The sequence below is a fragment of the Carcharodon carcharias genome, chromosome 16, assembly GCF_017639515.1.
Source record: "Carcharodon carcharias isolate sCarCar2 chromosome 16, sCarCar2.pri, whole genome shotgun sequence".
In the NCBI taxonomy this organism is placed as follows: Eukaryota; Metazoa; Chordata; class Chondrichthyes; order Lamniformes; family Lamnidae; genus Carcharodon; species Carcharodon carcharias.
Genome location: NC_054482.1, coordinates 63,224,452 through 63,332,346, shown reverse-complemented (window position 1 = coordinate 63,332,346; position 107,895 = coordinate 63,224,452). Strand labels below are relative to the sequence as shown.

Here is a 107,895-nt window from a genome sequence, read left to right as displayed (position 1 = left end):
GCATAAAAGATTTAAAAATATTTAAAAATAATGGAAATAGGAGGGAAAAAGAAAAATCTATATAATTCATTGGAAAAAAACAAAAGGAAGGGGGAAGAAACAGAGGGGGGTGGGGGGGGTGGGGGCGGTGGGGATGGAGGAGGGAGGTCAAGACCTAAAGTTGTTGAATTCAATATTCAGTCCGGAAGGCTGTAAAGTGCCTAGCTGGAAGATGAGGTGCTGTTCCTCCAGTTTGCGCTGGGCTTCACTGGAACAATGCAGAAAGCCAAGGACAGACATGTGGGCAAGAGAGCAGGGTGGAGTGTTAAAATGGCAAGCGACAGGGAGGTTTGGGTCATTCTTGCGGACAGACCGCAGGTGTTCTGCAAAGCGGTCGCCCAGTTTACGTTTGGTATCTCCAGTGTAGAGGAGACCGCATTGGGAGCAACGAATGCAGTAGACTAAGTTGGGGGAAATGCAAGTGAAATGTTGCTTCACTTGAAAGGAGTGTTTGGGCCCTTGGACGGTGAAGAGAGAGGAAGTGAAGGGGCATGGGGAGGTGCCATAGGTGGGGGTTGGGGAGTAGGGGGTGATGGAGGAGTGAACCAGGGTGTCCCGGAGGGAATGATCCCTACGGAATGCCGACAGTGGGGGTGAAGGGAAGATGTGTTTGGTAGTGGCATCATGCTGGAGTTGGCGGAAATGGCGGAGGATGATCCTTTGAATGCGAAGGCTGGTGGGGTGTTAAGTGAGGACAAGGGAGACCCTATCATGTTTCTGGGAGGGAGGAGACGGCGTGAGGGCAGATGCACGGGAGATAGGCCGGACACGGTTGAGGGCCCTGTCAACGACCGTGGGTGGAACACCTCGGTTAAGGAAGAAGGAGGACATGTCAGAGGAATTGTTTTTGAAGGTAGCATCATCGGAACAGATGCGACGGAGGCGAAGGAACTGAGAGAATGGGATGGAGTCCTTACAGGAAGCGGGGTGTGAGGAGCTGTAGTCAAGGTAGCTGTGGGAGTCGGTAGGCTTGTAATGGATATTGGTGGACAGTCTATCACCAGAGATTGAGACAGCGAGGTCAAGGAAGGGAAGGTAAGTGTCAGAGATGGACCATGTGAAAATGATGGAGGGGTGGAGATTGGAAGCAAAATTAATAAATTTTTCCAAGTCCCGATGAGAGCACGAAGCAGCACCGAAGTAATCATCGATGTACCAGAGAAAGAGTTGTGGAAGGGGGCCGGAGTAGGATTGGAATAAGGAATGTTCCACATACCCCATAAAGAGACAGGCATAGCTGGGGCCCATGTGGGTACCCATAGCCACACCTTTTATTTGGAGGAAGTGAGAGGAGTTGAAGGAGAAATTGTTCAGTGTGAGAACAAGTTCAGCCAGACGGAGGAGAGTAGTGGTGGATGGGGATTGTTCGGGCCTCTGCTCGAGGAAGAAGCTAAGGGCCCTCAGACCATCCTGGTGGGGGATGGAGGTGTAGAGGGATTGGACGTCCATAGTGAAGTGGAAGCGGTTGGGGCCAAGGAACTGGAAATTGTTGATGTGACATAAGGTGTCAGAGGAATCACGGACGTAGGTGGGAAGGGACTGGACAAGGGGAGAGAGAAGGGAGTCAAGATAACGAGAGATGAGTTCTGTGGGGCAGGAGCAAGCTGACACGATCGGTCTACCGGGACAGTTCTGTTTGTGGATTTTGGGTAGGAGGTAGAAGCGGGCCATCCGAGGTTGGGCGATTATCAGGTTGGAAGATGTGGGAGGAATATCCCCAGAGGAGATGAGGTCAGTGACAGTCCTGGAAACAATGGCTTGATGTTCAGTGGTGGGGTCATGGTCCAGGGAGAGGTAGGAGGAAGTGTCCGTGAGTTGACGCTCAGCCTCCGCGAGGTAGAGGTCAGTGCACCAGACAACAGCACCACCCTTGTCAGCGGGTTTGATGACGACGTCAGGGTTGGACCTGAGAGAATGGAGTGCAGTAAGTTCAGCGTGAGAGAGATTAGAATGGGTGAGAGGAGCAGAGAAATTGAGACGACTAATGTCGCGCCGACAATTCTCAATGAAAAGATCAAGAGAAGGTAAGAATCCAGAGGGAGGGGTCCAGGTGGAGGGAGAATATTGGAGGTGGGTGAAAGGATCCGTTGAACGGGGAGAGGACTCCTGCCCAAAGAAGTGAGCCCGGAGACGAAGACGGCGGAAGAAGAGTTCAGCATCGTGCCGAGCCCGAAATTCATTAAGGTGAGGGCGTAGGGGTATGAAACTAAGTCCTTTGCTGAGCACTGAACGTTCAGCATCGGAGAGGGGAAGGTCAGGGGGTATAGTGAATACACGGCTGGGGCTGGGATTGGAAGATGGGGTGGGGACGGAGGGACAGGCAGGGGTGGAGGGTCCTAGATGGGTGTTGGTGTCGATGAGTTGTTGGAGCTTGCGTTCCTTAGCACTTGAGAGAAAGAGAAAAGGTTTCTTGTTGAGGCATCGGATGAGCCGAAGAATAAAATGAAACTGGGGGCACGCGCAGCTTTGAAAAAGGGTATGGTGGTGAGTAGTTCCTTGCCCCCAACCGCTTCCTCTTCACCTTGGACGTCCAATCCCTCTACACCGCCATCCCCCACCAGGATGGTCTGAGGGCCCTTAGCTTCTTCCTCGAACAGAGGCCCGAACAATCCCCATCCACCACTACTCTCCTCCGTCTGGCTGAACTTGTTCTCACACTGAACAATTTCTCCTTCAACTCCTCTCACTTCCTCCAAATAAAAGGTGTGGCTATGGGTACCCACATGGGCCCCAGCTATGCCTGTCTCTTTATGGGGTATGTGGAACATTCCTTATTCCACTCCTACTCCGGCCCCCTTCCGGTACATCGATGATTACTTCGGTGCTGCTTCGTGCTCTCGTCGGGACTTGGAAACATTTATTAATTTTGCTTCCAATCTCCACCCCTCCATCATTTTCACGTGGTCCATCTCTGACACTTACCTTCCCTTCCTTGACCTCGCTGTCTCAATCTCTGGTGATAGACTGTCCACCAATATCCATTACAAGCCTACCGACTCCCACAGCTACCTTGACTACAGCTCCTCACACCCCGCTTCCTGTAAGGACTCCATCCCATTCTCTCAGTTCCTTCGCCTCCGTCGCATCTGTTCCGATGATGCTACCTTCAAAAACAATTCCTCTGACATGTCCTCCTTCTTCCTTAACCGAGGTTTTCCACCCACGGTCGTTGACAGGGCCCTCAACCGTGTCCGGCCTATCTCCCGTGCATCCGCCCTCACGCCGTCTCCTCCCTCCCAGAAACATGATAGGGTTCCCCTTGTCCTCACTTATCACCCCACCAGCCTCCGCATTCAAAGGATCATCCTCCGCCATTTCCACCAACTCCAGCATGATGCCACTACCAAACACATCTTCCCTTCACCCCCACTGTCGGCATTCCGTAGGGATCATTCCCTCCGGGACACCCTGGTCCACTCCTCCATCACCCCCTACTCCCCAACCCCCACCTATGGCACCTCCCCATGCCCATGCAAAAGATGTAACACCTGCCCCTTCACTTCCTCTCTCCTCACCGTCCAAGGGCCCAAACACTCCTTTCAAGTGAAGCAACATTTCACTTGCATTTCCCCCAACTTAGTCTACTGCATTCGTTGCTCCCAATGCGGTCTCCTCTACATTGGGAGACCAAACGTAAACTGGGCGACCGCTTTGCAGAACACCTGCGGTCTGTCCGCAAGAATGACCCAAACCTCCCTGTCGCTTGCCATTTTAACACTCCACCCTGCTCTCTTGCCCACATGTCTGTCCTTGGCTTTCTGCATTGTTCCAGTGAAGCCCAACGCAAACTGGAGGAACAGCACCTCATCTTCCAACTAGGCACTTTACAGCCTTCCAGACTGAATATTGAATTCAACAACTTTAGGTCTTGACCTCCCTCCTCCATCCCCACTGCCCCCCCCCCCCCCCCCCCCCCCCGACCCCCCTCTGTTTCTTCCCCCTTCCTTTTGTTTTTTTCCAATGAATTATATAGATTTTTCTTTTTCCCTCCTATTTCCATTATTTTTAAATATTTTTAAATCTTTTATGCTCCCCCCACCCCCACTAGAGCTATACCTTGAGTGCCCTACCATCCATTCTTAATTATCACATTCGTTTAGATAATATCACCAACTTCGACACCTATGTGTTCTTTTGTTCTGCCGTCTGTGACATCTTTTGATGATCTGCTTCTATCACTGCTTTTGCCTACAACCACACCACCCCCCTCCACTTCTCTCCCCACACCCCCCCCCCCCCAACCCCAAACCACCACCTTAAACCAGCTAATATTTCAACCCTTCCTGGGATTCACCTAGTTCTGTCAAAGGGTCATGAGGACTCAAAACGTCAACTCTTTTCTTCTCCGCCGATGCTGCCAGACCTGCTGAGTTTTTCCAGGTAATTCTGTTTTTGTTTTGGATTTCCAGCATCCGCAGTTTTTTGTTTTTATCTTAGTTTTGACCATTAGAATAGTTGAGTTGTACCCTAATTGGGCTTCCCCAATGTGAATTTTGCACTAAAAACAAAATAGGTGCAACAGGAACCAATTTCCTCCCCTTGAAGCTGTTACGTCTGCTTCATCCTGATCAAAGGGATGGGAAATCAACTGAAATTCAGAGCAGAAGGACCTTTACCGATTTCCACCAGTAGATGGTAGACAAACAATGTGGAAATATATGACGGTAAACAAATTATAGTAAAAGAAAAATGTATCTTATTTCAGCCTCCTTCCAAATCAAATTAAACTGAAAATTAGTAGCTTTTATTTAATGTTGTAATAATTTACAAAACATATAAAACGCATTAAGTCCCATTGTTACACAACTCAAATGCAAAGGATCTATGTCCGCAATTCTCAATTACTGCTGCACAACCGAAATTTAAAATGCGGATAAATCGTGTTTTAAAGGGCAGACGACAAAAGAAAAGCATCCATTAATGAAATGTGCGTTGAAGACAGTGCATGAGGCTGCCTTGTCTCAGGATGGTTATTTGCTGTATGTGCAGCTTTAAACGGCAGCGCTTCTGACAGTGAACCTTGTTCCGGCTGAGGGTTTGTCCGCTGGGAAACATGGCAGCCGCTATGAACAGGGTGTTTGTGGTGGGAGTGGGAATGACCAAGGTAATCGTATTCAGTTGATTGTAGAGAAAACGGCAGGGTTTTGTTTTGTGCCAGGGTGGTGTTGGTGTGTAGGAAAGTGACTGATACCCATCGCTTTGTCTCCCAGACAGAGGCCTCCTGTATAGCTCTTTGGATGTAGCCTGCACACTTGTAAAAGCAGCCAGGGAGCTGCCCCCTTGGTGAGTGAGTAAATTCACTGCCACACAAACCCCGAAAGTTTCACATTTTCACACAAATGTCTCTGCTTGTCAGCTGATTTCAGTGCTGAACAAATTGTAAAGTGACAACCCCACTGTCACATAATAAAAAATCAAGAGATTTGGCAGATAAACTGAGTTTTTTTCAAACATAAGCCAATGTAGATTGATAGTTTGTTTATATTCTTCCATTAGTAACTTAATTTCCAACAGGGCTCTTCACAAAAGCTCAACCACTGCACCTGAAAATGCTTTTGATTTAAATAAAATCTGTATGCTATTATCAGGTGGCTATGCATCTCAGTTTAAATTTTATTTGTGCCACTAATAAACTGTAACAAAAAAAATTAAAGGAAATTTAACAAATCAAATTAAAGTTTCATTACAGCAGGTGGTGAAACACGCCAGTCCGTCTGGTGGCCACTGGCCGCTGAAGGCCCCAAGTGTACCGGCGGGCACTGTGTGGTCCATCTCCAGGGATACCCAGGCACGGGCTTAACCGCTGCCTGGACATGTTGATGACTACTTTGGTCATGCCCAGGGTCAGTCCTACGAGGGGATCCTCCAGTTTGCCTACTCCCCTTTGCACCAGATGGCCAAAAAGCAGGGGACTGAAGTGCAGCCAAAAATTGAGGTACAGCAGCCCTCATGTAGTGAAACAGGGTCTACAACCTTAAACTACATTTGCAATAAAACACAGACTCCTTCAGGCTATTGGGAAGGTTTAGTTCATAACAGATTGGCCAACTTGTTTTTGTTACATGTACAGCAGATAAAATTTTGCTGTATATCCTGGAGCAGAAAGTCGTTTTATTTCTTTGAATAAATGAGGAAAAAATGTTCCAAGTAGCTTGATCGTAAGGGAGAATCAAAAGTGCAGCAGTCAATTTCCAAAGAGCTAAATACTGCTTTCCTGTGTCACCATTTTGTTAAAGCCCAGCATTTGCCCTCATTACTCACCTAGTCCTGTTATTCCTGGCTGGAAATTGGGCAGTTCAGAATCTACTTGATACTAGTTAGTGAAATTTAGTGAAAAATCTAATTTATTGTTTCCTCCACCAGTTTGAAAAGCCTGGGGCTCTGGAAGATGTTGACTACCCTGACATGGCTAAAGAAGCAGGTATCAGAATAATTTAGATTTTATTTTTGAACAAGTTTTATAATTTTGCTCATTTGAAACCAGAGAACTTGTACATTTAAAGCAAACATAATAATCCACTAGATACCAATATTTTAAAACCAGGAAATTTCACCTGAGTTTACATGTTAAAATTGAAGTTTGAAAATTTTTGAAATGAGAAATGACCACCAAATTCATTGTTTGGAGTTGGTTCCAAATACAAGACCAGGGATTGAAGTTTCATGGCTGCTTGCTTTCTTATGGTTCTGAGATCTGACTGGATGATATCAGGCATGTAAAATGGATCAAATGGAAAACCACACAGAAACCTGCATTGATCCATTCAAGCAAACAAAAATCTTTGGTCAATAAGATATATATTTAAAATGAATGTATAGTGAAATTGATTACATTTAAAATAATTTAATCTTGCGGTTCAAATCCTGCACTACTAAAACTTAGAGTGAGAGATGTGGTGACCAGGCATTATATTGGGGGGGAAAGTTTGTTTAAGTCAGTGATGCAGAAGCTACACTGGATCTATATGATTGGCTGGAATGCTCAAACTTATTGTGGCATGTGCCAGTTATGCTGTCATATCTCTGCAACTAGTAAAGTGGGAAAAGAAACTTCCGAAGTTGGTTTCTGTGTTTATGGAAGAACTAGAGTTGCCTCCCTTAGATTATACCAGTGCCTCTAACGTAATAAAATGCAGTCGTAGGTTCTTGTACGCAAATAGTAGTTTGCTCTTGCTGGTTTTAATATGAATCTCACTAGTGAGATCATTTGTTTCTAATCACTCTATCACACTTTTCTTGATTAACAACTGTTTAATAGGTTAGAAACACTGATATGTTTGAATCTGAGAAACAAATTCCACAGAGCAGAAAACTCATTGTCTTTTTTCCATTATAGCTCAAAAGGCATTGGCTGATGCTGGCATTGCATATTCTGCTGTGGAGCAAGCTTGTGTGGGCTACGTGTATGGTGAGGGACTCTTCCAAAGGATTACTTTATTTAATTGTCTTATAACTTATCAATGTTTAGGAAGAACTGCCAGAGAGGACCAGGTTGTAAATCATTCGCCTTGTGTTATATTCAATCACAATGTTGTGAATTTCTTTGGAGCTGCTCCCACTTTGCTGCCTTAACTTTGCTAGAAGCAATCTATGCCTGTAAATTATCCTCCACATTTTTTACATTGCAATAATAATTACACTTCAAAAGTAATTTATTGTCTGTGGGACATCCTGAGATTGTGAAAAGTGCTATATAAATGCAAATCTAAATCTGTGAAGTATTTCTTTGTACATTCATGGCGTGTGGGTACCACTGCCAAAGTCAGCATTTATTGCCCATCTCTAATTGTCCTTGAGAAGTTGGCGGTGAGCCACTTTCTTGAATACAACTGAGTGGCTTGTTAGGCCATGTCAGAAGCAGTTAAGAATCAACCACATTACTGTGGGTCTGATGTTATGCAATAAACCAGGGCAGAGGGACCTGCGTGTTGTATATGTGCATGAGTCATTAAAAGTGGCAGGACAGGCTGAGAGAGCAGTTAATAAAGCATACAGTATGCTAGACTTTATTAATAAGGGCATAGAGTACATAAGAACTAGGAGCAGGAGTAGGCAATTCAGCCCTTCGAGCCTGCTCTGCCATTCAATATGATCATGGCTGATCTCATTTTGGCCTCAACTCTAATTTCCCGCCCTCTCCCCATAACCTTTCAACCCATTACTAATTAAAAATCTGTCTATCTCTTCCTTAAACTTATTCAGCATCTCGGCATCCACTGCAGTCTGAGGTAGTGAATTCCACAGATTCACGACCCTTGGAGAAAAGTATTCCTCCTCATCTCTGATTTAAATCTACCACTCCTTAACCTAAAACTATAGCGTCTCATTCTAGAATGCTCCACAAGGGGAACATCCACTCCACATCTACTTTGTCTATCCCCTTTAGCATCCTATATATCTCAATTAGATCTCCTCTCATCCTTCTAAACTCGAGCGAGTATAGGCCTAAACTGCTCAATCTCTCCGCATAAGATAAGCCCCGCATCTCTGGAATCAATCTAATGAACCTCCTCTGAACTGACTCCAATGCGACTTCATCCTTCCTCAAGTAAGGAGACCGAAACTGTGCACAGAATTCCAGATGCGGCCTCACCAATACCTTGTATAGTTACAACAACACTTCCCTATTTTTATATCTATTCCTTAGCAATAAATACCACAATTCCATTTGCCTTCCTTATTACCTGCTGTACCTGCATACTAGCTTTCAGCAATTCAACATTCAGTACAAGAGCAAGGAGGTTATGCTGAACTTGCCTTGGACACTAGTTAGACCTCAGCTGGAGTATGGTGTACAGTTCTGGGCACCACACTTTAGGAAAGATGTGAATGCATCGGAGAGAGTGCAGAAGAGGTTTATACAAATGTTTCTCAGGATTAAAAACTTCAGTCATGAAGGTGTTCACAAACATAAGGGAGCTGGACAGAGTAGATATAGAGAACTGTTCCCATTCGTTAAAGGGATTGAGGTGAGAGGACACAGATTTAAATTGATTTGTGAAACATGCAAATACAATGTGAGAAAAATCTTCACAGTGAGTGGTTTGGGTCTGAAATCCACTGCTTGGAAGTGTGGTGAAGGCAGATTCATTTGAGGTATTCAAGACAGCGTTAGATGATTATTTAAACAATGTGCAGAGTTATGAGGAAAAGGCAGGAGAATGGCACGGAGTCATAATGCTCATTCGAAGAGCTGGCACAGACACAACAGGCCAAATGGCCTCCTTCTGCACTGTAACAGTCCTAGGTAAGGGTGGCAGAGTTTGCTCCCTAAAGGCTATTACTGAAAAGATGGGTTTTTGCAACATTGTGGTGGTTTCAGCATCACCTTTCTGAGAGTAGCATTTTATTCCAGATTAGCAATACATCAATTCCTGTTCGGATAGATGCAGTTGCTCTTCTATCTAATGATTACTAAGATTGTTTTAGTTTTCTTTTATCAAGGTAATGGGCTGTAGCTTCCAGTGGAACGCCAACTGAGTGGGATTTCCACATCACTTGTAGTTAGTTACTTACCTGGAAATCCAGCCGCTCCTATCTTGCCCGACCTTCCAATTCAGGCTAGGTGAGATATCTGCAGCACAGTGGGTTCCCTTGGCCTTTCGGGGCTGCAGCGTCAGAGGGAAGGAGGACATGCCCCCTATTTCAGGGCACTAGCAGCTGGAAAGCAGGGAAGTTTAAATGTCCAGTCAGGGAGAAGCTAAATGAGTAGAATTGGATGGGTTGAGTTGGATGGCCAGGGTTGAAGTGGGGGGTCAGTTGGGGGTTGGTCAGGTGGTCAGTGGCAGGGGGAGAGTCAGGTGTGGGGAGGGCAGTAAGGGGAGTGGGGGGTGGGATGTGTGGTGTGGGAAAGGCAGTCTGGGGGATGGTTCCCAGTGCAGGGCAATTACCCATTGGAAGTTTGAACTTCCTGGACAATTGCCGTGCAATCCTTACCTAGGAATTTCCAAGGGCTGGGGGGTGGGGTTCCCCAGCAGATCTTTGGGGTATCCTCCAAATACACTGTTGGAGCTCGGAAGTTGCAGGCCAATATATTTTGTATCAAATGAACATTCTACAAACATATAACACTCGCATTAGACAATGAATATTTTACCAGGAACTAACTCTTATTTAAACACTTAAGCAAACATTTAGATTAATTGGTATGATCCCCATGGGGATCCGTAAACCAAGATAAGCAAGTTTACCAAACAACCCCCAAATGAAGGAATTACTGGACAAAATTTTTGTAACTTTAACATGAATTGGAATCGATGTAAGTTAAACATGAATTAACAGGCAAGTCACGGTCAGTATGAACACATGGGGCAACATTCCCCCCCCCCCCCACTGTTGGGGGGATGTGTGGGAGCGGGCACATGCTGGCGGGCTCCCGATCAGTGCCCCCAATCGGGGGCATGACACCATTTTACACGGGCCAATTAAGGCCCACCCAGTTGTGTGCTTCCTGTGCGGGCAAAGTGCCACCTCAGGGAGATTGCTGGAAGTTTTAAAAATTTGCGGAAGTGTGGAAAAAAATTCCTGACATGTCCCCTCGTGTGACACTGTCACATGAGCTGGGACATGTCAATTTCTTTTATTTCAACATTTCATAAACATTTTAAAGCCCTCATGAAACCTCATCCCGCTCATGAATGAGGTTTCATGATTTTTCTTAAGGTTGGACTGGCAGGTCCTTTAAATGGCTTAATTACTTTTCTAAAGGCCTTAAGTGGCTGTTGACAGTTCAGTGAGTGCGCAGCTGAGTTGGCTGCGTGCCCATCGAACTGAAAATCTAAATGATGTGGGGTGACGTCGGGACACATGCCTGACATCATCCCATGTCATTTTACACGGCGGCGAGCGGGCCCTGCCCCCCAGCTTGCCGACCAGAAAATGCAGCCCATGGAATAGCAGATACAACAAAGACTATTTCATGGAGATACTAGGCAGTCCACTTCGCCTGTATTGATTCCAGTTTCAGCCACATGGTACTTTCAAGCAGAATTCCAGTCCCTCTAAGGATTGCCCTGACTCTCTGCAGGCAGCAGCATCTGCGTAAACTGGTTTCCACCCAAGCAATCTTCCACACAATAGTGCATTTCTTCCTGGAACCTTCTTAGCTCTCAGCTTCTATCTTTTGGTGTCTCTATTCTTGCATCACCAGACCATTTTGGTATTTTAATTTCTTTCATGTTGAGACTGCTTCCAAGTTAAGGGTCGCCAGTTTGGATGGACCAGAATTTCTTATTATCCAAAAATTATAATTGATCCCTTTACAAGTGATACAAACTCCTTAAAAGAATTTCAACATTTTTAAAAACAATTACAGATTCCCCAAGCATTTTAAAGTACTTACAAGTTTTCCTTGCTGTTATTGCTTCTGGGTCAAAGGCTGTCGCATAATTACATTTTCTTTGCTTTTTCACATAGGTTAGAACTTGATTTTACCTCTAACTGGGATATCCCAAAGTGTTTCACATACAATAAATTTCTTTTGAAGTTCTGTAATTTTGCACATTTCAGTGTCGCATAAACAACAATGGTTGAAATTATGTGGTGGTTGGCTGAGGAAAGAATGTTTACCAAGGCATCATAAGGACTCTACTTTTCTACACACAATGGTTTAAGGTCTACTACAAAATTCATCTGAATCACTAGAATAGACAGGCAAGTCCTTGGGTTAAAGGACTCTGAAAAGCAGCTATTCCTTCCTCTGTGTTATACTGCAGTGTCATTCTAGATTTTTGTATTCATGTGATGTTTGATACCACAATTTTCAGACTTGGTTTGCAGTGCTGTCATCTGTAAGCATTTAAGGTGTGATGCTATTGTACTATAAAAACAGAAAATGCTGGAAAAACTCAGCAGGTCTGGCAGCATCTGTGGAGAGAGAAACAGAGTTAACGTTTCAAGTCAAAAACAGAAACAGAAATACCTGGAAAAACTCAGCAGGTCTGGCAGCATCAGTGGAGAAGAGTTGACGTTTCGAGTCCTCATGACCCTTCAACAGAACTAAGTAAAATTAGGAAAGGGGTGAAATATAAGCTGGTTTGGGGGAGGGGCGGGGGGGGGGGTGGTGGCAAGGGGGTGGTTTGTTGGGACAAGCAGCCAGTGATAGGTGGAGATAACCAAAAGCTGTCACAGACAAAAGAACAAAGAGGTGTTGAAGGTGGTGATATTATCTAAAGGAATGTGCTAATTAAGAGTATAAGACAGGACAGATAAGGTACAGATAGCTCTAGTGGGAGTGGGGGAATACTAAAAGGTAGAAATAAACAATGGTGGAAATACATTTAAAAATAATTGAAATAGGTGGGAAAAGAAAAAAATCTATATAAATTATTGGAAAAAACAAAAAAGGAGGGGGAAAGAAACGGAAAGGGGGTAGGGATGGAGGAGAGAGGTCAAGATCTAAAATTGTTGAACACGATATTCAGTCTGGAAGGCTGTAAAGTGCCTAGTCAGAAGATGTGGTGCTGTTCCTCCAGTTTGCGTTGAGCTTCACTGGAACAATGCAGTAAGCCAAGGACAGACATGTGGGCAAGAGAGCAGGGTGGAGTGTTGAAATGGCAAGTGACAGGGAGGTCTGGGTCATGCTGGTGGACAGACCGAAGGTGTTCTGCAAAGCGGTCACCCAGTCTGCGTTTGGTCTCTCCAGTGTAGAGGAAACCACATTGGGAGCAACGAATGCAGTAAACTAAGTTGAGGGAAATGCAAGTGAAATGCTGCTTCACTTGAAAGGAGTGTTTGGGTCCTTGGATGGTGAGGAGAGAGGAAGTGAAGGGGCAGGCGTTGCATCTTCTGCGTTTGCATGGGGAGGTGCCGTAGGAGGAGGACTAGGGGGTGATGGAGGAGTGGACCAGGGTGTCACGGAGGGAACAATCCCAATGGGAATACCGCCGGGGGCGTGAAGGGAAGATGTGTTTGGTGGTGGCATCATGCTGGAGTTGGCGGAAATGGCAGAGGATGATCCTTTGAATGCGGAGGCTGGTGGGGTGATAAGTGAGGATAAGGGGGACCCTATCATGTTTCTGGGTATATTCTGGGTACATGATAGGGTCCCCCTTGTCCTTGCTTATCACCCCACCAGCCTCTGCATTCAAAGGATCATCCTCTGCCATTTCCGCCAACTCCAGCATGATGCCACCACCAAACACATCTTCCCTTCACGCCCCCGGCGGCATTCTGTAGGGATCGTTCCCTCCATGACACCCTGGTCCACTCCTCCGTCATCCCCTACTCCTCCTCCCACGGCACCTCCCCATGCAAACCCCCAGAAGATGCATCGCCTGCCCCTTCACTTTCTCTCCCCTCACCATCCAAGGGCCCAAACACTCCTTTCAAGTGAAGCAGCATTTTACTTGCATTTCCCTCAACTTAGTCTGCTGCATTCGTTGCTCCCAATGCGGTTTCCTCTACATTGGAGAGACCAAACGCAGACTGGGTGACTGCTTTGTAGTACACCTTCGGTCTGTCCGCAAGCATGACCCAGACCTTCCTGTCGCTTGCCATTTCAACACTCCACCCTGCTCTCTTGCCGACATGTCTGTCCTTGGCTTGCTGCATTGTTCCAGTGAAGCTCAACGCAAACTGGAGGAATAGCACCTCATCTTCCGACTCGGCACTTTACAGCCTTCCGGACTGAATATTGAGTTCAACAATTTTAGATCTTGAACTCTCTCCTCCATCCCTACCCCCTTCCTGTTTCTTCCCCCTCCTTTTTGTTTTTTCCAATAATTTATATAGATTTTTTATTTTCCCACCTATTTCAATTATTTTTAAATGTATTTTCACCATTGTTTATTTCTACCTCTTAGTATTCCCCCACCCCCACTAGAGCTATCTGTACCTTATTTGTCCTGTCTTATACTCTTAATTAGCACATTCCTTTAGATAATATCACCACCTTCAACACCTCTTTGTTCTTTTGTCTGTGACAGCTTTTGGTTATCTCCACTTATCACTGACTGCTTGTCCCAACAAAACCATCCCCCCCTTAAACCAGCTTATATTTCACCCCTTTCCTAATTTTACTTAGTTCTGTTGAAGGGTTATGAGGACTCGAAATGTCAACTGTACTCCTCTCCACCGATGCTGCCAGACCTGCTGAGTTTTTCCAGGTATTTCTGTTTCTGTTTTTGTTTTGGATTTCCAGCATCCACATTTTTTTGTTTTATAACATTTCAAGTCTGTATGACTCTTCTTCAGACCTTTGAAGCAGGAGTAACTATAGCTCTCTTGCTAGTGGCCTTGCTTGAGAGCTTGTCTGGATAGGTACATGACCTGTGAAGGTTTGGTGTTCTCACCTTTCACAGCATTGGTTGTGCCTGCATGTTGGCTCTCACCGGTAACAATTTTACCAGATGCTCAGTTGGCGCAGATAGAAAAGGTTTGGTTGGCTGAATTGACAATTGAAAGAGCATCAGATGGAGTTGATCTGTGGAGATCAGTCTGGTTGGGAAGTGACTCGGAAAAACAACGTCCCCACAGATGTTCTGTCGGTAGCAGGGCACTGTGCAAAGTGTTGTTGCTACATGTATTAGTTCAGCAATTGGCAGACTAGAAAGAAGATCTACCTCTACCCAAATCACCAAGGTGGATCAGAGGCCTCACAGACATTTTTACCTACCCAACTGGGAGTCAGACTGAACACACTGGAACCAACAGTGGTGAATGGAGTTTTCCACGATAAGGTCATGGAAGTGACATCTTCAATTGAAGAGGCAGATCCAATTGCCATAAAATCGCAAACCTTCTATAATAAGAAGTTGCAGTTTGGAACCATGGGAACGGAAACTGTGGAATCACGGGTAGTGAGAAACTCGATGATGAGACGGAAATACCAACAACAAATGTTGAGCCTGTGGCCATTGAGCTCAGTGATGACAGAAATGCACAAAAGAAGTGATAATTCATTACCCCGTTGATGGGCTATTCTGTAGCCATTGCAATCTGGTGCTCCCCACTATGGGTCATTTTAGATCTCATATGGCTGAAAAACATCAAGTTAAGTCAATCTGTACCATATACTGGAAATGCAACAAGACACATCAATACCATTCAATCACATGCCACTACTGCAAATTTAACAGTCCTGCACCACCCATTACTGGAGACTTATTTCCCTGTGAACACTGCGAATTGCAGTTTACATCCAGAAGCGGGCTAAGCCAGCATGAGTGTCACACCCATGCAGAAATACAGAATGCCAAGAGAGTGAAGGCACTCACAATAAAAAAGAAATTGGGAGGGAAGGATTATAAGTGGACAAAAGAGGAAATGAACATTTTCGTTTGGATGGAAACACAGTATGAGGGCTGCTACAATATTAACAAGAAGATTGCAGCCCATATTCCCACTAAAACCAAGTCACAAATTGCTTCTAAAAGGCAAGTATCACAGAAAGCAACACATGACACAGTGGCAACACTATCTCCGCAAGGCAATAATTCAGACATTGCCTGGTTAAAAGATTTGCCACAAGATGGAGAGGACATGAGAGTGGTACTGGTCCTAGACCTGGAAGAGTGATGTGACCCCCTGTCAACACCCCTAGGTATAGGGATCTGGACGATCAGCTTTCATCAGCTGAGGATCTAATGGCTGAACATAATGACCCAGAAATGAGAGCCCTTGGCATCGGCCTTGTCAAAAGTATCACCGAGACAATACTATCGGAAGTACGAATGAGAGAACTACCAAGAGATCCAAAAGAAAGAGTCTGGCCCAAGGATGGCAGTAAGAACTTGAACATCAAAAAGAAATGGGCAGCAAAGAAAGCCGCATTCAAGGGCACGCAAGACCTTCATAAAGCTGACAGATGAAAACTGGCAAGACAAATTATGGGAGCCCCCTCCTCAATGGGGTGCCCACTCGATAAAGTGTAACTCAAGCAGAGTTTCACTAGTAAACTCCCTATCCCTAGTAACAAAGTGGACCTATATAAATTTGCCCAATACTAGGAAAGGAGAGAATATGACTCTTTAACAGAGCCCATCCAGAAAGAAGAAATAGAGGCTGCGATCACAGGCCTGGACAAGAACACAACATGAAAGTAGATGACAGAATGGAAATCCATACGACATATGATGACAGGATCCCTCGTCTATTCTCCCTCTGGCTGAAATCGGGATCCATCCTGAGGATTCTGGAAAAGAGTCGTACTGTAGCCATTCCTAAAACAGGTGACACCAAAATGCTGAAAAGCATTGACAACTGGAGGCCCATAACAATCGGCCCAATCTCCTTAGGCTCTTTACTAACATCATCGCCAAGAGATTAAGCGATGTAGTGGAGATCAATTCCCAGCAGAAGGGGTTCCTGGTGGCGGCCCCAGGTTGTAACGAGAACATCGCCATGCTAAGTAACATCATGAAGGGGGCTAAGAAGAACCAGAAGGAGCTCATCTTTGTCGATTTAGCAAAGGCGTTCGATTCCGTAGGGCATAAAATGCTCAACAAGGCCCTTCAGAGAGTGGGACTGCCTAGACATTTTATCTCAATGGTACAAGACTGATATACAGACAACACCATAGTAATTGAGAGCAGAAGTGGACAGACCAATCCAATACTGATCAAAAGAGTGGTCAAGCAAGGTGACCTGTTCTCCCCCATACTATTTAATATTACAATGGTCCCATTGATCTGCTCTTTACAGGAGGCAACCATGTGTGTAACACTGTTCCTGCAGGGAAGGAAGATTAATTGCTCAGCATTGGCTTTTGCTGATGACATTGTGCTCCTGAGCGACTCCCACGTCGGTATGAGCAAGAATCTTGCAATAGTCCAGGCTTTCTGTGAACATATGGGACTTGAAATGAATGCTGGGAAGACAATGGGCTTCCATTTCATACACAGAGCTAAGACCCACCTGTATAACTTTCTGGAAAGCTGGCAACAGCAAAGTGGCCCTATCACATACACACCGCCTGGCGAAACAGGGAAGTATTTGGGAGCTAGAATTGACCCGTGGGCGGGCGTAGCTGAGCGGCAACAGGGGTCCAGACTGGAAATATGGATAGAGAGTCTGAAGACAGCAGCACTCTGACCAATCCAAAGGATAGAAATACTCAAAACCCACATGATACCGGGAATATATTATCATTTGATACTTGCAGAAGTGTCACAGAACACACTGGTCAAGCTTGATCATCTAATCAATAATGCAGTAAAAGAAACCCTCCACCTCCCTCCACTTATCATGGAAGGAATCCTGTATAGCAGCAACAGGAACAGAGGACTGGGCATCTCAAAGCTGGAAATCTAAATTCCAACAGTCATCATCCAGAAATTGGAAGCACTGGAACGCTCGCCAGATGCTGTGATTCGAGCTTTATTCGAATACAGCGGAAAGAACAACAAAACGGCAATTAAATCCCTGAGAAGGCTCAAGCTCCTCAGGGAAGTTGAAGACATCTACGCGAGTCGTGAGAAGTATGGTGAGATAGAAGCAAAAGATGATTCCAATGACTTCAGTGACTTGTGCTGGGCAGAGAGGTTGAGGGAGGGAGGTCGAGTATTTAAAATGGGCCAAACACCGAAGCCAAGGAACCGGAATCAGTTACTATGGCAACAACTGCACCTCGAACTCTTGGCTCAAAATCTGTTTTCATATCAAATAATCAAGGCTTATTAACAGTTTGCTACTAAGATGTAATCTTTATCCAACCAGAAGCACTCTGAGACCGAGTCGACCAAACACCATTTAATTGTGTAGGAAATGCGATGCCCCATTCGAATCACTGGCGCACATATCTGGTAACTGCCCATTCGTTAAGAATGCTAGAATAAAAAGGCATTTAAAATTTTGGATCGCTTGCAGCATTTTGTCTCTGGACATCCTACCTGGAACCAAGACTCGTTGTCAAGAATGGGACACTTCGAAAACCTGGCCTAGTGCTCGTATGTGATGATGAAGTGGTGGTGGTGGATGAGACAGTGAGATATGAGGATAATAGTAACCTGTTGGAGAAAGCATGGGGTGAAAAACAGAGAAAATATCAACATCTGAAAGACGAAATACTGGAGTTGACAGGCAGCACATGCATCAGCTACTTTGGATTCATCATAGAAGCCAGAGGAAAATCATTGGAAAAGAACAATAGGCTCATGTGCTTCCTTAAAATCCATAAGTATAAGGGCAGAATCTTCTGGCTGGCATGCAGGTGGCAGAGCCCACACGCCAGCGCTTAAAATGTTTCGCACTGATGTTACGTGAGCATCCCAACGTCAACGCATGGCATTGCGTTATTTCGGTTAGCGGGCGCGCTATGCAGTGGGACGCGCGCCCGCCATTAATTAAAGACCTTGTTAAGGCCCTTAACTTGCCAATCGACGACGATTTTGAGGGACCTGTGTGAACTTCGGGCCCAATGGGCAGGCGAGTAGGTGGTGTTTTTACAAAACTCTTCCGGTGGCGTGATGAGATTTGATAGCGGTTTTAAAAACGTTTAATAAAGTTTCTGTTTATTTCATTAACATGTCCCATCTCGTGTGACATTTTCACACGAGGGGGACATGTTAATGAATTTTTTATTGTTCTATTTTTTATATTTGCCAGCCTTTCAGCGATCTTCCTGAGGCAGCACTTTGCTTCAGGGAGATGTGCGCTCTTTCACGTGAATGCGTGAAAGAGCACACTTTAACAGTTGGGGAATGCACCCACCCCGCCCCGCCAGGCACAGGAAGCGCATAGCGCTTCCCGTTGGGCAGCCGGCTGGGTGAGCCTGAATTGGCCCGCCCACTTAAAATGGCGGCAGGGCCCATTTCGGCAGTGGCGATCGGCTGCCCGCCCGCCGCCAAGCCAGTGGGGCCCGCCCGCCCTTCAAGGACAAATTTCTGCCCTCAGTCTTTTGCCCAGCTTATCTCAAGATTCAGGACCTCTCTGATACTTGAACTCTTACAAACCTTTAGCGACGAGTGATCGAGAATCATCACGCATTGTCCTGCCTGAAATGAAGACAATGGCCCAAGATGGAGAAAAGGATGTGCGCATGATGCAGGTATTGTATTAGTCCAGGACAGGTACAGATTGACACCTGAAACCTAGGGGCTGGGTTTAGTGCTTTGTTGGATTTGGTTATTTGATCAGTAATGTTTAGCTAATTCTTTTTGGCGTTACCTTTTTCTGTGGGGTGGCTGCATGCTTGTTATTATCACTAGGTTAACTGAATTCAGCTTTTCCTGGGTTGATGTAGGTAATTAATAAAGGTGGCAACATGATCAGATGATGTAGCGAGGATAGGTCTTCGGAATACTAACTATGTGAACGGCTACCTGATCACTCGTACCTTTTTGGGACAATAATCCATGTTTCAGAGCTCTGAGGAAGAGTCATACGGACTAGAAACGTTAACTCTGTTTCTCTCTCCAGAGATGCTGCCAGACCTGCTGAGTTTTTCCTGCATTTTCTGTTTTTATTTCAGATTTCCAGCATTTGCAGTATTTTGCTTTTACATTGTAATTATAGATGTTTACAGTTGTCAAAGATTTGCATGCTCTGTTAATATGTTGCTTATTGATAGCCTGGAGTCTTTGATTGGAACATTTGACGAGATGGAGGTGAGTTGGGGATATAAACATTCCATTGGTCTTGTGGTATCCTAACGTGAGCAAGTTTTCTAGTCAAAAATTTCTTTTGGAAAGTGGAAGGGGGTGCCATGAGGAGAGAAGGCATTAGCTGAGATGATTAATTACCACATTTATCGTATGTGTAATGCTCTTTTTAGTCTTAAATTTAGTTTATAGTAGGGTTGATTAACTCCAAGTCTAGGAGTAATGATTTTCTGTCATCCTGTTTATGAAGGTGATTCGACCTGTGGCCAGCGTGCAATCTATCACAGTTTAGGAACAACTGGAATACCCATCATTAATGTTAACAACAACTGCTCCACTGGTTCAACAGCCCTATTCATGGCCAGGCAGCTGATACAAGGAGGTAAGCCAACACAACATATGTGTGAGAACCACCAGAAGCCAAATCAAGTATAAGTGTAATGAGCTGCTAAGTTGCATTTTTAAATTGAAATGAAGTGCCAGTTTCTGATTGATTAACGTGGTCTAGAAGGGCTGGTTCAGAAGTGAGCTTCTTATATTAAAAAGGGCAGAATTATTCCTTGGTGGCTATTGGCACCATATTATGAATAAATTTGTACTTGCTCCCCACTTCTTAATGAGAATTATGGAGAAGTAGCAGGACCGTCTATGGTAGGAGAGGAGTCTTAGCATCTCCCTATGGAAAGGTAAAATTACCCTGGATAGTCAGATTGATTCCTTCCACCTCCTAGCAACCAGCCAAGCATGGGATGATAGGCCATCAGTTAAGGTTTGGGATCAAGCTACCCCACCCCTCCAACATCAGGTAACAGAGATATGATTCCATTTTACCTTTCCTTGGAAAAAATCAAAATAGTTCAAAATCAAAATCAAAGGAGTAATTTGACAAGGAATTATTCAATGAATGGCCTGACACTAGGAAGTTCTGAGGAAAAAAGGGACCTTGGCGTGTGTGTCCACAGATCTCTGAAGGCGGAGGGACATGTTAGTGGGGTGATGAAAAAGGCATATGGGACACCGGCCTTTATCAATCGAGGCATAGATTACAAAAGTAGGGAGATCATGTTGGTGTTGTATGGAACCTTGGTGAGGCCACAGTTGGAGTACTGTGTGCAGTTCTGGTCGCCACATTATAGGAAGGATGTGATTGCACTGGAGGGGGTGCAGAGGAGATTCATCAGGATGTTGCCTGGGATGAAACATTTAAGTTATGAAGAGAGGTTGGATAAACTTGGGTTATTCTCGTTGGAGCAGAGAAGACTGAGGTGCGACCTGATCGAGGTGTATGAGATTATGAGGGGCATGGACAGGGTGGATAGGGAGCAGCTGTTCCCCTTAGTTGAAGGGCCAGTCATGAGGGGGCACTAGTTCAAGATGAGGGGCGGGAGGTTTAAGGGAGATGTGAGGAAAAACTTGTTTACCCAGAGGGTGGTGATGGTCTGGAATGCGCTGCCTGGGAGGATGGTGGAGGCGGGTTACCTCACTTCCTTTAAAAAGCACCAGGATGAGCTCTTGGCACATCATAACATTCAAGGTTATGGGCCAAGTGCTGGTACATGGGATTAGGTAGGTAGGTCAGGTGTTTCTCACATGTTGGTGCAGACTCGATGGGCCATGCACTCTTCTGCACTGTGAGATTCTGTGATTTTAATATTTATGTTAATATTATAGAAGTTGTCCTTCTACAATTACCATAATTTACCTCCGGGTTTTCATGTTGACTAAATATTAATATTCTGGTATAGACAGCTATTCTTTCTCTATGTTAACCTGTCTTATAGATAAATAACTGAACACGGAGCAGACTGTCAGAGAACCCACCATACTAGGAGTTAATTCTTTTTTAACTATTGGGCAATGTTGCTGTCATTCTCTTCATTTGCAGGACAGATTGGCAGGAACATCAACCCTTTAGGAGCTGCTGCTCCTGTAATTCCAGCTAGTGGTCTTTCTGAGCAACCCATGTAATGCATCTGAAGTGCAGCGTTAACATTTAAATGAGCTAAACTTTGCATTACAACATGAAATTGGCTAACTTCACAACGTTGAAGAAGCCATAGTCCGTTCATGACTGTGTTTAAAGTACATTATCAGCCCCTATATCTAAAGAAGGTAGACATGTCAGAACAGTTTTATAAAATCCCTCTATTGCAAAAGGTCCTCATCCTCTAGTGACTTAATGAAAAAAAAATTTTTAAATGTTCTGAGAGATAGAATACTGCAAAAAATGAATGACCATGATATATGAATATAAAAAATTAAACGCTTTAAAATGATGCATTGAAAGCTTCAGGATAAAATATTAATTGTTGATCTTCACTAAAAGCCAAGTACTATGCAAGTAAATTTTAAGTTGACTGAACTAACTCAGTGATTCTTATTCCTGTCTGTCTTAAAATAGTGTTGCAATTATGGTTTTTTACGTCTTTTAAGGGCTGGCTGATTGTACTCTAGCTTTGGGATTTGAGAAGATGGAAAGAGGATCACTTTCTTCGAAGGTAGCTGAAATATTTTAATAATTTGACATGGAATTTGGCATTCCCATAAACTGATGCTTTGATTTGAAATATTAAATATTCTGTAGTCCACTTCAGTACAATACTGTATGTACTAAACTTTAATTTCTTTTAAATATTTTCCTCTCTACCTCCAATGATTTCCTCTCCCTTCATGAAGACATTGATCTTATAGTATCAGATCAATTTTAGTACCAAATGGATTGTGCCGCTCCGTACTGCAGATATCGTAAATTATCTACACTTTCTCTGTACCCTTTTAATATTCTTCTTCAAATGTTTGATATAATTCATTCTTTAATTTTGTAAGCTTCAATAGCCACCTGTAGTAAATAATTCTATGTCGTAATAATCCTTACATAAAATCATTACTACAACCACCACTAGCAACCCCACCCTCAACCTTGGCTTGAATTGCCAAATCATTGAGTGAAAATGATCTTTAATATTTTCTTTCAAACTTTCCATAATTTTAATACTTGTAATGGGTGTGTCTTTTTTTTCCTGCCTTAAATGAAATGAACCCTTTTGTAAATCTCTCCTGATGACAACTGTATTTCTCACTTCTGATATCTCTGAGTGAATCCATTGAATTACATAGAATATACAGCCTAGTTAGTTGGCCTAACTAGTCCATACCAACGTTTATGCTTTGCTCAAGCCTCCTCCCACCCTTACTGATTTAATTCTATCAACGTAACTCGCTCTTCCCTTCTCCCTCATTCTTATCTAGCTTCCCCTTAAATGTATCTTTATTGATTGCCTTAATTATTCTGTGTGGTAGCAAGTTCCACATTTCCACTACTGGGTAAAGAAGTTTCTTGATTTCTTGGCTATTATCTCATATTGATGGCTTCTAGTTTTGCTCTTCCCAAGTCTTCTCTGTTAGCTATATCAAAACCTTTCATAATCTTAAAGACCTCAATCAGGTCACCTCTCAGCCTACTCCTTTTTATCTATAGAAAAATGACCTAGCCTATTCATCCTTTCCTGATGGGTATAACCTTGTAGCTCGGATATCATCCTTGTAAATCCTTTTTTACACTCTCTCCATTGCTTTTGTGTCCTTTTTATGATATTGGGTCAGAACTGTACACAGTATTCCAAGTGCGGTCTAACCAAGATAAAAGCAAAATACTACGGATGCTAGAAATCTGAAATAAAAACAGAAAGTGCGATAAGTTAGCATCAGGTCCAGCAGCATCTGTGAAGAGAGAAACAGAGTTAATGTTTTAAGTTGAATATTACTCTTCTGCAGAACACTAACACCTGGCTTAACCAAGGTGTGGTACAAATTCAGCATAATTTCATGAATTTTTAATACTAGCCTTTAGAAATAAATCTTAGCATCTGATGTGTTTCTTTATGGCCTTATTAACATGCTCACTTCTTTTAATGAGTTATGTATTTGTATACCCAGATACTTTTGCTCCATTACCCCATTTGAGGTTCTTATTTTCCAAGTGTTATTTACGATCTTCCTGCTTTTCGGCCAAAATGTAATACCTCACACTTCATTATGTTGAAAGTAATTTGCCAATTATATGTGAATTGTGCAACTTTATTGACGTTGGTTTGTAATTTGTTGCAGTCCTCCTCGGTATCGATATCCCTGCTCCTCCTCAATTTGGTGTCATCTGCAAATTTTGAAATTTTATTATTGATTCTAAAATCTAAATCATTAATATTGTTTTTTGGTGTTATCTGAATGAGCTGGAACATTTTCCCTGTATATCAGTGGTTACAATTTTTTTTGTATGAAAGTGGCTTGGAATTTTTTGTATATGGATGGGTCATTGTTTTTTTTTTCTAATCATGGTCAGCCCATCAACTAGCTGTGTTGTATCTTACCCCTTGCTCCAAAAGGTTGGACACCCCAAGTGTGTTGGTTATGTCTTTATTTTTATATGCAATGTCTCAATATATAAAACTCCATCCCTAATTTGCCTGTCTGTGGCTTTTTCTACTTGCAACCCTATTCTTAAAGACCTGTTATCTGAACCTTTAAGTCCCTAGGTTTCTTTACCATTGTGAGAATATTACCAATTATCTAATGCAGTTTTGAAATAATTGGAGTTAAAGTGGTAAAACTATCTTTCTTTGTCGATGCAAAATGAAGGTCAGATTAATTGTCTGCAGGACTAGTTCAGGGTGATCGAGGAACAGCCAAGATATCAGTTTTTTTTTTCTAATCCTGCTAATTAAATTGTACATGATAAAGGCATTAACAACTCTTTGGAGTGTAAGCATCTGTTCATCAGTGTCCTTTCCATTATTTGCCATGATTATCTTCTTAATCACAGACGATTGAAGGACTATCTTCAGACGATTTTCAGCTGATTAAATAGTAGAGAATTCTCCATAAACTTTCTTTCTGGCAGTAAATCTGAACTTTGAAGATTGAACTAAGATTTGTATTTCCAATTTATAATTTGCAAAATGCATGTCTACGACGTGAGAAATCTGTTCCAATCCAATATTGTTTCTATCTAACCGTAAGAAATCCTTGTTATAAATAAACATCGTGGACTGTTTTCAGTTTTATCCTCCTTTAAGTATTGTGCTTTGTTTCTAATGTTTTAATGTGTTTACATAGAATTCAACCTGCAAATCAAGTTATTCTTGTTGGCTTGTGCAAATTAAATATGGTATCTCACTATTTTTAAAGAAGCAGGAGAATGTGGTGGGAATCCCATGTTATCTTTATAGTATTCCATACTACAGTTACTAATATTGGGTGTTCTATCCAATTTGCAGCATGTACACAGTGTAGATTTCAATTCATAGAGATTTGTCTGCATATGGAAACAGTCGTTTCGCTCAAATCATAAGGCAAAATCTTTGGGAGAAATGTCCTCTTGTAGTATACTGCATTCTTGTTCGGTGTTCCATCTTCCTTAATTTGGTATTGCCAGCAGGATTTGATATAATTCCACCTATCCCCATGTTCAGATCATTTATATTTATGGAAAATGAGAGAATTCCCTCTGTAAATCCCGCTTGCATCCAACTAGCTGCATGTTGCCAATCTGTGAAACTTCCATTTATTCCTATACTCAGCTTTCTGTCCATGGATCATCCATTTATGCATGCTGCCACGAGCTTTAATTTTCATAATATGTCTCTGATGTAGCACTTCATTAAACACCTTTTGAAAGTCCATTTATGCCATGTTTAATATATTTCTTTTATCTATTAATTTCTTCTAAAATGTGATTCAAATTAGTCAAGCATGACTGTCTTGACTGCCCCTAATTAAGCTATACTTCTTTAATTGTGATCTCTTGCTGTTTTCGTACCACTACATAAGGCTAACGGCTTGGCCTAAATAGCCAAGTGGTTATGGTACTGGGTTTGTAACCCCAAGATCAAGAGTTCAAATCTCACAATGGCAAACTATGAAACAATGTAACTTCATCTGAAACAGATGGAAACGGGTTTGTACTCGAAAGAGTTACATAAGGCTAACTGAGCAGGTTTATCTCATTGCTTATTTGATAAGGATGTAACATTCACCCTCCTTAAGCCCTTTGATATAATTTTGAAATATAATGCTTCATTCCTCCTGATACTTCATCTCTAACCTCCCTCAGTATAGATCATCCAAAACTGTGAATTAACTTCATAAATTCCACTAACTCTTTAATCCTATTTCTTATTCAGTACTGATGTTTATTAGTTACTCCTCCATATTCCCCTACGGTACTCCTGTACTCCTTCCTTCACACCACTATTAAGTACACAGGCAAAATACTTGTTAAGCAGCATTGCAGTTCTTTCATTTCCCACTGCAAGATTGCTACCTTCATCTCTCAGTAGCACACTCCTTCCTTGATAATCATTTCTTTATAAGCCTTTCAAAAGTCTCTGCTGTTAACTTGTAGGCTAATCATCTTTTCTTTTATCCTAGACCCTCGGATCTTTCTAATTCTTTCCCTTTTTGATATTTCTTTTATTTTTTTCTTCTTATTGTATTGTATTTATTTTTGATTTCGAGAAACTATTTTTACCTGGTTCCATTAGGTATAAGTAACATAGCCTAAAACTTAGAGCCAAGCCTTTCAGGATTAAAGTTAGAAAACATTTCTCATGCAAAGGATGGTAGAAGTTTAGAACTCTCTTCTGCAAATAGCAGTTGGTGCTAGGTTAATTATTAATTTGAAATCTAAGATTAATAGATTTCAGTTAATCCAAGGTATTAAGGGTTCTGGGCCAAAGACAGGTATATGAAGTTCGGTCACAAATCAACCATGATATCATTGAATGGTGGAACAGGCTCAAAGGCCTAAATGTTCCTGTCTTTCTTTCTATATGTATGTAGAGCTCCAGCTTTTGGCACAATTAATTTACTCCTAGTTGGAATTTTTAAAATCTATACCCTATCCAGTTAGCATTTAAATGTATCCCACTGTTGATCCACTATTTCATCTGCCTTCTTTTCTGTCCAATTTATCTGGGTGAAGTTGAGTTTCCTCCCTCTTGAATTGTACTGTGTTCTTGTATGGAGTCTGAGTATTTACCATTTGCGTTTTCAGTACACTGACCGGACCAATCCCATGGACAAGCACTGTGAGGTGCTGAATAACAAATATGGAATTTCTGCAGCCCCGATAGCACCACAGTTATTTGGAAGCGCTGGCAAAGAGCACATGAAGAAATATGGTACTTATAACTAACGTTCCTGTGCATATGTCATCCGTTTCAATTCAAGCGTATTTAAAGTCATGACCCATTCTGGTGTCAAGCTTCTTGAGTGTTGTGGGAGCTGCACTCATCCAGGCAAGTGGGGAACATTCCATCACACTCCTGGCTTGTGCCTTGTAGATGGTGGACAAGCTTTGATGAGTCAAGAGATAAGATACTTGCCACAGGATTGTTAGCCTCTGATCTGCTCTTGTAGCCACAGTATTTGTATGTTAGTCCAGTTCAGTTTCTGGTCAATGGTAATTCTCAAGATGTTGATAGTGGGGGATTCAGCGATGTTAATGCCATTGAATGTCAAGGGGCAGTGGTTAAATTCTCTCTTGTTGGAGATGGTCATTGCCTGGCACTTGTGTGGTGCGAATGTTACTTGCCACTTGTCAGCCCAAGCCTGGATATTATCCAGGTCTTGTTGCATTTGGACTTGCCCTGTTTCAGTACCTGAGGAGTCGCGAATGGTGCTGAACATTGTCTAATCATCAGCGAACATTCCCACTTCTGACCTTATGATGGAAAGAAGGTCATTGATGAAGCAGCTGAAGATGGTTGGGCCTGGGACACTACCCTGAAGAACTCCTGCAGTGATGTTCTGGTCTGCAGCAACCAAAACCATCTTCCTATGTGCTGGGCATGACTCTAGCCAGTGAGTTTTCCCTCTTGATTCCCATTGACTTCAGTTTTACTAGGCTTTCTTGAAGCCACACTTAGTCAAATGCTGACTTGATGTCAGGGGCAGTCGTTGTCACCTCTCCTGGAATTCAGCTCTGCAGTTCATGTTTGAACCAAGGTTTATACGAAATCTGGAGCTGTATTGTCTAGCCAAAACCCAAACTGAGTATCATGAGTAGATTATTGGTGGGTAAGTCCTATTTTATAGCACTGTTGACAATGCCTTCTGTCACTTTGCTGATGATTAAAAATAGACTAATTGGACAGTAATTGACCAAAACAAAAACAGAATTACCTGGAAAATCTCAGCAGGTCTGGCAGCATCGGCGGAGAAGAAAAGAGTTGACGTTTCGAGTCCTCATGACCCTTCGACAGAACTTGAGTTCGAGTCCAAGAAAGAGCTGAAATATAAGCTGGTTTAAGGTGTGTGTGTGGGGGGCGGAGAGATAGAGAGACAGAGAGGTGGAGTGGGGGGGGTGTGGTTGTAGGGACAAACAAGCAGTGTTTAAGTAATTGACCAAATTGGATTTGTCCTGATTTTTGTGGATAAGGCATACCTGGGAATTTTTCCACTTTGTAAAGTCACTGCAGTGTTGTAGCTGTAGCTTGGCTCATGGTGTGGCTAGTATGGAGAACAAGACTTCAGTACTACAGTCAGAATGGTGTTGGGCCCCGTTGCCTTTGTTGTATCCAATGCACTCCGTTCCTTGATATCACATGGAGTGAATCCAATTGCCTGATGACTGGCATCTATGATGCTGGGGTCTTCAGGAGGAGTCCAAGCTGGATCATCCACTTGGCACATTGTCAATTAAGTCCTGTTCTAGGCACTTTTGTTATATAATATTCTAGCTCATGACAAACTTAATTGAGGAAGCCTCAAGTTCATCTTGAACAGAAATCTTATGGTTGACAGACAGTAGTCTTTCATTCTACTGACCTGTATTGGATTTGATCTCAATGTAGTGCATCACCCAGTCTCCAGTACAATTTGTCTTTTTGTTTTTAATACAGGTACTAAACCAGAGCACTTTGCCAAAATAGCTTGGAAAAATCACAAGCATTCAACAAATAATCCGTGAGTAAAGTTTTGCTTGTTTTTCAGTCAATCACTGACAGTGATATTTGCATTATGTTTGTTGAGAAATCAGGGTGAAGGGCCAAAGCCCATAGCACAGGGTACCATCAAGAATGAAAAGAGTAAGGAGTTTTGTAAGACCAGAAGGTTGTAGAAAAAATGAGGGAAATAAGGAGTTCAGGAATTTCGGATTCTTGGAAAGAATGAGCTAGAGCAGGAAGCTTTCTGATGAATATTGGTATTTCCAGTTTTAAATTTTAAGAACAGATTTTTATGGGATGATGAGGAGGAGAAATACAGACACTAATTCTGCTTTTGCTTTATCTCCAGTGTTTGAATTGATATGGCTCAGGCCATTGGCCCAGTCTGTTCTTCCTTTTAGCAGCAAAAGAGACAGAATGGCAACTGGCCCGCTAGGGTAGAAAATATATCACTAAATCATTTGTAATCTTCTGTTCATTTCTATTATCCTTCTTACTTGCGACTTTGCAGGATTACAGTTTTATAGATTTTATGTAAATATTTTCTCTGCAGAGTTCAATAGTCAAAGGATTAAGCAAAGTACCTCATATGAATCATTTTATCTTTTTGCTTTTTATCTTGTATTTGTGTCACCTCAGAATGTTTGAATTATTGATGTTCTATGTGTATGAAGCAGTTGCCATGTAAATATATATGTAGTTGATCAATTTTTCTGTATTAAAAGGGAATTAAGGGATATGGGGATAATTTTGGAAGGTGGAGTCGAGATAGGGAATCAACCATGATTTTGTTGAGTGGTGGAGCATGCACAAAAGTGCCAAAAGGCCTACTCCCACTCCTATTTCTTATGTCCTTATGTTCTTAGCAATTGAACTTCTTTGTGTATTGTGTGCTTATTTTTGATATTAATTGCTTGATTGCATACACTTTTGCCAGCAGGTAGTAGTAATGCCAGCTTATGTTTTTTTTACGGTGTGGCTGAGATCCTGGAGCCAAGAGTTCTATATACCCATCGATTTAGCATAAAATGTAAGCAGAGAATATCTCACTGTCCAAATCCAACATGACACAACTTCCTGTTTAGTCACTCCAAACTGTCAGAGAAGCTTACTAACAGAACTTTTGGTGGTCATTTTCAAAGATATAGTTATGTATGGTTAATTGCATACAGGATTAGGGTAACCCAGAAGCATTTTCTGATGTACAGGAGTTGCCCTAACCTTCAGCTCAAGTCTAGGAGTGTAAGAACATAACAAGCTACTCTCGTGAAATTAATTCTGCTACTGGCTTTGGCTTCAATAGGAGTCTCTAAAAGAGCATAAGAAAGCAACAAGTAAAAGGACCATTTGCTTATCAAGTCAATCTTTCAAAAAGCATATACATGTCACCCTAATTTGGACTATACTCCATATGTTATGTCCCTGAGGGAAAGTTCTGCTTAAAAAACTTTGATTGCAAAACAAAACTGCAAAATACTTGTCCACTCCTCCATCTCAATGATTCGCTTCTGGTCTCTTGTCCCCTACAGACAACAAGGCCACACTTTTGCTACTGAGGTGGGTAGCTCAAGTCGTGGAATTTGCTGACTCAGTAGACCCGCCTCAGTTTAAAGGGCCCCTTCACACACAATTTTCAATCCAGGAGTTGGGGTGGGATAGAGTCAGGCCCGCTGTCTCTGGGAGTGGATCATAGATAGCCACGGGGGCAGGCGAGGGCTGAGGCCGGCCTGGTTAGAAGGCCCACTTCAGTTCCTGGGACTTTTGTCCCAGTTGTTTTAGAAGATATTAGGCCATCAAGCCCTCACGCCTTACCCCTTACACTCTGTCATTCCCCCCACTCCTCATACTCCCTCCATGCCAACTCATGCCCCTTCTATGCCACCTTGCATCCCCCATGCCACCTTCATAACCACTCACCCAGTATCTGTGGGAAGACCTCAGGAACCGTGTGGAGATGAAAAAAATTAAATTTCTAACAACCTAATAGAATTCTCGATCATACACGCTTGATATTGAAAAAAAACCCATTCATGAAACCTATTCAAAGGTTTTAAATCCCCTCAAACATTCAATCTGTTATAAAACAAAGCTATATTCAGTAACCACATCAAAGGCAGCTAATCATTTAATGGCCTTTCTGAACTGTCCATCAAAATGTGAACTCAGTCCCCCTCCTGGTGAGATAAGTACTTTTGTAGTTTTTGAAACTCGGTCAAGCATTCATAATGACCTCAACTATAATAACATCCCTTGGGAAATGTCAATGAAAAAACTATTGAAACTGCAGAATAGATGCAAATGGGTTTTTTTCTAATTGACACCAGATTGCCTGACAATCAAAGCATTTGAGTGGAGGACTTTTTAAACTGTAACTGACAGCTCCAGAACTTTTTTTTCATCTTTAATGGGCTGGGGATTTTAAAAAATCTCCAGATCATGATACTTAAACAGGCCTTATCCACCCTTCACAAGCATTTACTTTCACTCCATAAATCATGACTCCTACACTGCAGGTTAATGCGCTTGGAACAGCAAAAATGGGGTCAGTTTGAACTCAGCACTAATTTAACATGACCCTGCTGAGTTCAGGTTTGCCTTCTGTATGATTCACACCCCGTCCCCTTCCTCCACTGAAAAAATGGGATCTGTCAGAAATGGGGTGGGACTTCCGCATCTGGGTCACGCTTGCCATTTTTAAAAGTCCCCAGAGTTGGCTGACCCTGTGAAAATCCGGTCCTAAGTCCTTTGTTCTTCCTCCCATACTTCCCTCTCACTCCAGAAACAGGAGGAATTGTTTCTTTGCCTGGGCCCATTAAGCCGAGGAGTTCATGATTCATGAGTCATGATCATTGATGGGGCAAAAGTAAGAGGAAACAAATAGTAATACGATAAAGCATATGTACATTGAAATTTTAGAAAAAATATATTCTACAACACCACCCGTATTTTTTTGGCCTGAAACTGAAAATTTAAATTTCAAGTGGCTTTATCTTAAAATTCTAAAATCAAAGCAGCTCTGTCCTGTGTTTAAACTTGGTATAATGTATAAAAGTGAATTTTCATGATTTGTTTAGTTCATCTGAATGATAAATAATTGTAGTTCATTTGTTCAGATATTCTCAGTTCCAAGATGAGTTCAGCCTTGACCAGGTGATGAAGTCTCGTCAGATCTTTGAATTCCTGACTCTCTTGCAGTGCTGGTGAGAATGGGGTACTTTTCAATTTGCACATTTAAAGAAGAAATTCTCAAATGCAATTCCACTAGGCAAGAGCTGCTAAAAGTACAACTTGGTCCATTTGTCTCCTAGCCTTCCCTTCAATAGAAGACTGCTTCAAGAATCTCTGAGCCTTTATGAAAAGCCCGCCTAGCTGTGGAATATTGACTAAGCCAGGACTCAACTGTGTTCCTTTCCCTTTTTTTCCATAAGGAAAGATAAAACAAGAAGACACTATTAGGTGTTAAGTGGAAGTGATAGGAAGAATTGGCAATTCTATAAGTGCCTTTTAATGATCTCTGAACATCCCATAGTGCCTTATAATAATGAAGTACTTTTGAAGTGTAATCACTGTTGTAATGTAGGGAAATACAGTAACTAACTTGCGCACAATTGGGCCCCACATACTGCAATGAGATAAATCACCAGAAAATTTGTTTTGGTGATGTTGGTTAAGGGATAAATATATGGGTGGAACACAGAGAACTCTTCTTTAACAAATAGCACAGGATCTTTTCCTTCTCCCCTGAAGGCAGACATAGTCTCCATTAAAGTTCTCTTCTATTAGATGGCACCCCTTCCATTGCAGCACCATCTCGGTACTGCACTAGTGTAAACTTTGGTACTCAAGTCTTTGAAGTGACTCCAAGACAAGGGGCAGAACATTGCACTTGTTGGGCAGGTGTCGAACACGCGTAAAATGATGCGCGATGATGTTGGACGTCATTGCGCACTCGTGTGATATTTTGGTTGGCGGGCATGCACGGGAGTCGGCAGTGCGCCCTTCGACAATTAACAGGCCTGCTAAGGCCATTAAAGTTCTAAATAAATGAAACTTTCCGCTGCCCGTCCAACGGGATGAGGTTTCGATCAGTGATTTAGAAAATAAAATAAAATTTTTTCAAACTAATTTCTAACATGTCCCTGCTCATGTGACAGACTCACATGAGGGAACATATTATTAACATTTTTAAATTCTTTATTTTTTTATTTTCAAAATGCTTCAGCTCCCCGAAGCAGCTCTGTGGCCCAGGGAGCTTTTAATGCGCGCACTTGCGCTCCTCCCGCCCCCCACCCAGGCAGTGTGGAGGTTATCACGATGGCTGGCCATTAATCTGCCGGCCAGCATGAAATCATGGTTGGAGCCCGATCGCGGGCAGCGGTCAGCTACCCGCTCCCGGGTCAGCCCGCCCGATCACTGGAAAATCCTGGCCAAGGTTGTTACCGTTGAGGCTGCTGAAGCCTTGGGGTTGCAATGAAACAATAGAGCCATGTCTCATTGCTCCATAACACACTGTGTCAGACAAAGCTGTCCAGTTAAATTCATTTTGATATGAATATGAAAGATAAACAAGCTATTGGTCTTTTCTCAGTGTTATAATATTACTAGGAGTGACTCTTGAGAGATGTTCCTTGGGGACATTTTAACATGCCATCGGCTCTTCAAGGGATCATTGGGTTAAAGCGTAATATTTGTAAGCCAAAACTTTGAGATGGAGGGTGTGGGAGGTGAAATCAGTTGTGGTGGTTTTTATTATCCAGTAACTTCTGCGCTGCACTGTGCATGCATGTGTGATATAATCAGTGATGTCCTTCGTGCTTTGATACAATTATCCATGGAACATATAAGGGATGATCACTCAGGATAAGGTACTGGTGGGCTAGCAGAACCTGATAATCGATACACTGGTACAATTCGGGACTGGAAGGGAGAAGTTGAAGTGGAATAAAGCTTTTTTATGTACATTTTTTTAATATTTGGGCACATATGTATCAATCAGATTAGAATAAGTGGTGAAGCTGTTCCTCTTTTTTTACCTTATTTTATAAAACTTTTCTTAAACAGTCCAACATCTAATGGTGCAGGAGCAGCTGTTCTGGCGAGTGAGAAGTTTGTACTGAGACATGGCCTGGAGTCTAAAGCCGTTGAAATCCTTGCCCAAGAAATGATAACTGATTTGCCCAGCAGCTTTCAAGAAAACAGCTGTATAAAGGCGGTAAGATCTTCAGTTAAACTCCAAATGAATTGTGTATGAAAAAATGTAAAAATAGCAGAGCCCTACATGTTCAATTAGGACAACATTTAAGGTTTTAAATTATATTTGTTTTTGCCAGGAATCAGGATGGTGATGTAATTTTTAGTCTTATAACTAAAGAGATAAATTTTCTTGTACCTAATTATTTTGTTTAGAAGATGGCAGAAACAGGGGAATTTATAATGGGGAACAAGGAAATGGCTGACCAACTTAGTACATACTTTGATTCTGTCTTCACAAAGGAGGACACAAATAACATACCAGAAATTTTGGGGAACACAGGGTTTAGTGAGAGGGAGGAACTGAAAAAAATCCAGTATTAGTAGGGAAATGGTTTTGGGGAAATTGATGGGATCGAAGGCTGATAAATCCCCAGGGCCTGATAATCTACATCCCAGAGTACTTAAGGAAGCGGCCCTAGAAATAGTGGATGTATTGGTGGTCATTTTCGGAGATTCTATAGACTCTGGAACAGTTCCTGTAGATTGGAGGGTAGCTAATGTAACCCCACTATTTAAAAAGGAAGGTAGAGAGAAAACAGGGAACTATAGACCAGTCAGTCTGACTTCGGTAATGGGGAAAATTCTAGAGTCCATTAAAAAGATTTAATAGCTGGGCACTTAGAAAACAGTGGCAGAATCGGACAGAGTCACATGGATTTACGAAAGGGAAATCATGCTTGATAAATCTACTGGAATTTTTCAAGGCTGTAATTAGTAGAGTTGATGAGGGGGAGCCAGTGGATGTGGTTTATTTGGACTTTCAAAAGGCTTTTGACAAAGTCATACATAAGAGATTAGCATGTAAAATTAAAGCTCATGGGATTGGGGGTAGTGTATTGAGATGGATAGAAAACTGGTTGGCAGAGAGGAAACAAAGAGTAGGAATAAATGGATCTTTTTCCAAATGGCAAGCAGTGACTAGTGGGGTACCGCGGGGATAACTGCTGGGACCCCAGCTATTCACAATATATATATTAATGATTTAGATGAGGGAACTAAATGTAATATCTCCAAATTTGCAGATGACACAAAGCTGGGTGGGAGGGTGAGCTGTGAGGAGGATGCACAGATGCTTCAGTGTGATTTGGACAAGCTGAGTGAGTAGGTAAATGCATGGCAGATGCAGTATAATGTGGATAAATGTGAGGTTATCCACTTTGGTAGCAAAAACAGGAAGGCAGATTATTATCCGAATGGCTATAAACTGAGGGAGGGGAATGTACAATGAGACCTCATACACCAGTTGCTGAAGGTAAGCATGCAGGTGCAGCAGGCAGTAAAGAAGGCAAATGGTATGTTGGCATTCATAACGAGAGGATTAGAGTACAGGAACAGGGACGTCTTGCTGCAATTATATAGGGCCTTGGTGAGACCACACCTGGAATACTGTGTGCAGTTTTGTTCTCCTTATCTGAGGAAGGATGTTCTTGCTATAGAGGGAGTGCAGCGAAGGTTTACCCAACTGACTCCTGGGATGGTGGGACATTGATATGTGAGGAGAGATTGAGTCAGTTAGGATTATATTCGCTGGAGGTCAGAAGAATGAGGGGGGATCTCATAGAAACCTATAAAATTCTAACAGGACTAGACAGGGTAGATGCAGGAAGGATGTTCCCGATGGTGGGGGAGTCCAGAACCAGGGGTCACATTCTAAAGATACGGGATGGACCGTTTAGGACTGAGATGAGGAGAAATTTCTTCACCTAGTGAGTGGTGAGCCTGTGGAATTCGCTACTACAGAGAGTATTTGAGGCCAACACATTGTATGTTTTCAAGAAGGAGTTAGATATAACTGTTGTGGCGAAAGGGATCAAAGGATGTGGGGAGAAAGCGGGAGCAGGCTATTGAGTTGGATGATCAGCCATGATCATGATGAATGGCAGAGCATGCTCGAAGGGCCAAATGGCCTACTCCTGCTCCTATTTTCTATGTTTCTATGGGTACTGTGAGCCTACTGTTTGATGGAATTGGTGCAAGGCCTGAACCATCTGCACAGCTGGGCCACATTTGAATAATGTCAGCGAGCTACCAACCCAGAACAAGAAATTTCCTTGCTCCTCTGGGAAGCCGAGCCAGAATTAGAGCTCTTAAAGTGAGTGGATGGAAGGGTTCTGAAGGACTGGAAGTGGGGGATAGGGTGCTGAAGTATTGGTGGTGAAGACGGGGGAGCACTGAAAGACTGGCAGTTGGGGGCAGGACACTGAAGAACTGACAGCAGGTAAGAAGAACTGGCATTGGGTTGGGAAGCACTGAAGGACTAGCAGCCGGTTGGGGGGGCACCGAAGGACTGGCAGCAGGTTGGGGGCACTGAAGGACTGGCAGCAGGTTGGGGGCACTGAAGGACTGGCAGCAGGTTGGGGGCACTGAAGGACTGGCAGCAGGTTGGGGGGCACTGAAGGACTGGCAGCAGGTTGGGGGCACTGAAGGACTGGCAGCAAGTGTTAATTATATGTTAATTGTACTTAGTTGTCTGCAGGCGGTAGCCATTAACTGAGAATTTGCTTCTCTTCCTATAAATGGAAACAAACAGAAACTGTGGTTGTTGGGTTAGGACCTCTGTAAATAAATGCTTATGAAAGTGTGTAAAGATTAGCTCCAGTTTTATCCTTCACCCCTTGGCTTTCTGGAATAGAACAGCAGGTGAAAACGTTTTTGTGAGGCCAGGAAGAGCATCGCATTACCATACACCCCATTTTTAAAAAAACTCTTATTTGCTGTAATTTGGGTGGCCTGTAGCAGTCCATTTAGGGCCACTGGTTAAATAGCTGTATAACAAAGATGAATAGGCAGGGTAGGGCTGGTGTAAACACTGCCCATTGGTGCCTGAAATTGTTTTGTGTCCTTTTTTATGCCCTAGAACACAAGAAATAGGATCAGGAATAGACTGTATGGTCCGTCAAGCCTGCTCTACAGTTCAATACAATCATAGCTGACCTTGGACTTCAACTAGGCCCCTAGTTTTCATGGCTCTGTCTAAAATAAGTGCTCCAGCTGCCCATTTCCAGAACTGGATGGAATTGGCGACTGGAAGATTGGAGTGGGAATAGAGAAGCAAGTATTGCACTGTTATTTTCCCCACACTACCACCTTATCCCTGCCAGGAATAAAAATTGGTGCCAGCATTTTAAGAAATATAACTGAACTTTGGATCTCCCAGGGCATGCACGACTGAATGATTCTACTCGTAACATTTAGTCCAGCTGCTAATTGTCCAACTGGAAATTAGTGATACCAATTGTAGCTCAGTTTGTTGAAAAGTGTGTATGCTGTAAAGACAGATTGCAATGGGGAAAGATGAAAAGTAACTGACAAACCATCAAATTACCATGAATTAGAGTCTTGCATTCACAACAGTTCAGTAAGAAACTGAAAGCAATAGACAGTTTAAGAATGGAAGCTTTCAGCAGGATGCTACCCAAACAATTAATTTGCTGATTGACACATTTCCAGAATTTCACTACAATTAAGTTTTCTCGTGTCTCTTTCTCACGTATGCATAGACTGGTTGTAATTATTGCTACATTCAGCAAGCATGACAGAATATCTACAGAAGAAGAAATAGACTCTTGGCAAGTTTGAGATTATTATTTGCTTTTTGAAGAAATGACGCATCTCGAATAGAAAATGTATGATTGGCGTTTGATATTCCACCTGGGGTGCCAAACACCATCAATATGGTAAGAAGCAACAAAGAAGAAAATTGTGGGAAGTAGGGGAGAGTGAAGTAGTTGACCATAGTTTATAGAACAATTGAGTTAGAATAGAAGACAAAGTGATGACCTTTGATTTTCAATTCTGAGAATGCAGGAAAGGCAAAGAATCTGTAGGCTAATACCAGCCTGGGTGATTAGGTTCAGTTCCTATGCAGGCCATTAGGTGGGGATGTCTTACCATGAAGAAAAATTAATAGCACTGTATGAATTGCAGAGCCACTTCAAAAAGCTGAACTGTAAGGAGCATCACTGCCACATTTGTCACGTAGTTAAAGTCCAATGTTATCCTTTTTAGCAAGTAACAGCATTATGTTGTTCTAAGGAGCATTAGCCTGTTGGTTTGACTTCAACAGTGCTATTGGTTTCAATCGCTTAACAGCGATATATTAAAATATGCAGATTAAAAGGAAGAGAGTGATGTACTGAGTGTGTCATGGTATTGGTTCAGCAAGAGGCCAAGAGGTGTAGTCTTTCTGATTTAGCAGTCTCTCTTGGGTCATGGTGAGTTAAAGGATATATTTAGAACAAACTACCAGGGCAATGATTTACTATGATTTGAATAAGTAATTTTTTTCTTCTATAGTGTTCTATAAGTTTTATTTTATATTTTGGGGCTAGAATTATGTGACTGCATTTCCATTTTTGCCAAAGTTTTGCATCTCTGCCTTGAGACTATGATGTTTGTGTAGTTATCTATTTGATATAATCTTTTTTGTTAAATATCCAAGACCCAAGATAGAAGAAAGATGTCTGAGGCCCTGTGTCCATTGGAGGGGGAAGTGAAGATGGGAGCAAAAAGGATGTTGTATCAGGAGTCTGAAAGTGACAGTGGGGGATGATGAGATGTGACATTTGTGGGATGATTGTCATGGATACAGAGCTAATGAAGATGGGGTGAGGGATAGCTGGCACTGAGGGAAAATTACAGTTTTTGGGAGAAAGATCCCTGAAATTGGAAAGGGCGGAAGTAGTTTAGGAGCATTGATTTTCCAAGACCTGCCTTCAAATTCCTGTATTCGATTTAAGCTTTTGGTTATCCCTCTCTCTATGTCGTTTTTTGACTTGTCATCATTTTTTTAAAATCATGTCTTTTAGGACATTACTAGATTAAAAATGCTAAATAAATGTAAGTTCATGTTGTTAATTGCAGGTACTTACAATGAGTTTTCAATGAAATGTGCCCTCTACATACCAAATCTAACATATTGTTGATAATATATTTTATTGTCTTGTGAGATGTATGTCACCATTAGGTTTTTAAGAATTTGTTCTTGGGATGTGAGCGTCGCTGGCAAGGCCAGAATTTATTACCTATCCCTAGTTGCCTGTGAGCCGGTGTGGTGAGCTACCTACAACTGAGTGGCTTGCTAGGCCATTTCAGAGAGCAGTTAAAAGTGAACCGGGTTGGGAGTCATACGTAGGCCAGACCGGATTAGGACAGCAGATTGCCTCCTTTGAAGGACAATAGTGAATCAGATGGGCTTTTATGAAAATCCGGTGGTTACATGATCATTATTAATGAGACTAGCTTTTTATTCCAGATTTACTAATAAATTGAATTTAAATTCCCCCAACTGCCATGGTGGGATGTGAACTCGTGTCACCAGAGTATTAGTTCAAGCCTTTGGATTATAAATCCAGTAACATAATGAATATGCTCCCATCTCCCTTATCAGTATCTATGTACCAACCCTTGGCAAACTCTGATGAAATCAAATATTAATTCTATGAATATCCAGAACATATCATCTCACATGTTCCTAGTAAGGACAATCTCATGATCATGGGTGACTTCACCGCTCATATAGGAGTTGACATGAGCATTGTCCTGAAAGGTTGGTAGACATGAAGTATTGAAGTACAACACTAATGGAACACAAAACAAAAACAGAATTACCTGGAAAAACTCAGCAGGTCTGGCAGCATCGGCGGAGAAGAAAAGACTTGACGTTTCGAGTCCTCATGACCCTTCGACAGAACTTGAGTTCGAGTCCAAGAAAGACTCTAATGGAACACTGCCACTTAGGATGGTTTTAAAAATATGTATTTGACCATAGACTGCCAGACAAATAGAAAATTACGTGGATATAGCCAAACGTTGGCATCTGATCAGCTGCATACTGGTCCACCACAGAGTTATCAGACTGGGAACATTTTGTATTCGAGCAAAATCCACAAAATGGCCCAGATCTTCCGGTCTCCGGATGGTCATACCCCGGAGATGCGCTGGGGGATCCCTCGAAAGTTCCAACGAAAGGACTCCACAGGAATTGCCTGGAAAGTTTCAGCTTCTGATAGACAATTCCCCTGCATCCGGAACCCTCCAAAAAGTCTCCAACTCTGCGTTAGAGTTGGAGACATCGGAGGATTCCAGTTACTTACCTGGATAGTTACCCAGGAAATATTAGACAAAGAAAAACCATATCTAACCCCTAAGTAATTATACAAATGACCTTCCTCCCTGCCCCTACCTCGACCCTCTGGCTCCCCGCCTCGACCCTCTGACAATTCCCTCCAACTCCCCCCGACCCTCCGACTCCCCTACCCAACCCTCCAATTTCCCTACCCAACCTTCCGACACCTCCGCCAACCCTCCAACACCTCCCAACCCTCCAGTTTCCCACCATCCCTGCTGACCCTCCTGACCCCGCCCCCCCAACCGTCTGATGCACCTCCCACTCTCAGACACCCCTGACCCGACCTCACCACTCTACCCACTTACCTTACTCACACTCATTCACTAATACAGTGAAAAGCTATTTAAGTGCCTCCAAAGCTTTTCACTGTGTTAGTGAATGAAGACTTACTAAAATTTTATATTTTTTTATTTGCTAATGTGATGGGGGGTGTCACTGGCTAAGCCAGCATTTATTGCCCATCCCTAATGCCCTTGAGAACTGAGTTGTTTGCTAGGCCATTTCTGAGAGCATATCAGAGTCAGTCTAGAGTCACATGTAGGCCAGACCAGGGAAGGATGGCAGAGTTTCTTCCCTAAAGGACATTAATGAACCAGGTGGGTTTTTACGATAATCAGCAATGGTTTCAGGGGTCACTATTAGACTTTTAATTCCAGATATTTTTTATTGAATTCAAATTTCACCACCTACCATGGTGGGATTCAAATCCCCATCCCCAGAACATTACCCTGGGTCTCTGGACTACTAGCCCATTGACAATGCAACTATGTGGTACAGCTGGTGCCGTAAAAGGGAGTGTTGCTTGGACCCCCACCTCCCTAGCACCCTCGATGATCCTTCCCTACGACGATGGGCTGCATTTCTGAAGAGGCCCGGGTTTGGATGTCCAGGCCAGAAATGCGGAGCTCCAATGCCGTGTAAAGAAAATAGGAGTGGAGTGGCAATCTGATGGTGATGCCACTCCTCGGAAGATTCGGCCCATTGTTAATGAAATTGGTAAATCCTTGCCTTATCCATAAACTTTTTCTTTAATGGAAGTATTTGGTGTAAAGAAATATTAGTGAAATTAATACTCTTCACAGACACAAGAACCTAGTAAAGCTCCTTGAGATTACAGATTGATGGTACTGGGTTTCAGAAAATAAAAACAGCTGCGGCACTTAAGTTTTTAGGCCTAATGACAAAAGGAAGATTATTATTGAGAGCATATTCATTATATTAATGGCTGGCTTTATCTCTGTCCTTTTTGGACACAGTTGGTATGGATTCTTGTTTTGCCAGCTTGATATATTTTTATTCCCAAATTGTAGGGTTATCTATAACTGATCAAACTATTATTAATTTGATCAATTATAAATCATGAATATCCTAATTGCTGCAACACATGGCTAAGTAAGATATTAGACAAATGACAAGCTCACCCACTCAGAGGCCCAGGAGCTTGCCAGTTCTATCAGCGTACACTCATTACTAAGTCAATGACACCTGCACTGGCTCAGACACACTCATCAGATGGATGACGGTCATATACCCAAAGACCTTCTGTAGGGTGAATTGGCCACTAGGTCGTGGACATCCATACTTCTGCTACAAGGACACCTGCAAGCAAGGTATGAAGATGACCGACATTGATACTAACAACTGGGAGACAATGGCTGACTGCCGTGACTTCTAGAGGCCAACTGTTTGAAAGTGCATTGGAAGAGGCGAGCAGAAGTGAAAAGGTCAGCTGGCCAAGACGAGGGTCCAGAGAAAACAGAGACCAGCGAATCGTGTGTGCCTTCTCAGCCACTGTCTTCCTCTGCAGCAAATGTGGCAGAGACTGCCATGCCAGAGTGGGATACCAGAGCCACACCAGGCACAGAGTTGACCACCACAGCACAAACCATCGTCTTCCTAAATGGAAGGCTGCCACCAGTGCTGCCACCATCAGACAAGTGGTATGAGGAATGTGATCTTTATGTAATAGTGATGAATGTAGTTTTATTTTTCTTCCACTGTGCAAGCATTTGTGGAGCTAAATTTTGGCTGAACCACCTGTAGCGTTTTAAGGGTGAGAAAGAGCCAATTGAGGAATACATATCTGATTTATGATGTGTAACATGTATTCCACGTAGTTCTTTTGAAGATAATCTTACCCAATCTTGACAATTATAAGCAAATTCTACATATGAGATTTTCAATTGTGAGTGTATGTAAAACCTCACGTCAAAAATATAGTGGTTAAAACAGTGAGCTAGAATTAGAGTTCTTGTTTATTCATACTAGATTTCATGTGCTATTCTGGCCAGGATTGTCTGGCTATTTTACAGTCTAATCACTGTATGATCTCATTGGTGACTGGAAAACTTGTAAAATCTGTGTGAGTAAAATGATTGAATCGGATTCTCCCAATGGGTTTAGTTGGTAAGTGCATCATTCATTGTAGAACTCAGCCATTTAGACTCTTGTACCTCATTTGAACTGAGCTATCTAACCATAGCAAAGGTGGTATCAGGGCTGTGTCATTGGAGTGGTACCCATGGACTAGATAGGAGAAATCAGCAGATTTGGAAGGTATATATGCATATACCATGGGCAAGTATGCGATTAGGCTTGATGGAAATGCCCTTACATTTAAATAGCCTGTTTTATGCTCCTTGTCTTGGATTGTACTGCAAAAATTATCAGTGGAGTAAAGTTGTAGTATCACACAATTATCATTGTCTCAGCACAGGCAATGCATTTAGGAGAGGAAGGGAGAAAATGAAAGAGACCTATGCTTATTTTCACTTTGCAGGTTGGATTTGACATGACCAAGGAGGCAGCAAGAAAATGTTTTCAGAAAGCTGCTCTCGAGCCTAATGATGTGGATGTCATTGAGCTTCATGACTGCTTTTCTGCTAATGAGCTCATTACTTACGAAGCTCTTGGGCTTTGTTCTGAAGGTAATTATTGCTTTTGGTTAATTATTTATTTGTACTGTAACTTGTGATGGTTCCATTAATGAGTTATTCCTCCCACAAGCCAGTATGTTCCTAGAAAGGTAGTTGTAAGCTGAATAAATTGAACTTGGAGGTTTATTAAGAAATATAATACTTCCTGTTCACTGGTATGTTGTGAATTGTAAGTATTAATGTTAATTGACCTGTTTATTCTTTTCTGTTTATTTTCTATACATTTTCTTGGATGCATTCCCCATTTTGGTTGCCATTGTTGTTACAGCAGCAGGGGTATTTTGCTTCGAACTGGCTGAATAAAGGTTCAGATTCAGAAATTAGAAGAAAATTTGTAATGAAAGCAACCTTTTCTTACATTCAGACCTGCCTTCGCATGCTATGTGTAAAACATCTCACATATTGACTTCCCAATTTCTGTAATTTCTTCAGGGAAGTATCTGTAACTTTTCCCGATTCCCTGGTAATTGATCCAAAATCTAGATTACCTCGGTGAGCGTTATTTTAGCAATTTTTAACCCAAATTTGACAGGAATACCCCTCTGCTCCTTTAACCTGAGAGTGGCATTTCCATATCTGAAACCCACTTTCATTTTAAATAGAATTACTAATTTGATCAAAATTGTGTTTTTTATTTGCTGTGAACATGCGCCCATTTGCAATGTGTCTGAAACGGTCTTAAAAGAATTTTACACACAGCTGGTGCAGACTTCAGATGTAAATGACATTGATCCTAATAATCTGACTAGATTCAAATTTTATTTCTATCAGTGCACTAACTAGCTGCATCATAATCTTCCTATTGAAAATGTTTCAAAAGGGAAAGGTACATGCCTTAATTGTCTTTTTTTTGTCTATTTAATTTTCCATTTGTAGCTTTTCTGATTCCTTGCTGGAGGATAAGTAGCATAATAGCATTCAACGCCTGGACTCATACGTTGATCAAGTGACCAATCTTTATCAGAGTTAACTTGTACATGGGCATACCAGTGTGAATCACTACCTGTAGGTGATAAAGATACATGAAGAAATTTTGGATAGTAATTCAAAAAATATTTTTCAGATTCTACCAAAATTGAAACTGAAAATTAGAAGCATTTACAACTTTATCAGCGCCACTGAAATGTAGAAAAAATGTTTGAATTCATGTAATTGTTTACCAGATACCCTTGTCTCCTAAAACATTTTTCACACATGTGTAATTTAAGTTTCTAATGCCTTTTGATTTAATGCTGAATTGGTGTTTGTCCTTCTAGGTAAAGCTGGACAGTTGATTGACAAAGGAGATAATACATATGGTGGAAAATGGGTCATAAATCCAAGTGGTGGACTGATATCTAAAGGACATCCATTAGGTGCTACAGGTATTCCTATGTTCAGATATCCTGCAGATTGGCCTGAGCTGCAATATTGCTGCTTGATTGAGCGTAATTAACCTTCATAATGTGCAAGGAAGGCAATAATCAGAGGTAGTCACCGAGGCTACACTTGCCGCAATCCTAATGTGAGCTGCAGAACAGAATTGCTGAGAATGTAGAAGCAGGTCACAGCTGAGTAGGTAGATCCTACACTCTACTTTGTTGTTTCAGCACAACAAACATAATAATGCAATTCAAAGATTAAAATCTTGAATTCAAGTTATTATATGATACTCCCTTTTATATTGCAGAATCATTTATTTAGTAAACAGTTCTGCAATGTGCCAGAATCCTTGATGTTTTTTTTGTGTGTGCTAGTACTGATAGCAGCAAATGGACAACTCTGTATGTCAGTAATTTAAAAGCCATAATTGCGACTTTAATTGGCTGGTTATAGACTTTCTCTGATAGCTGAAGAATGTCAATAGAGCCTGGTAATGCAGAAGTAGCACTGCTGGACTCTTTCTTTTGGTCCAATCACAAACATAAAATCCAACTTAGTTAATTCACACTGGTGTCATTGTTGACACCGGAAGAGCCTTGGGAAAACCATCTTTGAGGGTCTTCATTCCTTTACAACTGTAGCTAGTTCTTGAATATATACTATATATATGTATGCAGTGTTCTTTTATTGTAGATTGGCAACAAAACTTTACTTAGGCCTGGATATTTCCTATAGCTGGTGGACTGGGCGGGAGGGGGCAGGGGCGGGCGCGGAGCCAATCACCACCCGCAATTGGCTGCGCACCGCCATTTCACGTGGATGAGCCAATTAAGGCCCGCCCAACGTAATGCGTGATTGGTAGCGCTCAGCGCTACCTGTGCGGACGGAGGGAGAAGGAAGAGTAGGGACTAGCGCTATGCACGACAGAGCGCAGCACAGAGCTGCCTCAGAGAGATTGTCACATGAGTTGGGACATGTTCGTAAAGGTGGGAAAATTTATTCATTTATTTTGTAAAAGCTTCAGTAAATCTCATTCCACCCATGGATAAGGTTTCCTGAAAAACACAAAAGCCACTTAAGATTGGCAGGCAGGCAAAAAGCCTAAGGTTGGATGGACAGCATTCTTAACTACTTTAGTTACTTTCTTAATGGCCTTAATAGGTCATTGACATTTTGGCAGGCACTCAGCTGACTCTTGTGTGCGCCTGCCAAACTAAATATTGCCTAGGCGCGTAATGACATTGGGACGAACGCCCATCATCGCGCGTCATTTTACAAGTCGGCGTGTCGGCCCCCCCCCCCCCCCCCCCCGCCCACAGCGCCGACTGGAAGATTCTGCCCTTAAAAGCTAATGGTCGGGGTTGATACTGTTACTCCTTTGACACTGCAAGCAACTTGTGGAATCCATACATACGCGTTAAATGTGGAAATCCAGATGTTGCTGCCAATGATTCCACACTTCACCATAAGGTACTCTTACGAAGATCCCACAGTTTGCAATCGATCCGTAATCACTGAATTGATGAGATCTTAGGCTGTCAATCTCGATGGACAGACCTGTGAAAAGTTACACCTTGTTAAATGAGGTGTAATTGGGCTTTCCACAATGCACTAATTTAATAATTACTGCTAAACAGCCACACTGGTCCTGAAAAATGAATTTTACATTTGTGGAATGTCAAATCTCTTTATTATAATAATTCCACATTTTTGATTTTTAGGATATTTCATCTTTTATCTTAATCCCATTTGTACATCCCAATCATTTATTTCACTCTCCGTAACATTTAATTAAAAGTGAAATATAAATAGAGCATTCTACATATTGTCAATGAGAATTCTTCAGTGTGATTTGTTACGTACTCTGCTTGATGACATCATCATTGTTGGACGACTGGAGATCCAGTTAACTCAGGCTTGTCCAACCTTTTCTCTTGGAGGGGGCCACATTTCCATTTTTCTCTCACTCAAGGGGCCGATGAGAGCATTTCAGAAAGATGAGGTTTGGCACAACATTAAACTGCATTGTTTTAAAAAAGTTGTGGTATTAAGAAAAGCAACAATTTGCAATAAAAATGACCAGCGTGTGAGAGCGTCAGAGTGTTTTTGTGCCAAGCTCACTCCCAGTCTCAGGGTGCTCATTCACTTAGCCTCACCCATTGTGTGAGTGGGTGAGAGTATGTGCTGGTGTGCAGTGGTAAGAGTGAGACGGGGAGTACACAGGCACAGACGCTCTCTCGCTTCCACACACGTCGGCACACACTTACACTCCTGCCGCGCATACGCACATACACGCTCATTCCCACACACACGCACTCACTCCCACACACGCATATAAACATTCATTCCCACACACATGCTCTCACTGACATGCATGCGCGCTCCTTCAGCCTCCCACACCAGCTCACAGTCCCTCACTCCCCCATTTGCTGCCGCCCCCCACCCATGCTCCCTAACCCTCGCCCTCACTCGCGCCCCCACACATGCGCCCCCTCACATCCTCCCCACCTGCATGTGCGCCCACCACACGCGCAGGGACTCCTTCGCCATCCCAAGCCCTTGCTGTCCCTTTCACAAGTCCTCTGCCTTGTGGTGCTCCCATCTCTAGCCATTGCGAGCTGCAGGTTTATCTGACAATGGTCATGGTCAGTTACATCAGGATGCCAAAATAACACTGCATCTCACTACATGCAAGGAAATCTTGATATTTTTCATATAATTAGATTTTGCAAAATTCTAATGCAGTAAATTATATTGCATAAGCTGGTGGATATTTTTGCAGAATGGGATAAAATGAACAGCAATGTGTAATTCTGTGCGCAGAGTTTACTGACTGCCATTTAGCTTGTTTCTGCACGGGCTAAAATGGCACCTAATCCAGAGAAAATTCAGTAAATCTGCTTCAGCTTTTCTGCAGAATAATAATCAAAGCTTTTAAAAATCTGCTGCTTGCTTTGACATCACAGGCAGTGCAGATCCGTGTACAGGAAATGCGTCCTCTGCAGTTGCAGTGTCACCAAACTTAGCCTTTTCAAATTTTACTGCAGGCAGTTTTGTTCTAAGCATATCTGCATGCGCACTTTTTCCCCTTCAGGGAATAGCGGGGAGGTGGTGGAAGGATTCCCAGGCTGCCTATCAGTCCGTTGAACCGCATCATAAACACTCCTTCCATGGCCCGTAATTCTAGGCATGGGACTCAAACCCGGAGCTTTTGACCCAGAGGTAGGGACAAACTGCCACTGCGCCACAAGACCTCCACTGAAGGCCTGTCAGAGGGATTAATACCTTGTTGTATTTGAACTTTAAATTACATACCACTAATGAAAATGCAGTTGAAATATTAATGTCTCTGTTTTGAGAAGTACAAATTGAGCAACCAACAGACCAAAACTCCCCTAAGTGAGAAGGGTTTAATTTGTTGGTTTCATACTTCCCAGTCTAATGTGTTTTGTTTGGAAAGGGGATTCATATCAAATGAGAGCAGGCTGGCCAACTGTGTAGTTTGGGATGACCAGTCAGTCATTTTGAAGAAGAAAATCTGGACAGGAAAACCCAGTTTTGGATTGTAGTTTTTCTTTAAGTGCATACATGAGCAGACCCATTGCTCACATGATTGATGCCTTTTTAGAACTCTCTTGCCCTGTTCAGTTATGGATTGATTAAGAAGTCATGCTGCTGGTGGAGCATGCTGTATATTAACAGATAAATGCATACCACCCTTCTCCTCATTAAAACAAGATTGCCTAGTCTTTAAACAGCTAAAGAACAGGCCAGTCAGTATTCATACATACATTTTTGTGTGCATGGGCAGAATTTAATGCCCACCCTGATTTAAGTCAGAGACAATGAAGGTCATGGCGGACCTTCCCACTCCTAGGCCATTTGAGGCCCTTGTGGCCAATCAAGGGCTTCCACTGCTATTCTTCAAGTGGCGGTGGGGAGTGCATACACCATATGGTGAGGCCACCTGGTGTAGCCTGTCAACCTCCCTGTGGGCTCGATGTTGGGGGGGCCCAATTGATCCGGCAACCTCTGCCCCAACAAGGGCCCCCACAGCAACAAGAACTATCCCAATACAAGAGACCCCCAGCCCTCCAACTGATCCCTCTCCCCTCCTCAGTCTGCCTGACTGGACCCGGCAAGCCCAACCCACTCACCTGTGTTACAGGGCCTGCTCTATCATAGCTGTTTCGGGGCCTCCTGCAGTCCCAGCAGTGACCACTGCTTTTGGGCACAAGAATTGCCACCAACTTTCTGGCTAGTGGACAGGCCCACTGCCACGGGCATTAATTTCAGCCCCATGTGTGCATATGTATGTTAAGGGTAAATTCAGCAATGATACACTCCTAGTATGGGGAACTCCTCGATTGAATTACTGATTTCATCTAGATTCCTTGATATTATTAAAGTCTATTCTGTAGATGTACTTAACTCAAACAAAACTTCATGTCTAGAGTGCCATATCACTGAAATTACCGTAATACCAGTGTAATCCAATAATTATGGAGGAAGATTTAGTAACAAATATTTCTGAAGTCACTTAAAAATATTAACTGTTTCAATCAAACTTTCATGGCATTGATTATGAGCAATATTTAAAGATAACATTTCTGTTTCCTTATTTTCTTCTATCTCTTTATCTGCAGTTTCCCCCACCTCTCCCTTATCTTTCCCTCACCCTTTTTCCATCGTCCTCTGATTCTTTCACCCTTTTTTTTATCCTGTTACTCAACCTCCTCCCTCTCTGTTTTCTCACTCTCTCTCACATGCGCACACCCGTACATTCTCTCAATGCCCTTTTAAATTTGCAGTTGATTAATTCATTATGGTTTTGCTTCCAATCCTGCTTGAAATTGCTAAACTTCTAGGAATTTTATGAGGAAAGGAACCGTAGCGCTCTAAGTGGCCCTGATTCATTTAGGTTTTGTAAACCTTTAAGCCCTAAATTGTAGGCCACAAATTCAGTGAATAAAAGTCTTTATCTTCTAATAATTGTTGTCACAATAAAGAAAGAATAGTGCTCCAGACAAAAAAATATTGGGCTGTGACTTCCAATAGAGTGGCAATTGAGTCAAATTGCCTCCCCACTTGAAATCCAGGGATCCTATCTCACCCGACTTTCCGCCTCAGGCTGGGCGCAATCTGCATAGTGCAGCTCACTCTTGGAGCCTACCGTCAAAGGCAGTTCAGTCCCAGGTAAGTAAGTCACACCCTCTTTTTTTTTATACAGCACTAGCTGCCATAAACCAGGTAAGTTTAAAGGGCCAACCTGGTTTAAAGGTCTTTGACAAGCCAGTGAGAAGGTAAGTGTATAAGATAAGTGGTTAGGATTTGGGGATGGGGGGGCAGGGGTTGGTTGGTTGGTTCGGGTCAGCTCTGGGGAGCATTGGGGGAGGTCGGCAGCCAGGCCTTGGGGTGGGCGGGGGAGTTGGGCACAGATGGGGGGGTTGGGTGGAAATCTGGACGGAGTGTGGGGGCAGGAGTTGGGCCTGAGTTGGGGAGTTGGGGGGAAGAGGGGAATCGGGCCTGGCTGGTGGGGTAGTCGGGCCTGGCCAGAGAGGGAGGTCAGTAGTCGGGCCTACCCACGGTGGGGAGTTGTCAGGGTGGCGGGGCCAGCAGTTGAGAGTCGGGCCTGGGAGAGAGAAGGGGGGAATATCGGCAGTCAGGCCTGGGGGGGGTTGCAGGGCAGGAGAGGTCGGCAGTCGAGCCTTGAGGAAGAGGGAGGGAGGGGAGTCCCATGGCGTGGAGAGGGTGGGGGTTAGGCAGGGTGCGGTTGTGTCCTGTGGGGGACAGTAGTCGGCAGGTAGGGAGTCCCGTGGTGGGGACGGGGATAATCAGGGTGGGGGAGGGGGGAAGGAGTCCTGTGGGGGTGGTAGTTGGGGGGATGGTGGGTAGAGTCCCCTGGGGGTTTGGCAGGTGGGTGTGGGTCTGTATAATAGATACCCAGAAGCTAGAAGTAGTTTTAATTCTTCTAACTTTTTCAGAGTAACTATTGACATATCACAGTCGGAAGTTTGCAATTTAATTGCATTTTTGGATGGTTCCCAGTGCATGGTAATTGTCCATTGCAAGATCGCACTCCCTGGACAATTGCTGTGCAACCCTTACATGGGAACTGACAACAGGGATGGGATTTCCCCAGCACATTTTTGGGGTACCCCCCAGTTACACTGCCCTGTTGCTTGGGAGTTACGATCCATTAAATAAAAACAAAAAAATGCTGGAAATACTCAGTGGGTCAGGCAGCATTTGTGGAGAGAGATACAGAGTTACGTTTTGAGCCTCGATGATCTTTTGTTTTTATTTCAAATGTTCAGCATCTGCAGTATTTTGCTTTTGAAAAAATATTAAATATTTGATAAAAAAACTATGACTCTTATTCTGTAGTATTGCGTTGGCTAATATAATAATCTGTAATTTATGTCAAAATGTACCTGATTTCTTTTTGTTGTTTTCAATTCCAAATCTGGTTATTTTTCCCTTAATGAAAGTTTGCAGAGGAAGATACTCCAGTCCAATACCAGAATCAGCTGTGCTCATTTCTCTGTGCCAGTTGCAAATTATTGATATATTCTGTGCTCTATGTTTTGTGTCCAGTGGGAATTGCATTGGAACCTGCCAAACTCTCCTTGTTCAACTCTTTTTCTCTCTCTAAAGTTATCCAAAATAAAAAGTCTTTCATCCCATGTGTTTGGGCTTCACTCAAACTCAGATTACTCAAAGGCAAGAATTGCTATGAAATTATTTACCTTTGCTGCTTCCACTTGGCAGGTCTACTGATATAAACAGGATTGTGAATCCTTGGGATTAGTTTCAGTCCTACAGTCCCCTAGTTTAAAAGATGGAAATGTTATTCAGACTGAAGAAGCGACCATCTTTTTGGATTTGGGCTATGCTTGTTTCAGTCTGTTATTAGTGATCCTGCTTCTGCATTCGATTATTGGCTGGGAACTAAATTCTGATTACACACCCTGTTCGAATCATTAGCCAATCATTAGACCTGATAAATTTTGGTATTGACACTGGCCAAAGACAAAATAGAGCAGCTTAGTTTCTTTATGAATAAGACTACTGTAGCTATTTGTCTATAAATATTTAAAATCTTGTGAATGATTTTCCTATACTGTAATTGTGAAGAGCCCCTTTGACCAATCAGATGGTAGAACCTGAGATCAACTAAGCATTTTATTCAGATTCTAGAGACAAATGTCCCTTTAACCAATTAGATCTTTGTCATATCAATTTTCATGGGATGTTTTTCTGAATGATAGGGTATGGAAGAGTGGGCCTTCCTCAGAACACTGCTAAGTTAGCTGACCTCAGACAGTAGAAATGAGGTATAGTGGTTGGCTTCAGCAACCCTGGCTTATGAGGGGTAAAAGCTAAACCAGTGTTCCTACTCCTGATTACTTCAATGACTTCTGCTAAGAAGTGCATTTGTGTCACTATCAAAAATGAGGGCAGGGGTCAGCCTCTGATGTGTAATTGAATAGATTGTTGGCATTATCCACACTTGTGCATGAAGAATGATCACTTAATGAGATACTGAATGGCTGCCAGTGTCTGAAACCATGTTCTAAGATCAGTCACCACCTTCAGGACATGAAGGAAGAAAATGGAAGAGAGTATTTAACACCAAGCCTGAATTTCCCTTATCTTTTTTGGCGATTCTATAAAACTTCTGCAGAAACCTTCTGCCCTCATTAACCATTAAGCAGTTTAAACCATGTTATTGAATTTGTGCCAATTCTGAATGGATTGTACATTTATGTCTAAAATTTCAGATGCTGCAGATCTAAAGTCATATTTCAGGAGTTTTGTGCCATTTTTAAAAATGCATCTTTATGGCATCAAAATATTTTGCTTTCAAAATTGAAAACTTCCATGGTTCAATTTAGAAAGAAATGCTGTACCAAATATGTATAAATGATGGTCTACAAAACTGTAGTTTTCATGTATAAAGAGGAAAATGAAGGAAGAATATGGGGTAAGTATGGCATTTTCTTTGGGCATAAACTACAAGGGATTGCAACAGAATCTATTTACAGAATAAAAAGTAAAATTAGGAGTAAAACTAAACGTTTGTAGCTTTTGTTTCCTATTTATCTTTGGTCACATAGACAAAAGAATACTGCAATGAAAAACTACATTGGATGATAAATAATGTAAAAGAAAAAAAACTGAATTTTAACAGTGACTAGAAACAGTGTGAGTCAGAATAAGTGCCACTTTCTTTGGGAGGACTGAAGGGCAGTGTGACGATAATGGTAATAATATGACAGCTGATTCAGTTGATCTGTGCTATTAGCAGTTATTAAAGGCATGAAAAGATTGACTCAAGAAGTGCTTATATTCAATATTTTATATATTCTACATTATGAAAATTCAATATCATGCTTATAGCCTCAAAACCAAACTGAAGCTTTTTGTTTGTAAGGTGACAAGTGTCCTTTAAAGATGGACTCCATTGAATGTAACTTACTAAATGCAAATCAATGTTGTCATTGTTTGATTTTACCTCTGGCTTTATGGCCTCATTTTTTATATTTTTAGAAACCGTCCTGCTGTTCCTGATTAATCTGCTTTTACCAGCTTGCGTCTTCTGCTAACATTTTACATCAAACTCCATCTGGAAAACATATTCTTTGACTTCATAACAGGAAATTATTCTTTTTTTAAACAACCCATATGCTCACCATATTAGCAGTGACCAATAATTTTACTATTGAGAATTTAATGGTTGGAAGATTTTAACAGTTGATTAAAAAATTGCCAGTCAAAGATCTATTCTTTATCTTTTTTACAAATTGCAGAATGTGCAGTAAAGGTTACTGCACCATATAGATTTTGAAATGTAATTTTAATGTTTTAACTAGTTTGAATTTACCTATGCATTGTGCATACAAATATATTCAGAAAGAAATTGTTGGACCAAGTTTGTAGATGAATCACAACAGGGAATGTATATAAAAAGGTCATATTTTAAGCTGTATAGGAAACAGCAGCTTTCTTTTTGTTCCTTTTTTTCCCCTTGGCCCAAAGTCATCATCTTCACTGGAGTACAGTAACAGATGCTTTCCAATCTAATGGTGGTCTTCTGATACTGTTTGTGCTCAGTGAGTAAGGCAGTAGAAAGTTCCTGGCACTATACTCTAGCAAAGTTCAGTTCTTTTTGCAGTGGGCTGGAAAATAGAATATAGAATTAGAACAAATGCTCTCCTGATGGTGTAATGGGTTTAGGAGCTACACCATGATAGCTAGAGCACTTTTTCCCTTCCCAGCCCAGCGATAATGAAGTTACTTGAGTGGCCATTATTCAATTTTGAGCTTTGACGGTAAGTGTTGGCGGGTAATTCGATAAGGGAGGGAGGAAGTTTGAACCTGTCAAAACCCAACAATTAGATGTTCACTTTCAGTAGAAATCACCTGGATAGCAATCAAGAGTAAATAATTCCCTTTCCTAATCACTGATCTGGCTATGGTCAGCTAACTCAATAAAGGGCTGAGCTTGGAATGTTCCTGTGTGGTCCAGCTGCTACAATTCTTATTCAGTCCCAGTAAATCAGTGGCACTGATGTTATCCCTTGCATGGCATGAACGCACCTGTTCTTAAAAAGCACTATCTTTTCTGGCTTATTGTAAGCAACACCATCATCATCATAACTTGTTGCTCCAAAACCATGGCCAGGACCTATCATTGTTGTTCATCTCAAGCAGAATAGTTCCTTGGGAGTGCAGAATGTTGGTAGAGGACATTACATCAGACGGTTTCACATGTTTACCACTCGCCGGATCATTTCTAGACTTTTATTTGCTCATATTGTCACCAGCTCTTGCTTGATCAAGAAAATTCAAGTGTTTTTGATCAAGACCAGTGCCTGGCAGACATTGTTTAGTAGGAACCAGGTTCTCCATGATAATCAGGGGTGGGGAGAAATGAATGTTGTCTATTTGTCAAAATGGCAGTAAAAGGAGAACTGAAATTCTGCTTTTGAACGTTCATCTTAATTTAAAAACAAATGAAAGGAATAGAAGGACATGTTGATGTGGTAAGGTCAAGTAAGATGAGAGGAGGCTCATGTGGAGCATAAACACAGAGCTGCTGGGTGACTGGCTGACTTCTGTGCTGTCAAATTCAATGGAATTTCCTAAAATGGAAATATCTTTGCTTTTTATGATCTTTTCTTTGCGACAGAAATAAGCCAGATGGTAAAAATTAGGAGTTCACGTTCCCAATAGATATTGTGATCATATATATATTTGGCAGGTGTAGGCAACTATTCATCAATGAAGGGAGATGGAATGTCATTTGAATTATGTGGCTGAAAAATAAATTATCAACATTTTTCTGCCCCATCTGTTGTATATCATTCAAAAATATGGTGTATTTTCAGTGAAAACAAAATTGCTAAGATTATTTCCAGATTTATGATTATTTTCATGTTACCTCTGCAAGTAATTGTAGGTAACAAATCTTGTATAGGCTATTTCACAAAAGTGTACATAATTTTGGTCTTGAGGCCCCAGAGATTTTATTTATTTCCATTATGCTACTCACAAGGAAATATAGAATCAGTAGCATGAGCAATATTAGGAACAGCTGTCAGACTTAGTAATGTTCCTGCTGCTCTTCAAGACCAGCTTCCTCCATTCAGTCATTTATCAGGCGATTTAAAATCATTGCTCCTCACAACCACTGTTTCAAAAAGCCCACATTGCTGTTCTTCCTAGACTGAAAAAAATCACAAATTTGATGATCATGCACTGCAGACTCACTAGTTCATCAGTATCCTATAATTTTCTTTCTCAACAACAACTTGTATTTATCCCTCAATTCAAGGATGATGCCTACTCACAGTTGTGAGTTTCTGTCATGGGTCTTCATGTGACCAAGCAGGCTGAATTTCGACCCACAGATCTTTGGGTACTTGAGTCCCACAAGGAGGTGGAGGGATTCAGAGTGCAGGATTTGCTTTCTTGTCTGCTCTGCTGTCATTTTGCCTCAACGTTAAGGTGCTGGAATTCAAAGTGTGATGCAGCTTAATGGGCAAGTTGTGGCCATTTTGTATGATTGGTAGCAAGCTTCTCCCAGTAATAAAGGATAATGCTGTCATGCTTCAAGGAGAGCTGCAGACTGTCTTTGAAGCATTTACTTTGTCTTCCCCTGGAACATTGGCTACTTGAGAGTTGAGGAAACAGAATCAGGCAGGTGAGATGATTTTCGGACGTGTGGACGCAGTGGCCGTCCATTGATTTTCTTGCTGATTTTGCCGGAGTTTTGTCTGAATGCCTGTGGAACTAGCTTCAAGAAGGACAGTAGCATTTGTTTGATGCTCTTCCCATTGAAGCTGAAGGATGCGGCGGAGCCATTGCTGATGGAATTTCTCCAGCACTCCTACATGTCATGGATGCACAATCCAGGTCTCACTGTAATACAGGAGTGTGGTGAGGTTTACTGATGTGTACACTAAGAATTTTGTTGACTTGCGGAGTTCTTTGTTGTCAAACACTTGCTGCCGTAGTTTGTAGAAGATTGAACAGACAACCGATTCTGTGTTGGATCACCTTGTTCATTGGTGGCCTTTGAGAGAGGTGACTGCTGAGAGATGAGAAGTGTTCGACATATTCCAGAGTCTTTCTTTCAGCATATATAGGAGGTGGGATCTTTGGCTGACCAGGTGTGAGTTGATATGAGTTTTGTTTTGGCAGCATTCAAGGACAGGTCAAATTTCTTGCATGCAGAATTGAAGACAATGACAGTTGCTTGCCAATGTCATGCAGAGTGGCCAATGACATTGCTGTCATCCACAATCTATAGATCATGTATATCTATGGTGGTCATTTTAGTTATAGTACTGAGGCAACTGACATCAAAGAGTTTTCCATCATATTGACATCAGAGGGCAGTTCGTCTTTGATTAGGTAAATAGATACCATCAGGGAGATTGTAAATAGTATGGGGCTTATCACACAGCCTTGCTTGACACATGCCAAGATTTTGAAGGTATCTTTTTCAGATCTTTTACTCAATACTGTTGCAGACATGTCATTAAGCAATTGCAGGATAGCAGTGAAGTTTCTTAGCCATCTAAATCATTGAAGCACAAGTCACAGAGCCTCGTGAGTTACTGAGTCAAAGACTTTGGTCAAGTCGATGAATGCACAGGATGTGGGCATCACAGACTAGGCCAGCATTTATTGCCTATCCCTAATTGCCCTTGAGAAGTGGTTGATGAGCTGCCTTCTTGAACCACTGCAGTCCATGTGATGTAGATACACCCACAGTGCTGTTAGGGAGGGAGTTATAAGATATTTTTTTCATTGTTAAAATTGAAATATTTATTCCATGAAATGAAAAGTAGGAGATATAACTTCAACGGGCACAAATAAGTTTGTAAGATAATTAGTTATTTCATGTACTAATTCAACTTTTATGGAAAAAATGAACTAAGCATGAATAGGTCTGAATTTTTTAAAAATACAAAATCAGATCACTTCTTTACACATTTGAATTGGAAAACAAAAATAAAATCCCATTTAGAACCTGGAAAAGTAATAAAAACATGCCCAAACCATGCTTTTATTGCAGTCCTGGCAGATGGGTTGCTTGTCTCAAATACATCCAGGAGCAATGAAGGAATGGCAATATAGTACCGAGTCAGGATAGTGTTTGGCTTGGAGGGGGACTTCCAGGTAGTGGTGTTGCCATGCACCTGCTGCCCTTGTTCTTCTAGATGGTAGCGGTTGTGGGTTTGGAAGGTGCTGTCGAAGGAGTCTTGGAGAGTTACTGCAGAACATCTTTTAGATGATACACACTGCTGCCACTGTGCGCTGATGATGGAGGGAGTGATGTTTAAGGTGGTGGATTGGATGCCAATCAAGTGGGCTGCTTGGTCCTGGATGCTGTTGAGCTTCTTGAGTGTTGTTGGAGCTGCACTCATTCAGACAAGTAGAGTGTATTACACCACAGTCCTAACTCTTGCCTTGTAGATGGTCAACAAGCTTTAGGGAGTTGGGAGGTGAGTTACTTGCCGCATAATTCCTAACCTCTGACCTGCTGTTGTAGCCACAGTATTTATATGTCTGGTCCAGTTCAACTTCTGGTCAGTGGTAACCCCCCCAGGCTGTTGATAGTGAGAGATTCAGGGGAATGTCATTGAATGGCAAGGAGAGATGGTTAGATTCTCTCGCAGAGAGTACAGCTTTAAAACTTAGTGCATACCTGGGAGTTTGCTGAGTGGGGGAGTTTAAAGTGTTAACCTTGTTCTTGAAAAATCTGGTCTAGTCTGTAATTAGTAGTAACTGGAAAGTACTGTGTAAGTAGACAAAGTTTCTTTACAAATAATTCAGGGTTCTTTAGTATAGCTAAGGCAAATGAGTGCAGCTTTGGAACTGAGTGCATACCTGCGAGTTTGGTGACTGGGGGTGTTCGGTGAGGAGGGGAAGAAGGTGTCCTTTCCTTTTGCTTTTTCCACCCTGTAGGAACTGGTTCTTACTCTACTACAGGGAAAGGAGCTAGCTGCCTGGTGAGTATTTGGTAAGTGATCAACATCTGTTCCAGTCCTAGGGTTTAAAATAGTATTCAAACTGGTGGTAAAGTTAATAAAATATATTTTAAAAAGGAAAAAAATGTGATTAATATAATTAAGTAATTAATCAGAATATATTAAGAATGGCAGGACAGGTGATGTGTCAAAACTGCAGCATGTGAGAGCTCCTGCATGCCAGTATGCTCCAGGGCTAACACAATGCAGCAAGTGTTTGCAGCTCGAAGAGCTTTGGCTCAGATTCATTGAGCTGGGGGCTGAGCTGCAGACACTGCGAAACATCAGGGAGCAGGACGGTTACCTGGATGTTTTGCACCAGGAGGCAGTCACACCACTTAGGATAGGGTCTTCTGTTTTGGTCAGTGGCCAGGGACAGGAGGGTGTAACTGCGAGTGAGGCTCAGAAATAGGAGAATAGCGTAGAGGAATACGTGGCTTAAGAGTTGGTGCAGGAGGGAGGGTTTTAGATTCCTGGATTACTGGTACCGTTTCTGGGAAAAGTGGGACCTGTACATACGGGACGGTCTACATCTGAACCAGAGCGGGACTAACATCCTAGCAGGAGGGTTTGCTACTGCTGTTGGGAGGAGTTTAAACTAATTCGGCAGAGGGAAGGGACACAGAATGTTAGCAAAATAGGGACACATCATAATACAGTAAAACAATCAAGTCAGAGGGAGTACAGGTGCAATAAGCTTTAAGGGAGTAAGGCAAGGCTGGATAGCCTCTACTTTAATGCTAGGAGTATTACAGGTAAAACAGATGAATTAAGGGTGAGGATTAACACATGGAATTGTGATATAGTAGCAATCACTGAGACATGGTTGAGGGAAGGGCGGGATTGGCAGCTCAAATTCCGGGATATGGAATCTTCAGGAAAGACGGGAGGGGGTAAAAGAGGAGGAGGTATTGCATTATTAGTTAAAGAGTCAATTACTGCAGTCAGGAGAGATGATATCTTGGAGGGGGCATCGAATGAAGCTTTGTGGGTAGAGCTTAGGAATAAAAAAGGGGCAGCCACATTATTAGGTGTTTATTATAGACCCCCAGATAGTCAGTGGGAAATTGAGGAGCAAATATGTGCACAATTTGTGGAGGTGTGTAAAAACAATAACAATAGGGTATAAGGTGATTTTAACTTTCCCAACATTAATTGGGATAGACATAGTGTTAAGGGCTTGGATGGAGTGGATTTCTTGAAATGTGTACAGGAGAATTTTTTAGGTCAATATGTAGAGGATCCAACAAGGGGTGGCGCAGTGCTGGACCTAATTCTGGGGAATGAAGCCGGACAGGTGGCTGAGGTGGTGCTGGGCGAGCATTATAGCAATAGCGACCACAACATGGTACAGTTTAAGTATGTTATGGACAAAAAATCGACAAGTTGCAAAAAAATGTTTTGGATTGGGGGAGAGTGGATTTTAGTAAAATAAGGCAGAATCTGGCCAAGGTAGACTGGGAACAGCTACTTGTGGGGAAATCTACAGGGGAACAGTGGGGGATGTTCAGAAAGGAAGTGGGGAGGGTACAGGCTCAACATGTTCCCTCTAGGGTATTAAGAAGGAGTAACAAGCCCAGGGAACCATGGATGACCAGAGACATTCAGGTTGTGATGAGAAGGAAAAGAGAGGCTTTTAGCAGGGTCAAGGGAAGCAAATCAGAGGCATTAGTGGAGTACAGACAGTGCAGGGTGGAGCTTAAGAAAGCAATTAGGAGAGCAAAAAGGGGATATGAGAAAGCTCTGGCTGGTAAAAGTAGGGAAAATCCCAAAATATTCTATAAGTATATCAATGGGAAGAGGATAACCAGGGAAAGAGTAGGACCCATAAGGGACCAAGGGGGCAATCTATGGGTGGAGCCAGAGGACATCGCTAGAGTGTTGAATGAATATTTCATGTCTGTCTTCACCCAAGAGAATGAGGATGAAGGTATTGAACTCAGGGAGAGAGACTGCAAGGTTCTTAAGCAAATTGATATAGGGAGTGACAAGGTATTGGAGGTGTTGGCAGGCTTAAAAGTGGACATATCACCAGGTCCAGATGATTTGTGTCCCAGACTGCTGAGGGAGGCAAGGGAGGAGATCGCAGAGGCTCTGACCCAAATTTTTAATTCCTCACTGGCCATGGGAGAGGTGCCAGTGGACTGGAGAATAGCTGATATGGTTCCGCTATTTAAGAAGGGTTGTAGAGATAAGCCAGGGAACTACAGACCAGTGAGTCTCTCGTCAGTGGTAAGGAAACTATTAGAGAAAGTTCTGAAGGAGAGTACCTATCTCCACTTGGAGAGGCAAGGTTTAATCAGGGATAGTCAGTATGGCTTTGTCAGAGGGAGGTCATGCCTAACAAATTTGATCGAATTTTTTGAGGAGATGACCAGGTGTATAGATGAGGGTAGTTGATGTAGTTTATATGGATTTCAGCAAAGCCTTTGACAAGGTCCTACATGGGAGATTTATAAAGAAGGCAAAGGCACATGGGATACAGGGTAATTTGATAAGGTGGATTCAAAATTGGCTTAGTTGTAGGAGGCAGAGGGTCATGTCAGAAGGCTGCTTTAGTGACTGGAAGCCAGTGTCCAGTGGTGTACCACAGGGATCTGTGCTCGGTCCCCTATTATTTGCCATTTATATAAATGACATAGATGACTATGTGGGGGGTAGAATTTGTAAGTTTACGGATGAGTCAAAGATTGGCCGGGAGGTTAACAGTGAGGTTGAGTGTCTTGGGCTGCAGGAAGATATAGACAGGATGGTCAAATGGGCAGATAAGTGGCAGATGGAATTTAACTCTGAAAAGTGTGAGGTGATACACTTTGGCAGGAGTAATTTGACAAGGAAGTATTCAATGAACGGCATGGCACTAGGAAGTTCTGAGGAACAAAGGGACCTTGGCGTGTGTGTCCATAGATCTCTGAAGGCAAAGGGGCATGTTAGTGGGGTGGTGAAAAAGGCATATGGGACACTTGCCTTTATCAATCGAGGCATAGATTACAAAAGTAGGGAGGTCATGTTGGAGTTGCATAGAACCTTATTGAGGCCATAGCTGGATTACTGTGTGCAGTTCTGGTCACCACATTATAGGAAGGATGTGATTGCACTGGAGGGTGTGCAGAGGAGATTCACCAGGATGTTGCCTGGGATGAAACATTTAAGTTATGAAGAGAGGTTGGATAGACTTGGGTTGTTTTCGTTGGAGCAAAGAAGACCGAGGTGCGACCTGATCGAAGTGTACAAGATTATGAGCGGCATGGACAGGGTGGATAGGGAGCAGCTGTTCCCCTTAATTGAAGGGTCAGTCACAAGGGGGCATAAGCTCAAGGTGAGGGGCAGGAGGTTTAGGGGGGATGTGAAGAAAAACTTTTTTACCCAGAGAGTGGTGACAGTCTTGCACAGCCTGGGAGGATGATGGAGGCAGGTTGCCTCACATCCTTTAAAAAGTACCTGGATGAGCACTTGGCACGTCATAACATTCAAGCTTATGGGCCAAGTGCTGGTAAACGGGATTAGGTAGGTAGGTCAGGTGTTTCTCACGTGTCGATGCAGACTCAATGGACCGAAGGGCCTCTTCTGCACTGTGTGATTCTGTGATTCTGATTCTGTGAGGCAGGTGAGGGGGCTCAAAGGGCAGGAGTGCAGGAACCTCTGCCTTTGCAATTGTCCAATAGGTTTGAGGTTCTCTCAGCTTGTTTGGATGAGAGTCAGGGCTGCAGAGTGATTGAGCAAACTGGCCATGGTGCAGGAAGCTTTTCAAGTTGGGGGTGCAAAAAGGAATATAGTGGTAGTATTGGACAGTAGAGTGAGGCTGATTGGCACTGTTCTTTGTAGCAAAGAGCGAGAGGCCAGATGACTGTGCTCCCTACCTGGTGCTAGGGTTCAGGACATTTGCTCAGGGCTGGAGAGGAACTTGCAGTAGGAGGGGGAGGATCCAGTTGTCATGGTCAATGTAGGTACCAACGACATAGGTAGAACTAGGAAAGAGGTTCTGCATAGAAAGTATGAAGAACTAGGGACTAAATTAAAAGGCAGAATCTCTGGATTAGTACCTGAGCCATGTGCAAATTGGCTTAGGGTACATGAAATTAGAGAGATGAATGCATGGCTCAAGGACTGGTGTGGGAGAAGTGGATTCCAGTTCATGGGGCACTGGCATCAGTATTGGGAAAGTGTGGGCTATATGTTGGGAAGGTATACACCTGAACTGTGATGGGACCAGTGTTCTAGCGAGCTACATAACTAAGGAAGTAGAGAGGGTTTTAAATTAAATAGTGGGGGAAAGGGATCAAATTTGGGAAGATGTGGTAAATCAAAGAGTAGAGAAAAGACGAGAGAAAGGTATTAATGTGGGAAATGATAAACAGACATAACAAGAAGGGACAGAGTACAGGGAGTACAAATCTAAGAATAAATCAGTAAATGAGGCTAGAGGTTACAAAAATAATAAAAGGACAAAACTTAAGCCTCTGTATCTGAATGCACAAAGCATTTGAAACAAAAAAAATGAACTGAGATGGCAAATACAAATAAGTAAGTACGACCTGATAGTCATTACAGAGGCATGGCTGTGTGATGACATAGATTGAAACCTGAATATTGAAGGGGTACGTGACATTTAGGAAGGACAGGAAGCTAGGAAAAGGTGAAAGGTGGCTCTGTTAATTAATGATGGTATTAGTACAATAGAGAGGGATGACCTAAGTTCAGGAAATCTGATGTAGAAAGGATTTGGGTGGAAATGAGAAATGATAAAGGAAAGAAGTAATTTGTGGGAGTAGTGTACAGACCGCCTAATAGTAACTATACAGTAGGATGGGGTATAAAGGAAGAAATAATGGGACCTTGTCAGAAAGATACAGCAATAATCATGGGGGATTTTAATCTGCATATAGACTGGGAAAATCAGATGGGCAAAGGTAGCCTAGATAAGGAATTCATAGAATGTTTTCAGGATAGTTTCTTAGAACGGTATGTTCTGGCACCCACCAGAGAGCAGGCTATTCTAGACCTGGTATTGTGCAATGAAATAGAAGGTCAGAGGCTAGAAATCTTGCTGCAAGTAACTCACCTCCTGACTCTCCAAAGCCTGCCCACCATCTACAAGGCACAAGTCAGGAGTGTGATAGAATACTCTCGCTTGCCTGGATGAGTGCAGCTCCAACAACACTCAAGAAGCTTGACACCATCTAGGACAAAGCAGCCGTTTGACTGGCACCACATCCATAAACATTCACTCCCTCCACCACCGATGAACAGTGGTAGCAGTGTGTGCTATCTACAAGATGCACTGCAGAAACTCACAAGGCTTCTTAGATAGCACCTTTCAAACCTACAACTGCTACCATCTAGAAGGGCAAGGGCAGCAGATGCATGGGAAAACCACCACTTGGACTTTCCCCTCCAAACCACTTACCATCCAGACTTGGAAATATATTGCCGTTCCTTCACTATCGCTGGGTCAAAATCCTGGAACTGCTTCCCTAATAGCACTGTGGGTGTACCTACACCACATGGACTGCAGCAGTTCACGAAGGCAACTCATCACCACCTTCTCGAGAGCAATTAGGAATGGGCAATAAATACTGGCCCAGCCAGTGATGCCCACATCCTGTAAATAAATTAAAAAATAATTAATGACCTCATTGTGAAGGCACCCATAGGTAGCAGTGACCATAATATGATTGAATGTTACGTTCAGTTTGAGGGAGAGAAGAGTGTGTGCAAAACTAGTATTTTAATGGCAATTACGAGGGCATGAAAGCACCGCTAGCTAAAGTGAACTAGCAATTTAGGTTAAGGGATAGGTCAATATAGATGCAGTGGTCGACATTTAAGGGTAATATTTCAGAATATACAGAATAGTTACATTCCAACGAGAAAGAAAAATTCCTAGGAGAGGACCTCCCATCCATGGTTAACTAAAAAAATTAAAAGATAGTATCAAATTTAAAGAAAAAGCATATAATTGCGCAAAGATGGACGGCAGGTCAGAAGATTGGACAGAATATAAAAAACCAGCAAAGAATGACTAAAAGATTCATGAAGAAGGAAAATTAGAGTACAGGAGAAAGTTAGCTAGAAATATAAAGACAGATAGTAAGCGTTTCTATAGATATTTAAAAAAGAAAAGTTAACAAAGTGAGCTTTGGTCCTGTGGAAAGTGAGTCTGGGGAATTAATAATGGAAAATAAGGAGATGGCAGTTGAAGTGAACTGGTGTTTTGCATCAGTTTTCATTGTAGAGGATACAAGTAACATCCCAGAAATTGCTGCAAATCAGGAAATGGAAGGGAGGGAGGAACTTGGAAAATTACAATCGGCAGGGGAAGTGGTAGTTAGTAATTTGTTGGAGCTGTGGGTTGACAAGTCTCCGGGTCCTGATGGACTTCGTCCTCGGGTCTTAAAAGAAGTGGCAAGTGAGATGGTTGATATGTTTGTTTTAATTTTCCTAAATCCCCTAGATTCAGGGAAGGTTCTATTAGATTAGAAAATAGTGAATGTAATTCCTTTATTCAAAAAGGGAGGAAGACAGAAAAGCAGGAAACTACAGACAAGTTAGCCTAACATCTGTCATAGGGAGAATGTTAGAAGCTATTATTAAAGATGTTATAGCAGGGTATTTAGATAAATTCAAGGCCGTCAGGCTGTCAACATGATTTTGTGAAAGGGAAATCCTGTTTAACCAATTTATTGGACTTCTTTGAAGAAGTAATATATGCTGTAAATAAAGGGGAACTGGTGGATGTAGTGTACTTGGATTTCCAGAAGGCATTTGATAAGGTGCCAGATCAAAGGTGTGGAGTAATGTGTACAGTATTGGTCTCCTTATTTAAGGAAGGATGTAAATGCATTGGAAGCAGTTCAGAGAAGGTTTACCAAACTAATACCTGGATTGGGCGGGTTGGCTTATGAGGAAAGGTTGGCTTGTATCTACTGGAGTTTAGAAGAGTAAGAGGTGACTTGATTGAAACACACAAGATTCTGAGGGGTCTTAACAGGGTTGATGTAGAAAGGATGTTTCCTGTCGTGGGAGAATCTCGTACTAGGGGCTACTGTTTAAAAATAAGGGATTGCCCATTTAGGACAGAGATGAGGAGAACTTTTTTTCTCTGAAGGTTGTGAGTCTTTGGAATGCTTTTCTCAAAAGGCAGCGGAAGCAGAATCTTTGATTATTTTTAAAGCATAGGTAGATAGATTCTTGATAAGCAAAGGGGTGAAAGATTATCCGGTGGAGGCGGGAATGTGCAGTTGAGTTTACAGTCAGATCAGCCATGATCTTGCTGAGTGGCGGAACAGGCTCGAAGGGCCGAGTGGCCTACTCCTCCTAATTCATATATTCATATGGTCATTGCCTGGCACTTGTGTGGCACAAATGTTACTTGCCACTTATCAGCCTAAGCCTGAATATTGTCTAGGTCTTTCTCCATATGATTATGGACTGCTTTAGGATCTGAGGAGTTGCGAATAGTGCTGAACATTGTGCAATCATCAGCGAACATCCACACCTCTGACCTTCGGATGGAAGGAGCCATTTGGCCTGTCATGTGCGTGCTGGTTCTCTGCCAGAGCCACTCAGCTAGTCTCACTCCCTTGTCTTTTCCCTGTAGTCCTGCAACTTTTTCTCTTCAAATAATTATCCAGTTCCCTTTCGAAAGCCACATGAATGGATAGGCCCAAGTTGTACAGAATTCCAATCACATGCCCTGCTGTTGAAATATCAACTACTGTTGAAATATCTTATACCAGAAAATAACCATTAAGACAGATTTTACCATCAGGAACTTAAAGGTGAATCAGCAAAGAAGTAGAATCAAGATTGGTCCTGTATTTATAGATATGAGGTGGTGGGAGGAATTGTGCCTGGTAACAGGCAGGTTTGAGTCATGGAAACTTTGGAATGGATGGATATTCTGCTGTTTTCTTGATTACCTTTTGGAATTGGGGATTATTTGAAAAGAAGTTCATAAGTTGGATGAATGCAGTATATTGGGTCCATAAAATAAGTTGGCTTTAAACAAGAATGGCCATCTCTTATCCAATGTTTAATGCAATTATGAAGGTAAGTAATTGGACAGTATCAGTTGGGAATCCCTATTCTTGTGTATCAGTTTTTTTTGGATGCAAATTAGTTTTTCTATTATCCAAGTGTGGGCATATATAAAGTGCAGTAATACAAAGATACTAAACAGAATTCACCTGTTTTGACTGAATAATGTCTAAATGACATATTTAGTAAACTGTGGTTAATGCAGAACGAAAATTTGTTTTACAATAATTGCCATAAAGTTGGAGCTGATGTAATTTTCTTACTTATCACAATTCTATAAAGATTCTAGATTGTGAGTTCTATAACTTGTACAAATGAATATGTAGCTATAGATTGTATCCTGCACCTATCTGATGGGTGTAAGCACTAAATCATTTAAAAGAGGATTTAGAAGCCAATACTTGGTGATGATTAATGTAAATGCAACATTGATATCCACCTGCTCCCCTTTTGATTGCCAAGAAAATTGTTTGCATTGTCTTTACTGCCTCCCTCCCACCAAAAAAAAAATTGTCAGTAAAACCTAACTCCCTAAAATCCAGTGGAGGGACAAATGATTAACTGTATAATCTTTTGAGCACTAGTACCAACAATGTTTAATGAGCAACAAAATTTGTACATTGTACATGTATACTGTTTTCAAAATAGAAATTTGATATATTATTTTTCCCTAGGGATATTAACCAATTTCTTCTTGGCATCAACCGTGGGTAATGGGTGTCCTGCTGCTAGCATTCCATCAGGGTCACGCTGAGCCATCATGGCATCCACTCATTGCTTCTCATCAGTAACATGGCTGAGATTGAGAACTATGGATGATGGACAGTGAGGAAGTGGTTAAAAAAAGAAGTGGGAAGCTGGAAAAAGGCAGCGGTGTATTGAGTGTTAGCCAGAGGAATCCAGAATACATGCACTGTGGGTTGTTAAGAGTCTGGAAAACTAGTGATGTGATGGGCGAGGGCTTGATACATGAGAAGAAGGGGAGAGCGCTGAAAAAAGAATTAGTCATTAATTAATTAATTTGTAAGGTCGTAAAACCTGCTGAGAGCTGGCTGCAAAACTTGTGTAAGTGGGAATGTGAGACAGGTCAGAAGATATGCTAAACAGGGAAGGACAACCCAGAAAAACTGTTCACTAATCTTTCCCTCACAGAGCTTAACACAATGGGCAACAGAATGCTCCATTACTGCATAAAAAGTCACATGGCTTGTTATTTTAATGACACATGACAATACAAAAAAAAGACATGAGTCAGTTCATCTGGTGCACTTTTTCAGGGAAAAGTTACTTTCTCTCAGTCACCTTGGTTGTACAGAATTCAGCATGGTGAAGATATCCAGATTGCTGAGACGTGGGATGGGAGAGACTCATGAATACAGTATTATATTTTTCTCCATGATGGGACAGGGCTGAGAAATGGAGCTCATTGCAATGGCAGAGTCTTTAATTGAGCTGAAGGTTGAAGATCTCAGTGTTGAGAGTCATCATGAGGTCCTAAGAATAATGAAGAGAGTTTAAAAGATGATGGTGGGAGGTTTGTGCAGTTTAGATTGAGGACATGGTTATTCGAGAAGTTGGGGCTGACTATGTCAGATCCACAGATGGCCTATGAAATGGAAGCTATTGGGAATTAATGAACTAGCCCCTGACCAGGAAAATTATTACCAGGCCTAAACAGTGAGGGATCAGTGCGAAACAGGAACCATGCTAGTCCAATAAAACCTGGAATTTGAAAGAAAATAGTTCAAGAAATAAAATGAAATGTGGCAAGTTATAAGTATCACATGAAGTTTAAAAATTAAGTTAAACAAAGACTAAGGTGGCTCAGGGGATGGGTGACACAGAATAGAAAATTTGTTCCACGGTTACCCAGAACAGTTCTTATACTCTATAACCATGAACTCATTCTAAAACTCTGCTGCCCATATACTAACTCATACTCAAAGTTCCGTTCACCCCTAACCTCTATGCTCTCCTACATTAGCTCCTGATCTAGTAATAGCTTGATTTTAAAATTCTCATCCTTGTGTGCAAATCCCTTTATGACCTCACCCTTTTTCACCTTTGTAATCTCTTCCATCCCTGCAACCCTTCAAGATTTCAGTGCTCCAATTCAGGCGCCTTGCGCATCCTGATTTTCATTACTCCACCATTGGTGTTGTGCTTTCACCTAACAAGGTTTTAATATTCTAGGTGCTAAACTCCTCTGCCTCTGAACCTTTCTCCATTCACTCTTTTAAACATAAATCTTTCACCAAGCTTTTGATCACCTGTCCTAATAGCTATATGGCTCTTTGTCAAATTTTGTCTGGTAGTGCTCCTGTGAAGCGCCTTGGGTCATTTTTACTACCTTATTGGGGCCATATAATAATGACTAATGGAGTCTATATTAATGACTTGGAAGAGGGGGTATCCAATGTATCCAAATTTGCTGACAATACAAAAATAGATGGGAGGGCATGTTGTATAAGGACATAAGGAACGTGCAAGGAGATATAGACAGATTGAATGAGTGGGCAAAAACTTGGCAAATGGAGTTTGATGTAGCAAAGTGTGAGGTCATGCACTTTGGTGGGAAGAATCATAAGGCAGACTATTGTTTAAAATGAGAGAGACTCCAAAAAAGTGCAGCACAGAGGGATCTGGGTGTTCTTGTGCAGGAAACACAAAATGTTAGCATGCAGGTGCAGCAAATAATTAAGAAGGCAAATGGATTTTAGCCTGTATTGCTAGGGGTTGGAGTTTGAAAATAGGGAAGTCTTGTTACAACTGTACAGGGTGTTGCTGAGGCTGCACCTGGAGTAGTGTGCACAGTTTTGGTCCCCATATTTAAGAAAGGATAAAATGGCATTGGAGGCAGTTCAAAAGAGATTCACTAGGCTGATTCCTGGGATGAAGGCATTGACTTATCAAGAATGGCTAAACAGGCTAGGCCTTTAATCATTCAGGTTTAGAAGAATGAGGGGTGATCTTATTGAAACATACAAGATTCTGAGGGGGCTTGATAGGGAAGATAATGAGATGATGTTTCCACTAGTGGGGGAATCTCAAACTATGGGACAGAGGGCAGGATATTCTGGTCAGCATGAGGGTGCGGGCCCCGCACACCAATGTGTAAAATGATACATAGTGACATAGATCTTTATTCCTGGAATCATTCTTGTGAATCTCCTCTCTACTCTCTCCAGTGCCATCACATCCTTAAGTATGATACCCAGACCTGGATGAGGCCTAACTAGTGTCTTATACAAATTCAACATGACCTCCTTACCCTTGTTCCTTTTAGTAAAGCCTACTCTCTCACCCTGCTTTGCCATCTTCAATGACCTATGCACATTTACACCAAGGTCCCTCTGTTCCTGCACATTCTTTAGAGTTTCTCCCTTTATTTCATACTGCCTCTCCATATTCTTCCTGCCAAAATGAATCATCAAACACTTTTCTGCATTGAACTTCATCTGCCACTTGTCTGCCTAATCCACCAGCATCACTTTTAATCTTTCTTCCATGTTGACAGTTCTGCTAATGTGAAATACACAAGCTGAGTGGAAAAGCAGGGAAGGAACTTTCTTAATGTTATTAAGGGGATGATTGTTAAGCCAGGCATCAATCTGATATTGAACTAGACATAGGGTTTTAAATAGAAATATGCAGTGAATTGGTCAGCTTCTGCAAAGAGGAGCACCAAGTTAAATTTTCAGATTTATATCCTTCAGTCAGGGCTTTTAAGTAAACTGCTTGCAAATGCTTAAATATAAAACAATCACGCAAAGTCTGGTAAGGCGCAAGTCTGCTTTAGGACAAGAGAAAAGCTTGAAAGTTTTGGTCAAACTGAGTTCGCCAATAGGATTGCCAACAGTGATTAAATATATTCCTGGAGTTTCATCACACGATGTGCCCCCATGCTCCAGTCATTCGTCAGTCAACACGTCCATCCTTGTGACACACTGCCTTCCTACGTCAACTGGAAAGCAAAAAGGCATATTACACAATTGGATGATGCTTGATTGTCAGCCAAACAGTCTTTTCTTTACCCATTTTCAATATCTTGTTCAAAGAAAATGACAAAAAAACAATCTTTTTTAATGTCCCAATGATTTTTCTCCAGAATTGCACACAGCAGTGTCCTGGAGATTGATCTTCAATTCCTGGAGACTACAGGCCAATCCAGGAGGGTTGGCAACCCTATTTGTCAAGCCCCTCATTTTGGAAGCAATTTTTTTCAAATACAGATTCTAAATGGGAATATTGGCAGTACAATCTTGTACAGTAAAGCTGTTAAAGTTTATATATATATATATATATAAAAGAGGGTGAATATTATACCAATTTAAATATTGATATGTATCTAAATATACATAATATCAAATATATGCTTATATACATAGCAGTATTTAAATTAGGATAATATTCACCCTCTTTTTTTAATCTGAAGGGTGTTGTTTTCTAGCAGCGAGGTTGTATGTGATGGCTTTAAAAATCGATGGTATCTGTGTTTGATTGTCAGGCCTGGCCCAGTGTGCTGAATTGTGCTGGCAACTGAGAGGCGAAGCCCGGAAGAGGCAAGTTCCTGGGGCAAAGGTCGCTTTGCAACATAACATCGGGCTTGGTGGTGCTGTGGTCGTAACAATATACAGGATGGGATTCCCACAGGCTGCAAGGTGAGTTCATATTTCATTGTTTCCAGGGGAGTCCTGCCAAATTAAAGTGCAGCACAGTGCAGATCCTGTCTTTGGAACCTCTGCTAGGCCGAGATCCCACATTAACATTCAATTTATATGTTTAGAAATTGCCTCCACTGCAAATCAATCCAGAAGCAATCTAGGGACAGATTGGAACAATGTGGTTCCTGTATAAACTGGCATCTTAATTTCAAGAATTTGAACCAGACAAAGCTGCCTTATCTTTTCCTGGTGCTTAATGAGATTAATATTAATTACCTGGGTTACATTCAGTTCTGCCTCTACGGCGACCTGCTCACTATGGTTGGCTTTGTACAAATGAATTGAACTGCTAAATAAAAAATTGAGTTTGGAACTCTCTTAAACTGCAGAGAGCAGCTGAGCAGGATTGTTGATCACTGGCTGCATTTAAAGAAAAACTAGTATTTCTGTTCAGCCTGCTCCTTATTTGTCTACTGCCTTACAGCAACTTTACACATGGTTCTTGTGTGGGGAGTTTGACATTTTTTATGTTCCTATGTGTGCAGCCATTAAACACGTGTAAGATTGGAAGAAAATCAAACAATATTTCTGCCCTCAGGGAATAATGGGCTTTAATACTGTTTTAGACATAACATTGTAAAATGCTGCTGAGGTTAGTATGTTGGAGAAAAATTATAGAAACTGCATATTGGTAGCAGTTCTTGCCACTGTAGATTTGAATGAGAAGTATGCAGTTCTGCAATATTATTAAATCTGACAATTCTTTAAAAAAAACTGTTTTAACTGTTGGCTGGCATCCTTTTGATTCTGAAAGGGGGAGAGAAAAGGGGGAATGCTTTATTATCATAAATACAATCCCAATTTCTTCATGATGTTCGTATTCTCCAGGCCATTCCAGCAACATTGTTAACTAGGCAAAACCGTTTGAGTCTGTAGGGCTCACTTAATAAAAGTCTCAGCTATGGACTGCCTCAAGAGCACCCACCCCACAATACTGTTTGTGTATTTTTAGCAAAAAGGGTCCACCATCACTTACCTTTGTTTTCAGAATATGCAGTGTTGCTCATACAATGAACGATAACTTGCAGCCCACCTTCCCATCAATTTCTCTTATCCAGCAAGAAAAGGCAAAATAAAGCAAGCAAGGTTTTCTCGCATCTATAGACTAAATTACAGGATCCTATTGAAATGATCAGATCTATTCCTATTGGTTTAAACTTTGCAAAGGAAATGAATGGAAAATCTTCTGCCCCAGAGTTCTCTGGTGTAAGATGTTGGCGTATTCCCAAGTGCATCTCAGGCAAACACTGCTTCAAGTTGTGGCCCTTAGCAAAATGTTAGTGGGCATGCTGAGCTGGGTGTCCCTCAATTCAAGGATTGCATCTACTCTGGGTCATGAATTTTTGCCATGGGCCTTCGTGTGACTGTACAGGTTGATTCCTGACCCACAGATCTTTGAGCAATGTGGTGGGATTCGCAGTGCAAGATTTGCTTCTTTGTTGCCATGTTGGAGAAAAGTGAGTAGGAACTGCATGTTGGTAGCAGTTCTTGCCACTGTAGATTTGAATGAAGAGTTGGAGTACGCAGTCACTATGTCACCACTCTGCCTCATCATTAAGACATTGTGACTCTTAAGTGTGGTGCACTATTTTGCTTAGAGAGGCCCAGGTGTTATTCTTATTCAAAAGAGTTCTATTTGAAACTGAGGATTGGGGAAAATTGCAAGGATGGAAAGCAAAGCGTTTACTCCAAATCCCCATGTCTAATAATGCAACAACAGCTGAAGAGATTTTTGAATTCGTTCTTGAGATGTGAGCTTGCCCACCTCTAATTGCTCTGAGAAGGCGGTGATGAGCAGCTGCAGTCCTTGTGGCGTAGGTACACACGAGTGCTATTAGGATGGGAATTCTAGGGAAGAAATGCTGATATTGCTCCAAGTCAGGATGCTGTGTGACTTGGAGGTAAACTTGCAGGTGTTGGTGGTGTTCCCATGAATCTGCTGCCCTTGTTGTTCGAGGTGGGTGGAGGTCATGGGTTTGGAAGATATTGTCAAAGGAGGCTTGGTAAGTTGCTGCAGTATATCTTGTAGATGGTGCACACTGCTGCCACTGAGTGATGTGTTAATGGTATGTTAACTCTATTTTTAGGATACACAGGTGAAGGTCATTGTTTAATTAAGTACATGGAACACATAGCCTAAATAGCCAAGTGGTTATAAGGCTTGGCCTAAATAGCGAAGTGGTTATGGTACTGGGTTTGTAACCCCAAGATCAAGAGTTCAAATCTCACAATGGCAAACTATGAAACAATGTAACTTCATCTGAAACAGATGGAAACAGGTTTACTCAAAAAGAGTATCAAGAGTTCAAATCTCACAATGGCAAACTATGAAACAATGTAACTTCATCTGAATAGGAACAGATGGAAACGTGTTTGTACTCGAAAGGGTTACAGAGTGATGCCATTCACCTGTATGGCTTCTCCTGTATGTGTTTTTAAGGGGGAGGTGATGGTGTAGTGGTATTGTCACTGGATTAATAATCCCAAGACCCAGGGTAATTCTCTGGGAACCCAGGTTCAAATCCTACCATAGCAGATGGCAGAATCTGAATTCAATACTCGAAAGAGTATCAAGAGTTCAAATCTCACAATGGCAAACTATGAAACAATGTAACTTCATCTGAAACAGATGGAAACAGGTTTACTCAAAAGAGTATCAAGAGTTCAAATCTCACAATGGCAAACTATGAAACAATGTAACTTCATCTGAAACAGATGGAAACAGGTTTACTCAAAAGAGTATCAAGAGTTCAAATCTCACAAGGGTAAACTATGAAACAATGTAACTTCATCTGAATGAACAGATGGAAACGGGTTTGTACTCGAAAGAGTTACACATTACTCGAAAGAGTTATAAATAGGGATTCAAAATGACTAAAAGCTAAAACAAAGAAGAGGCAAACTGCTCAAAAACTGCACCACTCATTCGTAATGTTTTTTCCTAACATGTAAGATGCTGCTTTATGAATGGTTATGGATGTCCTGAATTTTACCGCAATAAACAAACTTGCTTATAAAAACTTGCTATAAAAATTTATAAATAGGGATTTGCTGGGCCGCTGGATGTGTGTGAGGAGAGATGTGAGACTGAACAAAGTCAATAAACTCATCTATTAAGAAAAGCTGTTCCTTTTGGTTTCGACTTCACCAATTGCTTGCATCCGCTTAAGGCACCGGAAGTGGAGGGAGAGACTGCTTAAGTTAGTGGATGGGGTGCCGATCAAATGGGCTGTTTTGTCTTGAGTAGTGTCAAGCTTCTTGAGGGTTGGAACTGTACTCATTCGCCAAGTGGTAAGTAATTGATATTGGCCCAGGTGGCCAAAATGGGAGGTGTTGCAATCCCACTTAAGTATATTTTTGTACTATCTCACTATATTACATGGGAAACACTTGAGTTACTGTACCATATCTTTGGGTACTAGTATTGGGCTGAGATTCAAATCATACTGAATCCACATTAATGTAAATGAGATCAACTTGGCTGTTTTCTGTGGTGCCATCCTAATGACTGAAAGAAACCAACTGTCCTTCAGTGCTTCTGAGAAAGGATGAAGGTCAGGGCAAGGAATTGGGTATGAATGTGTGGTACTACGCTAGCCCTAATTTCAAGAGCGGTTTGTGGCTCCCTGCAAGCATTGCTGTTCAAATGCTGCTCTGGGAAATGGACCATAATACCAGTATTGACACTATGGTGCTTTTTAACTTGTTTATTCTGCTGAAATAGCAAACGTGCACTGGAGCTTTCAGCTTGGGCGGGTGTAGTTCAATCTTAAATCACTGCCTAGTGAATTTAAGTGAACAGAACAAAACTGTTCAGCATTTAAGTGTGAAATTGTCAAGTTAACTCAGATACAGCACAAGCTTGGGAAAATGCAGTGATCTTCGTTGGAAATATATACATTGGAAGATGCTCTTCTTGGTTGGGCATTAATGCACATTGCGGGTATGGTAGAAAGGCCATTATTCTGCATCTGGCCTATGCTATACATTCGTTCTTGACATGATAGTAAGATTGCCATGTTAGTGATAATGTCAAGGTAGGTTAAGTATTTTCTATCCTAGTGTCAACATTCCACATCTTCTATCTGGATAAAAGTTCATCTGATAATATCATAGATCAAATATGGTGCCTTCAACCTTGGCACTGAGTTGGGACATATTTACTTTGTCTGAGTTTACAGCTGGAATGGCGGGTTTCAAATTCCATTCTACATCAGTGCTTTTCTCATGCCACACCCTCTCAATTTTATTCTCACCAGCCCTGAACAAAACAATGATTAAAATTGTTAAGTTCAATTATGCATTGCATTCCCCAAACCATTTTCACCCCAGGCTTAATGACAGCCACTTCGACCTGCCGATGCTATAGCCGATTAGAAAATTTGTACGTGAAAAAAGATTAATTTATAATTCAACTGAATGGAATTCATACATTGGAATTCTACATTTAGATCAAAATATTTTTGGGCTAACTTTTGGTATCTTTGAGGACCGAGTGTTGGGTGTAAAATTGAGGGATGGGCAATAAAAGCTGGCCTAGCCAGCAATGCCCACATCCTGCAAATGAATGAAAAAAGAAAGCGTACAAGACTGGGTGAAAATATTAGCAGACAGAAAATAACAGTAATTCAGTCTTACCCAGCAGCTCAAGTCTTTCACAGGTAACACTGCAAATGGTTCTATTATTGTTCAAGGAACTTAATCTCATTTGAAGACTTTAGTTACTAAATTTGCAATACACAAAAAACAATAAATTTAACTAATTACAGCTTTATTTTATATACAAATCTGCTGTATTCTATCCAGTAAACATGCCATTTTGGGCCCGTGTTGGCTATTCGACACAACATGCATTGTGGTTAGACTTAAAAGGATAGCTGTGATAACTGCTAATTTGAAAAATTTCACAAGTCCTACGCAAAGGTTTTTTGAAAATTCTAACGAAGGCATTACAACCAAGTCAGTCCTGTCTGCACAGAAAGTGTATTTGTATGTATTTTCCAAAAGTGGACACTGGATGGCAACCAGGACCTGACCAAACATATGGTCGGGCAAGTATAAATACCCTAAACCATCCAGTGCAACTTGAGACTTTCTCCATGTTGGGGTTTTATTGGATACTTCCCACAAAATGATACAAGCCAAATTATCCTGACCAACAAGCCTCGAGTTCTGCCATCTCCGTTCTAGTTATCCGTGGGGTGTAATCCCCTCTGTAAAACCTGGGATATATTTTTTCTCTTGCTCATCTACATACATTCCAAACACCTGGGTTGGTTGCAGTCAGATTGTCGCAATTGTAACTTCAGATCAATTGACCTGTTACTGGCAAATCAAATCTGCAGTTATAAACAGGCGATTTGGTGCCACTGGGTGCTGACAGAATTATGAATTCCAAAGGAATTTAAATGGTCCATTAAACGTTAACAGCTGAATTATGTCTCTTCTACAGAGCCATTGTGCATTTGCAGTTACTCCCTCAACACTACCAGGTACAAATTGCCATTTTTGGCATGGGATAAGAAGGAGAAAATGGTATCAAAAAAACAACAAATTGATTTGATCAAGCCCACCTGTATTTCAGTTGAATTACTTTTGGAGAATTTGCTGCTATGGCTTTAGTAATTGTATAAAACTGGCTTGCATAAGTGCTTGTTATTTCTTTACAACTTTTTTAAAAGTACTAGTTGATCTTTCCTTTGTGTTTCTCTACAACTTTTAAACCACCAAATGCTTCCTACAAGTTGAGTGTCTGGCAGTGAGAGTGGAGTGGAAGAAGTAAGATTGCTTTAAAGCTACACCCTGAACACCTGCAAGAAGGAGCCTTCAAGCTCAGCCTTCTGAATATTGAAAAAAAAGCACTTTTAAAATTAGCAATTTAAAATGGGAGTAGCCCTATTCCAACTGCGGTACATAGAGGCTCAGGCGGAGCCTCAGCAGCAGCCTGAGATGCCTCATTTACCACATACATGTCTCCAAGGCAGGGAAATACCCTGACACTGAGTACCTGCGAGAAGGAGGTGTAGAATGCTGAGCAACTATCCATCTGAGAGGCTATACAGGAACAGGGTAACCTACCTTGACAGGACGAGAGACAATGCTGGAGGAGGATGCGTCTGTCCGAGAGGTGATGGCTGAGCTTTGCAACCTTTTTGTGAGAAGACCTCCAGCCAAGAGGATACCAGAGACAATTTCTTTGCAACCAGCTCTTTCTCAAAGCTCTGCACCTGATCTCTGTGGGAGTTCATGGAATGCAGCACACAGGTCCATCCGTCAAGTAACCAATGCCCTCTTTGCCAGGGTGGGGCACTTCATCACCTTTGACACCAATGCTGCAACACAGACACAGGGTCACAGGATTTGCTTCGGTTTCAGGATTCCCCCAGGTTAGAGTGTAGCTGACCCCTATGTGAATTCTGGGAGTTTTGTGGCCCAGTGGTAGCGTATCTACCTCTGAGCCAGAAGCTCCAGGTTCCAGTCCTACTGCAGGACTTGATGGCAACAAAAGGAACATTTAATATGTGGCCAAACAGGTTGATTGTCAGCCTGAAAATCCTTTCAATAAGCCTATGGCAGGCTGTAAGAATGGGAGAGTCTCATGGACAGCCAGAACCAGCAGAAGACAACGACAAAATCCTGCAGTACCTTGCCAAGCGTAACTATGGACCAACATGCAGAAGTCCCAAGTCACCTATGCCCTCTTAGGGCATGGTACCTGAAGAGAGAGAGATATCAATGCTGGGAGGCACATCAATCAAAAGGGCTACCACTTCCTGAACATGCAACTCCTCCGCACCACCGCGAAAGGATTTTACATGTCTGCACCTGCTATCCTGGCAGGCACCATTTGTTTATCCTCTAGGAGTCAGGACTGCCATGAATGTTTTTACCCACCTCTCTGTTGCATAGCTGGACAGTCAGGGATTAGGGCTACCCCCTGAAAACATGGCTATTCACACCCCTTCAGGTGTCTGGACTGCTTAGGGGGCTCGCTTATAGTATGCATCTTAGGGAGTTTCCAGAATCATTTTGGCCTGCTGCATGTTCCACAAACTGACACTGAGAAGAGGGTTGGTTCTGGACCCAGAAGATGAGGAGGTGGAAGGTCAACATGTGCCCAGAGATGAGGGAGGAGTTGTCCACATACATGCCGTGAGGAGTCCATGAAGGATGCTGTTGATGCCAGAGACCTTCTCATTCAGTGGTGCTTCACACGTTGGGACCCTGCAATGAGGCTGAAGGGTTTGCTTAACATCAGGGAAAATGCTAGAGTCTATTATAAACGATGTGATAACAGGATACTTAGAAAAGATCAGCAGGATTAGACAAAGTCGACATGGATTTATGAAAGAGAAATTATGTTTGACAAACTTACTGGAGTTTTTTGAGGACGTAACTAGCAGAATAGATAAGGAAGAACCATTGGATGTGATGTATTTGGGTTTTCAGAAAGCTTTTGATAAAGCCCCATATAAGAGGTTAGTGTGTAAAACTAAAGCACATGGGATTGGGGGTAATATATTGGCATGGCTAGAGAATGCGTTAGCAAGCAGAAAACAGAGTAGGGATAAATGGTCATTTTCGGAGTGGCAGATGATAACTAGTGGGGTACCATGCTTGGGCCCCAGTTATTCACAATATATATCAATAATTTGGATGAGGGAAGCAAATGTAATATTTCCCAGTTTGTTGATGACACGAAACTTGGTGGGAATATGTGTGGTGAGGATGTTCAGGAGCTTCAAGGCGATTTAAACAGTTTGAGTGAGTGGGCAAATACATGGCAGATGCAGTATAACATGGATAAATATGAAGTTATCCACTTTGGTAGGAAAAGCAGAATGGCAGCCTATTATTTAAATAGTGATAGTTTGGGAAATGTTGATGTACAAAGGGACCTGGGTGTCCATGTACATCAATCATTGAAAGCAAGCATAAGGCAAATGGAATATTGGCCTTCATTGTGAGAAGACTTGAAGATGGGAGCAAGGATGTCTTACTGCAGCTGTACAGGGCCTTGGTGAAACCACACCTGGAGTATTGTGTGCAGTTTTGGTCTCCTTATAGGAAAGGATATACTTGCCATTGAGGGAGTGCAGCAAAGGTTCACCAGACTGATTCCTGGGATGGTAGGGTTGTCGCATGAGGAGAAATTAGGCCGACTAGGTCTGTATTGACTGGAGTTTAGAAGAACATGAGGGGATCTCATTCTGACAAGGCTGGACAGACTGGATGCAGGGATGATGTTCCTCTGGCTGGGTGGTCTTGAACAAGTGATCACAGTCTCAGGATACAGGGTAGGCCATTTAGGACTGAGATGAGAAGAAACTTCTTCACTCAGAGGGTGGTGAATCTGTGGAATTCTCTACCGCAGAAGGCTGTGGCAGCCAAGCCACTGAATATATTTAAGAAGGAAATAGATTTCTAGATACTAAAGGTGTCAACGAGTATGGGGAGAGCGCAGGAGTATGGCATTGAGATAGAGAATCAGCCATGATAATATTGAATGGCGGAGCAGGCTCAAAGGGCCGAATGACCTACTCCTATTTTCTATGTTTCTAAGTCTGAGGTAAAGATTTGGTAGCCAATCATAGCGTGGCTAGTGAGAGGGTGGCAAACCATGTCCCCGGGTTGCCAATATTGTAAGGCATTGAGGGGTATGGAGGACATATGGCTTCCTTTTGGTGCCTCTGGGTGTAGGCCAGGTGATGCTCAGTTTGCTGAATCCTCCTGAGGGTGGAATGCTTTGAAATGGTTGTTGTGGGTGCAAGAGAGTCTGAGTTGGAGTGAGGGGTGCATCAGATGACGTGTGCTGCTGCGGTGAGTTACAGAGCTTTGTGAACTGCTGCACGATGTTTGTTCAAAGTCACAGACTTACAGGGATAAACATCATAAGACTGGTTGCAGCAGGAAAGTGATAAAATAGAGGAGCATCAACATTGGCATAGAACAGTGAGCACATGAATAACTAAGGAAATATAATCAATGGAACAGCTGACATGACGAGCTCCACAGCGTCGGATTTGGGGGGCACCCCAAAGATGCGCTGAGGAATCTATCTGGGATTCTCCCAGGTAAAGGTTTGCATGGCAATTGCGCGGAAGTGCACATTTCCTCTGGACAATTGCCCTGCGCTGGGAACCATCCGAAAATGCGGTTTAAATCGCAAACTTCGGATGGTTCCACCTGCGTTATACCAATAGTTATCCAGAAAAGGTTAGAAACCTCTTCTAACTTCTGGGTAACTATTGTAAAGACCCAGACTGATAATTCCCCCCCACCACACCCCCACAACGGTATTCCCCAATGGGACTCCTCCCACCCACTGGGGACTCCTCACCTAACAACCGCCCCCTACTCCCCCCAAATGGGCCCGATTCTCGCCCCTCCACCAAACCCCCCACACCACCCCCAAAGTTCCAGCCCCAAATGTCTGGCCTGCTCCACTCCCTCCCAATGTCCAACCCGCTGCATCCCCTCCTGATGTCCGACGCTGATTGCCACTCCGAGGAAATTACAGCCCAATGTATCAGCCAGCAAACAAATACAAGTAATAAAAATAATATATCGCAGATGCTGGAGATCTGAAATAAAAACAGAAAGCGATGGAAAAACTCGCCAGGTCTGGCAGCATCTGTGGAGGAAGAAACAGTATTAATGTTTCGAGTCCAATATCACTCTTCTTCGGAATTGGAACAAATACAAGTACTTACATTCCAAGGGTTACAGGTCACCTCCAGCAGCAATGCCAGGTTGGTATCCAGGCTGAGCTATGGGTGCTGCGCTGTTTGATGCCCTTTTGTGGTGAGAGGACAGGAGGAACCCGCCTCCACTTCAGACATGTTCGGACCCTGAATGCAAGCCCAAACCGAAATGCAGCTTGCAGTCTGCATCCAAAACTGACAAACGTGGCGAGTGAATTCAAACAGCATTCATGGGAACGGTTTGCAAGTCGCGTGAAGGCACATGTTCAGCCCTGGATGTCTGATTGCTGAGGCACATTGGAACGTCAAGTGTGGAAGGAGTAAAGCTTGGTGGGAAGGCTTAATATAGTTGGAGCTGCTAGGTTTTTGAACACAAGAACATACGCAATATGAGCAGGAGTAGACCATTCAGCCCTTCAAGTCCACTCCGCCATTCCGTGAGATCATAGCTGATCACTATTTTCCTGAATTATCCCTATATTCCTTTAATAATAATAACTGCAAATGTTGGAAATCTGAAATAAAAACAGGAAAATACTGGAAAAACTCAGGTCTTGCAGCATCTGTGGAGAGAGAAACAGAGTTAACATTTCGAGACCATATGACTCTTCAGAACGTATCCCATATCCCTTGATGTTTTTAACGCATAGAAATCTGATCGATCTCAGTTTTGAACATACTCAACAACTGAGCCTCCACAACCCTCTGGAGCCAAGAATTCCAAAGATTTACCACTTTCTGAATGAATAAATTCCTCCTCACCTCAGTCCTAAATGGCCTGCCTCTTATTCTTGGAATTGTTAATTTCAGTTACAGAGGAAAAACAGATGATTTTTTTTTCAGAAATCAATTTAAATGATTGTGGGGAAATGGTAGCAGTGCTGCCTGGTATCAGTTTGTAGTCACATGGTCAAGAAAGATATAGAACTTAGCTTTTTCTTTTGTTTACTTTGATGAATCCAAGATTCAAAAGTAGATGTAAATGTTCATATTTTAACACTGAAATTCCAATGGAAATGTTTACAAAGCAGGCAAAACATCCTCTGTTCTACCCATCCACAGAAAACCATCTCTTCTGTACCTGACCTGGGAGTGCTTAATCTTGGCTCTGTACATAATTCTTGTCATTAAAACTCTCATGAAAGCTCTAATTTTGACATACCCTGAATAAAGAACTTGACGAAATGCATGACATAAGCTGCTCTATTTAAATGCTGTTATTTATATACTTTTGTTTTAATTACGTTATTTTCATTTTCAGAAGACAAAATATCCAAGCAGTTCCGACCAGTGCTGTAGCCAGTGTCAATGGATTCAAAGCTCAATCTGTGTTTAGAGAAATTGAGAAAAAACTTCAGGAGGTGAGGCCAATGTTTGACTCCTAAAGTCTGTTGAATTTTTCAAAAAAAGAAATGGTCAGGGATTCAGTGAATAAGATACTGTCCTTTTAGCTCCAGCCTGATTGATGAGATGAAAATTCCTTCTGTTGACTGTTAGTCTTATGTTAAATAGATCTTAGTAGTCTGAACCCCATTCCCTCGTTGGTGTGAGCCCACAGCATAAAATTGACTGACATGAAAGAAAAAAAATGTTGCCCTGCTACAGTACAGAGGACTTTGATTTGGCCAAGGCTGAGAGACATTTTTAGGGCTGAGTAGATGGATTACCTCCTCTGCTATATTTCTTCTTCACAAAGTACATTGAAGTTAGAAAGTTTAACGCACAGAACATTGAGGACATTTCGCTGACTTGGCTAATTTACCAAAAAGCTGTTGGAATTGTACAGCCAGAAGGAGACCATTCAGTCCATTATACCTGGTACTAACTGTTTGAATGAGCTATCCAATCGGTCCTATTCCCTGCTTTTTCCCCCATAGCCCAGCAATTTTTCTTTCTTTTTCAATTATGTATCCACTTCCCTTTTGAAAGTTATTATTAAATCTGCTTACACAACTTTTCAATTAGTACATTCCAGATCATCATAATTCATTGCATATATTTTTTCCTCATGTCTGCCGGTTCTTTTGACGAATTATCTTAAATATGTGTCAACTGATTATGATTGTCCTTCCAGTTGAAATTGTTTCTCTCTCTCTACTACACCAAACTCCCTTAAGTCTTCACAAAAGTAAAAGCAAAATACTGCAGATGCTGGAAATCAAAATAAAAACAGAAAATGCTGGAAAAACTCAGCAGGTCTGGCAGCATCTATGGAGAGAGAAACAGAGTTAACGTTTCAAGTCCAATATGACTCTTCAGAACTTTCTAAGAGTCGTGTTGCGTCTGAAATGTTAGCTCTGTTTCTCTATCCACAGGTGCTCCCAGATCTCTGCTGAGATTTTCCAGCATTTTCTGTTTTTATCTCTTAGGTTTCTCTGGTCAAAGGAAAACTATCAAAGCTTCCTTAGTGTCTCTGCAAAACTCAACACCAGGTCATTAATATATATCAAGAAGAACTCTCATCCTAATGTCAACTGCTGGGGAACACCCCTTACAGTCTGATGAACAACTGTTAATCACCGTACCCCACACTCTGTCTTTAAGCCAATTTTGAGTCCATGCTGCCATTGCTCTTTTTAATCCCATGGACCTCAGTTTTTTTATCAAGTCACTTATAAGCAGCACTGTCTTCATCAGTTCTTATCATTATTTAATCGAAGAAATTCAAGGGGAATGGAATATAACTAAGGGATGTTCTGTTGCAATTGTACAGGGCATTGGTTAGATCACATCTAGAATACTGTGTACAGTTTTGGTCTCTTTATTTAAGAAAGGACATAAGACAGAGATGAGGATAATTTTTTTCTCTCGGCGGATCGTAAATGTAAAAGATAGCAGTGGAGGCAGGATCATTGAATATTTTTAAGGCAAAAGTGGATAGATTCTTGACCAACCAGGGAAACAAAGGGCATTGGCAGTAGTCAGGAAAGTAGAGTTGAGACTACAAGGGCCACAATCAGATCAGCCATGATTTTAACAAATGGCAGAGCAGGCTCGAGGGGCAAATGGCGTACTCCTGCTCCTAATTCATATATTCGTATGTATGTTTGTACGTAAGTTAATCAAATTTGCCGTCGCTACGTTGCAATATTACAATTCTTGCTGTTATTGCATTCTTTTACTTATCTGTAGAATAATGGCTGCTGTAGCGTATGATGTGCACAGTAGAATTTACATGAATGCAAGGAATGTCTGCAATGCCGATTGCTTTAGTGTCATTGATCAGTTTACAGACTTTCTCACAAAACAAGAGCTTAAGCCTTCCCTAATATTTTTCTGACACATGGCACAGAATGTGCCTCTGTAGATCCAGAAAGCTAATCTAGGAAAATTTACTTTTTTACACAAGCAATATTTTTTACAGCTTGCACACTGTCAAAAGTCAAGAAATCAGTGGCAACTTGTTAAAATTTTTAAATTTGTTAGCAGCCAAGTGAAGAAAGAATGCGATGATAGGGACAGAGTAAAGGCCTTTGGTGTTGATGTAAAATCTAAAGCAGATGCTTGTTAATGTGAGATGTATTGGCTTGACAGGTCTATCTGGTGCTATACAATTGGCTCAGACCTGCATGCTTTCTCTGGCTCCTGTCTGCACTTATATGGGAAGACTTTGTTGTTTTGGAATCAGTTTAAAGCATTTAGTAAATTGATGTGAAACAGCTTACTTGAATATATGTGTGTGTGTATATATATACACACCAGTTGACCTTGTGTGCGTGCTTCTACCATATGTCTCACAGTTTGGGCTTGATTTAAATATTTTAAGTAGTATTGATTGTCAATATTAACTCTTGCAAGCTTTCTTGTTGGGCTAAATTGAAAACATGAAACTCTTGGTGATAAAGGAAATGCAGTTTAGTTTGATTTGTTGATCTTTATCTTTTGTAAGAAAGATAAATGAAGCTTTACTGATTGGAATCTGAATCGTGATTTGCAATAATCAACAACAACTTATTTATTTAGCACCTTTAATGGAATAATATATTCCAAGGTGCTTTAAGGGAGATTATAAAACAAAACATGACACTGAGCTACATAAGATATTAGGTCATATGACCAAATGCTTGTATAAAGTGGTAGGTTTTAGGGAGGAAAGAGAGGTGGGGAGATGGAACAAGGCTGTTCCAGAACTTAGGGCCTAGGCAGCTGAAGACGTGTCCACCAGTGTTGTAGCGATTAAAATCAGGGATGCACTACAGGCTAGAATTAGGGGAACGCATATATCTCGGAGAAGATGTGGGCCATCTTATCTTTCACCAGTAACAAGTGAAATTGTAATATGGTGAATTTTGCCCAGATTTATTTAGCGCCTTTGACAACCTCAGGTTGTCCCAAAGTGCTTTACAGCCAATGAAGTACTTTTGAAGTGTGGCCTCTGTTGTAATGTAGGAGACATAGCAGTCGATTTGTCCACAACAGTATTGCACAAATAACAGGTCATCTGTTTTTAGGTATTGTTTAAGAGATAAATATTGGCATGGAAACTGGGGTGAACTCCCTGCTCTTCTAAAGAGAGCCATAACAATTGGAACAGATGTCAGCCTTGAGCCTGTTCTGCCATTCAGTGAGACCTACGCCATATACACCGTATACCTGTCTTTACCTCATGTCCCTTAATACCTTTTACTTAACAGAAATCAGAAAATAGCATTAAAATACCATTAACTGCCATTTATGGAAGAGAGTTATAAACCTTTGTTAGTTTTTGTGTGTAGAAATGTTTCCTAACTTCAATCCTGAAAGACCTGGCTCTTATTCTTAGGCTAGCTGCCCTAGTACTAAATTCCCCAACCAGCAGAAATAGTTGGCCTCTTTCTATCTTATCTGTTTCTTTTAATATCTTCAAAACTTCTATCAAATCGACCCTTAGATTTCTAAATTCCAGGGAATACAATGCTAATTTGTATAATCTTTCATCATAATTTAGCCCTTGGAATCCAGGTATTATTCTAGTAAATTTACACTGTACTCCTTTCAAAGCGAGTAAATCCTTCCTAAGATGTGGTGTTGATAAACAGTTAATGAACATAATGAATAGTCCCAACACATCTGTCAGTTAGCTTACCTGCCCATTATCCCTGCTCTCTGTCTCCAGCTGCTCAGCCAATTTCCTAACCAGGCCAACAATTTACCCTCAATTCTATGAGCTTCAACATTAACTAATAATCTCTTATTAGGGACTTCACCAGATGCCTTCTGGAACTCCATATAAACAACGTCCACAAGCATTTTCCCATCTATTACTTTAAGTACCTTGTCAAAAAAATTTAGTCAGGCAAACAACTCTTGCTAGGCTCTGTGCCTTCACCATGGACCCCTTGTCTCTCCCCTGCCAGCGATGGTCATGTACTGTAAAGGCTGAAGCTAACTGATTGTTTTTGATTTGTTCACACGTAATGATATGCAATGAAATGGATCAATGGATATATTAGTCCAGTGTCTTTGCTGGATAATTTACTGTTTATATTGTACGCTTACAGCACGGACTAGGCACTTAAATTCTTACAAACATCAGAGCACCTCTACTGTCAAGTTTTTGAGGCAGTATATATGTGCTTGCAGTGCTGTTAGCTTTAGAGGACTGGAATGGCCAATTGTGTCAGAAGACAGTATTATTGAAAATATCTTGCTCAAATCCACCAGACTAGGGTAAAAAGAACAGAATATCATGGGATATATTTGCTGCATTTGCCCAGACATTGTTCCATTAGGGTTGTCCTACAAGTGGATGTGTTTGTTTGTTTATTTACATTTTTATGTGCTTGTGTGACTCGTTTTATAATGCACCTTGCAACAATGTGTGATGACCAAATGCATAAAAGCACAATCCCAATTGGGCATTGCAATCAAGTTTGATCATGTCCAAACAAAAACAAAATACTGTGGATGCTGGAAATTGTAAATAAAAACAGAAAGCATTGGAAATAATCAGCAGGTCTAGAAACATTTGTGGAAAGAGAAACAGATTTTGACCTTTTGTGCAAAAGGTCATCAACCTGAAATGTTAATTCTGATATGTCCAAAGCTGACTTTCTTACCTTCAGGAACCATGAGATCAGGAGGGGAAAATCTAGTTGCAGTGTCTCTATCACCAGCCTAGGTAACATCATCCAACTCAGATCCTAGGACCTTCCTGATCTGTGGTACTGACCAACTAATTCTTAAGGGAAATTCAAAATGGGTTTTCTTGTGTCCAGGAAGCACAGTAGTTGCCAACATTTTTTTTCCAGCAGAAGCAAAGATGAATGGTTCCGTGTTCTGATATTTTCTGGAGCATTATTGGGGCATAACAATTCATAGCTAGAGCTCCTGGGTTAGCAATGGGGAAAACAGCTACAAGGCTACTGGTTCTCAGTATTTACCTTGTGGCTTCTACTGAGAAATGCAGAGGACAGAATTATGCCTATATTTTCAAATAGCATGGTGAGCAAGTGTCTTCGGGCTCATGTATAGTCAAGGTAAATTTGAATGATGCACTAGAGACAGTCGAGTTTAGTGGACTTGGTCACCACAAAGTCAACATCAGTAGAGGAGAAAGAAAACTGGAGGGAAAAAAGGCACAATGTAAATTGTGAGCTTAGGCCAAAATGGTCATAGGCCTCTTGAGGTGTGAAACTCACGATAAAGTAAGAAAAAACTCTACTCCAGTCATGGCAAAATGCCGTACTGTGCTACTTCGTGCATGTTTACATTGTTGTGAAATGTTGACTTGCACATAAATCAGTTAAATGTCAGTTTATATTAAATCATTATTACTTTAAAGGCCATACAGGAGACTGATTGCAATGGTTATATGAGCACTGGCCCAGGGATAATATTGGGATTTGCTTTCATTATAATTTCTGAATGAACCCTTTTTACCTGAGGAAACCTACCATGAAACAGATGTGCCATTCTGCTTGAACAGCTTAAACTGCAGTAAGCGGCTAACGAGAACTGATTTATACGGAAGCTGCATTTGCTTATTTTAATATATTTTAAATTTGAGTAAGATCTTGCGTGACGGATTATTCAGCCTCGGCTAAATTCTGAAATTACACAGAGATTATCAGTGCAAGTAGATACTTTGTGCGTGCTTTTATAATATCAGTTAAGTTTACATTTTGCAAACATGAGTTAGCATCAAATTGTATATTTTACATGCTACAAGCACTTCTCTTGGCTTATGATTAGCTGAAAGCTGCTATCCCAATCACTTGGTAAATTCACCCTCCATTGTGATGCTGTCTTCAACTCCTGGAATGGTCTAAATTCAAATCCCAGCCTGTGCCAAGTGAACTGATCTTTTAGAATACGGCATTATAGCTGACCTCAGTATCCTTGGCATAGAAAGGGAAAGCTGCATCCAGACCAAAAGAGTGCTGTGCCAATGGATGAAGCAGTGCTTATATGAGATGATCAGAGAAAATAGCCATTCCTGTTTATTTAAGAAAAGTCTTTTAACTTTGTCCCTTCCTCTTTACTTAAGCTTACATTTTACACAAGGTCACTACATTCTGCCAAACATCAATTATATGTCCACAATGAGTCAGGATAGTCCCCCTTCATCTCTGGAAACTGGGTTTAATACATCTATCTCCCGTTCCTCCATAAAGTTCAAGCTTTTGGCCACTTGTCCGAATATCTTCTTGTGTAATGCGGGACCATGTTTTTTAATGCTCCTGCGAAGTGTCTTACAATGTTTGTATTACATTAAATGCGCTATATAAATATAATATGTTGTTGCAAAGAGTGCAATTCCAACCCCATCTCTGGGCATATATTTTTTGCTGTGCTGTACAAACTGACCAACCAGAATTACATCACAGCACAGAAGTAGTCCATTTGACCCAACTGGTCTATGCCAATGTTTATTCTTTCCCACCCCACGCTCTAACCCTATTATTAGCGTATCCTTTTCTCCCTCTTGTTTCTCTAGCTTCTTCTGTGGTGCTAATCGGGTGATGGGAGTAAGTGAATATTTTATTTGTCAGAGAGTATGGATTATTGGCCATTTGTGGAGAAGATAATGTGGCCTGCAAGTGCAGAGTGTATATGTCATGCCTAAGTTGCAACAGGTTCCATACCAGATAATAAAAGTACACCAACAGAGTCAGCTAACTGGCTGGTGGAGCAGTGTTCTAAGGAGGTTAAAGTACAATAGGAAGGCTGCAACTCAGCATCAACAGCAACTTTGATTTACGTAGCACTTTAACATAGGAAAATGTTACGAGGTTGTCAGAGGCTTAATGGAAAAAACGTATACAGGGAAGGAGTTATTGGGATTGGTCACCAAAAGGTCAATGAAAGCTAAGAGTTTTAAAAGATGACAGAAGGAATTCCAGAGCTTGGCGAAGGCTTTGTCAACAAGAATCTGTAGCTTAAAGAGCTCTTTGTAGATAAATGACCAGGACCTACTGTCCTCAACATGAATGTCACAGGTGATATTTTTGCTATTTTGTTTTCCTTCCTGTTGGATAACTGATACTTTCATTTTTGCAGGAAGAAATGAAATGTATTAAGTGTTTGTGGTGTATGTGTTTATTATCTGTTGCTGGTGAATTTGTATGTGGTATATCATAATTTTTTTTGGCTGTGTGTACTACCACTAAGATCTCCTCCAGAGAATTTTTATTAGTTCTGGGAGGCACATAATCAACTGGAAGTCAGCAGCAGATAATGAATGCATGTGCTGACCCTGTGAAAGTCAGAAGTGGGGACTTTCGCTGATGATTGCACAATGTTCAGCACCATTTGCGACTCCTCACATACTGAAGCAGTCCATGTCCAAATGCAGCAAGACCTGGACAATATCCAGGCTTGGGCTGACAAGTGGCAAGTAACATTCGCGCCACACAAATGTTCAACAAGAGACAATCTAACCATCGCCCCTTGATGTTCAATGGCATTACCATCACTGAATCCTCCACTATCAACATCTTGGGGGTTACCATTGACCAGAAACTGAGCTGGACTAGCCATATAAATACTGTGGCTACAAGAGCAGGTCAGAGGCCAGGAATCGTGCGACGAGTAAGTCACCTCCTGACTCCCCAAAGCCTGTCCACCATCTACGTCACAAGCCAGGAATGTGATGGAATACTCCCCAATTGCCTGGATGAGTGTAGCTCCTACAACACTAAGGAAGCTGGACACCGTCCAGGATAAAGCAGTCCACTTGATTGGCATCACATCCATAAACATTCACTCCCTCCACCATTGTCGCACAGTGGCAGCAGTGTGTACCATCTACAAGATGCACTGCAGGAATTCAAGGCACCTTCCAAACCCACAACCACCTACCACCTAGAAGGACAAGGGCAGCAGATGCATGGGAACACCACCACCTGGACGTTCCCTTCCAAGTCACTCACCATCCTGACTTGGAAATATATTGCCGTTCCATCACTGTCGCTGGGTCAAAATCCTGGAACTCCCTTCCTAACAGCACTGTGGGTGTACCTCCACCACATGGACTGCAGTGGTTCAGGAAGGCAGCTCACCACCACCTCCTGAAGGGTAAATAGGGATAGGTAATAAATGCTGGCCTAGCCAGCGAAGCCCACATCCCGTGAATAAAAAAAAAATTCTCATGAACTTGCATCACTGCCAGGAGTTTACTTTGTTGCTTTCAATGGTAATGCATATCTGGGTGCTGTCTCTCCCATTCACCCACCAGATTACTGGCCACTCTTTTTTTTAAATAGGCAAGTAATTACCTCCTCTGTAAATTTTTGGCTTAATATCTTCTTGCCATTGCCAATTTCCATGATGTGCATATATATTATGTGCATCCATTTCACAGTAATATTGATAGCTTACCCTTGTGTTCTTTTAAATCATGTAACTTATTTCTTGCTTTTGTCCAGGTCATTCATTGACTCTGCATACACTACTTTTATTTTCTCCTACAAGTCTCATTTTCAGCATATTGGGATTCTATTCCCTTTAAGAATTGCTACTTTCTGCTGTAGAGTCAACCAGTAGGAGGTTATACAAATGAACACATTTGTGCTAGTGGCTTTGTGCTTGATCACTTCATCCTGATCTAGTTTTTTTTTGTTGAGGTATTATTAGGTATTGCAACCATGCACTGCACTGCTTGTCTGGATTTTCTGACATTTTGACCAGCTAATTGAGTCATTAGCTGTTTGAAAACTGTTGAGTGATCATTATGAAAAATATAGTTTTTAATTACCACCAATAAAATGAATTTTTCAGAAATCATGACCAGCATTTTTTTGTGCCTTATGCTTATGTTAGAGCATCAAATGGCATCAGGCCTCTAGAGTCGGCAGGGACGTGTTCCGGAAAATTCGTTGCCCATTTTCAAAATATTCATTATCACTATTTGTTAGCTCAGCCACACAGGCATCTCACCAATTTATTGGAAAGCATAGAAACTTAGCCCTTGCTATGCCTTTCACAATATTTGTTGCCTCTGAATCATTTAAATATAATTTCTACTATTCATATTGACCCAAGTCCATAGATTATTATGTTGTATATTGGATTACTGTACTATCTTCTGCCATGAGTTTACCTTTACATGCTGGCATTATTAAACTTGTGTCTCTGTTTCATTTTGCAATCTGAATACTTACCCACGCTGTTAGTTTTTAAATTTGAACTCAAGGTTTTGTAAATTTGCTACACAACGTTTATGTTAGGAAACCATATACCAAGATGACTCCTGAATGGGACTATAAATTCATATTTATTGCTAGTTTTAAGCCAGATGTTAAATAGCCTGCCGCAATTCTGGTCCTTTCATCCTTTTAGAGCAAGCAGCCTAATATCTGTAAGGTGCTAGTTATGGACCAGCATAAACTGAGCCACTATGTCTCTCAAGCACCTCATGGTGGGAATCTTTGTAGTTAAGTAGTCAAACAGTGCTTCGATTTTTGACATTTACCACATTGTAATGATTTACAATTCTTCTTTGATCTAAGCCTGAATGTGGTAAACATTTGTTATAATTTATGAGATTGCTACAGATCGAAAATCCCCCCCTCATTACATTTCGCTACTGCTTGGCAGGCCTATGAAAAACTCTTCACAAATGGTACTGTTTTGTAATTTCATGTCTGCTTGAAAAGTTGTTGACAACCTTGGTATTGAATTCTAAACCATTGTGCAGTCCTTCATTAAAGCTATGCTGAGCACTAGTTTGTGGTTTGTTTACTGTAGTTGGTTGTTTCTTCTCTAATGGAAATAGAGAATGCAGAGGATGAAGGCTAAAGTTGAAGGAAGTGTCAGCTATTAGATAATGAGCTTTTATTTTTAATCCTCAATAGGAGTACAAGAGTCATGGCAAATATGCGTATTCTACTTGACTTTTAGACTGATTTGATGCATTATCACTTAGAATTATCTAAGATGAAATTAATATCAAGGGTTTTATTTTCCTGTGCTCTTTTATTCCCCAGGAAGGAGAGCTCTTTGTGAAGAAGATTGGAGGAGTGTTTGCCTTTAAAGTCAAAGATGGCCCTGGTGGAAAAGAAGGATTATGGGTAGTGGATGTCAAGAATGGCAAAGGATCAGTAGATTTCAATTCTGGTACCATGAATTTTCTTCTGTGACAAATAAGCTTTTTTTTTCCTTTCAGCTTTAATAATATAAAAGGAAGCATCTGCATGCTGTTGCCTAGTAGCAACCTTTATTTCTGTCATTTATGACTTATTACTGGTTGTTGGAGGCTTGGGAGCATTATATATAACACTCCCATATGTTACAACATTATAACATTCCATGATTGCATTCCCATGAATGCTGATGCTGTCCATAGCAGAAATGTTCCTATTAATATAATTGAAGCAGAACTTAATACCATAAGAGCTTTCCTCAAATTATTTGCTCTTAAGTTCCTATTCCTATGCTAGCAGCACTGAAATTTTGAGCTTCTGGGAAATAGAATGTTATAAGAAAAGCAGATGGGATAACTGGAGATTTCAGTAAAAGCAGACATATAATGACCCAAGAATTCCTGTGAACAGTTAACAAACATTGCAGGCAGATAGAACATGTACACAAATTGTGGCTGTTTCAGCTAAATAAAATAAGTGACAGCCATTCATTGACTCATTCCTCAGGTCAGTGCCTCAACCAATCAGGGTCAGGCTGCCTGGTTTAAATTTCAAACACTGCTTAGCAGTTAACAGTCAGTCACCATCAATTGGTTCATTTTCCATGGCAATGCCTCTACCAATCAGAGTCCATTTGCCAACTAATCAGCCTCTCAATAAATTGTTGTTTTCCCCTTATATTGGTATTCTTGCAAAGTGCCTTGATGAGTGCAAGACGAAAAGCTTTGACATGTTTCTTTTTTCAGCAATACTCAAGTTCCGTACTACCAAACCACTATTTGTATTGCACTTCGTTAGAGTTGCCATCCATTTCTCAATCCAAAGCAAAAAGGAGGCTTTTAATTGGAGATGGAGCATTTAAAAAAAAACCCTGTGAAATGGATCATGCGAAATATATCTCCTCTTAGATTTTCGAAATGAGACCACACAAAATAAGTTTGCTTTTACTTAAGCACAGTGTTTTATTTTGAAGGCAGCAGTTAAAAAACAGTGATTTGAGTTATCCGGTGAGAGGGGCAGCTGTGAGAAACTAAAGCTATGTGGTATAGTTTGAGATACTGGAACTATTTCTAGGGAGTAAAAATTGTTAAAACTATATTAAATAGAGATTTATGTAGGATTTGATAAGATGAATAGGGAAATAGGGAAACCGTTGACTCTAGTTGGGAAATTGCTGTCCAGGAGTCATCAATTTTCAATTGTTAGTATAAGAGTGAAAAGTTAGAAGTTTCTTCATACAGAAAATTTCCACAGCACGAAAAGTTTTGCAACAATGAGTAATTGAGGCAGAAACATTGATTATTTTAATGAAAGTGTAGATAATTGAGGAAAATATAGGGAGAGAACAGGGCAATGGAATTAGTTCTTGATTGCTCTTACAAAGTACCAACACAGACACTGTGAGCTAAGTAGCTCCCTTCTGTATTTGTAAGCTTTTATAGTTCTATGGTCTGGTTCAAGAATGACTGGGTAGGCACGCTGCACTTCATCATAATGGGCACAGTCACACTAGAGAAGCCCTTTTTGTAAGACTAATTGGTACAAATCCGGATATGCTTAGGAAAATAAAGAAGGAAGAAGAAATGAGTGTAGAAAAAACTTGTACTCGTAAGGTACCTTTCATGTTTCACAGCCAATGAATTCCATTTTTATTGTAACCAGGGTGACCAACCTTATGAAATAAAAAAGGGACACTTAAACCCTGGAAGAGGATAAATTGAGCGGGGCATGGGGTGGTGCTGTTGATCATGAGAGCTGGGGTAGGGTGGTGGAGGTGGCAGAGTGGTTTTAAAGCAACCTAAACTTCCAACTTATCTTGTGGAGTGGCAACATTATTATCTCTCTGCTGGCTGACTTATAGACTTGAAGCCCTGTTCAAATCACTTAGCTGAAATTCCCAGGCTGGGTCTCTTACAGGGCTGTCCTGGAAATATGGGAGGGATGAGGGACAAACAGTCAAAATAATGGGCAATCACTTAAAATACAGGACAATTAACACCTTGATGTGGCCAAAGTTGTAATGAAAGAGAAATGCAACAGGGATTTTGCATACAGCAAGATCCCACAGCAACAATGAGTTAAATGCCCTGATTCCACTTGAATTGTATTAGTGTTGTTGATTAAGGAATAAATCTTTGGCCAGGACACCAAAAGGCACCCAAAGGGCACTTGAGGGTTGAAGTCTCCTTGCCTTTCGGGGCCATGTCTTCTTTGCTGCACTCCTGGGCAGGAAGCTCTGAGCGCGGCTGTACTTGAAATGTGGTGCCTGGCGTGATGAAGTTGCTCTTCTTCAAAATGTGCTAGGGATCTTCTGTGCCACCTGAAAGGGCAGATAGGACCTCTGTTTAACACCTCATGCAAAAAAATGGGTCTGCCATCAGTGCAGCATTTAGTACTGCACTTGAGTGTCAGTCTAGAAAATGTACTCCAGTTCTGGAACGGGGCTTGCACTATTGACATTTTTGCCACTGACGAAGCTAAGGCTGACACTAAGCCTTTGCTTTGAACTGCTTAGTAGAGTTGAAGAGTTTAAATTCATTAAGTTTTATAAAAAGGCAACTAATGAATTTAATATCCTATTAACAAATATTAAAATTCTGGAAAGAGGTTACCATATTTTATAAAGCTTCTTCACTATAACGTGCTTTTTGTACTGCTCCCAAGGCATCCAAAACTGGAGGTTTAGTCTGTCCCTAAAAGTTACTGTTCTTGTTCAACACTTGAATATAGATGAACATCTCACTCACAGGTGCAGTGTCAGTGGCTGAATGCCCAAAACTCTGCTGTTTTGAGTCTGATGATTTGAAAGAGAGATAAAGAGACCAAAACTGGGCTAGAGGGAGGATAAGATGGGGCAAGCTCTCATTCACCCGCCACGCGGTCACCTCGCCTCTTCATCACGCCAGGCACCACATTTCAAGTACAGCTGTGCTCAGCGCTTCCTGCCCAGGAGTGCAGCAAAGAAGACATGGCCCCAAAAGGCAAGGAGACTTCGACCCTCATGTGTCCTTTGGGTGCCTTTTGGATGTCATGGAGGCCCGCTATGATGTGCTTTACCCCTGCTCTAGCCACAGGAGGGGCAGCTACATTACCACTCTGGCTTGGTAGGCAATGGCAGTGGTCATCAGTGGCAATGCTGCACAGAAGAGGTTGGCCATCCAATGCAGACTGAGTATGATAACCATCTTATCACTCTAAACTCACACACTCAAGCCCATCACACATTTGTTGGCATTTCACTCACAGTCAGCTCGAATGAAATCGCCACCCATTCTCACATGCATACCTTCATATATCCATCTGGCCTCACCTCCTCTGGATAATGCCTCCTCAGCCCTCACCACCTTGAGGCCACTTGCACAGATCAACATGTGCCCCCACACACAACCTTGGATACCCCCCCTTCCCCAGTACAGCTCTCTTCCCTTGTCTGAGGCCACTTCTCCCCTTTCCCCAAACAAGACCTTGCCCTGCAGCTGTTGAAAAGCCATCCACATTTTTTAAGTTCATTCACGGGATGTGGGCTTTGCTGGCTGGGCCAGCATTCATTGCCCATCCCTAGTTGCCCTTGAGAAGGTGGTGGTGAGCTGCCTTCTTGAACTGCTGCAGTTCATGTGGTGCAGGCACACCCACAGTGCTGTTAGGGAGGGAGTTCCAGGATTTTGACCCAGCGACAGTGAAAGAACAGTGATTTTTCCAATTCAGGATGGTGAGTGACTTGGAGAGGAACTTCCAGGTGGTGATGTTCCCATCTATCTGCTGCCCTTGTCCTTCTAGGTGGTAGTGGTCGTGGGTTTGGAAGTTGCTGTCGAAGGAGCCTTGGTGAATTTCTGCAGCCCATCAAGTAGATGGTACACACTGCTGCTACTGTGCATCGGTGGTAGAGGGAGTGAATGTTTCTGGATGTGGTGCCACGTAAGCAGGCTGCTTTGTCCTGGACAGTGTCAAGCTTCTTGAGTGTTGTGGGAGCTGCACTCATCCAGGCAATTGGGGAGTATTCCATCAGATTCCTGACTTGTGCCTTGTAGATTGTGGACAGGCTTTGGGGAGTCAGGAGGTGAGTTATTCATTGCACGATCCTAGCCTCTGACCTACTCTTGTAGCCACAGTGTTTATATGGCTAGTTCAGTTTAGTTTCTGGTCAATTGTAATCCCCAGGATGTTGATAGTGGGGGATTCAATGATGGTAATGCCATTGAACATCAGGGGGTGATGGTTGGATTGTCTCTTGTTGGAGATGTCATTGTCTGACACTTGTGTGGTGCGAACGTTACTTGCCTCTTGTCAGCCCAAGCCTGGATATTGTCCAGGTCTTGCTGCATTTGGACGTGGACTGCTTCAGTATGTGAGGAGTCGCGAATGGTGCTGAACATTGGGTGATCATCAACAAACATCCCCACTTCTGGAAGCAGCTGAAGATGGTTGGGCTGAGGACACTACCCTGAGGAACTCCTGCGGTGATGTCCTGGAGCTGAGATGACTGACCTCCAACAACCACAACCATCTTCCTTTGTGCTAGGTATGACTCCAACCAGCAGAGAGTTTTCCCCCTTATTCCCATTTACTCCAGTTTTGCTAGGGCTTCTTGATGCCACACTCGGTCAAATGCTGCCTTGACTGTCAAAGGCAGTTACTCTCACCTCACCTCTGGAGTTGAGCTCTTTTGTCCATAGTTTGAACTAAGGCTGTAATGAAGTCAGGAGCTGAGTGGCCCTGGCAGAACCCAAACTGGGTGTCAGGGAGCAGGTTATTGCTAAGCAAGTGCCGCTTGACAGCACTGTTGATGACCCCTTCCATTACTGTTGATGGAGAGTAGACTGATGGGGGGGGTGTAATTGGATGGTTAGATTTGTCCTGCTTTTTATGTACAGGACATATCTGGGCAATTTTCCACATGGCCAGGTAGATGCCCGTGTTGTAGCTGTACTGGAACTAAGGGCGTGGCAAGTTCTGGAGCAGAAGTCTTCAGGTCTATTGCCGGAATATTGTCAGGGCCCATAGCCTTTTCAGCATCCAGTGCCTTCGGCCGCTTCTTGATATCACTTGGCGTGAATCGAATCGGCTGAAGACTGGCATCTGTGAAGCTGGGGACCTCCAGAGGAGGCCAAGATGGATCATCCACTCGGCACTTCTGGCTGAAGACTGTAGCAAATGCTTTGTCTTTTGCACTGATGTGCTGGGCTCTTCCATCATTGAGGATGGGGATATTTGTGGAGCCTCCTCCTCCAGTGGGTTGTTTAATTGTCCTCACCATTCACAACTGGATGTGGCAGGACTGCAGAGCTTAGATCTGACCTTTTGGTTGTGATATTGCTTAGCTCTGTCTATCACTTGATGCTTATGCTGTCCTGTGTTAAAGCTTCACCAGGTTGACACCTCATTTTCATTTTTAGGTATGCCTGGTGCTGCTGCTGGCATGCCTTCTTGCACTCTTCATTGAACCGGGGTTGATCCCCTGGCTTGATGGTAATGGTAGAACGGGGGGATATGCCGGGCCATGAGGCAACAGATTGTGTTCACATACAATTCTGCTGCTGCTGATGGCCCACAGCGCCCCAGTCTCAAGATCTGTTTGAAATCTATCCGATTTAGCAGTGGTAGTGCCACACAACATGTTGGAGGCATGTGAAGACTTGTCTCCACAAAGACTGTGCAGTGGTCACTCCTATTGTTACTGCCATGGACAGATGCATCTCTGGCAGTCAGGATGGTGCTGTCAAGTATGTTTTTCCCTTTTGTTGGTTTCCTCACCACTTGCCGCAGATCTAGCAGCTATGTTATTTAGGATTCGGCCAGCCACTCTTGTTGATGGACATTGAAGTTCTCCCAAAGTACAATCTGCACCCTTTGTCACCCTCAGTGCTTCCTTCAAGTGGTGTTCAACATGAAGGAGTACTGATTCATCAGCTGAGGGAGGGCGGTACTTGGTAATCAGCAGGAGGTTTCCTTGCCCATGTTTGACCTGATGGGGTCCGGAGTCAATGTTGAGGATGCCCAGGGCAACTCCCTACCACTGTGTTGCCACCTCTGCTGGGTCTGTCGGTGGGATAGAACATAGCCAGGGATGGTAATGGTGCTGTCTGGGACATTATCTGTAAGATCTTATTCCGTGAGGGTGATTATGTCAGGCTGTTGCTAGAATAGTTTGTGAGACAGCATTCCCAATTTTGGCATTAGCCCACAGATTTTAGTAAGGAGGACTTTGCAGGGTCAACAGGGCAGAAATTGCTGTTGTTGATTCCACTGCCTAGGTCAATGCCAGGTAGTCTGGTTTCATTCCTTTTTTGTGACTTTGTAGAGGTTTGATACAACTGAGTGCTAGGGTTAGTGATTTCAGTGGACCTTTGAGAGTCTACTGTGGAGTCTAGAGTCACACGTAGGCCAGACCAGGTAATTCCCTGAAGGGCATTGAACCAGATGGTTGTTTTTACAACAATGATTTAATGGTCATCATTAGACTTTTAATTCCAGATTTTTATTGAATTCAGATTCCACCACCTGCTGTGACGAGATTCGAACCCAGGTCCCCTGGGTCTGGATTACCAGTCCAGCGACAATATCACTACACCATCGCCTAACTGGGAGGCAGAAACCTACCCATGAGCCCCCCTAAAAGTGATGGGGTGCTGTCTGTGAAGCCTGGCGCCAATGAATGTCAGTGCTGACCCAAAGCAAGGTAGTCAAACAAATTTTGAAGTCCCGAGAGAATGGATGGGGGACTGGAGTTAATGAGTCCCAACAGCTGGCCTAATGATGATATGTTGATGTGTTACCATGAGGTTCCCAATGTCCGATAGCGGGGAACACAGCCCGCCATTGGCGGGCAAAGCGGACAATCACAAACTGGTTTGACGACATTGTGAAACCGATTTTTGGTCTTCTTGTCACATTGTCCAGTCATGCCACCGAACATGTCCAACGCTGGCGGGCATGGGAAATCCGGCGTGATTGAAAAATTGTTGCATTGTTTTAGGGTTGCTCTTTGGAAAAGAAAAACCATTGGAGTATAGTAGAAGGAATTTTATTGTGGATCTGCAGCTACTGGGTGTTCGTGTGTAGCTATTACCATCAATAATTATGACAGTTCAGGGGAGGTGCTTCCCCTTAATGTATAGTGAATGGGCTCAACCATTCCTTAATGTTGTAAATGGATTTCCTTTCAAGAAAATGTAACTCTTTTTTTTCTGTCTGCATTCAGAGAAGAAAGCTGACTGCACCATAACCATGTCAGATGACGATTTGTTGGCTTTGATGACTGGCAAGATGAATCCCCAGACTGTGAGTAGTCTCCATATAAAAATCTAACGTTGAATAGAAAGCTGGATATATTAAATCGACTGCTTACTTTTCAAATTGCAGACTGTTTGGCCAGAAGCCTCTTTCTTACATTCCAGAATGTTGCTTTTTAACACCTGTTGTAGCAAAATGAATAATGGAAACAAAATGCAGACATGGCATCAAACTCCCCAAACATACATGATACACTTTGTTGGCAAAATACATTCCATTAAGTTTACTTTTTATTGCTGTGGTTCACTTGCAAACTCACAAAGCTCACTTGAAGGGACTGGAAACACACCTTAGAGTGTTTACTTTTCTGAAATTGATAAATCTTGGCAAAGAGCCCCTCCTGTCTCAAATGAAGGAAAATGGGGAAAATAACACATCCGTTCGCAACCCAAAGAAAGCACCTTGTGTTGCCCAATCCTCATCAAAATGTATTTGCCATCTGTTCCCTGCCAAGGAATGACTCAGCCCTTCCATTGCAGCATACTGAGACCTCTTTGAATATTTATTTACATGTGAACTGAAATGTACCAAGGCTTAAGGAAATATATAACAATATCAATAAAAGTTTAAAGGAGAAAATTTGGACCTTTTGTAATGCAGTATGAATACATGTGGATATATGACGTATTTATCATTTTTCCTATCTTCATTGATTAGTCATTTAAAGGTATATGTCTTTTTATGATGTGCATTTATTGCCCATTGCTGAGGGCATTAAGAATCAACCATGTACTGTGGAAATTTATATGTCATCTTTCTCCAGCTAGCCAACTTACCCAATTTATTGAATTCAGTTTCAAAACTTCCCATGGCAGTATTTGAATTCATAATCTCTAGTAGCCTAGTACCATAATAATTTGGCTAATGAGCCCATGATCACCCTGAGCCAATGTTGAGTGCTCAGAATGTCAGATACATCTCCTCTAGCTGCTGTACTACTTCCCAATTAGCAGCATGAGAAAAGTAAGTTGGAAATTAGACTTGACGGAGACTTGGAGAAAATGAGGGAAACCACTGGGGACACAGTGGGAACAAACAAATGTTGCAAAATAAGCATTTTGAGGAACATAGGAACTGAGGTAGAATTCTCACTTCTTGAGTCAAGTAATTGTGGTTTCCAGCTCCAGAATTTGAGATGTAATTTGGATTTATACTTCAATATTGATGGAGAGCTACATTATTAGCTGTGTTTTGGATGAGATATTAAACCAATGCCCTATATGTTAAAGTGGATGTAACATTTTCCAGGGCACTATTTGGGTGAAAGCAGGAAGTTTTTCCCGTGTCCTGGTCAATGTTCTTTCCTCAGCCAGTATCACCACAACAAATGACTAATTTTCTGTTTTATTGTTTATACCATGTGCAAACTGACTGTCATGTAAAACTATGTAACAATAGTCATTACACTTCAAGGTGCTGTATACATGCAAGCCTTTCTTAAAATTATAGTAGCAGTTGCAGGCAAATCAAACACTGAGAAAATCTTTAACAGCCTCCAGTTTCATGATCCTAACTGTCTCCTTTCACCATGGATGTCCAATCCCTCAGTGCTTACATCCCCAACATAGATGGTCTGAGACCTCTCCTCTTCTTCTTTGAATGGAGACCCAACCAATCTCCATCCACCACCCTCTTCTGCTGGCTGAACTTGTTTTGACATTGAACATATTCTCCTGCAACACTCCACTGCAACTCACCAAGCCTCCTTCGACAGCACCTTCCAAACCTGTGACATCTACCACCTAGAAGGACAAGGATAGTGCATACATGGGAATACCACCACACACAAGTTCCCCTCCAAGCCACACACCATTCTTATTTGGAATATAGCTGTTCCATCAATATCACTGGGTCAAAAACCTAGAACTCCCTTCCTAACGGTACGGTGAATGTATCTATAACCAGATGGTCTGCAGCAGCTCAATGAGGTAGCTCACCACCATCTTCTCAAGGGCAATTAGGGATGGGCAACAAATGCTGGCCCTGCCAGCAATCCTCATATTCCATGATTTTTTTTTTTAATCCACCCACTTCTTCCAAATAAAAGGTATTGCTATGAATATCTGCATGGGCCCTAACTATAACTGTCTTTTTGTAAGAGATGTGGAACATTCTTTATTCCAGTCCTACTCAAGGCCCCTTCCTCACCTCTTTTTTGTGGCACATTGAAGATTATATCAGTGCTGTTTCCTGCTCTCGCCCTGACCTGGAAAAGTTCATCAACTTTGCTTCCAATTTCTCTCACCTTCACTCTCGCATGGTTCGTTTTGAACTTTTCACTCCCTTGACTTCTCTGACTCGCATTTCTGGCGATTGACCATCAACTTCTTCACACCCTTCTTCCTATAAAGACTCTATTTCATTCCCCCAATTTCTTTTTCTCCATTGCATCCATTTGGATGACACAACCTTCCATACTAGCACTTCCTTTTTCCTCAACCGAGGATTCCCCCCCCCCCCGCAAACCCCCACCATGGTTGACAGGGCCCACAATAGGATTCCCCTCATCCCACCTTCCGCCCCACCAGCCTCTGTATTCAAAGGATCATCCTCTACCATTTCCGCCACCTCCAGCGTAATCCCACTGCCAAAACACATTTTTCCCTCCTCTCTCCTTTGAGCATTGTAAAAGGACAGTTCCCTCCACAATACCCTAGTCCAATCCTCAGTCATCCCCAGCTCTCCCTCCTTTTCACATGGCACTTTTTCACACAACGATAGGAGATGCAAATCCTGCCTTTTTACCTTCTCACCATCCAAAGCCCCAAATACTCCTTCCAAGTGAAATAGCAATTTACTTGTGCTTTTTCAGTTCAGTATACGGTATTCACTGCTCATTATGTAGTTTCTTCTTCACTGGAGAGACTAAAGGCAGATAGGTTGGCTGCTTTGCCGAGCACCTCCATTCATTCCGTAAGTGTGTCCCTGAGCTTCCGGTTGCTTGTCACTTCAATTCTCCATCTTCCTCCCACTATGACCATTCTGTCCTTGGTGCCTCAAGTGTTCCAGTGTTCCTGATCGAGATGTACAAGATTATGAGGGGCATGGATAGGGAGCAGCTGTTCCGATTAGTTGAAGGGTCAGTCACGAGGGGACACAAGTTCAAGGTGAGGGGCAGAGGCTTAGGGGGGATGTGAGGAAAACATTTTTACCCAGAGGGTGGTGATGGTCTGGAATGCGCTGCCTGGGAGGATGGTGGAGGCGGGTTGCCTCACATCCTTTTAAAAAGTACCTGGATGAGCATTTGGCACATCATAACATTCAAGGCTATGGGCCAAGTGCTGGTAAATGGGATTAGGTAGGTAGGTCAGGTGTTACTCACGTGTTGGTGCAGAGTCGATGGGCCAAATGGTTTCTTCTGCGCTGTATGATTCTGTGATAAAGAGATAGCTGAAAAAGAGGAAGCAGCAGATACCATCTCAGGAAGTGATGTCAGGCTAAGGGCGATGCCTCAGGGATTCTTCACTAGAATCTCTACAAATTTTTATTTAGATAAATGGCTTGAACTGAGCAATGCAAATTAGTCAAGATACAGATAATATTAAATGGGGGAATGCATTGAGGTGGGGATGTTGACATTCTGATTTATTATTAGCTAAGAAACTACAGAAAGAACCAGACAGGAGAAAGGTAAAGGAAACAATTTAAAAGCAACTTTCATGTCCTGGAAGCATTCCAAAAACCTTTCACAGCCAATAATTTACTTTTGAAGTGTAGTGTGTTGTTAAACATGCTAATATAGCAGGCACTTTGCACATAGCAAGGTCCCATGACACAAATAAGCACTGAATGGAAAACATAAGGGGCATATTTATTTAATAAATGGTATTCACCTCGTTAGTGGATAAGCTGAGAGAGATCTTGGTGGATCATGGACTCAGTGATTTGGAAATTATCCAGATTGAGAGTGTGTGTCTGCGATTGCCAACCAGCGTAGTTCTGGTCAGATCCCAGCTTGATCACTGCATTCAGCAGTGTTCACCAAGACCCAAGGCAAGCATCCAAGCCAGGCAAACAGAGAATGGCCTTGAAGATGATCCCCATTGCCAGAGGACTGAATAAATTTAGAAATTCTCTGGCTCTATAGCCTTGAAAGGAAGTGATTTTATATGGAATCTTAGTCCCAGCTTCAGAGGCACCTCTTCCGCACTAGTGCGATATAGTGATGCCATTACCAACCATTGTTGTCATCTATTAGTGAAATTTTTGAACCAATATGAAGCTCCGCATAAAAGGAAGCCATTTGTCCTATTGGGAGAGTACCACATTGCAGATATTGATTGCATTTCCCTGCTCTTTTTCCCATGCATTTTAATATTCTCCTTTGGTGTATCACCAGATTTTAATGATGGACAGCTTTGTGCTGCACCCATTCAGAACTAGCTTCATCTAGAACCTACATTTGCAGTCAGCAGTGATCACTGTGTCACTCTGCCCCCATATTGTAACTGTTTTGAATGAGCCCATTCTTAACAAAATAATACATAACAATGATTAGATAGTTTCTGGTTTCTGAGTTACGTATTACCACATTGATTAAGAATAAATTTAAGAAGAAGGCAGACTAGAGTTATCTCATTCAATGCAAACACAAGGAAGGTTAGGATGAGAAATGGAAATAACACTTGATGCATCAAGATATTAAAGCAATTATTGAGAATCACTTTGTATTCAATCACTCCCTAAATTGAGAGTCCATAGATTAGATGCTTTCTGTAAAAGTAGGAAGGTGTTTCATTGCAATGCATATGTATAACAATGTATAACAGTGGAGAATACTTTTTAAATTATCTTTCTGTTTAGGCCTTCTTTCAGGGGAAACTGAAAATTGCGGGTAATATGGGCATGGCCATGAAACTTCAGAACCTACAGCTTCAGCCTGGCAAAGCCAAACTGTGAAGATTCATCCCAAGTGATCTTTGTAACTATCTGGACAGAGCACCAGCCTCTGATCACATGACATGAGTGGCAGGTTGCCAGAGAGGAGGTTAGGAGCTGCTACCTTCATGTTTGAAACAATCTGGAATAATTTCCAATACTTTCTAATTACACTTGAAGTTTGTAACACTGGTATTTTGCTGAGCAGATTTGAGAAAAATGCAACTAGTTATATTCTAACTGATTCAGTCTATTTCGGGAAATGATGTAAATGTAACTTTGAATATATTTTGTAAAATGCTTTATTACTAGCTATATATCTGCATTGTATGAGTACAACCATTGAATAGGTTTTTGATGGATTCAGCTGCCTGACTTTAATTTACATTAAACAAACTTTTTAAATTTGCCTTACTAGCAGATTCTTTGAATTATCACCTTTGCAATTCCTTAATCAATAACTTCTCAGGATTTATATGCTAGATGTTGTAGCATCCTTAGTAAAAGAATGAAAATAAATCCTGTTTTATCTCTTTGTGATTGGCTGACTCATTTTATTTTTGGATTCACTTAGGTAATCCAGGTTTCATAATTGGCACTATTTGCCTTGTTCAAAATCACACCAGGATAGGAGTAGTTTGGGATGGCAACATGCCTTCAGTTCTGAAATTTATTTTGCTGCTGATGGAAATTTTAGGAACCAAAGTAATTGTAATAATGAATGCCTTCTGGGTGAAACAACATGGAAGCACCTGGGGGGAAGACAGCGTCTTTAAAAAATATATCTTTTTGTATATCTGGTTTATATACGTCAGAAATTTTTGGACAATTTGATGAAATTATCGGATCTAAGAACAGCTGAGTGACAACACAATGGGAACAGTTTAATATGGTTGCAGAAATGCATGTTCCAGCTAATGTTTATGTTGATACCTAAATCTGCCTGAGCATTAAAGCCAGTTTGTTCATTTCTAGAGCAGTTCTGTTCCTTACCCTGGATTACTGCTTCTTCCCCCTCCAATCACTCCACCACTGGAAATCAGTCATTTAGTGCTATGTTCCCCTACCGTGTTTCTCTACTTCATTAGGCCTTGGTGTCCTTTAAATCCACCCCTGACTTTGTCTTCACTCTAACCTCAGTTGACCCCCAGGTTAATCCTTGAAATTGCTTATTGTCCTGTTCACTGCACTGTTAAGTGGTTCAACAACGATTAGTGCTATCATAATGGCAAGTATTGGATTTAACATAAACATAGAAACTGTAGAATTAGTTTTCTGGAATGAGATTCTAGTAGTTTTACCATGGATGTGCACTTCACACTACATGCAATGCAAGTACAGTAATGTGTTTGGTAACCAGGATATAAAGTTAAGCATGTTGACTATAGGTGTAAATTGCAGTTAATTAATCCATATGGATGACATCGGATGTTGAATCCATCTGAATACTTCAATTCAGGAGGAACAGCTAACATCCGACAGTTTCTTTGGGTTTTTGCTGACTGAAATACCATTACTATGATGATCACTCTTTGTGGTGAATATTTCAAAGTTCATCCCTATTGCCAAGTCATCACATACTGGAAAAATGCTTTTACACTCTGTTGATTTTTATGGATGGCAAATCATGGCTAACACAACAGGGATTTTCTGATATGCAGCAGCTGTGTGAGACACCACCAGTAGTGTTGAATCTTGCAGAATTACCCTTTGTATAATAGAGAAGAACGTTGATAAAAGTTGTAAATTTGCTTGTCACTTATGATCTTGTATCCCTTGTCATAGTTTACTCATAGTGTCTGGACTTACCTTTACTAGACCATTTATTCTTTTAATCACCTCTAAATAATCTCCTGGAACCTTCCTTTACAATTGATAAGTCATTCTAACATTCCTCATTGCTCTGTCTCCTGAAGCATGGCAATAATTCTTCTGGCTCTGCATCTGCCCTTGGACTTGAAACATTTTCAGCTGGAGTTTTCTTCTTGGGTGCAATGTTCAAGCTGTACCCATTTTGCTGATGTCACATAACATCCAAGCATCCTCCCTATCTCATTAGAACATTTACAACTTTACAGTTTCAACTTCACCATCATTCAGACACATCGATCACTTGGGGAGGCTTTTTTTCCATTTTTAATGTGACTTACACTTTTGCATTATAAATGCATTAAGAATCAGTTGCTACAGAGCAGATTTCTGAATTCTTATTTTTAAAAAACACTCAAAGAATTGCAATTCTAAGACTGATAATTGACTGTGTGATGTTAATAGACTCCTTTAGATGAGCACAATTGGAGGATATATGCATTTGAGAATCAGGTTGCAGCCGGCTTTATGGGTAGAAATACTTTTAAGGAGGAAGGTTTGATCTACATAAAAGATTGAGGAGACTTGGCCATTTGTAGTTACATGTGTAACTTGCTTACTTTTGTAATCTTTTTAAATCATGTAATTGGTTTGTGCCCAGATTCTGTGTGCAGCTAGGCACAAATGTGGAAGAAACTTTAGACGGGAACCCTGCCCTGCTCCACCCCACCATCATTCCACCTCTTCAAATGGCCTGCAGAATTTTATACCTGTTATTTTTAGTGGATTTTACTTACATCAAGAACATTATTGCTAGGGAATGAAACATTTCCCCTTTTCAAGTGCCTAGCATCAGCATTACACACCCAGGAGAAATTGCATAGACCAAAGAGCCCAAACTATTCCAAATAAGACACTGAATAAAAGAAACATTGGCTACTTTGCACAAACTAGAGAGCGTTGCATAGATGGAATATGGTTTATTATGGTATAAATTTTGAAAATTTGTTCTATTCAATGTGTTATGTGGCCATCTTTTAGGGCAGGAGGCAGATAAGATTTAATTGTGTCTGAAAGGGCTGCTTGTAGTCCTTTCACATTTCACAATTTAATATTTTACAATTTCAAATGAATTGTATTTCATTAAACATAGTTTACAGTGAGAGGACAGGTTCATTAAAATGTTGCAAGTTCATTTGTGATTTTAGATTTTAAAAATGGGGCCCTAGATTTAAAAAGAAAGAAACAATGCTAAACCTGTACAAATAATTGATTAAGCTACATTTGGAATACTGTGTCCAATTTTGGATGGCCATGCAGAAGGTACAGAAAGGATTCATTAAGGATATGAGGACTTGGTTATAAGGAGAGAGAAATGCCATATTTTCATTAAAAGAGAGAATGAAGGGGAATTATGCCTTTGATTATTGTATAAAGGGCTTTGATAAAATTACACTATTTCCACTGGTAGATAAGTCAGTAATTAAAGACCATAAATTTAAGATCAACATCAAAAGAGTGAAGTGACAGTATTGTTTGAATTTGGAATTCTCTACCAGAAACAATGGTTACAGCAAAATCCATTTTTTTTAATGAAAGGGAATCGGGTAAATATTTTTAAAAGATTTAAAATAAAGTGTAGGGGAACAGGGCTAAATGAATGGCTCTTTCATAGAGTTTGCTAAGGTGCAAAGGGCCAAATGTTTCCCTGTATGCTATAAAATGTTACAATTTTGTAATAACTTGAAATTTCATTCTACTGACTCAAGATTAAAAAGCTATAGCACAATGCAAGTATAAATGCATGTTAATTAAATTTAGATTTTTATTTGCAGTCCAGAACAAGTCTGTTCTGTTCATCAGAATGAGAGGCTGATTGCTTGGAGAATAAGAAAGCCTAAAACATGGTTTTATTGTGTAGCAAGATGCTTTAAGGGTTGTTCCTCACTCCTGATTCCATCATAAACTTCAGAGATATGGAAAAGAAGGAATAACGTTTCAGGAATTCCTGTACCAAGATTGGAAAGTACACACCATGAGATCAAGAGAACTATTTGTTCTCGTGTAGGAAGTGACATTGAGCTGTGGTTTCCCTACTTTTTGTGAGAAGATCCTCCAGTTGACTGCATAGTGAATAGT

At 41.8% G+C, this 107,895-nt stretch overlaps 1 protein-coding gene and 1 non-coding gene across 2 annotated transcripts; one reads left to right on the top strand and one right to left on the bottom strand.

Annotated features, from left to right (window-relative positions):
• The first annotated feature begins 4,972 nt into the window (after positions 1–4,972).
• Positions 4,973–104,482, top strand: scp2a (sterol carrier protein 2a). The gene is made up of 16 exons (XM_041208596.1): positions 4,973–5,143; positions 6,403–6,460; positions 7,376–7,447; positions 19,828–19,959; positions 22,011–22,075; positions 26,629–26,755; positions 28,478–28,541; positions 31,636–31,722; positions 33,584–33,734; positions 42,685–42,832; positions 44,098–44,205; positions 70,295–70,448; positions 81,477–81,576; positions 91,624–91,753; positions 98,978–99,057; positions 103,873–104,482. Exons 1-16 carry the CDS (start codon positions 5,093–5,095, stop codon positions 103,966–103,968), a joined length of 1,623 nt encoding a protein of 540 aa, XP_041064530.1. The 5' UTR covers positions 4,973–5,092; the 3' UTR covers positions 103,969–104,482.
• Positions 72,973–73,074, bottom strand: LOC121289502. Its single transcript, XR_005945595.1, has one exon. It is a non-coding gene; the product is annotated as a small nucleolar RNA SNORA5 (small nucleolar RNA).
• Positions 104,483–107,895: the final 3,413 nt, after the last annotated feature.

Excerpts from the sequence above, each read along its gene's own strand:
- scp2a (XM_041208596.1), top strand. The coding sequence starts at position 5,093 with ATGGCAGCCGCTATGAACAGGGTGTTTGTGGTGGGAGTGGGAATGACC. Across the intron at positions 22,076-26,628 it reads GAGGATCACTTTCTTCGAAG|TACACTGACCGGACCAATCC; the intron begins GTAGCTGAAATA and ends TTGCGTTTTCAG. Across the intron at positions 31,723-33,583 it reads CTGACTCTCTTGCAGTGCTG|TCCAACATCTAATGGTGCAG; the intron begins GTGAGAATGGGG and ends TTTCTTAAACAG.